General features: G+C 39.6%; 2 protein-coding genes across 3 annotated transcripts; both read left to right on the plus strand.

Annotated features, from left to right (window-relative positions):
* The first annotated feature begins 33,461 nt into the window (after window positions 1-33,461).
* STK38L (serine/threonine kinase 38 like) lies at window positions 33,462-71,656 on the plus strand. Its single transcript, XM_052789910.1, has 14 exons — window positions 33,462-33,559; window positions 49,299-49,443; window positions 51,292-51,343; window positions 52,817-52,939; window positions 53,541-53,624; window positions 56,277-56,400; window positions 56,973-57,127; window positions 57,981-58,083; window positions 58,875-58,936; window positions 60,611-60,728; window positions 61,145-61,268; window positions 64,091-64,186; window positions 65,864-65,955; window positions 67,483-71,656. The coding sequence occupies exons 1-14, from the start codon at window positions 33,505-33,507 to the stop codon at window positions 67,608-67,610; spliced, it is 1,461 nt and encodes a 486-aa protein (XP_052645870.1). The 5' UTR covers window positions 33,462-33,504; the 3' UTR covers window positions 67,611-71,656.
* A 9,001-nt stretch (window positions 71,657-80,657) lies between these two features.
* On the plus strand, window positions 80,658-120,526 carry BMAL2 (basic helix-loop-helix ARNT like 2). 2 transcript variants are annotated; one of them, XM_052789172.1, is made up of 17 exons: window positions 80,770-80,845; window positions 89,335-89,482; window positions 90,793-90,828; window positions 94,588-94,626; window positions 97,280-97,437; window positions 99,514-99,593; window positions 100,354-100,446; window positions 102,520-102,637; window positions 103,458-103,601; window positions 105,279-105,519; window positions 106,450-106,556; window positions 107,152-107,302; window positions 108,525-108,580; window positions 109,392-109,500; window positions 115,128-115,215; window positions 116,897-117,005; window positions 118,296-120,526. In XM_052789172.1, the coding sequence occupies exons 1-17, from the start codon at window positions 80,785-80,787 to the stop codon at window positions 118,430-118,432; spliced, it is 1,875 nt and encodes a 624-aa protein (XP_052645132.1). In that variant the 5' UTR covers window positions 80,770-80,784; the 3' UTR covers window positions 118,433-120,526. The 2 variants fall into 2 exon arrangements, with proteins under 2 accessions (XP_052645131.1, XP_052645132.1); XM_052789171.1 differs by lacking the exons at window positions 109,392-109,500; window positions 115,128-115,215; window positions 116,897-117,005; window positions 118,296-120,526 and adding an exon at window positions 95,679-95,732 and having other exon boundaries at window positions 80,658-80,845; window positions 108,525-108,858.
* Window positions 120,527-121,896: the final 1,370 nt, after the last annotated feature.

Consider the following 121,896-nt stretch of genomic DNA (forward strand, 5'->3'; position numbering starts at 1 on the left):
ACTTCAACAGAGGTAACTCGACATTTTCTTCTACAATTAATTCAGTAAGGGGTCATGGATATGGCAAAGAGTGAGTAAGCATCAATGATTGTATGTAGATTAACCGCCAGGGCATTTGAGCTTACACCATCCAAACAGGAAACCCAACATCATGCTCCATCTTTCCCCAGCCCAGAACCAGCCCACACCTTCACTCCGCTGCACAGCTGCCATCAGCTCTGCAGGTAACCACCAGTGTCAGCCATGGTACCAACCGCAGCTATGGGTCAGCACCTACAAAGAGTCAGGCAGATGCTGCCTCAGCAAACCCAAAGATACAGACACTACAATAGGAGAGCCCATATGCTCAAATGAAAGCGCTTACTCTGTCGCTCCTCAACAAGGAGATTGTCCCTTAACTTATCTTCTGAAGACACATGCTAGTTTCCTTAGTGCTGGTCCTGTTTCTTTCCAAAGTCAGGTAAATTTTAAAAAGCTCCTTTTGTGAGGGTGTTTATAGGACTGGCATTGAGTACAACATAAATTACCTGCTGTTGGTCCTCTACACCTAATATCTATCCTGAACTTCGAGCTTCTCTGGACAGGAAGATTTTATCTCCAATATCTGGAAAAAGGCTCTGTCCATAGGCAGGGCTATAAACAAAACCAACTAACTCAAGCCAGTGCCTATACTGTGTTCTCTTTAAACAGATGGGGAAGGGAATGATTAATGAAAATTTGATCAGTAGTATTTATTATTGAGTTGCCTTCCTCGCTCTGTCAGTTATTGCTGCAGGAGGCCCACTGCTCCATGCCCTGCTTCCTCTCCTGTCCTTCCAAAAATAAGCTGCATTGAGGCCAAAAGTTCTACTCGTTCCCAGCTTGCTGTTAGGAGAGCGTGATGAAGATCCATTCCTAAGAGAGAAAAGGTTCTTCAGTAGCAGACTTTTCCTTTCAGACCATAGCAATGATGCACTTAATGTCCAGGTCAACAATTCCTATCCCCGCCCCACAACAAAAACAGGGTTTCTTAGATGCAGCCCCAGTACTCCGACATATTTGATGCTAGATGTTGGACAGCTAGAATGACAGATCCTGTAAGTTTTTTCTTCTCAGCTAACAAACATGTGAGACCTGTTGTTTTCATCATGTGAACCATGTGTTTATGTGCATGGTGGCACTTGGCAGTAAGCGCTGACTTGCCCTCGCCACAAGCAGTGGGGTTCTGTGACAGGGTGTTCACTCCCATAAGCATTCACAGCCTGAAAGCAAGTGGACTGGGGAAAACATTCCAAGATCAGGTTAATTAGGGAAAATGGAGTGAATAATTTCTCCACCTAATTGGTTGTCGCCTTTCTCTAGACGACGACCACGTCCGGCTGAGACGGCACAGAGGCACTACATCCCACCTCTGGGCCAAAGAGCACTGACACCAATATGAGGATGCTGCAAATGGCGTTTATTCAAAGCAAACAGCATCTTATATATGGTCTTACTTCGTTTCCACCTACTTGCGTTACGCAGTAGCTCTGTCATGAGGAGGGTGTTACCCTATCTTTCCGTACCACCGCGAGATCTTCCGTGCGCCAATCCCTACAATTGGTCTCCTTAACATCTTACACAGACACATGTTTTTTCAGATGATTCAACCAATTGATAATGTTTTGCCCTACATTTAGGGCTCAATGTCAAAAAGAAATTCTCTTAACTTTGACTAAGTCTTGCCCTATTGACCAGCACAGGCTTGCATAACCAGCTTTGCTTTAAGCTTTCATTACACAACTTTTTTGAAAGTAAAAATCACCAACAACTTACTGCATTTCTAGTTCCCTTTAATTTCAAGTGTCTGAGCTCAACAAGACCTGCCATTTGGCTTGCTCTTTCTTTCAGCCTTTTATGGTCATTCTACTAGTCAGTTTTCCTTACAACATAGTCCTTCTCTGTCTTTTTAATTAAAATATCATCATTAAAATACACATGGGAGAAGAGACGTGAAATGTCTACAAAGAGTCCTTTCCCCTCTAAAGAATAACTTTGAAGAACAGATATTGTGGTGATAAAATACATTAATGACAGAGAAGATGTGTAAGTGATGTGGTTGCTGCCCTCAGCTCTGTCACTAAAGCCATAACCTCACATGTGCACAGAAGTTGTGGAAGCTTCATCCCACACGTGATGTCAGAAGGGAACAACCCCACGGCAGGAATAGGAAGGCAGAGGTGACAACAGATTAGAAGAGCAGCATCCCTTGACTTCAACAGTGTAGCACTGAACTTCAGCTGTAAACCGTAACTAGCTAGGTGTTGCCATGTTCTTTCATTAAGGATGATCTGGATGGTGCCTGCTTCTCTTAATACATTACCTGAAGAAATCTTATTTTGGCAATAATGAGGAATATTTCTGAATACTTTTAAAGAGAGCTTAAGAAACTGAGTTAAGAGTTTTAGTGCCATTTTAAATATTACAATAGCTTGAACTTTTGTCAATCACTTTCACATTCAGGACCTGTCTCTCTAATGATGACTTTTCCTGGCAGATCTCAAAACTAGTTCAGAGGTGTCACTTTAAAAAGGCTGTAATGAAAATTTCTCAAGCAAAGGGGTGTAGTCTTGTGTGACACACCTAACTGAGATGCGTTTGTTGCTTTTATTTTTGATTGCCTTACTGATGTTACAGCACACCTAAGAATATTATTACAGGCAAGAGCAGCAGAAATTTGTCACCTGCTTCATGCCATTGCACCCATGCAGCCACCCAGTCCCTGGGAACCTAGCTTGGTTATAGCTGATGCATTTTATGTATAGCATGCTAATCTTGCAGATTTCAATCTATTTGCCCTGTCTTATCAGTGCTTGTATCTATCTGCTTCATGAGGTAAGTCCATACCTGGAGTAGATGTGGAAACTACCAAGCTGCTGTAATAAAAGGTGACTTAGACCATTCTTTAAGGAACTGATACATTTGGCTACTTGCTCTGGCATAAAAAAGGCATTGCTTGGTGCATTAGACACGAGAGGAGGAAATTATGGCAATTTAAAACAAAATCAGGAAGTTTTACCATTAGATAAGTCAAAATTGCTGGACCAGATGTGGTAACACTTGGAGCATGAAGTAGCTTTACCAATAGGTTACTTATGAATTATTCCTTGGTGAGTGTCTCTTTCTGAGGGAGTTCTTAAGTGGTTTTTTGCAATTCTATTCAATTCAAAAGAGTTCTTGGATGGAGTAATAGCACAATGGCTTATGTTCTGCCTTCTTGGATTTAGTTGCGCTGCATCATTATTTTTTGCTGGCAATAGAAGTAGCTTTTCATCTTCTTTTCACCTAATCAAGAGTAATACAGAAATCCTGCACTAGGCTGCAGACAATTATTTGTAAGGTAGTTGATAGTTTGCTCTTTGATGAGATTAGCTCTGTCCATGTAGCTGGTAGAATATGAATATCATGCTTAAAATACAGCATGTGAACTTGAAATCAAATGAAGAAGCAAGCTCAAAAAAGCACAAATGTAGTGATCACTTCATTAAAGTTAATGGTATGACTTAGTCTGACAAGTCAGACCAGCAGCAGGATAAAAACCCTGCTTGAAATAGATTTTTTCTTGAGTGAGGGGAAAGTAGAGGTGGTTGCAGTGTTTCAGTGTCCCCAATATTTTGTAGAGGACCCTAAGGAATTCTTTTAACATCTATTTTATTAAAATAGGCAGGGCCTTCAAGAGAGGGGAGGAACAAGCAGAGGACTCTGATTAGCATCTCTTGTGATGAAACTTGTATTACCATACACCTGAAGTTAATGTGGAGAGTCACAGCTTTGGATTTTGGCCTGAACACCCCAAATATTGCATGCCTCAGTGAACAGAAGCATTTGGTGAAGTCCAATTTCACTAAACGTTTTATCTACATACCTGCTTACTCTAAAGTATATTCTGTGCCGGTTTTGGCAGCAACTGATGTCTAACAAAAAACATACTAAAAAGGCAAAATCAGATAAGACCAGATGAGAGCAAAACCAACCTCACGGACAGCCTAAGAAACACATTGACAGTAGTTCAATACCTGCATGCACTTGCCAGAAAACCTCTAATGGTCAATAAAAGGCAATAAAAGGCCTGACTAAATAAATGCACCATTCAGTATGCCTTCAAGAGCTATAAACTCAGACTCTGGTATATCTCCTCGGGAAAAAAAGATCTCTTAGCCAGATGCCTTAAGAGGAATCCATTGCACTAGTCCTACAGCTCTCCAGATAGCTTCCAGGTGATCACAGAAGCTGAGAGCAGTGTGATTGAGCTGAACTTTACAGTATTCATAGGAATATATGGGAAAAAAAGGAGTTTTCAGATATGTTCAGGGCTATTAGAGGTAGCAACCAACACCATATGCAGGGAATAGTAAAGAAGAAAGGACCTCTTGCTAGTCATTACTGAAGAGCATTTTGGGGATTATCAGCTGCAGAAGCAACTCACAGTACCACTATGAGGTTTAAACTGTTACCAGTGGATTAATAGCTTTGGAACATAAAATACAAATGCTTTCAAAATGAGAAGAAGGGGTTGGAACCTAAAGAAAAATAAATGCCACTGGATCTCCTTAGTCTACTCTCCTATCCATGGCTGACGTTGTTTGATCTCACTAGGTTTGCTACTCATGTGCAGACAGCCACTTGATAACCAAATACTACCTGCATAGAGAGCAATTTCTCAGAGCTGGTTACAAAAAGGAACACATAGCGTTTTTGGCATTCTGTGAAGTGGACACTCATTAAAGTAGCATAATTATTTAAAAAGATGAATTAAAAATGAAACAAAACTACTTGGAGAGGAGTTACAAAGATGACAGAGCCAAACTCTCCTCAGCAATGGCAGACGATATACGAAGATGTGGAGGCCACAAACTGTTCTGGGAAGTCCAGATTGGACATTAGGATATGTTTTTGGTGGGAGGATGGCAAAACACTGGAGTAGGTACCCTTGGAGGTTTCCAGGATCTTGCTAGACAAGATGACCTATTGTAGTGTTGGTGGTAGCCCCAGTTCAAGTGGGCATTCAGACATAGTGATCTACAGAGGTCCCGGCCAGCCAACGTTGCTGTGCTACAAGTTTACAGGCACAAAAAGACTGTGCATCTATGAGTATCCATGCACCAACACAGGCTGGGGGCCGACCAGCTGGAAAGCAAGGGTCCTGGTGGACACCAAGTTGAACATGAGCCAGCAACGTGTCTTTGCAGCAAGAAGACCAACAGCATCCTGGGTTGCACTAGGAAAAGTGTTGCCAGCAGGTTGAGGGAAGTGATCCTTCCCCTCTACTCAGCACTAGTGAGACACACTTGTGGTGCTGGGTTCACTTCTGAGTTCCCCAGTATAAGCAAGACATGGGGGTACTGGAGTAAGTCCTGTAAAGGGCTGCAAAGATGATTAAGGGACTGAAGCATCTGTCGTATCAGGAGAGGCTGAGTGAGCTGGGATAGTTTAACCTGGAGAAGAGAAGGCTCAAGGGGGACATTATCCATGTTTATAAATACCTGATAGGAAGATGTAAAGAAGACAGAGCCAGACTCTTCTCAGTGGTATCCAGTGAACGGACAAGAGGCAATGGGCAGAAAATACAAAGGATTCCATCTGAAGATAGGAAAAAACTTTTATAGTAAGGATGGACAAACACTCCAACATTGGCACTGGTTGCCCAAAGAGGCTGTGCAGTCTTTGTTCGTGGAGATACTCAAAATCCAACTGAACACAGTCCTGAGCAAGCTGCTCTAGTCAACTTTCCTTTCAGTGGGGGGTTGGAATAGAGGAGCTCTAGAAGTGCCTCCCAATCTTATTATTCTGTGAGGCTGTGACTCTGAGTTCTGCAGCTTTTGTTGTGTCAGGAGTATGTCCACTGGTATGATTGCAATGTGTGGTTAATTCTTGGCTGTTCATATAGTGTAATACCTGGGTTCAGGCTTTACCATAACACACATTCAGAGACAGATGGGCTGGCTCTGCAGAGAGCCAGAGTGGAACAACAAATGTAACATCTAAGGTGCATTTCTGTGTGGATGATGTTACACTTTTCCAGGATGAGTTAACAGCTTTTATGGATCAAGAGTTCAGGCTAGTAAACTCTGCTGGCTCTAGCTGCACTATGCTCCTGGAATTAAAAGCACTGGGCACCTTGATGCAAAGACACATTGGCCACTACTCATCTAGCTTAGCCTCACTTATTTTCATACTGAGTATGGGCTGGCTGCACTTGGAGATACTTGCCTTTCTCTAAAATCTGTTTCGTATCTTTTCAGGTTCCAGATTTTTTTCATGAGAGCGTGCCCTCAGCTACACTGTGTAATGTAATGGGAAGCTAACAGTATGTTCATTTCCAACGCCACAGCTCCTGAACGCTTTCTTTCAGAGATAGTAGAGAGTGGTGCATATGACATTATACTGAGGCCAGCCTATGCTGGCTTCTCTATAGGAGAAGAGGCTTCTGCCTCTGCAAACTCTGTCTCTGGAGTTCACATGAAAATGAACAAGCGTACATCTTTAGGCGCAGTAAAACAAGAGGAAAAGAGTCCAGTAATGATTTGCGTTATGGTGTACAACACTGAAAAGGATGTTGTACCCTCTTTAGCCCCTACAGTAAAGTCCATCCTCAGCTTTTTCAGGAGCGTAGCTGCCATATAAAGCCAAAGAGCATGGAAACAAGAACTGTCCTACTCATGTTCAAATGAAAAATGACACCTTCTCTCAGCTCTGGTTTTATGCTTAGAAATGCTGGTAATTTGGTCGTGGGATCAAAGATTGCCTTTAGCCCACCTTGCCCTGCCTTGCCAAGGCTCTTTTTCTCCCCCGTCTCTGCTTGGCAGGAGAGAAAGAGAAGGGGGAAGAGCTTGGCAGGGCCCCGAGGGCACCGGTCGGCCTTAACCCTCCTGTCCAGCCGCACCTGGGGCCTCCACCCACAGCCTCCTCCAGGGGCCACGGGGCTGTTTAAGCTCAGGCCTGGGCTCCAGGCCCTGCCAGAGCTACGCTACAGGTGTGCCTGTCTTCAGTTCCAACTGTGCTGGCCACAGACCCCCTTGGTCTGGACCAGGCCTGACTGCAGACCTGCATCATTGCTGTGGACTTGCCTGGTGATCACCGGCTGAGCCCGACCCTCCTCGCTGGCGCTGGACCTAATCCTGACTTGCAAACTCACGTTCCCTTGGACCTGCCTCACCGCCACAGACTCGCCGGATGATCCGGACTTTTGGCTGACCCCCGCTGCTCTCCCCAGGGCGGCCCTGCTCACATCGCTTGGAGGCAGTGGGACAGGGCCTGGCTGGCGAGGCCGCGGTCCTGCTGGCCACGGTATCATGCTTGACTCCCCATCTCCGGGGGAGCAGCCAGCCCCTGCTGAGCCCTGACCGGGGAAACCCTACCTGGGCAGCTAGTTAGGCAAACAAGGAGCTGCACAAGACTGGCTAGCTTTAGAAGTGGGGAAAAAATGCAGCTCGTAAGAACTTCTGACACGGTTGCACTTCTTGGAGAGAGCTGGACCAAACTACAGCAAGCCAATAGGAACATGTGCCTGGTGGAAATGTTCTAGACCATTCAGAGTTGGCCCCAAGTCACTAGCTCCCCTCCTCCATTAGCAATTTATAGAGTTACATCTTAACAGCAGCTGCTTTGCCACCACTGCTCACATCAAGAAAATAGGATGTTATGTCCAAATATGCCTGTAAATGTGTGAAAAAGGCTCAAAACTGGGGCCCTGTCAGACCTAGAGAACAAAAGACTTAACAGAAGAGACACAGAGCATCCCCTTTCAGACACATGTCTCTTCTGAAAGTCTTTAAAGAGTTCCTCTTTCTCCTGGAAATATCTTTTGAGACTTTTGCCTTTTTGTCTCTGTGAGCCCATAACACTTTGGCCTGCAGAGGTGAAAGCTCTGTGTTGTGACTTCCAAGAATGACTTGGTCCATAAGCTGTAAAAGCCTTGTACAGCATGAGTGCGTGCATATTGACAGTGGAGATGTGGATCTGACTCTCAGTTCACTGTGTATATCTGACCTAATTTTAAACTGGAGTCCTTGGCACTGCCAGCACTCTACTGGCAGCAGCCTGGAGCTCATAGCAGGCTGCCAAACCATCCTGATAAGGAGGGCAACTGCAGAGGTGAGTATCTGAACTGATCTCTGGGCTACTCTGTCTAGGATGCTTCCTATCACCAGTCTCCCAGGGCAGTTAACCTGTGAGAGTCAGGCTGGTATTTTAGCAGAGGATGCATGTGGGCCAGAGCTAATTGGTATGTAGTAGGGTCCCTTCTGTACAGTAGCAGAGAAGCTGCAAGCCCAGTTTCCCAAGGTGGTCTTGCTCTATATCTGCCACTTCCCTTGCTGACTCCATTCCTGGCAGAGGTGGGAACCACCCAGGCAACTCCAGCCCCTCCTCTTTGAAGCAGAAAAGAAACCTAATTTTGCTTCTGCAGCTGAGATGCCCGGACACAACTCTGTTGTCACTAGTTTCCAGGCTGGATGGTTTAAAACTTGCCCAGGTTATCTACATTAAAAGTCCAGTCACAGAACTGTACATCAGTCAGCAGTATAGACTTACTCTCTAATGCAAGTGAAATGATACATGATGGTCAAACTGACAAATGAGATTTCACTGTGTCCACTAAATAGTGGAAACAGTAAACATACAAACAGGACATGGCATAATGAAAAAGTGAGTAGCCAGCCAATAATATTTTCACTTAAAAACATAAAATATATATTCTTTAAAACTTAGCAATTTTGTGTATTTTTCACTAGCAGTTAAGCTTGGAAAGACCTCAGTGAGTGTGTAAGGTTGGGAGTTTGGATCTTTTTTCAGTTTTTAATGAGTAAACATCATATGTTCTAAGCTAGAGCAGGAGCTGGGATGGAGACAGGTCATGATAAGGAAACATCTCCATCTCCGCTCTTTCTGCTATCAAACACTGGCGTCATTGGGCTTTGACTGAATTCTGGAGTGGTGGAAGATTGAGTAGGTCAGGTTCAGAGAAAGAAACCTTGAAAAAACAGACACAAAATGAGCACCTTTCAGTATGTTGTCTTCAGTTACCTGTAGCAGGCAATAAGAATGACAAGTGGGAAAGGGAAGAAGGCCACTAAGAAGAACTTAAAGGAGTTTGTATGTCCTCATCTTGGAAATAAAACTCCAATGAACTGTCTAGTCGCCACAACTGAAAAAATCAGATTTTTGGCTATTGATGTTGGAAGTTAAATGCTCTCACTTTACTTATTAGCTGATAAAAATTGCTGAAATATGCAGAAGGTCATCCCTGAGCAAAAAAGCAACATGAAAACCCACACGGAGCTAGAGATAGCAAAGGTGGAGTAATGTATATGCAGCTGGCAATCCCTGACCTATGGCTACACTAACAAAGTAATAACATGAAAAAAGGCAGAAATGAGAAACATACATAAGTAACAAAAGAGAGATTCTGACAAAATGGAATTGCTGACTGAAGTAGAAATTATTAAAGCAGTGATATGATAAGCACCAAAAAGAGCAACAGGAGCGACAATGGAACAACAATTAACCAGTGCAGGTTGTTTATTGGGGATGGGATGAGCGTGGGAAAGAAGAACAACCTGGGAGGGTGAAAAGGGGAATATAAGGGAATGTAAATGAAGTAACAGGGATGGACTGGAGGTACCTGCAACAGCCCTGCACTTGATCTCTGCAGTTCAGAGGACAATAAACTTGCTTTTTCCACCTGACTCATTTCTGGCTTGCTTCCCTGGTCAGGAGGGACCTGGATTATTTTTCCTTGTCAGGGCCTTCGGTTCTTGCCCCAGTTATGTTATAGATATTCCTGTGCCCAGCCCTGTCTCTGGCACTGTTTCCCAGTTGGATCTCTGATCCATGTTGTAGGTAGGTTGGGTCCTGTCTCCTGGACAGACCTCAGATCCACATTGTAGTTTTGTCTCCAATTCTGTCTTGTGCTGCTCCTGACTGGACTCCCTGGACAGGCTCCAGACCTCACCATCACCTTGCCTTGTCTGGGACTGTCAGTGGATGCCGCACACCCTATTCACATACTGTAGGACTGTGCCCTGGCCAGCAAGGGTATTATCTGTGCTGTGACACCCTTGGCCCCAGCTTGTCCTCCCTCAGGCAGAAACCCTGCTCTTGCTGCTCCCTGACTCTACCTAACATCAACAAAGGAAGGCCTAGAAGGTACCACCTAGTATCACCATCATTTCACATGTTTGTCTCCTAGCATAAATGAAATCATTCTCTCAATTACCTTCTGGATCTTATTTATTGCAACAAACATTTATGAAAAGTGAGTTTATATATTCTTCTTCCCCTTCAACATATTTGACTAGTTGTTCATGTCTGAAATATTTTCTTCCAATAAGAAATTCTCCAGCTTCTCTGAAGAATTTGGTTCGTGTTTGCTTTTGTCACATCTTTCCTTTCCTTATTCACTGCCATGATGTTTTCTTAGCATACAATACTTAGGGTGCAGAACCAAAGGCTTCAGTCCTGATTTTACAGTTGCTCCGTGGGTCACTCCTCTGCCTCTGCATGCAAAAGGACAGGAGTCTTATTAGAGAGTAGGGATTCCTAGTTAGTTCAGCCAATGAAAAGTTTCCAGCTAGTGAAACAACCCTAATGTCTGCAATCTCTTTGGAACCAGCCTTGGAACTATTGTTTTTACTAAGAAATGCTACTGTCCCAGGAAGACAGGAGACTAAAATCATAAGAAACCTAAGAGAGTTTTCATCCATGCTTACTCTTTTTTGTATGCACCCCTTAACACCAGGCTGCTTGCTTTAATAGACCCTCACAAATCTAGGCTATATATTTGACTTCTTGTTGTCCTTCCAAAGCTACTCTCTTTTTTTCAGTAATCCTTCTGAGTATACTGATTTTTTCAACAGTTTTGAGTTAACTCAGGTGGTCAAGCTGTGGCCATGCATGGCTAATTATAGTGGAAGGAGAAAAACGAGTACATTGATTAACATTCTGTTCCCTTTGGAGAGACTAGGAAATTACTTTGGCAGCTCCAGATTTAATGACACCCTGCTGGCAGCTTATTGCCCATGTTTTCTGAATTGCAATCATTTTTGAAAAATGTGGTTGATCCTTGACTGTTGGCTGGGGGGGTGAAAACAGAGTTCCGGGGATTTCATGTTTGATGCCATTTTAAAAAGCTTTTCTTCACTGGGCCCCCTGTGGCCTTTATTCATAGCAGACTTGAGCATTGCAGGCTTAATTACTTGCTCAGTTTCCATTTGTGCACAGCAGCCTCTGCACAGGCCTCTGCACTCCTGAGGACTCCAGAAGAATTTCATCGGACATAACGACAGTCAGAGACATCCAGCATTATACAACTGGTCCTGCTAAATGTGCCTGGGCTGACTGCTCTACTTCTCCATGACATTATACTTATTCAGAGACAATGCAGAGAAGGCTCTGGAATAAGTGCACGGAAACCAGGAGATCTTTTGTTGGCTTATATTAAGACCTTAAACATATATTTTTTTCTTCAGAGTTCTGCCTGGTCTTTATCAGACCCAACTGTTTTCTTCATGCTGTGACAATTAATTGGATTGTTTTCATTTAAAGATCCAAGCCCACAAGATAACTGGAATGGAACTGAATTGTTTTCCTTTCTCTACTCTCCCTCATTAGTAGTCTAAACAAGTGTGAGGCTGCATTAAGTTTGTAACTATTTTGTTAGCTTGGAATCACTTTCTTCTCTTCTGCAGATGGAGATTGTGCTTAGATCATTATATTCTAGTGTGTGGTTGTGGTATATTAAAAGTGAAAAGGCTAGTTATATAATTTACGTTTTCAATTACCTTGATAGTGAAAAAGAAGGACAACAAAGGTAAGTTTCACAAAGAAGAGCAGCACAAAAGGAAGGTAATTACAGCACGTTTAAGTATTTTTTACTACAAAAGTAGCATAAAAGGCTACCTAATCAAATCTCTGTGCTGAGAGGCTAAATTGGGAAGATGATAGTATCATTGCAAGTTCTGCCTGCAACAACACAGTTGAGACTTCAAAATGTCATCCCATTTATTGTGTTAGTCTTTACAGGGTGATTGTCTCAATTTCTTACGGGCCTGACCTACAAATGCAATGGTTGATCACTTCCTCTCCTTAGTAAACTTTGAAAACTTACTGAAATGCTCAAACTATTGCTGAAATGCTCACAGTAGTTAGCACTTCATTTGGAAACCTTCAGAGGGTCACTTTTGAGGTGAATGGGAGAAGCGCACACTGATCTCTGTGTTCACATTGCACACTGGCTGAACGTTCAGGCAGATACCCTACTGTGCAGGGCAATAGCATGTAGCGTTACTCGTTCTTTATTGACATTAAAACTTAAGAATGCAAGTGATCTTGCTGACATAGGCCAGTACGCTCGACATCTTCACATGCCAGATTTAATTACACTGACTGTGCATGTATGTGCTTGTGTGTACGACAGACAAATGGGCAGAGTCAGAGACCCCGTAAAATTTATGTCAACCAAGAACAGATTCTTGATATTTTATCAAGTCTTCACCAGCAGCACAATTAATCTTTTACTAGAAAAAGAGTACCTTTTCTGGATATTTATAGGGACTGTATGAGAGACATGAGGAAACTGATTCTTATACCCCCATTCCAAACTAGAATTACACTTTGATTTTAAAACGTTTTATCTAGAAACTCCTCCTTCACATTAGATGATACATGTAGCTAAGCAAATTTGGTAAGAAGCCAGCTCATTTAAGAACTGACCTTTGCCAAGCTAAGAGCTATTATTTTTATATCCCTGTAGATTTTACTGCATTTATTTGTTGTGTGAGAAATACCCAGACCTCAAGAGCTGGCAGCTCTGCTCCTGCAATGACTTCTCTCTTTGTTCTACATAGCAGAGCCAAAGTTTACTGTTTACTGCGAAAGTTGGAGAAGTGCCCTTTTTGCAACTTTGGCAGTAAACAGCACCTTCCTCACTAGCAGCCTAGAGCTTTGAGGGAGGAGCAGAGGTATAGGAGAAGCACAGTTATGGTAGAAACAGCGAGGGTTCAAGCACTTGGCTTCAGTGCTGGCTGAGAGGCAACACCTCTCAAGAGGGAACCAGATCAGTGTTGAAAATTTGGAGGAGACTTCTCATGTTGTTAAACAGCAAGCAATATGGAAAATATCCCCTATGCTGTTCAGTAAGGAAAAGTCAGTAATGAAAGACATCACAAGGACATGCTTCACACACACTGGAAATGGAAACAAAGGAGAAGCTGTGCCAATCTGTTAGTGGGTTGGGGAAATCTAGTAGGAATGTGCAGGGACAGTCAGGTTCTGCTAAAGGGACTTAGGGAACAAGGAGAGCTCTAGGGAATGGAGCTGGAAGACAGTGAGGGAAAGGACTGGAAATATAAATTAAGAATGCAGCAGAGCAGGGATTGCATCTTTGTGTGTGTATTTAGGATGGAGTTTGCAGGCTTTCAATTATTCCATTGAAATGGGGGGGGGGGGGGGGGACAAGGCAGAGGAAATTAAATAACCAAAGCACTTGACTAAACCCCAGAATTTCATCACCATCATCTCCTTCTTTTCTGGACTCATGGTTTTGTGAGTTTTGTGAAAGTTTGGGAGGGGAGAGCTAATTTAAGATTTTTGAGCACTTAAAAGTTGGCAGTGCTGCATTAGTCTTGGATTAGCTTAGCTTTGGGTAAGAAATACCTCCAAAGTTCTTTATGGTGATCCCTTTACACTGTACTTACTTTCTCCATCATGGAAAGGGTGGGTCTGCTCTTGAGACTCCTTGATCCTTGGAACTATGGTTTTCTGAGGCTATCTGTGACCCTTGCTCTAGCCTCTTCCCTCATCAAATCCTTCTCCCTTCAGTGCAGCTCCTCTGAGGTATCTACAGCTGGACCATGCATCTTAGCAACTGAGTGCCTGAACATGAATGCAAGCTTACGTTCTAAGCTTATACCAGCCACTTTTGGACAAATCTTTCATGGTCTTACAAACACTTCTTCACAACCCCAGTGATGTTTTATCCCACTTCCTTGTAACCCATCCTCTTATCTTCCATACTGACTCCATACTTGGAGCTACAGACTCCGAAAGTAACTGCAGGTTTTGACTCCCCTGCAACTGACCATCCATACATGAAGATATCAAGAGGAGAGAGGCCAGAAGTCCATGGCCTTCAGGCAGGAAGCTTGTCACCTTGCGTAGGCAAACTTCAGTCCCATTCTGTGTGACCAGACACACAACCCTATCCTGTGACCTGAAGTGTGGTGTTTCAAGTTACAGTAGAAGAAATATGACAGGTCCAATTCCAGTCAGGTTAGTCTCTGTGCCTCCTGAGCCTATTTTGTCATCCTTGGTTCTCCTATGAGAGCTACATTATGCTGTGATGCTAGCCATCCCTTCCAAGCAAGCGTGCCTCTCCTTAGGCTGTTCCAGAAGTCCATGTTCAATGGGGTAGCTCCTGTGAGTATAGAGACTTCAGTATCAGGCCTGAAAATAGATGCATTAAGGTTGAAAAACAGAGAACAGAATGTAACAGCAAGTTGCATCATTTAGTTTACATCTTGTTCCAGTTTCTTTTTTTCTTAATTTATTTTAAGAGCTTTATTTCAGACACAAAAACTGAACTAGATAGCTATATAGCAAAGACAAGCAGAAAGCAAGTGTTAAGTAAGAAGACAGACTGTGTGGTAAGCTTACAATATACAGATGATCTCCCATGTGTCAGGATAATGTGAAAATAACAATGGATCTAGTAAAGAATCTGCAGAGAATCTTTGGTAAGAGGAAGAAAGCATATGGTGACTCCTGAAACACTGTAAGAACAGATCAAAGATATTAACTAAGAATAAAATGCCTGAAGAATAGGAGTATTTTTGTTAAATATATTATTTTGCATCCCTCACGTTGACTGGAAAGATTGTCAACTTCATTATTCTCTAGAATTTTAAAGAAAGGACAGTGCTGACTGTCGAAGAATATTCTGCTTCCTTAATAATTAAAAATAGTTATTATTAGGTAGTGTTTTTGCTAACTTTTTTGTTCTAGACTTTCTGTGTTTCTTTATTTATGGAAAAAGATCATGTACTAAATAAGTCTCTTGCAAGTCCACCAAAGATTTTCTCCAAAGATAATCCAGGAACAATATTTTAAGAGATGACGTTGTTTAAGTGAACTCAGCTATAAGTATTTTAATTGCTTACAAAATGAATAAAATTTGTCACATCCTTAACTCCTGCATGAGGAATTTGGTATCTCTGTGCCAGGAAGAACCATGCTGTGGGTTCCAAATTGCCTGCAAAAGTCACAGCCAAGCCAGAAGTTCATGCTAAAAAATAATAATACTTACATAGGAAAGAAGTAATTTAAATGGTATTGAAAATTGGCAAAATACTGGTTTTGGAAGGATAGCTGTGAATTGCTAAGACATTCAGGATATGAGTTGACAGTCTGTAAGGTGACTATAGTAATTTCCTTGATTTTGTATAGCTGAATGAGTTGCTTTGTTCCTTAGACTACACATATGGAAACACAAATGGTTTCCCAGTGACAGAGATGCTATTAATATAAAGAAAATTATCTGGGCTTTCAGTAAAGTGTAAACTAGAATTTTCTAAGAAGGGGTGTGGAGATAGCAACAGTCTGTAGTTGCCTGTATGGAACAGAGATGGATTGTTGCAAATGCCTTCAAAAGGAACCTCATTTAAAAACTTAACTAATACTATTTACTTGTTGACATTGCTTAACTTTGTTACTATTTTTGAGAGGCATAGCAAACGGTGTATTCTGCCTTCAAATTAAGAGGTGAGGCAAGAAGTATATGCCCCTGGAAAAATTCATGGTTCATCCACACCTTGAATAGTGAAATTCTGGTCTCTTTACTTCCAAAAATGCAATAGAAATGGAAAAGGTTCAGAGATGGGCAACAAGGATGATGAAAAGTATGGAATGGCTTCCAGGCTAGGACTCTTTAGTCTGGAATAAGGACAACTGAGAAGGTATGAGATATAAAAAAAAAAAGTAGCACTGCCAGGACAGACATGGATCAATAGTTCCCTGTCTATGCTAATACTAAAACCATGATCCACACCGAGATGCTCTCAGGAACCAGGTTCAGGACAAGCAAAAGGAGATGAATTTCACACAACAGACTGTGGAACTCCCGTGTGCTGGGAATGCAAGGTGTTTACAATATTTTAAGAAACTACACAAGCACTTGGAAGAGCAAACCCTTGGAGTTACTATTTAGACAGACCACATCAGGCTCAGGATAGGTGGAGGGTGGGAGGGTTTTAAAGGAATCCATCGTGAATTTTTTCTATTCTTCCTTTTCCCTAGCTGTCTGCCCATGATCACCGGGAAGACAGAAATGTGACTTAGACAGAACCTAGGTCTGAATGAGCGCAGACGTTCCTATGTTGTTACATCTTTTTAAATATTGATGACAGTTTCCTAAATATGAAGCCCGTCATAGGAAACAACAAGGTGAGTAATGTTACTTCTGTGAATAGTCTCACAGAAGTAAACTCAATCACTTTCAGTGTTACCTAAGTCTTCAAGAGTCTGTGGGCCCAAGATCTTCTTAATTGTTTAATTAAACTGTGAAACATTGCATATGAAGTACAACCATATGTGCGTCTTTCTAAGTTTGCATTCTGCCTATTAAGAAATTACATTTTCTTCTATGCCGCAGCATTTTCTAAGTATTTGATTCACTACTGTGCCCCACTGGAATCAAGCAACTAAAGATCTACGGTACGTTCAACAGGTGTAAAATCTTATCACAAACTTATAATAGCATGCTAAGCATCATAAAACAGATTAAAGGATTTGCATTTTTTCCTGGCCTTCTACATATTAAACAACAAAAACATATACTTCTGTTATTTAGGCAGATCAGGGAGTTACAAGTAAAATTTGGATTAAAAATAGTATCAACAGCAACTAAAAAAGTCATAAGACACTGGAAAATCTGGGTGAATGTTTCTGTATGGCTTGCACTATGCTCACCTAGCTCTGCATTATTCCTTGACCAGTCTTAAAAGTTTTGGTATTTTTTGGCTTATTTTGAAGAAATACAACTGGTTTATATTGTATAGAAAAATAGTAAGAAACCAAGAAAGGAAAGTCAGAATTGATTCCTAAATGTTACCTTGATTAAGGAGTTAGTTGCAAACTACTTGTAATGCCTTCTGTGAATTAAACATAGGTTTAATTTATAGGTTATTTCTGATGCTGAGAAGGACCTTTCATGGTTAAAAAACACCCAGAATCTTTCCAAGAGACATCTCCAGCATGACTCTGATAGAGCAATTTGTATTTGTTACACCAATTGACTGCAGAAGAAAGGAATGTATGTCAAAACCTCACATAAATGTCCTTTCACAGACAAGATATCCCTCTTTTGAATTACAATAATGAGGACAATATTGTTTTAGTTTGCTACAGACCTTCCCCTAAGTTTTTTGAAGGCTTCAGAGATTCAGTGGAATTTGACAAGAGGTATTTAGGCTTTTGTGTTTGCCTTTAATTGCTGCGCACCAGGGTGTATCCTGATGCTGCAGTCGGAACGATCTGAGCAGAGGACGCAGAACCTTTTGCTGCTTGTTGCAACTTGCAGGACTGGAACATCACACAGTGTGCAGAAGTATGCACATTTAGAGCAAAGATTTTGTTTCAAAATGTTTTTCTAAGTCCTATGCCTGGCAACTGAAAGAGATGTTGCCCTTCTACATAGTGAATATGTTCTTATACCTCTAAATTAAGGGCTAACTCTGCAAATATACACAAATAGAAGTTATTGGGCAAACACTGCTGTTTATAACTGTTAAGTTGCATTGCAGTTTTGGTTAAAACCTTATGTATTTCTGCCAACTCTCCGCACTTCATTTGCCTGCACAGAAATTATTTGCAGGTTTGGTTCTGCCGCAGTTCATTTCAGGATGAGCATTTTGTTGTAACTTTAAGTGTGCAGATCTTCAAAGACTACGGACATGCTTAACTGTATTCACATTAGGTATCCCATTGACTTCAACCGCAACAGTAGGGATGCCGTTGCAAGATCAAGTAAGATAACCTTCTATGCCTATAGCTATGTAAAAAAAAAAAAAAAAAATTTAAAATAAACCATGTCTGTTTTGCAACGGAAACTCCACTAACATAAATACTTTTACAGCCACATAAAAATAGAAACATGAAATACTTAGTTTTTCCACAGGTCTCTTAAGTAACACCCAGTGCTATTGTTACGATGTTGTTCTCTTTTTAATTGAGGAAAACTCACAATTCTGACTTATGAGGAGAGTTACATGGAATTACAAGGAAAACTTATAATGTGAACAGACATGTATCATTCATCTAAAATAAGAGGCTGGTTCTTTACATGCCAGTAATTTTTGTAGTCTTAGGAACCATTTGTTTTCCTTTCCTCTCATGAAAATAACTAATTTAATAGAAGTTTGCCCCACTTCCCCCCTCACACACGCACATACACAGGACCAACAAAACCCAGTAATTTTCCACTGGCACAAAGTCTTTCAGTATCTACCATCTGCTGTGCTGGCAGGACCCACAAGAGGAGTAGCAGCAGCAAGTCAGGAACTGTAATGTCATGTTGTGAATATTCATTCAATTTTCATTGTCACAGCTGGTCCTCATCGTCTCGGAGAGTGACCTTGCCTCTCTCAACTTCCCTTTGACAGCTTTAGAGCAGGGGAGCAGACAGAAGGAAGATACTGAAATCAAACCCCTCAAACACCAGCAATCCCCAGTCAAAATCAGTACCCATTCCTGTTGGAGGGTTGGGGTGTGTGTCTGTCACTCCCATTTACCATTGTTATTGATAAAGATTTTTAAAGACTTTTGCTCTGGGAAGAGTACTTTAGTCAAATACCACTTTTCTAGCTCTGTAACCAGTTTATTTTGAATTTACTTATCATAGTGTAGAGTGTCTTTTCCCCTCTTGCTAATTCTTTTCCCAGGTTACGTGTCTGTGCTTTCAACACTGCAACATGGTACATGGGAGTGCACAACTTCATTACTGCGGGCTCCAAATGTGGAAACAGAGTTCAGGTATCACAAAGGGCAGTCCCTCCAGGAAGCACTCTTGCATCGCATTCAAGTTAAAACATGCTAATTTTAGGCTTCTGTTATTTCAAACCTACCAAATCTAATGCTTCTGAAAACTGGTCTCAGCAGATAGGTCCACAGTGCTCAGGGAGGCCCATGGTGAATTTCCTGGCTCTGCCTGCAGGCAAAGGGGACATGTAGATACACTTGGAGGTCCCGAGATGGTAGAGGTCTCTGGGCAAGAAATCTGCTTTGGCGTAGAGGGTTGCCATCAGCAGCTATCCTCCAGTCAAGTGACGACACTAGGACAAACTTTCGCTAGCTTCCACACATTGCATGTTGTGACAGAAGCAGAAGACGGTTGTCCTTTGTCATTCCTCCAATCTGAGCTCAGAGATTTGCCTTCTGCGTAGCTGGCTTTGTAGGAAATCTGTGTTGCTGCATCCTTGGGATAACAACTCTCCCCGTAAGTGCTGCTGCTTCGTTTTATGATCGGGTAGTAGTAAAACCAAAGCAAGGTTTCACTTATCTTCTGCCTGTGCTAGCATCCTGACCCTTGCACTTCGGTGATGGGACAGAAGGATACAAAAGCAAAAGGCCTGCAAACGCCCGACGTCCAGTTAATTCCGCTGCCTTCTGTCTGAGCACCTGGGCACCTACGTATGCTCAAGGCAGGTTTAACAGTGCCCTCCCGACTGTGAGATCTCCTCACAGCTACAAACCCTTCGGTGAACCTCGACCCCCAGCGCCTCCCGAGAGCAGAGGTTTCAGCTGGCTGCTTCGGCCGCAGCTCCCCGTGCGGAGCCGGTGCAGGCGGGCGGCCCCGGGCGACGGCTGCGCTCCGGGAAGAGCCGGGGGCGAGGCCGCCCGCTCCCGGCCGCCGCTCCTGAGGAACTCCGGGCTGTTTTGAAGGAGGAGAAGGGCCCGCCCGGCCGGCGGACGAGGGGCGCCCGCTGCCTGCGGCGGCACCTGCCCGCGGGCCGCGGCGGGAGCAGCCAATCGCGGCCCGGCTCGGCGGCGCCGGGCTCTCGCGAGACCCGCCGAGTAAACATCCCTCCGCCGAGGCCCTCCCGCGGCCCTCCTCCTCCTGCCATTAGCGCGGAGGAGGGGGCCGTGCTCGCAGAGGCGCCGGCTGCAGGCGGCGAGCGGGGAGCCGGCGGGAGGGCGGCGCGGAGAGGTGAGTGCTGCGGGGAGCCGGCGCAGCCCTCCGCCCCGGGGGCGCCCCTCGGCCCGGCCCGGCCGTCTCTCTGGCGGCGGCTGGAGGCGGGGGCGCAGCCTTCCCCCGACGTGCTGCGGGGGGAGAAGGGACCCTGTCATCGGAGACTGGAAGTCTCCCTCTGCCTTCCCTCTCCTCCTTCCTCCCCCCCCCCGTGAGGCAGCAGGAGCAGCCATAGCCGCGGAGTCTGAGGGAGGACAGCCTCAGCCCCGGCTGCTGCTCAGGCTGGGGAGGAGGCGGGAGGATCGGGGGCGGCTCTCCGCTTGGGAGCCGCCAGGGCAGTTTGCCCGCCTGCCCCCGGCGCGCTGCCCCTCAGGTGACTTCTCCCCCTGCCCCCAGCGACCGCGCCGGCGGGCGAGCAGGGGCTGCCGCCTCCTGCCAGCGGCGCAAGTTGCCCGAGTTCTTCCGTCTCCCCGGGGTGGGTGCCGCCAGCCAGCGAGGTGCAGGGGTGCCCCGCCACGGCCGCCGCCACCAGCCGCTCCATCCCCGGGGGCGGTGAGGGGGGCGACGGTTGAGGCGGCGGCCAGCTCGGCGGTTGGGCGCGGCGGGCTGAGGGAAGCGCTGAGGGGCTGGCGTGGCGGGCGGGCTGGCTCGTGGAGAGCCGGGGGGGCTGGCGTGGCGGGCGGGCTGGCTTGTGGAGAGCCGGGGGTGCCCCGCCTGAGGTGGCGGCGGGGGGAGAGGTGGGCTCGGTGGGGGGGGGTTCGGCGCTTAGCGGGGTGGGAGGCAAAGTCGGGCGCGTGTGGATACCGTGCGGTGCGCGGTGAGGGTCGGGCTCAGGCGCGGCTGGCTGGCGTGAGGTGGTGCGGGGTGCACCAGCGTTACCCGCGGGTAACGTGGCTTTCGGGCTTAAGGGTGTCCTGCCCGCTTGAAAAATAAATAAATAAAGGGGCAAAACTGTCTCTGTGATGCGCTTAAAAAACAAACAAAACCTCACAAGTTCCCACTCTCAGGTGAACGAATCCAAAACCTGCTTTTGTAACATTTCCCTGAGCCGAAGGAGGTTTGGATTGGGCCCGTAATTTGACAGTCTGGCTCGTGCTCTGTATCTTTAGGCTATTTACAGTGAGTAAGGTAAAAGTCAGATGCGAAGAACTATGAGATGTCTCCTGGTTTTGTTTGGTTTTAATTAATTTGAATCGTCTTGGGTTAGAATAATAGAGTTCACATGAGTGCTGAAAGGCTGCCTCCACTGATGTTGCATACCTGATTTCCTGTTGCGAAATTCAGAATAGGAATAAATGAGCATTGATGTAGCCTCTGAATAAAAAGCAATGCTGAAGTTTGACTTTAAAAAAAAAAAAAAGTTTCTTATAGGCTATTTGGTGGGGATATATTCCTGTTGTTTTGCTTTTACTCGCTCTTTGCTTAAGAGCAGTGAAATTTGTTTGGAGACCACAGATGATGGTTTTTGTCACCTATGCTGATTCAGTGTTTTGATTACAGTTTTTATTGAAGTCACTTGAAGTAGAGGGATCTTGTTTGTGAGTGTATATAACACTAATAAATCTCAGTAAATTATTGTGCGTGTTCTGTAAAAGGTGCCCAAATATACACAGAAATCTTAAAAACTGCTTTCATTCCTTATCCTTTAGGAATTTAGAGGTGAAAGAGTGTCAGTCTTAATTTTACTCCAGAGCAGCTAACTGAAATACTAGCCCATAGGCTGCTAAACCTGAGAGATGGTGTGCAGTGGCCACACTCATTGCATATGAGAAATCTGTTACTGTATCTAACAGAATTTATGTGGTTTTATCTTCTGTGCTATATGTAGACATGTTTTCCTGCTTTTGTTAAAAGGTGTCTTGGATTAGGAAAAGTCAAATTTGCATAGTTCTGTGAAACTGGAACTCAGCTGTATTTCACATTGTACGTGGCATAGTGTATGCTCAATTTAAATATTATTGCTTAACAGAGCTTAAAAAGTCTAAAATTAAAGATTTTATTTCTCAAACATTTCAGGGGAAAAGAAATCCCCAGACCACTAGCTAAACAGAATTCAGAAGCAAATACTTACTGCGGACAGGTGTCATGCTTTATTTCTTTCTGCCTTTTTTTGCAGAAAGTTAGTATTTAAAAAACCCAAACCAAACAACACACCCATACCCTATCATTAACTTGTAGTGGACTTGGACCAGGCCTCTGTGCTCTTGGTGTGCAATGAGGCAATGTTCCCAGGAGAACAGAAGTTTTGGATTTCTGTCAAATGATCCATTGTGGACCTGCTTGTGCAAGCCTTCTGATGCTGACCTCTGAGGGTCTGATCCTGTGCATAGTGGAGTCCCTCGTGGGCCTCTCATGGATTGGAATGATTTGGGATGGCACACTGAACAGAGTTCAGTGTATGCATAGCTTCTCACGCACGTGGGTGAGGTTTGCCTAGCTACTGTTTCTCAGGACTTCTGTGTAGCCTCCTTTTGGCTCATTTGTGTGCCCCTGAAGCTTGAATGGTGGGTAGAAGTTTTTAATCATTTAAGTTACCTGCTGTAGTTTGGGATCTCTCTTGAATCCTTTGGTGACCACAAGGAGCTTAGTCACAGTTTGAGAAGCACTCTTTTTGTCCACTGTATCTGTATAGGCAATGGGTTTGTCTTGGTTTTTAAAGCTTATCTTCTCCCTATAAATTTCGTTTTCACTCAGTCCATGTTTATTCTAATAAAAATATTCTTCCCACCAAGCTTAAGTTGAGGATTAGCTAAAATGTAAAGCCAATTGATAAACTTTGTATTCTAGGAGATGCAGGGTAGACATGTAAATTACAATGAAAAGAATTACTGCTTTGAATACGGTATTCATCGGCACAAAGACTACTAAGCTGATATTATATGGTAAATGGTTTGCTTTTAGTACCCCAGAAAGAGGCTTTATGTGTCTTAAGGTAATGACTGTTGACATAAATCAAGCATACCCTTGTCCACAAAATCATTTAATCTTCTCTTGTTCGCAGCTCATTTCAACATATAGCTGCACTTAGAGCAGACCTGCCATCAGTAGTAATTGCACTACTGTAGCATGAAAATGTGGGTTTGATAAATAATTGACTGAAGTCTAATTCTTCAGGATGGGTTGATGCAGGATTTTTCAAAGTCTGGTGACTAAATAAAATCTTCTGTTGTGCAAAAAGAAGTAACAGTGAGGGTAACCCAATCTAATGTTATGGGGTATGAACTCAGGGAAGAGTTATTTAGTGCATGGTGTGAATTTATATGGTGAACTGTATTTAAGGTGGGAGATCTTTTCTTGAAGGATCAGAAGTTAGTTGTTGCCAAATGCAGAAGCGTAGATTCAATCATTTTATTAGTATGAAAAGTCTTGCAGCTCTGTAGTCTAAAACTACAAAATAACTTTTGGCAGTCCCACTGCTCCTGCATCTGCATGAGGAAACAATAGAACATTTTTCTTGGACAACAATAAAAACAAAACGGGGACTGGTGCGTGTGTGTGAATGGATTTATCGGAAAAAAACTTATTTTCCGTGTCATAAATAATTTGATCAGCGTGGGAAGCATTCAAATGGGCAGTTGTCATAGTTAATACTTACTGTCTTTTACTTGTGAAATCAGGTAATTTTGTGAGGCTTGCATTAATATCTCAATACTTTGTAGAGATTAAAAAAGTGAATGAAAACAGCAGACCGGGAAATAATATTAATCTTTATGCTTCAAATACCTGGTTTTCTAATTTCTCAGTAATTTTGGCATTGGATTTTGCATTCTGGTTTGAACTGTAGATTTGAAAGTTAGTTTGTGATGTATGTCTTTAATGTTTATACCTACAAACTTGCACTTTGTTAGCTGACATATGGTTTTATGCAACTGAATAGAGTATGAAGAAAGCAGACACCTAGAATTTTAATGTAATAAACTTGCTTCGGAAGGCTACTTATATGATATTTTGATTGTCAAAGGAACAGTTGACTTCTATATTTTTTTACTAGTAAAAGGGAACAATGGTTGATTAAAATGGTAGTCTGGGTTTATGGGATTTCACAAGGGTAAGAATCTCCTGAAGCAGTAAAAAGAGAGACAATTATTCACCTTTTAGTAAAAAGGTAACAGACAATATTAAGTAATAGTTTGGTGTGAATAGGTTGCGCAAACAGATTGAGTTTATCATAGGTGGGAGAATGAATGGGAGGGAGGAAGTAAGGGGATAACTCGGATCTATATGGGGAGAGGAACTGGGTTTAGAGCAAGAGTGTTTATTGTATTGCAACTTATATTAGCTATGTCTCTTATGTTCCAGAGTTTGAGCCTGTGATTGCTGACGTGCTGTAGAGGAGCTGCAGACTTAGCAAAGATCTTGGAATGTTGGAATTCGTTGAATTTCCTTCCACAGAAGTGGAAACAAAAAACCTTTTTGTTACTTTTGAACAGATAAAAGGTTGTGAGACCTTTTTCTACTATGTGTAATAAAGATAGCAGTTTACAATTCTCCGAGAGTACCATGTGTAATGTCACATTAAGTAAGGCACTGGTAGTGCATTTATAAAATGTGCCAAGAAATTTTAGTGATTAAATCTCCTTGTAGTAAAACAAAGCCAAGCAAACCACCCCCCAGACAAACAATTAGAAAACTTTAGTCAAGTGGATACCTTACGAGAAAGAAGTACTTGGTTTAGGGCCCTTTTTATGAGCCACTATAGTAGAATAATGCTTATGAGAAATACAGTTGTGCTTAAGTTGGGTGCAATTAAAATGAAGATATTGGGTCATCCCTAGCCATAGGAGTTACAAATACAGTCAGCTTCCATACACAGGTGTTTAAACTGCGGGGGGAGGGGAACAAAAGTCATAAGTGCAGTAAGACACATGACTACCCTGAAGCTACTGCTAAGAAGGATGCAAACAACAAAAGAAAGTTGCTTGACAGAAGCAGCTTGCTGCAAGTGGGGAGTTGTGTGTGCTTAGGGGGTTCTCCTGGTTGTACAAGGTTAGGCTCCATCTCCCTGTCCTTGGTGCAACAGAGTGAGACAGCTTACCTAGCACACTTGTGCTCTACCATGAACTTCTGTCAGCATCACTGAGAACCCCCGCAGAGGACAGATATGTCTTCTTCCTGCCAGACTACTGCCAGTTTGGAGACTCTTGAGTCTGCTCTGTGGGAAAAGGGTTTTCCAGGGACTGTTCATTTCCAAGGTAGATTTGCTTCTGCCACATATGCAAACCTTGAATTTGCCAGCACTACTACTAATCTGTGCTCAGTCACTTGTGGGGGATCACTTGATAAGTGGACCTTTCCCACAGGTCACTATTTTCTACTTTGTTTTTTCCAGAATGAGTAGAGCTGAATCTAATATTGAGAGAGGCCTGACTCAACTACCATGTAATACCAGAACAGCTATAGCTTCATTTGGTAGAAAGCATCAGTGTTGTTATGAGTGCACTAGTAAAGAAAGAACCTACTTATAGCTGAACTGATAGTTAAATTCCAAATGGTATTTCATTGCGTGCAGGAGAGCTGTTTTGTAAAAGCCAGTCAATATGCGGATTACCTAGCCACAGAACCCCCTTACCATTGTTTGAAGGTGAACTTATGATTAGCCATTTTAGGTTTCCATGTGTCACAACTGAGCACAGAGGACAGGACACAGGTGTGGCCTGGTGTCTCCCCTTTATTTCCCAGTGCAGAACTACTGCTTTGGCTGATTAGCTAGATCTGAACCAAAATGTGGAGAAGACAGGAGCAGCTCGCAGGCTGTTCCACTTCTTCCTATAGAAATGGAGACAAACATTTCAGGAAAAAATTCCCCTTTTCCAAATTAGCCAGGTAGAAATAGCAGACCTTTGTCCAATGGCATCAGGATCCTTCTGTCTTGCTTTGTATATTGGAAAAGTGTTTGTCACAGACATTTCTTAAAATTTGTTTTAATTGTTTTTTTGCAATGAATAGTTGCATAATGTGTTCCCAGCACTTCTCTCTCACTGGTGCCTTACAAGGGAGGTAACCAGAACGCCAGCCAAATATCAGCCTGATGATGAAAGAATTGTTCCTCTTAAAATGTCACTAATTTTTAGCATGCTGAGTCCTGTTTGAAGAGGAAAGCTTATATTAGTAGCACCACAAACAAAAGTGTTGTACTGCATTGTTTAAAGGCGGTTGTTTCTTGAAGTTAAAGATAACTGGATTCTTCTGTTTTGTGGTATTTAGTGTTTGGCAGAGCAGGAAAAGAGAACAAATTCAATCACAAGGTAAGGATTTAATGGGAGTATCTGTTTTTACAAACTGTAGAAACTGAATATGGAGAATGAAGTCTGTTTAACAATAATTAAAAAGTATAATTTAACAAGCTCTAACATCTGGAACTATAAGGGAATTTTGTGTTCTGCATATAGCTTCTCTGTGGGACACTAGGCAATCATACAGCAATGAAAGACAATGAAAGACATGGCTGTTACAAGCATGCAACAGCCAACTGTTAAAGCACATTGCTATTTAGTGGAGTAATGGCTTCTGGTTAACAGATATTTGTGTAGCAAAAACACTTGGGGAGACTTACTTAACAAGTAAGGTCATCTTAGGTGCAGATCATAATAGTGGTGTGTCTCGGAAAGCAGTTAAGTGCATCATAGGGAATTCTGACTGTTAAGGTGAAAGAAAGGAATTTTATCACTTCTGGTGTCATTAACCTGCATCTTTGTCACTGGCTTTTGTTGGTTTTGTTTGTGCTTGGTTAGTCCACTAAAGTGCTAAATAACTCTGGTTGAACAGGTGAGTTGATACTCTTCATGACTGACTTGCCATATTTCACTTCTGTAAATCAAAAGTTTTGTTGTGCCTAAAGAAAATTTCTCTTACTAAATTAAGCTGCCTGCTTACAGTTTAATTTCCTTCCTTCATGAAATTTATTACAGCATGTATCTTGGTTTCTGCAAATGCTGTAGGAAAGGAAATATTCAAGTTGGGGGGGGGGGCAAACAAAACAACCCTGATTATATTGTAAATACAATTTCTAGTAAAGTCTTATTGCTTAGTCCTTCCCCAGTCTTAGCAGGCATAGGTAGCATCTTATGAAGTAATGACTAAGGGCAGAGAAGCAAAGTTTATTAAAAGAGGAGTTCTCCATGAATTCAGCTCTCAAATCTCTTGAGAGCAAGGTGTATTGATGACTGTTTTATATTGAAGTGTATTAGATGGGTTCTCTTATGGTTAATTATTGCATGGAGACTCTTTCCCCACTCTGTCCTGTTTATCTTCTCATGGAGTTTCATCTAACAGAGAAGGAAAGTTCATATAAAATAGGTATTATGTGAGCATCTTAGCTCACTTGTACTTTGGATATGGTGACTTCACTGTTCAGTTGCATAAGTAGCAATTAGAAACTTTTCTGTGGTTTGGTTTTTTTTTTTTCCTCCTTTGTAAATAAACATTTATGTTAAGAACACCTGGAATAATCTCCTGTAAATTGCTTATGCTTTGAATTGTTCCAACTAGAAATTGAGTGAACTTGACGTCAGGCAAAATGACAGTAAGATGAATAAGAATCTAAGAGCAGAGACTGCTTTGAAATATTTGAAAAGCCCAAAGTGCAGAATACAGACATTACATCAGGAAGATCCTCATAGAGGGAGGAAAAAAAAAAGTGTGTGTAGTATAAAACATGAATATAATTGACTTTTAGTATCTGCTTAAAGAGATACATGTGGAACTGAAGTCAAATAAAACTCCCCGTGATATTCTTCAGCTGAATCCGAGTGTTACAGCTGTCTCTGAAGTTGAGTTATATAAGCCATGGAGTGGTTAGACAGCAACAGAAGTTGAGGCTGTGGTTCTGAAGTCCAGTGAACCATAGACTACTGTCAAGCCACAACATACTCCCAGACCATTGTGCACCTTTGATTAAAAAACACTCCTGTCCCATTGACCAGCTGCACGCTGCTGACAGTGTCTGTGGACCCCAGGTTGGAAATCACTAAGTTATGAGGAGCTGTGGTATTAGGAACAATCATCTTCAGAAACATTTTCAGGTAAGAAAATGAATTGCAGGTAATTTATTACATGATTTTGAGGACAGCTTTTAGATGAAGGGAGATAAAGGTCTGGCAAAACAAAACCAGTTATTTTGGTTTGGAAGATGAAGGGAGTAGAAAAGGGGACTCCTTCCTCCCCCTGTTAAATCTTTTTCCTCTCCTTTCTTATCTCTCGCTGTCTTTTTTTCATGAGCCAGTGGTAAAGGGAAAAGAACAAAGTGGAATGCTTTAGATTTTTCAAGCTTTACTGGCAAACCTTCAAAGAAATTGGAAAATTTTTTAGCTTCTTTCTTATGTCGCAGCATGCACCGCTTCTTGACCAGCTCTAGTTCTCAGTAATTAGCAGTGTTTACAGGCAACATTCATCCATTCCTTCCACAGGAAGGAACACACTGAAGTCACTGTGAGCCCCAGGTGCACAAGGAAATGCAAAGTTGTCTCCAAAGATTTGAGGTCATGTAGCCAAGGTAGTGTTAAAGGAGAACAAACATATGGGGTGAAAACTTTGATTTCAGCTGTGCTGGCATGGTAGTAATATATGGAAGGATGGAGCTGTCCGGGTAAGGATTATAATATATTTACTAGCTAATCACTTTGAGCATGTAAATCTTGGCATTTCCAGAGGGCTGGTTACACCTGGGATGTAATTTAGATGCAGGTGAACTTGTATCAAAGTTTCTTGTGACAGGAATGGTGATGTGTCCTCTTGTCTCGCAAGAGTTACTGCTCTGGGCTTTGTCACAATGAGGAGTGAGAAATGAATGCCGTACTGATACAATCAATCCTAACCAGTATGTGGATATTCAAGTTGACTTAATGTATTGCAGCTCTAATCCCAACTCCTTCAATCAGTATCAGTGATGCTGATGTTACTGTAGGGTGACCTAAAGGAACTTTCCACTTGGTTTTTCAGGAGGCATCAGAGTACAACCTGCCATGTTCCCTGCTATCAGGGTGCCACTTGCTCTAAGTTCACGTTGAAAGCATTGTCTCTAACAGCTATGGTTCATTGATAACTCCAAAGTCTTAGGCTTGTACTTGGATACCTTTAAGCCCCATCTAATCCCAGAGGGCACCTGATTCATGTTAACTCTTTGCTTTTGCTCACAGACGTGTAAGCCAATTGTGTAGTGGCAAATGAAAAAAGAACAACAAATCCCTCTCCGTGTTCAGGAAAAATAGATGAACGTTGTATCGCCCAAGCCAGAGATGAGAGAATTTCACATGTCTGAATACCCTGACCTACACCACTGATTTCAGCTGCTGCTCACAGCTTGTGCTGCAGCCTGGCTGCTGACAGAATAACTTTGCTGAACACCTTTGCTGGAAACTAGCAAAGAGGTTCCTTGGAGCCTGCCAAAAATGCTGCTGCCTTCAGCTTTGCTCGTCAGTAAGATGCAAAACTCTGGCCATGGTGAGGGTACAACAAAGATAAATGCTTGCCCATTAAATAAGCAAAATAACATTCTGCTTTGTAAAATAATCTTTACAATCAAAAACAACATTTAGAAAAAACATTTGTAGTTACATATCTATTTTTTCATGTGGACTTTAGATCACTGCATTTGAAAGGATTGGAAGAATAGTGGAAAGTCAAAAATGAAAAAGGAAGTAATTGTGAGGTCATTGGGGGGGAAATTGTTATACTCTAATAAAGATAAGTAATTTTAGCTAATTTTCCCTCTGCCCATTTTATTAAAGAAGCAGGAATATTTAGCAAGCCAATTTTGGTTTTGTTTACACTCCAATCTCAGTTTCAGATTTTGACCCACAGGCATGGGATGAGCCTGTGTTGTTTCAGGAGCAAAGGCTGCAAGAGAAGAATTCTGATGATGATTTTGGTTATCCTATTTCTCTTTCTAAAAAAAACAAAAGAAAAACAAACAAAAAAACCCAAACCAAAGAAAACCCAAACCTGAAACCTGTTTATGTTCTTTGTATTTTTTTCCATGTAGAAGCTCACTTTTGAAACTAGTCTTGAGAGTATCTTTCTTATTTCTATTTGACTGTAATTTTCTCAGTCAGAGAAACACAGCATAAATGTCTTTTCTTGGTTCTTTTGCCTGAGTGCTCTGAAGCAGTCATGTCATCTTTAAAGAATGCTGCCATACGGACTAAGAGGCTAAAAGCTTCTGTATTCTTACTTAGGACATTAGAGAGTGATAGTGAATCTGCATCTGCCTGTGTGCAGTTGAAGAACGCAGTTGCATGATGAGATTTTCTTCTGTCATTGTGGCATCTAAGTGCTTTTTCTCCCTCTCTTGAGTGCCAAGGCAAGGCTGGATTTTACCACAAAGATGTTGGTTAAGTAAGGTCCACCCAGCCCCCTTCTCTTTGAATCATAAAATAAATCCTCTCCAGATATTGCAAACTAATAAACCATGGTAAGAGCAGTGCAGATTAAGCTCCATATTTGTCTTGGATGGAAGGCCAGACTTCTGTCTGGAACATCTGAATCGGTGCTTTGGGTGCAGCTTCCTTCTATTCAAGGGTGGTGATCATCTTGTCAACAAAGCATCTGATTTACAAAATGAAGTCACTTACAGAAGTAGGGTCACATCATATATGTACATCTAGGGAGGGAAATAGGGGCTATTTTGCTTGTGGCGTAAGAAGCTCTGCACCTGCTTATGCTTTTTCCTCCTGTTTTCTCTTCCGTGGGTAGATCAGGAATGTAGTTTGTGCCTGACCAAGAGTGTAGGATTTTTAACAGAAATAAAATTTGGCTAACTCTACTTTTTACAAGGAAGCTGCACTGAATGCATTCTAATGGCTTTCCAGATTAATGGGATCTAAATTAATATTTGCCAATGACTAATTTATGAACAAAATAAACGCTTAAGAATTTAATTGTAATTCATGGCTTCCTTTGGTACCTCAGTCAATGCTGCTTCTAAGCAAGAAGTCTCTTTTGTTGATACAAAGCTAAATCTACTACCCATATTGAATTTGGTGGTATATTCTCGTCAACTTTGAGGGCGAGGGGACTGACAATAATCCAGCCTCTGTTGTGGATACGTAGGATATTTTTTTGAAGTGATAGGCAGAGAGAGAATATATGAATGTACCAAGTTCTTCTTATAAGTGCTTTTTCAATATTGAAAGATCCGGTGCTCTTTGAGGTACTGACCACATTTGACCCTGTGTACTTCACAGGCATCATTCAGTCAGTTTAGCAGCTGTTTATAAAGCACCAAAATTCAGAAGGCTTTCATCTTCTTTGAATGAAACACATTCTTTTTTCTCAACTCAGCATCTCTAAATTTACTGAGCAGCACCAATCCTCCAATATTGTGTGTTTATATTCAGTTACCTTGTGCCATCTGAATGCAACAAAGTTCAAATTAATTAGTATAATCAGCTGATTTTTCAAAACTGTTGCTCTGAATTGTATTTGTGATGTATGGCTTTGCTTTCTAGCAAAGTTAATTCGCTGGGATCTATATGATGCTTTCAGTTGGTGTGGGGATTTATTACAAGAAGTGAAGATTGATGTTCATGATCAAAGATTTTGATCCCATATTATCTGTGTCCTCTTAAAATTACTCTCTATTCTTAAAGCAGAGTTTAAAATGTTGCTTTTTCTTAGTTTTCTAAGTTTGTATTACTTGCTTCATGCCCCTTTACTGGCAAGAGACAAGGTAAATATTCCTAATGATGTCAGTCCTTGAAATTGAGTGGTTTATTCAAGTGAGCCTATGTTTGTATGCTAAATTTTCTTAAAGAAGAATATGTGGGAGCTCTTAAACTTTTGTTGGCTCCGGAAAGCAGAAATGCAGTTAGTGTGTGGGATGGGAATATTCCTGTTGGCTGTTCCCCTTTTGCATGGCTCTGGCATGTTGAAAGTCAGCAGGTCTTGGTTTTTCCTACTGAGAAAATGTGGGGTTACATATATTACCTAAATAAATACTTAGAGTAGTTCATATTTTGTAAAAACACACTGGCATACTTTCACCAAAGATGCTAGGTAAAAGCAATTTGCGTTTTGAAGGAACGTGCTATTTTGAGGGATGATAATTCATTTTCCCCACCTTATTCAGTCCTTGGCCTTTAGAATGGTATCAACAAAGGAAGTGACTCTTACAGATGCTTTTGTGATGTGGTTCGTAATTTATTGAGAGCTGGACTGAGATCCATTGACTCATTTCACGTAAGCCACCAAAGAGCTATTTCCAGTTATTGCCTGGACCAGGTCTTTTAGCTGAAAGATGCCATCTCTAACTGCCAGCCATGTTTCACAAGAAACATAACAAACCTGCATTACAAATTCTTCAACGTTATAATTCAGCCTTTGAAGTTTTGGCAGTTATTTGGCAAAGGATGTCTCCAAAGAGGTGTTTTTAGCAAATGCTATATAGAGAGCTTCAGATCTTCATTTTTTTGTCTTTATGTGGAGAATATTTTTACTGTCTATGAGGTGCCCAGAGCTAAAGGAGGTAAAAATGACAAGATGCTCAAACCACAGTTGGATTCAAATTGTCTTAAGTTTGGTGGGAGCTGCATGTATCCACATTACAGACAGTTGCCCAGTCCTCCTCCGCTGGGAGGGTCCAGTGCTCTATGGTGCGGATGGGGATGGGGGAGGGATGCCACCTCTTTTGTTTGCTTCATTTGGCCCTTGGAACACATTTTAACTGTAAGTCACATCCATTTGCTGTAGGACTACTATCTGATGAGGCTGGGTTTCTAAAAGTGTTTGAGAAACCTGTTATAGACATGGCCAACAGTTACAGGCTTTTGAGATGATCAGGAGAAGCAAACAGCTAAATCCAAAGATTCCAGCTACCCTCATCACAATGAGAGTTGGCATTGTGTCAGCTGCCAGGCAGGATTCATCTGCCTCCCCTTGGGTGCTTAAAAGTTGCACATCCAAGTGAGTTAGTCGTCTTAACCGTCCTCTGTAGTCAGTGGAGATGAAAAAGCACTAGGAGGAGATGTTTGCTTCTACCTTCTGCAAGGGTGACTATTTTAGGACTCTGCCACTACAGCTGGTAGAACAGAGGTTAACAGTTTTTCAGGAGAAAAAGATGGGTACAAGCAAGGCCCCGGTGGACTTCCAGTTGTGCAGCCTCGAATGCAAGTATATGCTCTCTGATACTGCTGTGTGACTTCTGAGTAGTTTTCTATGGCAGTTGAAATTTCAACAATAGTAAAATCTGCTGGCTTCACCTTAGTAAAATATCCCTGCAGGTGCATGCAAAAACTTGTGAATTCACAGACTCCTTTTGTTTTGCCGACAGCGTAGTCAGAATCCCTTTGTTTTTCTCCAGAAGAGCGTGAAGAATGTGCTTCCTCAATAGCAGCTGTGAAAGCCCCAGGGCCCTGTGTGAACAGCAGTGTAAGTAGGCAGAGCTCCTCTGCAGTTGCACCTCTGAAAAACCACAGGCTCAGGTCAACTGAGTTTTTTTCTGTTTCCTGCTGTAATTCTAGTTTTTCCCATAGTTCATTGTGCCATTTAGTGTTAAAAATAGGATTCCATAAAACATTTTTATGTTCCTTAAGTGCACACATTTTATTTTTCAAATGTGTAGCTGTATGAAGGCTTGCCAGGGGAACAGCTTGCCTTTCCCCAGTGCTGACCTATCTGACTGTAATACTAAACTCAAGGTAAGAGTCAGGACTAACACTGCGATTCCATGTCTCAGCTCTTTCTTCAGGTTTCTGGCAGCTTCTGAAAATTACACTTTGAAATTGTCCTCATAGTTTGAAAACTATATGTGGAGAGTGCTATGTAAGCCTATGTTATCTTGGATCTACTTCTATTACTAAATGGGTGGAGTTGGAAGGGGTCTGTTCCCCAGGCTGCTGTAGATACTTGTTAAAAAGCAGGATTCTCTGGTCAAGTTCTTCCCTTGTTCATACACCTTCAAAGTCATCCCAGGATTGAGCCTGGGTTCATTTACCTTCCTTTGTAGTGAATGGTGATGCAATTGCTGACTTGGTTTACCAAGATGATGTGTTTTATGTTTCAGTTTTGCAAGGTACTTTAAGATCTGGGTAGAAAATACTTTAAAAGGGCAAAACATAATTTGCTTGAAAGCTTTGAAGAAGGTACGTCACATAGGGAGGCAGAATAAAGCTTGCAGCTCCACTTCATTGGAGAATGCTTTCTGGCATTATTAACATGAGGAATAACCCAAAGGAGAGGAAAGCAGCTTGAGGCTTGGTAACAACACCAAGAGACCTTTGCAGCTTTGGGCATGCTGGGACTGAGGAGGGCACACCTTCCCTTCCGGAGGCTGCCAGCAAAGCAGCTGCCCTGTGCTTTCAGGATTTGCTGAAGTTTCCATAATTTATTTTATTACTGATTTATTTTGCAAGATTTTAATCAAGAGGATGCAAAAAAAAAAACCCCAAACCAATATAGACTAGCCTCCAGATCTTGCTTCCATCCCTGTTCATTATCATCTTAGATCTGGGGAGAGCAATGAAATTTTTATTATGCATCTAGGCTAGGGAGGTAGGGCTCAGTTATCAATTGGGGCATGATCTGTGCAATAAAAAGTGCTAGTTTTTGCACAGACCTTTTCTGACTGCCAGGAGTACTTCTAAAATAAGGGATTTTCCTTGGTTTTCTTTTTGTAAATGAGTGCAAGTTGAAATGTATTTTAAGACTTAATTGAAGCAATAATTAATTGTCTGAGGAATCATAGATATGGATGTTTTTGATTCTGTACTAATACTACGTTATTAGACTCCTTTCTCTTTATTTTTGTAGTGCTCTTTATATTTTCAGAAGTGAAGAAATATAGCAGAGCAGCTGCTTCCTAGTGATTTGTGAAATTGAGAAGTATTCTGTCTTAGCCTGTGTTATATCAATGTGACAAACTACATTCCTGATATTATGTGCGGCTTTACCAAGAAACTGTTAAAACTTTCCAAATGTTGTCTATTTATCAGTACTTTAAAAGACAGCTGATTAATGTTATTTGCATATGAGCAACTGAATGTGTAAACATTGACTGGGGAGTCATTCAAATGAATGCTTTCATCTGGATTCACAATAGCAACATTTAGTCAAGGCTGAGTGTAGCTCAACTTGGAAATGTTATCGCCAAACTTGGCCACTTGCAGTATATTAATATTTAATTGTCCTTTCTATTGCCTTTTCCCATATATTTTCCTCCAATTTCTGAAATCAGAATGAGACTTTAACCCTGTCCTTGGAACAGTGAAAGACATCTCAGTTGCTTGTCTTGCCACATACCCTTCCAAATCCACAGTATACAGATCAATGCCTCTTCTGCAGTCGATTGTAGTAGTTAACTTGTTGTCCAGTCTGATTGAATGGGCAGCTCAGAGAAGTGAAATGACAAAGAAGGGGCCACATGTCTCCTAAGTTTGGGGGCCAGGTTAAATAATGAATTTTCAGAATGAGTTAATAATTTTTTAATACTTCTTTAGCATCTTTACTCTTAAGAGCCCAGGTTCTTTATGCATATGAACTTATTAAGCCTCCTGACATGACCTGCTAGGTACAGGAATTATATGTTTGTTTTCATGTAGGGTAACTGAGGCACACCCTAAGTACATTTTTCTTTTCTTTTTTCTGTAGGGTTTGTTTTCGCACATGGGAAATAAAATAGAATCCAGATCATCTGTTACTTAATGCAGTTTCCTGTGTTGTAGCCACAAGACCATCCTTCCTCTGTACATACATCATCTGTAATTAGAAAAAGAAAGCTCAAAATATTCATGATTTCAGCGCTTGCATGATTGGCAAATACCAGGTTGTACTTTGCAGGACGATTTGTCCACAAGTCACCATTAGAGGTTGTGTTAGGGATACTTTCACTGCTAACTCTTCTGGTAGAGTTGTTGAGTAGAATGAGAGGAGATGCATTAAGGAATGAGTAAGAAATTAGAGTGGGCCTTAAGGTGGATGTTCCTGGTGTGTTGCTATAGATCAGGTACGAGGCTTTGCTCTAAGTCTTTGCTCTCAGCATTCTTTGGGTGAGCATAAAACTATTCAAATTCAAGTACAAATTATGTCTGTGTCTACTGCATAGTGTGGACTTCTGCTCCATGTCAGTGTTGCTGTTTGAGCTTGCTTGTCCATGTCAGGCTTTATTCAACATACAGGAACCAAGCAGTGCTCCAGGAGGAGTGCTCGGTATGGCTTCTGAAGCAAGAAGCAGCAGCACATAGTACAAACCCTTCCTGGTCTTTGTAAATATAACCAGAGTTATTCATGAAGAGTGCAGCATGTGATACACTATTGAGGGGATAGATGTTCAGCTGTTCATCATGATTAGCCTCACCATAACCATTTTCATCAAAATCAAATGAATTGTGTTCTGCATTGTTTCAGCCTGAAGTAGAGAGGGATGTGAGAAAGTAGTTATAGCCTGTCTTTTGAAAGCTTTGCAAAGCTATCCTCTCCATCAGCCCATTTTCAAACAGAGCCAGCAAAAGTTGGTGCAAGAAGAACGTGACTCATTGGTAAGAGTTAACATTTGTTTAACAGTTGTCACTGTTACACTCTGGGGTTTATGTTGTACCCAATCTGATATAATTGGCCACTGTGAAAAGGGACAGTCCCATCCTCCAATCGCCACAAGTGTATCCAAACCCTGCTTGGATGTAGTTCAAATTTGGGTGCCTGCAAAAGGGACAGTGCTGTTCTCCCCCTTGTCCTCTGTGCCTATCCATGTTTCATTACTCCTCTTTCACTGAATTCAACATTTATGTAGTTGGAGGGTGGGACAAACCAACTTGCTGATTTTATGGAAGAATGGTCTCCTTTTTACAGGAGCATGGGGGTGGTTGGTAGCTTAGTTTTGTCAGGCTGCTGAGTTCACCTAACTCACCTGTGGCTGTGGCTGCATTATTGGGAAAACTGTAGGAGTCTGTGGCCAGGACTGGAGGGATCAGCAAAGTGAGAGGGAGGGGCCCCTCTCTCTCAGAAGCAATTCATAGACCTGCATTGACACTCCTTGAAACAGAGCTTGGCAGCAATGTCTATCCTTTCTGTGTAAGGGCCTTGTGCATGGGGCCCATCCCCATAAGGAAATGTTAATGTTAAATAATATTTCAAAAGTGGAAATGATCTCATTCTTCCTACGGCTTGTTTGGGTTTTTCTCTAGTTACTATTTATGGGAAATAGCTGGTTGTCTCCAACTTGTCAAGCAATTCAGATTGCTGCCTGAAAGACTTCTTTATTTGCCACTTCACCAGTCTCCATCTTTATACATTGTTTGCACTGAAATGGAATTTCCTGCAGGTAACTCCACTTGTCTTCGTCTCTGCTTGACAGATAAAGAAATGGAGGCACAATGACACTTGGTCACCTTACAGGGCAATAGACACTTACAGCTTGAAAAGCAACAGTGAGAGCCATTCTGCAGGAACACAAGTGTTGCTTTTCCTTCTACTTTCCTGTAAAGCCCATACCTTTGTATGAGGTGACCTGTGTTCCATGAAGAGTCCTTCTTACTGATGAGTCTTGCTCCTTTTCTCAGTCAAGAGCATGCTTAGCCCACAGGACATGCTGCAAAACTGTTTTGAAGGCTTTCTTGGTGGGAAAGGTTTGCTCCTAAACAAGTTGTTGTCTTGTTCTCTTATTCTTGCCATAATTAATTTCATCTTGAAAGCATATGAAGCTGGGCTCTTTAAGATTTTTATTTATTTATTTTTTAATCTGGAAATTTGCCCATTCTTGCATGTTTAACTGTAGCATAGCAGCTACATACAGCTTAGTATCTTACAGAAACTTAAGCAGATATCCTCTGTTCCTTTTCCCTCTCACTTTCTTTTGCAGCTGGATATAGCCAGAGCTTTTACCCACACCCTGCTTTTGCCTCTCTTGTCCTTTAACTAGGAAACCAGATAATAGAATCAAATCTCTGAGATTAATTTAAAGGAAAACACCACCCATTCTGAGTGAGTTTTCCCAGGCCAAGACTGGGGAGTGACCTTCCACAGGGAACTAATGTCCATCACAAACCTCATCATCTTTCACCTAGGTGCAAATCTTTTATTTTCTTTTTCTTTTTTGCCTTTCTCTTATCTTCCTAGAAAGGCAGATATGTGATGTGTAGGAGGGATCATGTGTGTATACACATAGCCATAACAAAGCACTCCTCTGGTTGCTCTTCAGCCCTAGAGGAGATGAGCAGTTGGGACATTAAGCAGTAGGCTGCAGAAGACTCTCAGATTTCATGAAGGCAAGGTTCTGTGAGTGTGCCACTGAAAGAGCTGTTTTTCTCTATAACTAAACCTCTAAATCTCAGAAGGATAAGCCCCAGCTACCTACTTGCAGTGTATTTTTGTTCTCAAAGTGATATATAGATTGATACAGTGATATATATGTTCTCAAAGTGATATAAATGTTGAAATGCAAAAACACAGTTGTATTGACTGTTCTCCCCTAAAACAGTCTGATGATAAGGCAAAATGGTAATGTTTTCTCTTTTCAGTTGTCCTTGTTATCACTGTAGGGATCAGATGTTGCCGTTACAGTTCCTTCATGAAATAATATTTCTTTCTCCACCTTTGGTACTGATGGCCAGAGCTCCTGATGGTTTGGTGGTAAGAGTATGGCACAGCTCCATCCCCACTGTTCCAAATCTGCTTCCCAGCTTCAGGCACTAGGAAGGTGGTACCATGTATTCCTCTCTTACATCAAGAGACCACACACATCTTTTCATCTCTGTATCCTGGGCCTCATCAAGGTAGTCTGCTTTATGTGCCAACAGCTGTCTTCTCCTCCAAAAATCATAGTTAAAGAAATGAACTGTTGTAGTGGGATTTGAATGGGCAAACATTTGTTCTTCAGTATTGCATATACTAACAAGATGCACCTGCATTTGCAGCTTTTTAAGGCCAGAGGGATCTGTTGTGCTCATTAACCCTGACTAGAGGCATTGCACAGGCCATAGCCAGTCATTGATGTTCTGCATCTCATTTAGGGGTCAGCTCCTTTGCTGGCACAGACTTATCATGTGTGATTACTATACTTAATTTGATTGATGTGATCTAAAAAGAGCCTAGCAAGAGTCAGGGATTCAAACATACATCAGTAAAAAGAAAAACAAACTTAGTGCTCTCTTCTCCTCCAGCATTCTCCAATGCAAAAGTCCCTCCTGGTTTCCAAAGGCAAAGCCGCCCTCTGCTTCTGCTTCCCTAGGCTCCTTAGAAAATAGAAAGGCTTTACAGCATCCCTAAAATTTGAGAGTAGAGTTTCTTGGATCAAAGCTGAAAATGTATTACAATTTCAAGGAAACTTTATGCAGGCACCACATTAGAAGCTCCTCTTCTTATTCTTCTGTCCTAAGTTATGTATCCTGGCCATGAAAGAGCTAGATGTAGAGAAATCTACTGTAACTGAATTTTACTTTTAGACAGTTGTACATGTTTTGGAGTGGGACATATCTTTCATTAGACCTGAGTATAATTTTATCCAGAAAACCAATAACTGAGGAGGGAAGCAGATTTTTGGTTGTTGACCTTGCTCTGCTCGTAATTATTTTATGATCCAAAACATTGCAGCAAAATATTTAGCATGGGCTCTTTTATGCCAGTTAATTTAGCAGATCTTAAAACAATGTTTTCTTGAATATGCCTGGATGCAAGTACCTGCTAAAAGCAGAGAGAATGCTTAAGTGCACAGGAATGCAATTACTTCAGTAGATAGAAGAGCCTCCCATTTTTTAGACATTTCTAAGGACAAAGATTTGCAGCACTATGAAACTTGGGGAGAGCCAGGAGAAAGGAAAGATACAAGTAAGCTAAAACAAGCTATGAGATGCCATTTCACTGCACAGCATTGTTAGCTTTTCAGCAAGCTACTGATTTCTCTTGTCACCAATAAATTAAAATGCATCAATTCAGATGCCGCAGTAAACCCTGGAAGAGAGGGGTGGCTGCATGGGACTGCAAGTCTAGTTCCCTCGTGTCTTGTGCTTTGTTTAGTCACCCAGAGTGTTCTCCTGAGCTGACCTCCGATTTGGAGCACTCCTTGGAAGACAGCAGCGTGTGGATACACCAGCACCTCTGTTCCCTTCCTGTTCCTATTTTCTCCTCACTCTCTACATGAGGTTAATGGGATGGGTGGGGGAGTCCTACCTTGCAGCCACACACACGTGGACAGTAAAGCAATTTGAGTGGGTACTGCTAAAACCCAAATGATTCGACTGTCTAAAAAAGCCCTCTGTAAAGAAAATAAAATGAGTTATTTGAAAGGACTGAGCTCATGAAGATTTCGGTATGTCATTGCAAGTCATTCAGTGCTGAGTGAGTGTTCTAAGTACAGGATGTCTCAAAATGTACTCTTAACTTTGGGACAGAGCTATTGATAGTAGAGCATAAAGAATGTAATTTTATCGCCAAAGGTTGAGGCAAGTGGAGCTGAGATGGAAGTGACCTTATTAGTTGATTTGTGTTTCTAAACTACAGGTGACCGGTCTCCCATTGTTAATGAAAGCAAAGGTTACGATGTTTGGATCAAAAGTTTCTTCGGTACTCGAAGTGGGCAAAAGATTAAAAGGAAGAAAACAAAGTGCATATATTTCATATAGGTGTAAATATACATAGTTCATATATATATACATCCATATACATACATATTTTTGTGTATACATACGTAGTTTCACCCAGCTGGTATCTTTTCCCATCAGGGAAATGAATTTGTGTTTGTCAGCCGTGCTTGCTGCTCGTTGAAAGTAGCAGAGAACTGAATCACGGCCGCTGTTCATGGGAGACCTCTGCTGCTCGGCTTCATTGAATAGCAGGAAATCCTGAAGTGCAGCACAACTCCAATATTCAGTTTTTATTCCATATTAGGAAATATTTCCTTATCATTACTGTGGGTGTGTTAGAATGATTTGTGTGATTAGTTTCTGTGAGACAAATTAAAAGACAAGGCCCTGTCACTTACTTCTGGCTTTTGGACAAACTCCATGGGAAGGAATGAACAGGCTCAGCCTGGGGAAGGGTGGCCCATTTCAATCAGCGCAGGTGAAACCAGCCTCACCAAAGCTATTTTAAAAGAAAACGTTTCAGCCCAGTGCGGTTCCTCAATCTGGGTTACGCAGCTTCTCGTGCTGGCACAAAGCATCGAGTGGCAGCGGGAGAGAAACAAGCAGATGGTTTGATGGAAAGTGGGACGGCTTCTTTCAGAAACAGTACTGGCTAGTGCCAACTTACAGTGTGCATACAGCCGTGGCCTTTGCTGGAGGTTTTTGTTGTTGTTTTTTGGAGGTTTTTTTTGCCTAGTCTACTGAGAGCCTCTCCTTGACGTTTTGGGGTATTTGTACATTTAGGAGTCTACCCCAAGATAGGAAACTAAGTTCCTTTGTTTTGAAAGCATGTCCTACTTGGATGCATTGGGTGAAAAGCTCTTCTGGGGTTTAGCGGCCAGGTTGGAGCCAGCTACTGACACCCCGAGTTGCTCTCTGGGCCTCGCAGTCCCCTGGGTTTCCCTGGTGCTGTCGGTCCCAGAAGCGCAGCAGCCGCTGAGGCTGTAGGACCCATGCAGCATTTCCATCCCCGAGTCCTGTGTGTCTGAATGTCTCCTCAAGGTTTTCTCATGGTCGTGGGGGTCGGGCACTGGGAGTGTCCACTCTTTGGTTTATGGGCTGGGTGAGTCATGGAGCATGCTCTGCTTTTAGCTGTGACTATAATGGGCAACTTACCCAGACTCTCCATGGGGAAAGCAAGAATGACTTAAAATGGCTAAAACATTTGAACATCTTTTGCTTTTAAATAGCAAAGCCTGTTCCAACATGGCTAATTTTATTTGGTTTCTTAGTGCTACTTTAAATAGAACAAATGTAATTCATTCTGTAACTTTAAAGTAGCAAAACTTACCAGAACGTAATGCACATTGGGGAATGAATAACAACAAGCTAAAGGAAATGAAGTATATAAATGAGGTAAATGAAGTGTCAGTGATGTCTCGTTGCAGTCTTGTTATTTCATTTTCCCTTCTCAGATGGGGACTTGTCAAAACTGGAGGGTGTTAGAAAGATGTGGTCTCGGCAATAACGTCAAAGAATAATCTGCATCTGAAGTATCTGATTTTTTTTATTTGGCAGGGAATGTTGCTTCCTTCACGTAGCATATTAAATAAAATAGGGGCTTGTGAATGGTGATACTACTGAAAACATGAATTATATAGGAACTTCCCCCCCACCCCAAAACATACCGCAGAGCAGTGCTTGGCAAACATGCTGATCTGATAACTATGAACTTCAGTAACAGCAGTAGCACAGCTAGCATCATCCAGATGCCAGAATAGGACTATTAGGTCAAAACCTATTGAGCTGGAGGGGTTTTTTGATTGGCATAAGTGAGCTTGGGACAAGGCTCCATTCTGAACATGGAAAGCTGTATTTGGTAATAACACAAGTATTAAGATCAGGCTCCAAGAGTTGAAAAATACTGGCCCATAATTGACGTAGATTGGAGTAGTGATGTTTTCTTATTTGCTTGCTGCTTGGAGACTTCAGGATCCTGTAGTGTTATGCTTGTTTCTGGAGGTTTCTTGAAAGCTTTGGAAGTGGATTTAAAGTGGGTTATAGAAAAAGAAGGCAGGGAACCTCTTCAAGAGGAGGTTCAGTATAAACAATTGGATGGTGAAAATACGCACAGCACAGTTGCCGAATTTGTGCTAGCAGAAACTATAGTGCAGAAAGTCATTTTCCCTCCAGGCTGATACCACAGTATGACCGCTTTCTCCTTCTGTTTCATCAGCTCATACCATGTACAGTTGCGTGTTTCAGAAGTTGCTCAGGGTGCCTGGGTGGCTGCTGCTCCGGCTGCTGCTCCTCCCCTCACTCTTGCTGGTATGTCACACCACCTTGTCCTGCAGAGCCTTTGGTTGCTTATTTCATTTATCTGTCCCTGCCCACTGCCTTTTAGTGTGAATCATGCTGTTATTTGTGTACCATGTTCTTTGTTTTTTTTCCATCTCTCTCTCTCTCCCCCCCGCCCCCTCCTGTCTGTCTTTAAGAGAATCCAAACAATTTGGAGGCAGCAGGGCTGGCGCTCATACTTGAAGCCTTGCTCTATCCATGTGCTTTCCTAGATTTTTTTAAATATAATCCTTGTCAGCAGTGGCTTTTAGAGCCCAGTTTTGTCAGTTGCTTTGCTGTGTTGTCTGTAAGGAGCCAAGCAGCGTCACTAAGTCTGCTCTAGCTTCTCACCCAGAAGAGCTCCAGCACTGTGCACGGTGGTGATAGCTGGCGTTTCTGAAGGTACTGACTTTATTGAGCTGTACGCGTTTACTTTGGAACAGGTCTGACACCGAAAGCCTCTCTCTCCTTTCTCTTTCACCTTCAAATTCTTGAAAAATGCCATTTGTATACTTCATGTCAGGAGCAAGCTGAATGACAAAATGCGTCATGCTGAGAAAATGGGAACTTTGAAAGGCAGAAATATGTTTCAGTACCTGCCTTACCTGGAGGCTTTCATTCAAGAGCCAAATCCCTTGGAATGTAAATGGAAACTTTATAAACTTTGCAGTTTTACCCTTTTAACTGCAATAGTAAACTGCCTTCCTAATTGCTGGGCTTTAGGGGTGTGCTTGGGTGTATAAATGAAAATTATTATTGGCCTTTCTGTGAAGTGACATAGCTGTTCTGGAAGGAAGGATTGGTGTTCCCTGTCCTGCTGAACATGTATATAGCTTTAAATTTTAAATCTGAATCAGAGACCCAGCAGTATGACGTAAGTAGCATTGTTCTGTCACGTGGAAAAAAATGTACTTTTCTCTCCAAGAGAATTGTATGTGGTGTTTGATCCCTAAGTTAAATATGCACTAAGTAATGAGTCCAGAGTAAATTTATTCTAGGGCTGCTGTGTAATTATACTACACATGTGGTTTCAAAAATAAGAATGATATTTCCATTGTGTGACTTAGTTCCAGGTTAATTTGGTAGTATAGATCCAGCCTTATTTGATAATAAGAATAAGCTATATGATGTAACACAGTTGTGCAGGAGACTTGCCTGTAAAGAGACTGGCACCTTCAGACCTGTTCTTATGGAGGTGAAGCCCTGTTGTGATACCCACCACTGTCTAACTGGCACAGACTTGCTCTTTTGCTGGCAATCTGTGTAAGAGAAAGCAAGAATTGATCAAATAAGTTACTGTAGTATGCTGAGAAATGTGAAACTTTCTAATAAGGAAGATAGCTGGAAAGATTGTTTTCAGTTTTCACTGCTTGTAGCATGCTCTCACATATTTATATTATCACTGAAGTGAGAAATTGTTAAAAAAGTAAATGTGAAAGGTTGGAAGAATATGTTAGAAGGATCTGAAATGATGAACTTAATCGGCTTTGTGGGGGGTGCTGGGTTTTGGTGTTTTGTTGTGGGTTTTTGGTTTTTTGTTTGGTTTTTTTTTTCTTGTTGATTGAAATACTTCAATAGGAAAATCATCACTACAGTTCAAATGTTTGGTGACATGAAGTATTATGATTATGCTTTCTGCTCCACATCCATGTCCCATTGCTCCATTTTACAGGTTGGAAAGTATGCCATGGGGTAATAAAACTAATTTCTTGAGATCTCATAGCACATCTGTGTCGGGATCCTGTTTCATCTGTCATTATTCTTTTCTCTTTAAAGTCTAGAGGTACCGGGATACATAGAAATAGGCTCTAAAATTACCAAGGGTGTCAAAACTTCCATCCTTCCTTTCTGCCAAGTGACAGCTCTGTGCTCTCCCTCGCCTTTACACATCCTGGATGCCCCAGGCTGGGGCTGTGAAGGCTGTAGATAATGTGCGAGAGGCTTGGATTTTGTGTTCTTATCCCCTCATGATTAGAAAGTGATCCCACAAAGTGCCAAGTGTGTTTTTCAGGGGAGGACAGTTCTCCAGGTGCCTTGATTTCTTCCATCTCTCCTCTTCTGTATTGTTGTAGCAGGTGGAATTGTATGCCTCAGTGATTTTGCTCTCATTAACTGGAGTCTTAATCCAATAGCCTAACATGAAAACATTAATGATGGACTGTGGGAGCTGCCAAGAAGTGCCCCAGAGAGGACATGAGTTTTGAGTTACCAGTTGCGTAGCAGAAGCTGGGTGTGGGGTTTTCAATGGCGGAAATGCTTTCAGGAAAATCGGTTGAGGGTTTGACTTAGAGCTGTCATGATAGATGGGAGCACAGGCTGAAGTTGTAGTAAACACTGCTTGATCTTTCTCTGCTTCCCATCAGGAAAGATCTGGGAATGAAAAGATCAAACATGCTTGGACCAGGCAGCATTTTTCTACCAGAAAGGAGATGGTTGGTCAGGAGAGACTTGCTCAAAGGAGACTCTTGAAGACTCCAGCTTGTTAGCATTGGGCCTGCTGTCCTCTTTCTGCTGCTGTACCCTGCTCTCCCTTGTCCTTCAGGAACATCCTTCAGCTCCTCCCCATGTCCCACCTGCCTCTTGGGGCAAGATGTTCCCTGGTCACCCCACATCTGTAGCTCCTCATCCCTCTCTCCCCTGCACCCAGACCATAGGTGCTTGCTGCTGGGCAGAGCAGGCACCAGGAGAAATGTTCACTCCGTGAGTTCAGCCATCTGTCCAGGAGGCACAGGCTCGATTTCTGGGCCAAGCAGCACATATGGTGTCTCTGCTTCTGGCAGCTCCGAGACGTTGTCCTGCAGGCTGCGCGCTGCTCAGTGTCTGCTGTTGATTAGATAGGTTTGATGTCTCTCTCATTCACAGTCGGTAGTGTATCACTTTTTCCAAAGTAACAGGCTCTGTGGAAAGAATGGTCTTCAGTCTTCCTCAGCCAGAGGAGTTTTGGCCAAATGTGGCTGGTTGGTTAATAAGACCTTCTTCATGGTCCAGGGAGCCTAATGCAAGGCTGGTGATGGCAGCAGGAGTAGAATGGTTCCGTTATGCAAATGGCATGCATTTGGGTGAATTAGTAGGTTTTTGAGGGCATTTCCAAGAACTATGCGTGGCACCTTTTCAAAACATTCCCGTTAATGTGATGAGGTCAGTAGAAGTAGTGTGCTGTCAATAAAAGGCCCCATTTTGAAGCGTCTTCCTCCCTGCACCCATCCCCTCCAGCATCATTTGTTTATAAAGGTCATGCTTAAGGACTTTATTTGGTTACTCCCAACTGAATATTTTGTTTGGGATGTGGATTTGTGCTTTGTTTGAATTTTGTTAGTGGAAGCAGAGAGGCAGGAGGAAAAGGATGAAGAGGTTTCCTCGGCTGTGAGTTGATGTAGTATTTTGCCGGGTACCTTGTGTCTCCTGCCAGGTCTGTGCTCTTTTCCACTTACTTTGGGGAGCTTGGAGAGCTTAGGGTACTTCTCAGTTTTACAGAGTTAGTTGGGTTTTTTTCTCCCAAGGTGACAGGGCTAACTGAGGACACCTGGGAACACCATTTGCAAACTGAGCAAATGTAAAATAAATTCTGTCTCAAGGAAATGTTGTGCTGTGGTACAGCGTGGTCTGGAGGCAGGGCTGGTGGCGTGTGCGCAGGATACTTGGAATGCTGGAAGCAAACGCTTCTGGTGATGTATCCCTTCTGCTCTGGTGGGTTTATGCTTTGATATGACGGTGAAGTCGGTACAAGTTTCTTCTCTGGTAAATAGCTTTCTCTGAGCTTGCTAGTTTATGGGTTGGGTTCTCGTCTATATTTTCCTACTGTAGAACCACAGTGAGGGTCAGGCTCGCTATTTATAGCGTGGTGTGCTAGTGCTAGCATTGTTATCTCCTTTTTACAGGCTTAAAATCAAGTGACTTAGATTTGCTCTTTGGTAACGTCTGCATTTGTGAGTATAGGAGGAGCATGGGGAAAACAAATTAACAGGAAATAAAATTGCAGTGTTATTTTATCCTGCCAGGAATACAAGATGTGCAAAGGATAAATATCCTGTTGCTTGCCAGTGCTAGAGTGTGCTCATTATACCTTAAGTAAAGGTTAATCCATTTCAAGCCTGGGTTAATGCTACGCTATCCTGACACTCCCAAAACGATCAGAAGGCAGGTTTTTACTCTCTTAGGTCATTTCTTGAAATAACTTAATCACAGATGCCAGTGTGTGGTTAGCAGTTGCTCTGTTTGATTTGGGTGTGTCAGCATGCTGTAGGTTTTGCTCTCGGATACCTGTTTTATATTTATCTTTTCCCACCTATCTAGGGAGAAAGAGAGTTTAATGTTATACAATAGACTCAATAGGGAGAGCAGTACTCACTTCTCCCAGCTTTTGGAGAGGTGTCCAATATGGGGTACATCATTGTGTAAAGAATAAAACCCCTTAATTGTTAGTAAAGACTAAGAGTTGACAGCTCTCATCTTTCTTTAGTAGAAAATTGAAGAGGATAAAAGATTGATTAAAAAATAGAAATATTGACATCATCTTAAAGCAGCTGTAGTGCTATTAAAACCTCTTTGTATATGTATAGAGAGATACATTTTTATTCTCAGAACTCTGGCATCTTGCGCACTCCAAAATACACAGCTAAAATAATATCTACATAATGCTATGAAACGCCTTTATTTGTGACACAGCAGCTGTGTTTCTGGCAACAAATATCTTATTGTCGCACCAAATCTAATTAAAAATCCACAAGATAAAATGCCATCCTCACAGAGGGTAGCAGGCAAATCCAAAACAAAAAACCCACAGCAGAGTTAAGCAATCTTCCTGTCCTGATGTGGATGTACAAATATTCTTCTGTATGAAGCTTTTAATCGGTTCACCTTAAAAGGTATTAGGATCTGCTTGAAGATCATAAGCCTAATTTGGGATTTGTCTTCCTCAAAATCCCCTGGTGAAATAGAAGGATCATGTAAATAATCAGAAGGAATTGTATGTACTTCTGCGTAGTCTTCCAAAACCAACCCCAAAACAACCTGAACAACTGAGCATGGGGCTGAGATGCTGCTGCTATTCGTGGTTCTCCTTCATGAGGCTCTCCTAAAGTGTCTCAACTCACTTCCAGGTAGGGCATGAGTCCTAGGAAAAACTGTGCTTTAGTTTGTTTGTTTTGATCTCCCCTGGCTTCCCTAGACCAGCTGCAAGGGACTCAGGACTGGCCTAAGATGTCTTTTCCCAGCATTAAAAGCATTGTTCTAGTACATCCAAGTTCTTTGTGTTCAAGATGAAAGCTATTGAAGAGAGCAGCCTTTCTTCTTTCCTCTTTCTTCCTGGTTTTTAAGTGCTCAGTGACCACATGCTCTGACCTGTAAGTACTTTATCTACATGGGTAATGTGTTTACAGCTGCCGAAGAAGATTTCCCCCCTAAATTTGAGAATCCAAATACAGGGAGCTCTGTAACAAACAGCCACTACAGAAAACACTCACTTCATCAGTGGCATGGCACAGTGGTGGTCGGAAAGGAAACAAATGGAAAGACTGGTTGCCTAATAGCCTTGTGATGGGGAAGGGTTTTCTATTCTTGGTGGTTGGTTGTTGCTTTAAAAAACCAACCAAACAAAAAAAACACAACAGAACTGTTAAAATATGGCAATGCCATTATTTCATTTTCATGTGATGGTTTCTAGAAATCTCCCCAGCTCTCTACGTGTAATTTGGTTGAGCGGCTTTAAAATTCAAAGATATTTGATGGCTGTCTTCTTTCCTTGAAATAGCTTCTCCTCTGGATGGGTTAGGAGTTTTGTCCATTTACTTTTCATTTTACCCTGTCCTTTTGGTAGCACCTAGAGTTTTTGGAGTCTGAAATGGTCATAGAGTTGTGACATGTCCAGCTGCGGGAGCTGCCTGGTCCTCCTCTCGCTTCCCCCTTTTTCTTTCCATGCTCTACCACCTCTTCCCTCCCCCAGGCTGGGCTCAAGTCCACCAGAGGTACATTTTCCTCATTTGTGGACAAGCGCTGCCGGGTGAGCTGCCTGTAGCCCGCATAATTCTTTGCTATGATTCACCCTTTGTTTTGCCAACTTGTTGTTATTTTTTGAGAGTGGGTAGTAAGTCCTCCTGCTATCTTGGGATAGTTTTATAATACAGTTTTTTAATGGAGTTTCTTATATCTTAAGAACAGTGCCTTTCCTGTGAATTCTATAGTGTCTAAGAATTTGGAGATGGAGAGTGGGAAAGAGGTGTATATATATTTTTTTTTAATCATTTTTTTTCAAATGAGTAATGATTTGACATGCTCTGTTTCAGTACATGTTACCATGGCAATGACTGCAGGGACTACAACATCCTTTCCCATGAGTAACCACACCCGGGAGAGAGTGACGGTGGCCAAACTTACGCTGGAGAACTTCTACAGCAACCTAATTATACAGCATGAAGAGAGAGAAACCAGGTACTGGTTCTGCTTCCTCTTGCCCCTCTTCAGCTATTCTTGGTTGGCTTTTGGCAGTGTTTGTTCAAGGGCACTTTGATCCCCATGCATGGAGCAGTTCTCAGAATTTTTTCTCTCTGCACTTGGTAGCAAGGAGCTAATCCCTGAAAGGCACAGGCTACGTTTCAGCTGCTGGCTGTGCTGGTAGACCTGTGAACATCCCCTGCTACTGCACCGAGCAGTCACTGAGTGACCAAGGACCTCCACTTTCGATGTTCTCATACAATTTACTTCCTCATCAGATTATTGCCACTTTGTGGAAACCACTCTGTGCAGGGTAATATTTTGCAGCACGTGTGAGGTTTCTACTTCTGCATGTGGGGTTGGTGACCTCCAATTCCTCTGCATGTGCCACAGGGAATAAACTCTACAGAGGTAGATGCTGCAGAGCTGTTGATGGGTGGTAACTTGGTTTTCTGTCAGGCAGTGGTTCGTGGTGTCTATTCATGCTCTGCAGCATGGAGCTTATGCCAAGACTCATAAACCCTGCAGAAGGGAGTGTATAGGACTGACAAGAAAGGTGTTTGACAGGGTGATGGGGAAAGGAAAGGAGGCAGAGAGTTGGGGCTGGCCTTGTGTGAAAATAAGAGGCAGTAAAGAGCATAGGGTTGGTGGCTCTTGGGTGGGCAGGAAGAGTTTTGGGGATAATGTAATACCCACCTCTAAATTCTTCCTGGGTGGTGTTGACTGGTACTCTGTGTGTGGGAGTATGTGTTGGTCATCCTCACTTTAACTTCTCTCGTCAATGCCCATTCTGCCTCTGATGTGGTGAAGTGCTACTTGAATTAAGTGTCAAAGCACCAAGCATTTGATTATAATGAATTTTGTGTTTCAAATTGTCATCAGCATGTGAAATTATCATTCCCCTGGTAATATGTTTTTAATTGAGGGGTTTTCAGCCAAGCAGCAGGGTTTCTCTCTTCATCATATTTAGTCATTATCCCATGTAATTGAGTTGCTTCTAGTTAGGAGAATAGACTGTCTACTGAGGGCCTTTAATTTAGGGGATCCTGCTGTATTTCCCAAAGTGCAGAAAGACACTAGCAGCCTGGCACCCAGCCTTCAAACTCTTGGCTGCTGCTAGCGGGTAACCAGTTGTCTGAAAGCTGCACCCTGACAGTCGTAAAGAAGCATCCCGCGGGTGGAAGAAGAGGGGTCCAATAGACAACATTGCCAAGTGCTGACCCCCTGCCATCTCTGGGGTACTCCCAGGCTTCACTCCCTGCTCAGACCCTCCCAGCCTGCCATGGCACCAGCTGAAGTAGCTCCTGGAACCGTGAGCCCTGGCCCAGACAGGACACTGGGAGGAGATGATGATGAATCCAGGGGGGTAGAGTTAGTTGGCACAAGAGTAAGGGGAGTAGGACCAGGTGTGTGACCAGGAAGAGGTCAGCAAGGCTGGGGTGGGAGTGAAAGCTGGAGCTGGCTGAGGCATTGGAGGTAGAGCTGAAATAGAAATGGTGAAAAAGACATGTTTATTCTGATTCATAATCCTAATTTATAAAAACAGCCTTACTTCAACAAGATTATATGAAGAAATATAAATCATTAGAATGATTATATGTTTGGACTTTTGATGCCTAATTCTGCAAATACATAAATATGTGCTTAAATTTGCTTATACATTTTCAACAGCTTTGGTCACAAATGAGTAAATGGATGGAGTGGGCAGTAAGTCTTCAAATTTCCATTTGAGGCAAATTCTTTGGTGTCTGGAATATGTGAAGTAAAGGCATTGTCTTGCTGTAGCATTATGTTTGTTTTTAATAAATAATAAAAAAAGCAATCTCCTGTTTCTCCACTTTGCAGGCAGAAGAAGCTAGAAGTGGCTATGGAAGAGGAAGGCCTTGCAGATGAGGAGGTAAATACTACTTAAGTAACCTTTGAAGAGATTGCTTTGCTTTTGTCGCACTACTTCAAATTGACATTACAGAAACATTAGCTAATTAAGTTTTATTTTGTAAATGAATGTTGCCCCTGTAAATAAGTTGTTTGTTAGGGAAGGTGTGAATATGCCTGAATGATACTTGCAATAGCTAAGGCTTTTCATGCCACCCTTAGTCCTTATAGAATCATAGAATCGTTTAGGTTGGAAAAGACCTTCAAGATCATTGAGTCCAACCATCAGCTATGCCCACTAAACCATGTCATGAAGTGCCTTGTCTATGTGCTTTTTGAGTACCTCCAGGGACGGTGACTCAACCACTTCCCTGGGCAGCCTGTTCCAATGCTTGACAAATGTCTTATGAGACATATGGCCACAGCAAGTGTATAGCATGCTTTTCAAAGATTAAAATTGTTTGCTATTGTATTTGGCAAGGAAAAAAGGTGAGATGCGCTTAAAAGAAGTGAGTAGAAAGCAAAATGCTGAACCATTTTTTCTTGATTGAAACAATAAACTGGGCACATGCTTGCTCCATTTGGATATGGATGAGGAGGAATCTCTGTCTGGTTGGTATCTCTCAGAACTTTGGTCAATAAGTTGCTTTTCTGAGGTCCATCATACCATGGCTGCCTGTACTGCCTTCAGGATAGGCAGGGAAATAAGTAGGAACAGTGCCTCAGTCGTTTCTGAGTTTGTGCGGCTGCCGTAGCTTCTGGGAAGAGGGAAAAGCGAGTGTGTGTGCGTAATGCCATCTTGTGGTTTTAAATGACGCTGCCATCCTAGTACAAAATCTGGCAGGTGCCTGATCGATGGGTCTGGTTAGCAGTCTCTGAGATCTTCTCGGCAACTTTGGGAGCATAGCTTGGTGTTTGTCTTCTCTCAGGGTGAATCCCGTTGACATTTCTATAGAACAAAATATATGACAGGATTTGGACTTTCTTTTTCTTTCAAATGTGATGTTTGCCTGCCATAAATGAAATGGATTTTGCTATAGATAGTGTGAGTTGGATCTCTGCTGCCTGTTAGGGTCCTTGTTGCCTCTCATCACTTTTCAGTGGGGTGCAAGTTTCAGTTTTTATTGGTCCTTTGTAATGCCCCAAAACAAGGGTCCTTGCCTCAGCTAGTGACTTTGGTCTTTGGACTGATGTACTTTGTTTGAACCAATATGATATTGTTTTTTTCTCTTCATTATTTTTTATTACTGTTTCTTTATATCCAAGTAATACAAAAAATAAAACAACCCCTCCAAAAAAGTGAAAATGGGCCTGAGGCCTCTATATAGAAGACAGTGCTCGTGGATCATACTTTGAGAAATTCAGAAAGACTTCTCCTTTTACATTTTCTCTGTAATCCTAATGGGAGAGAGAATACTTCACAAGAAGGGAGATTGTATATCTTGATTTTCTACTGTCAAATGACTTATAAATTTCTGGGTATGTGTCGTCTTAGAAAAAACTGCGCAGGTCACAACATGCTCGCAAAGAAACAGAGTTTCTGCGACTGAAGAGGACTAGACTTGGCTTGGATGACTTTGAATCTTTGAAAGTTATAGGAAGAGGAGCATTTGGGGAGGTTTGTGGCATTCTTGCTTGAACAGGATGTTAAAATTGGATTCAATATTAAAATGAAACATTTTAATTGCAGAATAAAAAGTTACAGTTGGGGGGTTTTATTGCAGAAGAATAGCTATTTGAGTAATTGTGCAAGTGTAATAAGTCCAGTAATGAATTACGTGCATTGATTTCTCAAGGCTCCTGGAAAGGCCCTTAGTTTCCCACAGCTTCCCAAACTGGCCCAAACTGATGTTGCCCGTGTGGCCCCCTGAAATGATGGATTTGCAGTGGCACAGCTCCTCTCTGTAAACATCCTCCCTGCCCTGTGTCATATCACAGTTGTATCTGCTCCTGAATTGTAGCATACACAATCTCATGGCTACCTGGAATTTACTGTGCCTGCTAACTTTTCCTAAAACAATAACTACTTCAAATTGTCTGTTCATCACTAGTGTTAGTGTTGTACATGGTGTAGAAATATTTCTTTTTTCCATGTGTTTTTAAACGTTTAACAAAAGAACTTTTCCATGTCCAGCAATTTTGAGCCTTCTGGTAGATTCCACACTGGGGTCTAGTTTCTGAGGTAGAGAAGATTGATTGGGTTATATTTCTCATTATAGGTACGCCTCGTTCAGAAGAAGGATACGGGTCATATTTATGCAATGAAGATACTAAGAAAAGCTGATATGCTGGAGAAAGAGCAGGTTTGTGTTGTATAAGTTCCCTAGATTTCAAACTTACGCTGTCTAGAATGTTGCCAGAGTTCTTTGTAGCAGATACTATTTGGTCATATTTTCCACTTCGAAAGCCCCAGTAATGGTATAGCAATCCAAAGCATCTATGGAGTTGCTACCACCATAGAAAAGAATAAGTAGAAGTTAGGAAATAAGGTCATGTAAACAGGATTTTCAAAAATGTTTTATTTACAACCAATTTGGAATAGTGACAAGGACTTTTCTTTTTTTTTTTTTTTCCTTCCTTCGTTTATCAGTGCAGACCTTATAGTACTTAATCTGTAAAAGTGCATTTCAAGGAAAATGCTTTTTGAAAAGTAATACTGTGCCAAAGTAAATACTGAGAGTATTTGTTTTCTTTTGATGGTTAGATACCAACAGATGTCGCATTGTTCATTGGCTTTGTTTTCCTTTGTTTTGCTTTTTAGTTGGGTCTTGTTTTGGTTTGGTTTGGTTTTGCTTTTACTTTTTAGTTAGCAATTCACTGCAAATTCTTGGTAGGACACAGCAAGTACTTCAGCACCACAAAGCGAAGAAATCAAGTGTGGATGTCTCAAGCAAAAGGGCAGATAAAAGAGGACTTCTCCTAACCGGTCCAAACCTTACCCATCATTTGCTCTTGTATTACATTTCCCTGCAGTGGTACTTGTACTTCATTTTTTTTCCTGGTGAAGACTTTTTGTCTTCTCAAGCCCATGCCCTGAATATAGGGAACCAGAGGAGCAGCATGTTCTGCACAGCAGCCAGGATGCGTGTGGCCCTCTGGTTGAATCCCTGCCCCCATTTTATAACATGATGTGGCAAGGAGGCTGAGCTCACACTCTCCATTTAGTTTGGGATGATATTCTTCCCTGGAGAGTGTTTATCTGCTGTAATTTTCATTGCCTGGTTAGTTCAATGGAAAGCAACACAGGACACAAATACAAGAAAATTAAGATTTCCTCCCCCCCCCCTCAAGCCTGATAGCACTGGAAGATATCCTGGCTGTTTTTAAGCAAGGTTTTATTAATATTATATTTTATAGCTACATTGAGGAGTGGAGGGTGGACAGAAATATTTTCTAACGAGAATAGATAGAGCTAGATAAATCAGCGTTCGAGTGCCTACTACAGAGAGGGAACTCATTGCCCTGTGAAACCCTGTGAAAAGAACACATACATGTAAAGATGCTTCTGGCCAGTTGAACTGGAGAAGGGATGCAGAAGACTCTGCTGCTTATTGGAAATAGTCCTTGAAGCTGGAATAGTGGTACATGTTTTCTCTCCAGAAGTTGCTTTCTGTTGTATGAATAATGAAAACCTTACAGCTGTCAAGAAGTATTTTTCCATGCATGTGTCTTTCATTTTCCTTCAGGATGAGGGTACATTCTAGTGAAACACACACCCCTCCTCCAATCTCCATCATTCTTAGTTTGCAGTGAATTCATGGGGTAGAAGTTCTCCATATGTTTTTCAAAGCCTCACCTGGGACTGGAATATCCTGAGCAAGGTCAGATGTTCCCAAACTCACTTGCCCAGGACCAACATCAGCAGCGGTGGTGGCCATGTCCATTCTGGGCCAGCTTCGTGCACATCACTTGGAGCAATGGCTCCATCTTCTCTTCCCTTTCCCCCCCTTAAATAGCCCAAGACCCTGACCATTTTTGCACTGCTCTACTACTAGCCACTGAGCTCATTGCTACCTGCCGTGTAAGGGCTGAAACTTATCCTAGCTCTTTTCCCACTTGGCCAAGGCACTTGCCATGCAGTTGAAGTAAGGTTTGCCACGTATGCGTGTAGGAGCAGTCTCCATGTACCATCTGGAAGGGGTTCATGCACCATCAGCAGTGTGTACAATGTGGGTTTGGAAACCAGACAGTAGTTCACTGTAAGCCAGACATTTCTCTCTTCACAGCGATGAAGGAATCGGGTTTTGCAGGCAGTAATTCATTTAGACACTGTGTGACCCTTGCTAGAGAAGATTCACCAGGCTTATCTTGCCAAGTTTAAACAGTGAGATATCTGTATAGAAGTAGCTATTAGCTCTTTGTTTCTTTGTATACATATATGAGAAATCTGGTAACTTCTGACAGTAATCATAATGCATCTACCATTTTACATCTTGGTTCTTGCATTCTTTAAGACCAGCTCTGGCCTTTTCCAATAATTTTGTCAGTATTTGCACCTTGAGTTGCACGATAAATTTTTGTCTGAGCTTGCAGTAGGGACACTACCATATAAAGCTCTGTGATGATCAGCTCTGTAATTTTTTGGAATGTTCCTATTTCATTTTAGGGCACAGTAAAGAAGGGAGTTGCACTTTTCCACCAGCTTCATTAGTTCCAACAAACAAAAACAGCTTAACAAGCTATGCTTTGTGTTTCTAGAGATTGCTTCTGCAAAGTTGTGTGAACGGTTATTTTCAACATTGAGTTGACTTCTGTGGGTTTCTGGTGGGTATTTTGTGAGGACTTTGTAGGATCTAGTAAAAACTTATGAAAAATATGAGTATGAAAAGAGCATGAAAAATAGTTTCTTTGCTAAAGATCATGAAAATATATTGTAGGACTAGGAATATAATATGGTGTTGCTTGTTGAAATATTTAAATTGTCCTTTAATAATAGTAATTTTTAAAAAATTTAGGTGGCCCATATCCGAGCAGAAAGAGATATTTTGGTGGAAGCGGATGGAGCCTGGGTAGTGAAAATGTTTTACAGCTTTCAGGATAAAAGAAATCTTTACCTGATCATGGAGTTCTTACCTGGAGGTAAGCTGCATGTTGTAGTGTTAGGTGATACAAGTACTTCTTCCTTAGCTTTTGTTGTCAGCTTCATAAAATGTTAGAAACATGCACGCTCTGTAACTTATGATAATAAAAATTTTAACGTTATTTTAAATGAAGTCCCAGTACTGTAACCATTCCTGACTTTTAGGGGAAGGAGAAAGGTTATGAAGGGGTATCAAAATAGACTTGGATTAAATAATTATTCTAATCCAACGTTCTGATTTTTACTGCTGAAGCTATTAACAGTAAAAACAACAACAAAAAAGCTCTTGTTTAAACAGTTTATTTGTGCGATACATGTATTATGTGTTAAAATTCACTATATCTTCCTGGGCTATACAATTAAAGTTCCTACTTAGGATTTTCAACAGTTTACATCCAGTTTACTAAAAAAGTATGTTGGGTTTGTAGGTCCTTGCAGTAATAGTTTTATAATTAGTAGCTGTAAGGCCAGTTACAAGGTTAAATTTGGATTCTACTGGGGTTTCACAGAGAATTAGTCTGGTGGTTAAAATGTTCTGATTTCTAAGCTGTATTTTCTTCTCTTTGATTAGGTGACATGATGACCTTACTAATGAAGAAAGACACCTTATCAGAAGAGGAGACACAGTTTTACATTTCTGAAACTGTGTTGGCCATAGATGCTATTCACCAGCTGGGATTCATCCACAGAGATATTAAACCAGATAACCTTCTGCTGGATGCTAAGGCATGTAATGTGCATGTTAAACTGTCTCTGCTTTAAACATCTCATTCTGCAGATAATGCCATTTATAGTGGTGGTAATTGGTGGGAACCAGTAGGGCTGCACCAGTGATTTAAACTAGCTGGAGTAAAGGCAGAAAATGGTCACTATCTTTTTCTTGTAGAACACCAATACACTTAAAGCGAAACTGCCCTTGTTTTTTGTTGGAAAGCCTTTTAACCCTTTTAAGGCTAGCCTTTTAAGTGAGAAGGGTGTCCAGGTGCTCATATTCATACACATTAAAAACATACACTTAGTTACTCCAAGATGAATGAAAGCATGAAATATTCAGGCAGTGTTAAATAATCAGTTCAATTCCTACAGTTACCTCATTTGTTTTATTACCTGCTCACCAGTGGAAACACTCTGTCTGTTAAGACTGACTATAGCGAGCCATGCAATGGACCCAGTAAGCATCATACACAAGTCTTTAGACTACCTAGCATTGATGTCTGGAAACCTGATTAAAGCCAGGTTACCATCAAAGCAAAACAAAATAATTTTGTCCTGGAGGCTTTCTCAGTCTGTTATCCAGTTCAAAACAAGAACAGGCAAACTAGCTGCCCTCAGCTGTTGCAGAATTGTAGGTTTAACCATTCCCAGGGGCAATAACCTGTTGGAAAGAAAACACACTCTCACAGTACACCAAGATTCAGTCATTATTTGCCTACTTGTCCTGGATTAAGTAATCCTGTGCTAGTCCATCATGACCTAAGAAGGCACAAGCAGTTATTAAAACTTTCTTTTTCAAGCACTACCTTTATAAAGTATGTTTTCATCTTCTCTGATTTTATTTTTTTTTTTTTTTTTTTTTTAGGGTCATGTAAAACTGTCTGATTTTGGGCTATGCACAGGTTTAAAGAAAGCTCACAGAACAGAGTTCTACAGGAACCTTACACACAACCCACCAAGTGACTTCTGTAAGTATAAGGTGTCCTAGTTAAACATTTAAATAGTTTTGAGTTGCAGCTTTGCCACATCATAATTTATTTCTGCTGGGATAAGCAAGATTGGTCAGGCTGATTGCATTTAATTGGAAAACTGGAAATGCATGTTCCCTGGGACATGGAAGCATTTCATAGGAAAGAAATTATGATTTCTGCAGTGTTAATGTATTTTTGCACATTCGTACACAGATACACATACACATAATGTAATGTGTCTGTATTTTAATGTATTTTTCATAACAATGTTAGCGAAGTTACAGAAACACTCTTGCAGAAGGGACATGGGTTTCATGTGCCAACTTTCTGAAGTCAGTGACAATCTCATGCAGCTTTTCATAAGAGTAAAGTTGTTCATCAGCATGCCTTGGTGACACATCCTCGTTAGTGTTTTATTCTACAAATGTAAAATTCTTCTGCAGTTCTTGGATTCTTCTTGTTGCTTAAAAAACCATCGCCCGTATTTGAATATACGTTGCCAGCTGCAACGATAAGTGCTGCTGATCTCAGATCAATCTGTAAAACTTTTAGCAAGTTCTAATTTAGAATTGCTGATCATGTGTCCTACTTGTATGAGTTTCAGCTGCAAATTGGACACTAGTTATTCATTTTCATTTTCCCATCTCCAGTTATAATTAAATATTTGTTTCTAGACTAAAGCATTCTAAAGATACAAAATAGTTATTCTTTCAAAACAGAATGTTATCAATCTTTTCTTTTAATTCTCACAAATGCATTTATTATCTAATAACTATTTTGTAAATTAGCATTTCAGAATATGAACTCAAAGAGGAAAGCAGAAACATGGAAGAAGAACAGGCGACAGCTGGTGAGTTAATGAAATTATGTATAATTTATTTTTCTTTTAAACTATTTACAGAAAACGTTAAATAAAAATTCAACATTAATGCTACTGGTTTTTAAAATCTGAAAGGCCCTCATCCATCACAGATGTCACTCTCTTCAAGCTTCTAAAATTGCAAATAACTCAAAAGAAGGTGGTTTAGTGATTCCAGTTGTGGAATAGCTCAGAGATCAGGGTTGCTTTGTCTGTCTGTTTTCTTGAGTATCTTGAGATTGTCTCCTAGACTGAGCTGGTATTGACGCTGTGTGTGAACTGGGTTTAATTCCTGCAGTTCAGTGTCGCAAGAAGATGCGTAGCTTTGTGGTTCTTTTTCAGAGAATTGTGGGGAAAACTTCTTTGTCATTCCGCTGAATGGGAGTATGATGGAAAGGCAGTGGAGGGTATTGGCAATGGAGTGCTGCAGCCTGGGTTTATAATGAAGAGTGGTCAAGTGATAAAGGGAGCTGTGGCATTAACTGAATCAAAGGAAAGTATCTGTCAGCCACGGGATTTCAGAATTTCAGCCCTGCTCCTGATTTTCACCAAATAGCAGTTGTAAAAACCTCAGTTTTCAAATTTTGGAACTTTTTATTTGCACACTCTGTTTAAAAAGTGATATGCTGCAGTATTCCCAGAAAGCTTTTGGGTTGTTTTTTCTTTCCTCATGAGACATAATGAGATTACATTGCAATCATGCCACCTCATAGGGGCTGTATTTCACACCCTTACTCCCACTTGGAGTTAGATTCCTGGAAAGACTACATCTCCAGGTCAGTAAAGACTGATGTGGCAGAACTGTGTGGTGAAGCTATATGAATCACGAGACAGTCCAACAGAGAGAATAAAAGGCCAAAATGACACTTGTATCAACACTATTTGAAAAGGAGCCATATTCTTGGTTTTCCATTGGTTCAAAACTTTGGTTCTGTCCAATGAAATGAAGTCTTTTGTTTCTGGTCAGACAAATGAAAGTAAAGGTTTTTCTGGCAAAACTGGTTTTGGTGGACTTTTTTGGTTTTGTGGGGTTTTGTTAGTGTGGGGGTATATCCCCCCCAGCCCTGTGCAAAATTTTCCATCAGTAAAGAGAAATTCCCAAATAGCCAAAGATTTAGTCATTAGTCAGAATCATCTAGGCTGCACAATTAAAAGGTTAAAAAGACCGAGCCTGGGTCCAGTAAGAGCTCAAATAAATTTTGCAATGAAGACAAGGTAATACATGGAACAGCTAGTGTATCAGAGTGTCACACATGGGAATCTACCACTGGTTATCCCTTTTTAAAAAAAAAAACCAAACAACAACAAAAAAAAAAACCCACCCCAAAAAACCAAAACCAACTACAACAGCAACAGAACTTCTTGGGTATTTTAGTAATGCGGCTACCTGAAACTTTAGCTAAGATGACCTTCTGATATTGCAGTGGGAATATTTTATGATTTTGTCACATTTAGGAGGATGGTTTCCATTTACTTTCAAGGTTCTCTGTGCTTACTCATGTAAAAGAATAATGTTCTTGGGATTTTAGATACTGTGAATTCTCAAATTAAGCATTCTTGTCTATCCGAATAACAAGATCCTATATGTGAATCCCCAGGAAAAGGTTTTGTGAAGTGTAAAAACGTAGTATTTATCTTTCAAAGAGTTTATTCTTTTTTTTCCAGGCATATTCTACTGTTGGAACCCCAGACTATATTGCACCAGAAGTATTTATGCAGACTGGGTACAACAAGCTGTGTGACTGGTGGTCTTTGGGAGTGATTATGTATGAAATGCTAATAGGTATGTTAAAGACCCCAACTTAAGAATCATTCAAAGGGTTCAAAGGTAACAGGGTCCGTTAGTTCACTGAGTCTGATCCCCTGCATAGTGGAGGTACCAGAATTTTATTCAGTTCTACCTGAAGTAAGCCCCAAATTCAGCTTCCAGAAAACTTTGTCCTCCCACCTTTCCAAGAAGACAGCAAGAGATGATGCCTCAGTTAGTTGTTTCAGTGAATAACTGTTCACTATTAAATGTTTTTGAGGTTCAGTCTCATTACTTGGAAGTAACAAAACACCTTTAATGTTGCATTACAAAAGAGTAAACTTTTGGCTGGTACTACTTGTTAGATTTGGGAGTCGTAGTGGCAAAAGCAGAGGCCCAGGTCACTTTCCTCTTCTGGGAAAGCTTGTTTATTTTTCTATTTGTTTGTGCAGGGTATCCACCTTTCTGCTCAGAAACGCCACAAGAGACTTACAGGAAAGTTATGAACTGGAAAGAAACATTGGTATTTCCTCCAGAAGTGCCCATTTCAGAGAAAGCAAAGGATTTAATTCTAAGGTCAGTAACAAAAGCCCATTTCTGGCTAGTCACTCAGACATAGTCATCTTCCATTATGTTAACTTTCCATTCTGCATGAAGGAAGCTTTAGATTGGAGGGAAGGTTGGTTTCTTCTCTGTCACCATCCTTGATAGATTTTTTTTTTTTTTTTTTTTTTTTAGTCTTTTTCCCTCTGGCATTTGTTTACTGTGATGAAATAAGCTATAATGATCTTGATTTGTACCATGATATCAGGAGAAACAGAATGGACTGCGAAAAAGAAGAAGGAAAAAAAAAATTAACACACAATTTTTCTCTTCTCAGAGAGAACTAGTAAATAATCACTCACCAGCATTTAATGTACTGAACAGAAATCTTCGGATGGTTTGGATTTACTCACTTTTTCCAAAATTTTTAATTTTAACAGCTTTTAATCCATTCAGTTTGCACTGAAGTTCTTGCGAGGGGTTTTGGTGTCAAGGTCAGGCAGAAATGCTCTCTTGCCCTGGGAGGTTTTGCGGGGGGGATGTGGTCTTTGGCTTTGATTTTTATTTTTTTTTTTTTTTCCCCAGAGATAATATTACAAGCTTACACAATTTTGTTACAAGCAAAAAGGGGAACGTACTTCGTAGGCACAGCTAAGAACTAGAATTTATTATTAGCCCAAGCAGTGGTCCAGCAGCATCCAACAAACAGTTATTCTTAATCCAGTTACAGTGATACTAACAGTTCAAGTTATTTAATTATTGTTAATCCTCATTAATAAGTTCGTGTATAACAGTTTTATTATGTTTTCAGTATCTGTTTCTCTAGTGTTCTGCTTAACCTCTCCTGTGTGTTGTCAGCATCCTGAGTTCTCTGCTGGAAAGAGTACAGTGTTGCTGCTGAGGATTTCTTCCTCCTCAGTCTTGGCTGTGTTTGGGACATGTTTAGATATTTCAGGCAGTTTATTTGTTAAGATGTCTTGCTCATGAATTTACTTATACAATGACTGCTTGAATTTATTAGTTTTTCTCCATACATGGAAGGATTTAAATTAGGATAAAACATCTTTAGTTACAGACCACTTACTAAAATGAGGTCAAAACAGCAGGCAAAAAATACCTGGCCATTGAGTACTTTGTCCATTACAGCTTGGACAAGTTAGACAACATATATTTCAACTTAAAGAAAGTTGCAGACAAAGCTAAAGTTTCTTTATTTTTATGGATACAGTTAAAACTAAACTAAAATAAGCTCAAGTTCAGACAAAGCCTGAGACCTGGTCTGGCTAACTCTTGTTACAAGGTTTGAGGTCTATTATTAGTACTTGGCATCAACCAACTGGCTGGGCTGCAGTAGAAATACAAGCAGGTTTTTTTTCCCAAGTGACACTCAACTACAAGTAAAAGAACATTACAGTCTATAATTGCAGACAGTTTATAGCCTAACTTGCTATGGTACTAAATTACCTGCTGAAAATTTCACTAAGTAGCAAGAAGGTGACCTTTTTTGTATTGCGTTGTATTGATGTGAAAAATGCCTTGTGAATCTGGATGATGTGACTGTGTGGAGAGATTATGAGTTCAGGATAACTAAATCAACAACCAGAGGTTTTGCTCATCTAGGCAAACAGGATTTCATTTAACAAAGGCCAGCTGACTTTTAGAGCAACAGGAGGCCCACATCCCCATGCTACCAAGTACTCCCCATTTCCAGGAGATCGTCAGGTGACTCCACACTTGGCAAGACCAAGCTTTTTGTTTGACATGGGTTTTTTCCTGTTATTGTAAACTTCCCTCTTTGTGTCACTGTTGACACCTTTTGCCATCCTCAAAGAGACTGCAAGGACAGTGTAAAAATATAAAGCAGTTATCTTTGCTAACACATACAAAAGATATCTAGGATTTAACGAACTCTTAGGCTAAGCATTGGTATGGTCATCATCTCCTTGATGAGATACGTCAGAGTCTTTTTCAGCCGGCTAGGCATGAGTCCAGGCGGGTGTCAGTCCAGAGGAGAAGGGTCAGCCTCTGCTGCTCCCTGGAAAAAATCCCCGATGTCACTGAGTTGCTGTCAGAGAACTTTCACCTCCCTATTTTGTTTCTTTAAGATTTTGTACTTTTCCTTGTTGGTGTTTTTTTTCCTGCCTACTTGAGCAGCTAACAGTCCCCATCTCAACAATCCTGTCTTTGTCTCCAGTTTCACCTTTTTCTTCTTACTTGACTCTATGGACTTTCTCACAGGTGCTTCTCATAAATTGTCAATTTCTTCTGGAGTCTGAGCCGAGGTTATGTAGCTGGGCCATATCAGAAATAGGCCTTGAGTCTTTGTACTACCAGCACCTGGATGTCTAAGGAGAGGGAAGAGAGGGTGACAGGGAGAACAGGGACATGGCATGTTTTGAATGTGTCTAGCTTATTGTAGTTTCAAAATGTGACATCAGAGAGTAGTCCTATTTCACTAAGTGTATTTGTTCCTGTTTGTGACTTTGAAACATGGGTTTTAAATAGTTGAGAACATGCAGAGGAGTTTTCAGTGGTAGGGACTTAAGCCTCCATTCCAAACTAATCTTACAGGGCTAAAACTTGCAGCAGCTTTTCACAAACTTTGAAGATGGCGATGCAGCAGTTTAGAAAAGGTGTAAGTTACTGTCATCATGGCTTTTTGTTTTGGCACTCCAATAATATTCTGCTTCTACTTTTTCCCTTCTTTCCTAGATGCAACGGGCTGCTTGTATGTTACCCCAAGTGATGGCACAATTTCCTCAAATTCCTGATACAGCATACCACAGCAGTTTTATTTGCTGTTGCTTCCATCTGCATTTATTGTAACATTCCCTTTATTTTTTCCACTTTTTCAGGTTTTGTATTGACTCAGAAAATAGAATTGGTAGTAATGGAGTAGAGGAAATAAAAAGTCATCCATTTTTTGAAGGAGTGGACTGGGGACATATCAGGTATGTGTATATATGTATATATACACACACACATTTTATAGAGAGAATAAAAGCCATGAAAGCAAGAATTTCATGTACTATGATGTCAAGGATAATTATTTCCAATTTATCTTTTATTTTGAAGGGCAGCCTACAGGCAGGCAGTAGGTGGGTGACAGCAAAGGTTTCCAGGCCTTGCTGACATTCATAGATCTGATCAGAGTTTAATTGCCTTTAGATGCCTCAGATTGCCCCAGAGTGCCCAGGATGTAAAGAAATTGTGGTAGGGTGGCTGTGTTATTCCTGATGTATGCTCTGATATCAGCAGAGAGCTCCTCCTCCAGTAGTAATGGGCTCTGCAGCAATTGCTGTCATTGACTTTTTTTGTAATAGGAGCATAAGAAAAGCAAACTCTATTCCAAAAATGTAGGGGAAATAGATGAATGGAGAGGCAGCAAGTAGGAGGAAAACACAGGGCATGTCTTTACTGCATGCTGCAGATACTACACCTGAGTGAACCGGTATGTCTACAGCAGTGCTGGGCAGAGGCACTGACTCACCTCAGAGTTGCAGCCTCTGTGGCCAAATTCTGCTGGGCCAAGCCTGGGCAGAGGTCCTGGCCAAGGCAGCCGTACCAGTTCCAGCCTGAGCTTGTGCCTGCAGGTGCTGAGCTACATCTGCACGTACCCAAAGTGGTAACACCTTTAGAGCAGACTTTGGTGGCCCCACAGATACTTTCAGTTGAAATGATAGCTACTGTTCAGCTCTTTAAGGTTTGAGATAGTCTGCTTTTTCAGTAATAGTGCAGTTTTCTACAAGAAAATCCATACTGTGGGCGTGTGATTGTCCAGCTCTAGTAGTTCTCATTTCTTCTGGTGCAGAAAGCCTCATTTAACTTATCTTTTCAGCGTGGGAGACATTAATAAGCAGCAAGAGCAGTAACGTATCTGTTCATGCCACATTTGGCAACCTGGCAAAATGGTTTCTCTGTTCCACCCAGAAGTGGATTTAATTGTAATTGTAATAATTACAACCATAGTAAGTTTACAGGTGTAAATTAATGACTTTCCCACAGGGCCGTGTTCCAGTTTGAATGCTTTCGTGGGACAGATGACTTAAGCAATTTTGAAAGCCACGTTAAAACTTCTTAAAGGGCTGCCTAATTGTTGAGCTAATAAAGCAGTAACATGTCAGAGCCAACCTATTTTGGATGAGAAATACTGGCGACTGAGTGTCAGAAATAAGAGTTAGAGTCAAAAGTATTTGGATGAGGTCTAGGCTGATGAGCACTGGAATTGTAAAGCAACATATCTGATGGCTCCAAATGCAAGTAAAATCCTGCTCGGCTGGGTAGGCTGGGTTTATGAAATGAAGGTAACCACAGTTGTTCTTGGTAACAACCAAGATCGTAGTGATAGCTATGTGGCAGATAAGTGTGGAATGCTGTTTCAGTTAATGGGAAAAATTATGTTTTCCCCAAGTTTGCCAAGAAGATACTAATGCTAGATAGGAAACCAGTACATCTCCCCATGATGTCAGCAAACAGGCGAGTAAGATACATCTCTGATGGACTCGGTGGAACCTCTGTGCTTTAAATTAAAGGGACGTTGTAACTGTAAAAAGCTAAGTTAAACAAAACTGGAACTTAATGTATCTTTTCCTAGTATTGACTATTCTGGTATTTATTCCTATTTGCAGGGAAAGACCAGCTGCAATCCCTATAGAAATCAAAAGTATTGATGATACTTCCAACTTTGATGAATTTCCTGAATCTGATATTTTACAGCCAGGTGAGACTGCCATTGTAAATTCCAAATTTCTATCTATGACATGTCAGAATATACCACAGATGCTTTTGTTGTTGTTTATATTCATTTTTCTGATACCCTAATCAAGGTAATATACAGACTTGATCTAGAGAGTTTTCTTTCAGATATAAATGTAAACCTATGATCTCTCATAGCTTCTACGTCCTTAGAACTTTAGAGGGGAAAAAAAAAATAAAAGCTCACAGATATTAACAGTTAAATCTATTAGTAAAAATGGTTTGCATATATAGTGAGCACAGAAAACAGTACAGTTTTCTACCATACAGTCTGTCTAACCAACTTCTGCTAAAACATTATGCACTGATTTGCTTTTGATCTTTAATGACTTTTGAGTTTCATGCCAAACATAATGTTCAGATATTTGTGGGCAAAAACTTGCAGACAGATGATTATTTAACATAGTGATTTATGAACCTAGAGTGGCTCTGCAATTCATTTAAATTTAATTGTTAATTTCTATTGGCAAGTAGTAGGAAATTTTTATACATAAAAGGCTTGATTCTCTGACATGCCAAATTCTCACAGCTCCCACTGTTTTCAGTGAATTATTAGTGTCTTAAAGATAGATATATAAAGATGATTAATTGATGACAGATAAGTGTAGATGTGCTAACAACCATAAGAATTATCAAAAAGCTGGGGGTTTTTTGTGAAATGGCTTTTATTTCATGGCAAGGAAGTTTGTCCTTCTAATGCAAAAGCAATCAATCTCCAGTGCCTAAGTTCAGCTGTTTAAGTCCATATTTGGATAATGCCAAGTACATTTGTATTTGTTTCGGCATTTCAGACCCACTGAAAATGGTACTGTACACCTAGACACCTAAATACAAACTTTAGTATTGGTGTGTTTGGCATCTTGAGTTGAAAATATTGTTATAGAACTCTAAGAGTAGTAACCAGAGAGCTAAATATAGAAGCCCACTGCAGTGAATGTCCATGTGCAGCAAGCCAGCCATGTGGGCTGTTCGTAAAATAAAAGGAGGCTGTACAAGCCTTGCTGAAGCTATGAGCAGGGAGGAAGTCCTAGGAGAGTAATATGTGCAGTTCTCGTGGGAGAACTTGGATGTATCTTTTTCTTCTGTTTGTTGTGAGGATAACACGATATGTATATGTGTGTTTGTTGTGCGTGGAGCATCCTAAATGTTATGTTTTTCATAATCGTATATCCTGTGGGTGTGTTAGAGGTTCCTGTCCAGGTATGGGAGTCTGTTATGGTGTGTACACATACCAAAAAAACCCAAATCCCAAACAAATAAAAAAAAGAACTTTTTCTGCTTCAGAGACATATGCTGAAATTATAATTCTTCTCAGACCATTGACAAAAGGCAACTGACCTGATTAGAAACAGGATTTCTTCAAGGAATTTCTGCTGACTAGGCAAATAAGAGTTCAGGGCTGTTTATGTCAGTGCTCTGTGAACAGTCCTCTCAGAAGCAGTGCTGTTTTTAATTGTTTTGTTTTGTCTTTACTTTTGTTTCTGAATTCTAGTGCCAAACACAACGGAACCTGACTACAAATCCAAAGACTGGGTTTTCCTCAATTATACCTACAAGAGGTTTGAAGGGCTCACGCAGCGTGGCTCGATCCCTTCCTACATGAAAGCCGGAAAGTTGTGAAACAAAACACAAACCCGCAAAAGATATAAAAATAGAAACCTCAGGTAGCTGCATCACCAGACCCGCTTGGCGTTAGTTATCAATACAGTGACTCTGGTGCGCATCGATTTCACAAGGAAATTCTACAGGATTAGGATTTCTAAGACTACTACAGGAATTAGTTGGCAGTGCCAGCTGGCTTTTTTTTTTTTTTTTTAATATTTGAATATTTTTGTTAACTTTATTATACAAAGGTACTGGAATAAAAGGAACATACATCCCTTTAACTGCACTGCCTATGTGTGTATAACGGTTAATCATGCCTCTCTGTACTGTGGCTTTGTACTGTAAACCATCTAATCCACCCAGGAGTAAAACATATCATTTTATGCAGCATTGTTGTTATACTGCTTACCTGGTGGGTTTTAGATACGCAGTATAAAAACCATTGTCCGCATTTGCAAAATTCTCTGAGCAGTTGCTCAAGGGTGTTCCAGTTGTGGTGTGCAGATCCCCCATGAGTGTGGCAACATTGAATTATTTTAAATAGCAGTGTTCTGTGGGCCTACTTGTACCCTGCCTACCCTCACTTCCTCACTGAAGGGCTTTATCGGCCAATCATCCCTTCTTCTTTTTCTTCCTTTTTCCACTGTGATCCGTTTAGTGGTATTTCTGCTTTAAATGATAATTGATGGGTATTACTGTTTAAGATGATGATGCCTGTTGGCAACTTCAGAAGAAAAAAGGAATCCGATTAAAAAATATAAAGATTTTTAACAGAAGGGAAACTTTCTGATACCAAGTTCTGAAGAGATGGCAGAATTTCCAGGACTGCATTCCTGCCTCTGCTGTAAAGATCATCTTTTTGCTACTCGTAATTCAAATAGCCTTTTCTGTTTCTGCAAAATGTATTCTAGAAAAGTGATCAAACTGCTGCTTTTTCTTTTTTGTCTCTCTAAGAAGTTCCAGGCAGAAGCGATCCTGATCTAGCCTTTTCTTTCCATAATACCCTGTAGCAGCCTCTGCCAAGCTAAAGCAAATGGAGCACCCCACTACATTCAGACTCTCCTGTGGGTTCCATCGTCTTCTAGTATCTCCATCTAATGTGGACCATGGGATTAAAAAGGATAGGCTGAGTCTGCAGCCCAGTTTCCAGGAACCACAAACAGCCATGACTGAATTGGGCAGAGCACCTGAATGTTATTTCCCCCAGTGCAGGATGGTGACAAACTGACAGCAGAGATAGGTCTCCTTCTCCTAGGTTGAGGAAACTGAAGCAGAAATCTCTCCATATGCAGGGTATGGTTTTGCTTCTCAGCCCAGCAGCAGTTCAGGATTGAATTGCACTCCTCAAACAGTTTGCAATTATCTGGTCTCTGGCAAATTTATCTATCTCTGCCTGTACTAGCATATTATCTGCAGTACTTTGAATCTATTGCAATACAGTAGAGATCTTTGACGTCATTTTCTGGTTACAAAAGAGATTTACAGCAATGAACAATTCCCCAGTAATTGAACAAGCAGAGTCACTGTTGCTGTCTTCCTCCTCTGAATGCAAGTGAAAGGCACTCTCAAACCTCTGCAACACCCACCAGAGTGAAGCACAGGATGTTTTGGCATACAGTAGGAAAGACTCCATTAGACTGGTTTTTGCAGCAAAATGGAAGTGACTATTTATAAAGCCATTACAGAAATATTTATTGCTGTTAGGCACCATGGTATCAGCTGTTCTGAATTATTTGTATGCTTTAAAAACACACTAGGGTGTTCATCTGCTGCATAAAAGACCATTTACCAGCAAGGTTTCTGGGCATTAGTGGCTTACTGATGTGCATGTAGTCTTTCCCAATCCAACAGCTACTAGGTTCCTCAGGGGCTTCAGTGATGTCTTTCCTCTAATATTTTGTTTCCCTTCAGGCATCCAATATGTGTTATTTATACTGCATTTCTACAAAAGATTTTAGTCTTCAGCTTATCAGAGGAGTAGCCAGTGCCTCAGGGCCCATCCAATTTGTACAGTGTTATATCAGAACGTGGCGAAGCTAAACTTTTGCCTAAATGCTAGACTTACGTGGGAACAGCTCATTGATCTCTCAGTTTTTCTTCCCAGACCTTATGCTAATTAACACCCCTTTACTGCCGTTGGGGCCAGATCCCTCAGAAATTTGCCAGTGTTGTTCTTAGCCTTGTCAGTGTAGTGAAGCTCAACCTGTATCCATCCAAAGACTGTCCAAAAACAGTAACTCACTTAAATCCACCTTTACATTTTCAGACTTTATTCTGCCAGTGTCCTAGCAGCTTCTGAGGCTTCTCAGGAAAGGAAAATCCTTTTCTGAGGCCTTCAATCCATTCTACCAAGTCTGAGGAGCTTGGGCAGAAAATAGGAGATGTGAATTTGGTCTCAAAGGACACGGCTATTCAAAAGAGAGTTTTTATTAGTTTTAATTTCCAATCTCATTCATGCAGCTCTGTGTGCACCAGAAGTGGAATTCCTGTGAACAACACATTTCAAAAGACCACAGTAACCCTATTTGCATAATATAAAAAGAAGTCTTTGCTTGAACTTGCTAAGACAAGATAAGTTTCGTGGAAACTGCAAATGCTCAGTAATACTGGTGATTTTTTTTTTTTTTTCCTGTGGGATTTTGGGGGAGGGGAGATAAATACACACTTAATTTAAAGCTATCTATTAAACAACTATGTCTGTACATACTCACTGGTTTACAAACCTGGGAAAAAGCTCAACCCTTATATTTGTAACACTAAAGATAATACTCATTTAAAATTGCAAATGATTAATCATATCAGTGCTCAGATAGGAGTTATATCCATAGGGAAAGAGCCTGCAGCCTATTTAGCATAAACTCCTGTATTGTGGTAGTTGATTTTTTTTTTTTTTAAACATAGCATTATTTTAAACTAAGTCAAGTTAAACAAAATATTAACTACTGTTTTTAAGATGATAGAATTTTTTTAAAAGGTGAAACTGTGACACTGTAATGGATTTAAAAGAAGGTTAATTTACACTGGCTTTCAAAAAATGGAAGTGCAACATATCTTTTGTTTTGTTGTTTTTGTGTTATTCCTTTGGATGGTTGTGTTTTTTCCTTTGGTGATGTTTGTCACTGTGCCATTTATTTTTCTTATTCTTGGAGTACCAAAGATCCTGAAATGGCTTGATGATTGCAACCATGTGAAAACTTATTTTCTGGAAATATGTTTTGTTAACTTTTGTTAAAATGTGGAATTGCGTATACAAATTGTTATCAGAGGTTTGCTGGGAAGTTAACCTATTCCAGCAGGGAAAACTTGAGTGCATCGATGGAAGTGGTGAGCCTGAATCCAATGTTCTGGATCTGAATACCCTGAAACTGGGGAGGAAGCTTGGATTGGGAAACGCAGCTGAGCTTTTGTACTTTGTTCCATCTCCAGTCAGCGTGAGTGAGTGGCCTTAGGTACAGGACGTCAGCAGAGGTTATTTCTTGTGCAAAAAGAGTTAAAAAAAATTGCCAGCATTCAGAAATCAAATATTGTTGATACTGCATTTGCACTGTTAAATTTGCCTTGCTGGAGAGTTACATAAGTCTTATTTTTATAGGTCAGTTGTTAAACACCTGAGCCGTTGGATACAGTATGGAATAACAGCATCTGATGTGGGTGAATTCACCTAAGTGCAAAGGGGCTTGCTGAAAGCTCTCCACACTACTAAGATAAATGGGCATAAGCAGTACAAAGGGTGTTGTGCCGGCTCCTAAAGAAGTGACTTTCCCCTTCTGCAACAGCAAGTAGGGAATACTGCAGTTTGGCCCGGTTATACTCTAATGCTTAGGAAGTGCTCTCACTTTTTCAATAATATGAGCAATTACAAGCATTGTAACATACTGTACCTTGTCCTTTTAATGTTGATGTATTACAGCAGCTCGTTCTTGGAGTCAAAATGGCAACTGCTATATTTTTCCTAGACTGTTTCATTAGTTGTGGTTGGGAAGGTTACATAGAAGCATTATAAAAATTTATATGAGGCTTTTTACAGCATTTGAAAATAAAAGTAGCATTCTTTTTGTAAAGTTGCTGGGTTTATTTTTTTCACACCAGTGTACTGGATTTGTTTATCTTCCAGAATGGGAGACATCCAAGGCATTGAGACGCTATTTTGTGTATTCTCATCTTGAATTCCATGGACAGTGAAAACCCCAGTGTCACTACTCTCAATCAGAAAGTAGAGATTGCAAAAATTGCTCAACTGTACCAACTGCAGTCATGTGAAGCTACTTCTAAAATGGTTATTGCTCTTCACAAGAGAGTGATCTTCTTCCCCGTAGACCATAATTTATTCAAGAAAGGCTTCCACAAGGCAGTTGTGTCCTTTGATTCGCTATAGAAACAATTTTGTCCTACTGTTCCCTGTTCCTTGCTGAGTTTAGAGCAGTGGCAGCAGATGCAGTTGTGAAATAGTCATATAAAAAAATTTAGTACAGAGTTGAGCAGCTGAAAGCAAAGAGGAGCTAGCAGCTGGTGACTGACCTTCTCTGGAGCCCTCCAGTGAATAACAGCCCTTCCTCCACTTGAGAATTGCTTCTTTCAGTAAATGATACAATTTTAACAGAATTTTACACATTCTATTTAATGGGATAACACTTTTCTTCCAGTAAGCATATAATATATCTGAGCTACGTATCATAAGGAAATGTCGGCTTAGTTCTTTATCTCCTTGCATTACCAAATTCAGTATTCCTCAAAAATACAGCACTTTAATGGCAAATATAAAGGCTATGCTTTCAGCATGTGCAGAAATGTTTGGATTTTTTTAAATCAACCACTTTTAATATTATATGGTTTAGTGTTTATAAAACATATTGCAAATATCTGTTGTGCATTTTTAATTTCTTTATTCTTGTACATAAGCAAAACAATTATGCTTTGGACAATAAAAGGTTTTTTCTGACAATCTTCCTATGGAAAGAGGAGGGAGGAGTATTCAGAACAGTCTGTTGCTGTTGGGAGTGATGACAGTAGTTGTTCCCAGCTCTGGACTAGAGAAGGATATATTTGCAGTTCAGAAAGTGCTTAACGTACTTCTTTGAGGTAATTTTATTTATCATGCATGTAAATTTTAAATATCACAGACGTTCTAAAATGCCTATCCCATAGCTGAATTTCAATGACGAAAGCAGGTTTTACATGTGGGTGCCAGTAGACTGTAACCTGTCAGCCATGCTGGGTTCAGCAGCGCTAGGCAGGCTCTGCCGCACAGAATGCCATTCTGCCTAAAAGAAGTCGCTGTCCGAAAGATACCAGGTACGTTAAGTATTGGGACAGTTGAAGGGCAAGTTAACGTATATATTATACAATTAACTTATTCTCTGTCAATAGTAATGGCACTGGGATTTGTACACTTCATCACACAGGAAAACTTCTACAGTCAGTGTGAGGGGAAATGAATCTTTACACATGCAGGGAGAGTTCATCTCACCGCCTCCCACTCCTCCCACCACCTCTCTCCAGGTTGGTAGTGTGGAGGTTACTGTTCTCTGGGGAAATGGGGCATGTAGGCTTGAACCTCCTCATGCTGAGCAGGGAAATTAACCCAGGTTTCTCATTTCCCAATCAAGTCAGAGCTCTGCTAGGAACAGTTCGTTTCTGATTTGAACTGACCTTTGATGCCACATCTTGTTTCCGTACCAGCTTGCTTTAATCTGTTTCTAGTGAGCCACCATCTGCTGCTGCTTCTCTCTCCTCTAGGAATACGTGCTCTCTGTACGGGCTGTCCCTGGGCAGTCCACCTTCAATTGGTGGCAGTTTCTTCCCCTCCAGGTGTCTCTGCCCATCCTCCCCCCTCCAAAGACAAAATCTTTGCCCTTGCCTCTACATTTCCAGCCCATGAGACTAAATGATGTTGAGAGGGCAGCTCATCAGCAGAGTTAAGTGCTGTGACCTTGAAGCTGTTGTGTAAAAGCGTAACCACAGCCTCTGCTCCACATTTTGAAAGAGTTGGCAGCTACAGATAGCAAGTGTTACATACACACTGAGCCTATGTAACACCTTGTTTCCTTCCAGGGATGTAGGCAGAATCTGCCCCTCAGTGTGGATGTACAGGCTGGAATATGAAGGTAATGGCGTTCCAAAAGGAAGCAGGTGCCAAGACATTCCCCCCTGGCTAGGTCTGTGCACATGTGGCCATCCGCAAAACTTTGAGAGTCGAAATGGGAGCACTGATTTGAACATACATCTTTCTTGTGTCAGGACTTACTCAAAAACTGCAATAGCTCTGCTAGTCTTGGATACTTAATTTCCTTACAAAGTCTACTTCTGACTTCTATATATCTTTTTAATAATAACAAATGATCAGGTAAGAACTTCAGTGACTTTTTGATCATGACAGAGTGAATCACTGGTAAACTAGGCACGCATCTCAAGATTTTCAGGCTGCCTTGGAGGTCTCACGTAGCTCCCACAGACATCAGCAAAAGATCCCTATCTAAAGCCCAAAGAAACCAGCAAACAAGTACAGTCTCAAAAGCAAGCTGTTTGCTGATGCCATGCTTTTATGTTCTTTACAAATGAGACAAAAAGATTTTACTATCTGTACAGTTCAATTGGTTGAAAAGCAGTATGTGAAAAGGGTGCCTTTTGGCTTCAAATACAATGGTGAGAAATTTGCATGTACTTCTGCTATGAAAGAAGAAAATATTACCTGTTTTTTTAATAAACAAAACTAAACTAATGCCTCAAGGAAACTTTACAAAAGGTACAATTTATATAAATGCCTTTTTCTGAAATAGCACAGTACATAATTGGGCCCCAGTACGGATTTTGCCTATTCTAGGAAGCAAACAGATCGGCATGACTTCTTGATTTATGAAGTTCACAGGCAGTGAACAATGAATGTGATGCATTCAGTCGGCAGGGTTCTGCTGAGTAATGTTAGACATACTTATGGGCCCACTGTGTGCAACAGTCATTGGGTTTCTCTTTTCAGTTAATTCTGCCTTGACTTAGTGGCACAGACTGAAGGTGGTTTACATTTCTGTACCTTTGTATTGTTCCTATACCAGCTGTTTAATATGAGGCTGTTAACACTTGAAAAGACCAGTAATCTGTAGTGCAGTGACAAGTGTGCTTTAATCAAGGAGAGAACTTTCAGACAGTGATGTAACTCATTGTCAGGACCTTTGCAGGTAAGATGGATGAGACGATTGCAGGTTGGAGGTTCACAGATTGGTTGTGTGCAAACCCAAGAAAAGGTGTTTTGACCTTGGAGATACGCTGCGCTCACAGCTGGTTTTGTTCTCTCTTAGCCAGGGCAGAAAAGGCACTCCGTGGGATCTCACTGATCCTAGAGAGATAGGACTCAGCTTGGGGGCTGCCACTTGTGCACCATGGGCACATTTCAATTGCTTTTCGTTTCAACAGGACCCCTAAGCAGCTTTATTTATCCTTCTGTAGAGATTTGTAACAGCAATACTGTTTTTCAGACACGTTAGACATTAGGGTCTTGTTAGGCATTCAGAAAATACCAGTTTCTGCCAGGAATGAAAAGGCTACTTAAAAACCGAAGTTTATTTTGTTTTTAAATCAAAAGTGGCACCACCAAATTGAGAGACTTAGGTTAAGAGATTTGCAAGCAAGTGAATTACTCTGTGGGCACAAACCTCACCAGCCAGGACTCCAAAATAAAGTAGGCACTTTGGAAAATGCTGATTTTTTTTACTTGTTTTAATTTGTTAGAAAACCACGAAGTAAACTGATCATCCTACTGTCTCCAATACTGAGATTAGAGAGGGAGAATAAGTAGGATTTGGAAGTGCTTTTCAAGTTAAACTTGTTTCATCTTGCAAGGAATTTGTTTGTGATTCATAGATCTTTAAGGCCAGACTATATCACTATCACAATCCAGTCTGATGTACTGCCTAACGTAATCCATACAACTTCACTCACTGTGTTGTGCCAGCATAGCGCAGTCTGTTGCTGGCAAAGCCTGAATTCTTTTGTGCTGTTTTTTTGCTTCTTCGAAGCGCTTCTGTACCGATTATTGAGTGGAAATAACTTTAAAGAGCTTATTTTTGTTGTTGGCTGATTACAGTACGATTATGCTATTTATATAATTTCTGAAGCAAAAGACTCTGATTTGGGCAAGACCTTTTGCTTTAAAATTATAGCAGATTTTACTAATGCATAGACACGGAATTTATAGTTAAGTCAACAAATTGCTTGTGGTGCCCTTAAAAGTAATCCAGTGACCTTCAAGAACAAACTACAGACTAAAACAGATTATTTTTTTTTAATTGTATTCACTCTTCTAACTAGTTAGCCTGTTCACATGTACTCTATAAAAATGCCCTTGATTCAGGACAAAGGTTGTTCTTTACATTACTTTGAGCCATGTGATTCTGTGGTCTGAAGGGAAACCATAAGCACTTGTGTTCTGGAGGAGAAGTCTGTGAAAAATCTGTATTTGTGTTTACAGGTATGCTGAGTAACTTCAGTTTACTGCTGTTAAGTTTCAGTAGAAAAAAGTTAGCTAGCTCACCCTAAGCAGTCACCTGTTTTTATGTGAAGTAATAGAAGTTGCTCTTGGCTTCTGAAATAGGTCTCTTAAGCATGGTGTGCATAGAGCTAGCTTGGCCCCAGCAAATACACAATGGAATTTGCATCCTCGTCAGAATGGTATCTCAGAGAAATGCTGACTGGATGCTTTTCACATCCTGTGTAACAGCTAAGACACGCTATGCGTTGGATGTCATTAATTATTTACAGAAAAGAAAAAGGAGTAATAATGCAGACACCTTTCTAACTGCACAGTCTCAGGCTATTATTTAACTGCTCTGAGGTTTGATTGTTACTTTTACCCCTTTAGCAAGTTGTTGTATAAGTTGTTTGGAAAAAAGAGGCTAACCGATGCTTATATAAAGCATTCTGTTCTCTATTTTATAGCTAAAAGCTACTCAAGAGAAAGTGCTCACCTAAAACCAGGGCAAAAATATCAAGTGTGGCCTACTCAAAATCAGTGCCTTACATAAACTGGGATCCTGCTCTGCCAAGACTCAAGGCTAACTATATGCTATAAACACCAGTTACTGTCATTTATGAAATGTATGAAACATTCAGTGAAGAGACCAATCATCACCTTTGAATAAGAAACAAGTATAATAATTGATGTTTAAAATCTGTGTTAATGAATTGGCAGCACATTATGTTTGTAAGGACTCTCTAAGTGCTGGGAGATGTGACATAGACCATGGATGAGAAATACACAGAAGAAAACATGAGAGGCAGAAATACTGCTAAGAGATTGATCGGATTTTCTGACCTAGACATATCATAAAGCGCCCAAAAATTCTGCATTAAATTACAAGTAATTCTACTGTTGCACTAAAAAATATTAAATAAAATGTGAATAAGGTACATTAGCTCCGTTTCTGGTGAGTCAGTTAAAAAAAAACTATTACACTTTGAATGGCCTCATTGAATGTTCCCATATGGAGAGAGTTTGTATTTAATAGCTGTTAAGCTGTTAAGTTTGTTAAAACAGTTTTCTGAACTATTTAAATCTTTAACTCATTGAGCTTTATAACAACGGCCATCTTCAACTTTCTGTTGTTACTGGGTCTCTGAAACCCTTTCAGTCAACGTGGCTGACTCACTCTTCTGAAATCTCCTTAACGTTTGGGTGTCCACTGATGATGCAAACCTGGAGGAGGGAGCTCCTAGCTTCAAAACTGGGGCAAAACAGTATTTTAGCAGGGCTAAACGTGACATTTAAGCTTCCTATGAACAAATTCTTGGAAATTTTTTTCAGTATCAGTTGTAGTAAATGAATAAAGCAGATGTGCATTAATTACAATAATTTTCTTAAAGATGGCAACACTGTCTAGCTCCTGTTTTTTTAACTCTTCCTACTGCTTTTTATTTCATTAAGGGCAGAAGTGGTTTGTAAATGCTTTTGTCCAATACAAATTTTGTAAGACCAACTGAACCCAGCATGGTGGAATCTATATATCACTGCAATAGTAACTGTGGGATTACATATAACTTAAAATGCTGAGATGAAAAGTTGGATTTGCAAGGGAAAAAAAGTACCGTATGAAAAAGTGTGCATTGAGACTATCATAGTAGTGCAATTGCACTTGTTCAGCAACATCCCCAGCTGGAACCCATGATTCCCCAGCCAGGTAAGCATATTCTGTTAAGAGCCATCCACCCACTCAGCCCTTCCACAGGCCTAGTCTATCCCTCGGGCTTAGCTATGGGCAAGATGTTGAGCTTCCCTCTCCCATACAGACGAGGTGCTTCCACGTCGAATCTGAAATGTGTTGGGAGCTTCAAAGTATAAAAGATGGCACAAATGGAGTTCAGGACTGCATTTGAGTAATCATTCTCAAGATTATAGTTTGGAGTTCAGGCAAGTAAATTCTGCCTAAATCTCAGAAACCTATGAATGAAACACATCTTTGTTTTCTGAGGTTTTTTTCCCAGTTCTATTATCGACTAGGCAAGTTACTAATCTTCCACCATGTTACATTAAATTCATAGGTGTTCAAATGGATTTGGCCCACATCATTTTGTGAGGATTTACTTTCTCAAGTTCTTAAAATCACAGAATCATTTAGGTTGGAAAAGACCCTTAAGATCATCGAGTCCAACCGTTGACCTAGCACTGCCAAGTCTACCACTAAACCATGTCCCTAAGTGCCATGTCTATACGTCTTTTAAATACCTCCAGGGATGGTGACTCAACCGCTTCCCTGGGCAGCCTGTTCCAATGCTTGATAACCCTTTCGGTGAAGAAATTTTTCCTAGTATCCAATCTAAACCTCCCCTGGCTCAACCTAAGGCCGTTTCATCTTGTCCTATCACTTGTTACTTGGGAAAAGAAACCGACACCCACCTCGCTACAACCTCCTTTCAGGTAGCTGTAGCGAGTGTCTTGGCAGACATAGATGTTTATACATAATTAAAATAAAGACAATACTGAACTGCTGTCTTAGATGGGATGATGGAAGCAGAGAAGCAAAGATTTGATGAGACTTCTGTTCAAAACTATTAGCTTTCCCAAGATAAAATATTAACTTTCCTACACAGGGAAAACAGACATAGAAACTGCTGTTTTACACATAGGAGGTTTTTGTCCAGGTATATCAAGTTACAGTAAGAATCTTTAGTAGGACTTCAAAATTACCTTAATTTTGAAAGGGGGAGGGTGGGGGGAAAGCCTTCTGGTTTTTTTAATAGAGTCAACAGTAAACAGTCTCTTGTAATTTTACAAATAACCATCATCGCCCGTAGTCTTACCAGCCAGTGGTGAGAAGCTTATAAACGTTACTACAAGTGTCCCTCTGCACTGTTTCTACAGCTCTAGACTCATTGTTCGGTTGCATGTGACTATCCTCTTGAAGAAAACAGCCTTTCAGAAAACTATCTTTCAAGCAATTTATTTCTGCAAGAGCAATTTTATAACCCATAGGTTTGGCTTAACCCTTTGCATGCTTGCAAATTCCTTTGACGTGGACAGATAATTGGCATTTAGGTACATATACTTCCCCTCAGCATAATGTAGCCAATGATGAAAATACTTATGTAAATAGTATTCTTGGCTTTTATTAAAACCACATGGATCTTTTTTGTGTATTTAGTCACTTTCACTTTTAGCAAAGGATGTTTTTCTTCTTAAGAGTAATTTTATCATGCCTCCAGATCCAAAAAACCCATCACTTGTTTGCAGCTCAAAGATATAAATTTTAACAACTTAGATGTTAACCGCTAGAACCGATGACGAAAGAATGTAACATGCTTTGCAAAATATTACACCTACTTTTGTTAGTTCCAAAGGACCCCCCATGACTAATGACAGACAGACTCTCTGAAAGCCCACCAAACAGTACACCTGCAGAAGCAGCTTCCTTCACACAGGTCACCGACCATCTAGATCCAGCCTTACTGGTGAGCAACACCAGCTGCACCGTACATTTAAGTTCCCTCGTACCCGAGTTCAACAGATGGAAGCAGGCACACGTGCAGCCCTTGAAGACGGCACAGGTAAGGATGCATGAGTCTAGGCAATAGTCTATTTTGCCACACCTGCAACTGGAACTGAGCAAGCACAGGCTACATCAACATTAACAAGCAGGGCAGGACAGTAAGAGAGGTTCTGTCAAGTGGAACGGGCGTTGCTGAGGTCCCGATGCCCACACCGTGCGTTTTGTAGAGGTTTCATTTCAGACTAGCTCTGGTGGGGTCCGCTGGAGAGAATGCCTGTTAACAGCCGGAGCACATGAAACTCTTCCAAGCGTATCCTGAGGTCTTTGTGCGAAAGGAATACACTTCACACGCACCAAGACTACTCCAGGATGAGAACCAAAGCATGATCAGGGGTAGATTCACTTCAAAAGTGCACTCCTGGTACTAGCAAAAAACATAGCTGCTGCTTCAGCATCTGGTGTAACTGAGGTCTACTAACACGGTTTAATATACTGGTAGAAGTTAACCTGATTTTTAGGCTACCTTCTACTGATATGTGCGACTGTTCTCTGCCCTGCTCTGACCACACCCTGGACCAGACGACCCAGAGAGGCCTCTCCCAACGCAAATTACTCCCAAGATCCCAATTCTTCCTCAGACAAGGCGTCCTCTGTTCAGCACCCTGAAAACGTACGAGGTACGCAGGCCAAGGCAAAGCGACGTGGGGATCTTCCCCTACACCGCGAAGGTCAGAAGCGGCCCGCGCCGGCCCTGGCTCTCCCACATGCCAGAGGCGAGCAGGGGCGCTCCCGCCATCTACTCCACGCGGCTGGCGCGGCGCGGCGCGGCCTGCCCGGCTGCCACGACTACCCTCGCGGCTCCCGCAGCTCTAGCTGAGGGCCGCGCCGCTGGCCTTCACCCCCTTTTCGCTTCCAGCCCTCTGTTCGGGGACGGGGGGCGGCCGCCAGCCCCAGCGGCGGCAGGGCGGGAAGCCGACGGCACCCGCCGCGGCCCGCGCGGGCGGCCCGAACTCTCGCGAGAAGTGTCCCGCCGGGCGGGGCGGGGCGGGGCGTGGCGGCGGCGCTGCTGAGGCGGCGCCAGCGAGGGGGGGCGGCTGGCGGGGCGGCGGGAGCCCTCCCCCGGGCCGGCGGGACGGGCCGTTTCCCCTCACCTCAGTTCACCTCCTGCATGCCGCCGGTGCCGGGGGCGCTGCGGAGCGGGGCACGGGCCGCCCGCCATGGCCGAGGCAGGAGCGGGAAGCGCCGAGGGGACCGAGGAGGAGCGGCGGGCTGCTGAAGGTGGGGGCGGTGGAGGGGGCCGGGCGGGGGACGGCCGCTGGCGGGGCGGCGGCCGGGTGCCCCCCCCCCCCCCCCCCCCCCCCCCCCCGCCCCGCTGGAGCGGCTGTGGGTGCTGTGTGGCGCTGTGTGTGTGGGGCGGGTGCGGGTGGGGTGGGGTGTGCCCGTCTGTCTGCCCGTCCGTCCGTCCGTCCGCCCGCCTCCGTGATGTGGCACGAGCGAGCCCTGCCTGACCGTTGCGGTGAGGTCGGTGCCGGTGGGGCAGGGGCAGGGGCGAGCGTGTGCGGGCTGGGCGCGGCCTTTCTGGGGGGGCACTTCGGTCTAGTCGTGTTCCCGATACCGCTATGTGGTGAGGGCGGCTTCGGTTGGTTTTTTTTTAATTCACGCTGGTGCCTGCACGCACGCTGGCCCGAAGTATGACCTGGACGCCGCAGACTCCCGTGGAAGTTCAGTAAAGGGACACGGGTGACTGCAGCGGCGTTATCTTGTGCGCTTGCAGAGAAATCCCGAGTGTAACGTTCAGTTTGTACTTCTCTTTATTGCTGTTATAGATGTGTCATCATGCCGATGTGATGCGGACTAAAAATGGTTTTGCTTTTTTAACTTGGTATGTAGCTTGCTGTTTCCGATACACACTTAGTCGTTTTATGCGTTCCTAATACGCTAGTGTGATTTTTTTGTGGGTAAACGTAATTTAGTATTTTAGGTATAGTGATTTTGGCTTGTGTGTGTGTGCGCGCCCACACTTGTATGATGACCAGGGTTTGATGTTTCTGCCTTGTTCTTAATCATAAGTTTCTGGTACTAAAACAAGGCTAGTTGTAAACCACCAGCAGCTGTTTGTGCTCCTCCTGCTTTGAAATGAGTATGTTTCTTCCCCTCTCCGAGAAGAAAGAAGTGTTTTGCACGGGGTTTTGAAAAACAGAAGTGAGCAAATCTCTCCTAAGTCATCACTGCAGTTCCGTTTAGTTAGCACCAATTCTTCTAGGTTTAGTAGTTGTTATTGTTTTCTAAACGTCTGTTGGGTTATGTGTGTTTTAATGTATGTGGGGATCCTGGTCTCTGCTGCTTGATTGTTTAAATACTGGTATAATTTTGTAGCAAAGTAATCTAGCGTTTGAAAATAAAGTAGGGGTTTTGGCGGTGTTTTTTGTCGAGTTTTTGCAGTCTGTTAAATTGTGCTTAAAACAAGGATTTATTGTTTCTACATCATGCACATACAGTAAGGAAAGGAAATAATCAAAATACGGAAAACCCCCAAAATGCAGACATTTCCATTTGCAAACAGATTTGGGAAAGCAACAAACCATAGGCTTTCACGTTTCATTGTGAAAGAAACTCCCCTCCCTGGTTTGTTTTCTTACCCACGTTTATACCTATTCTTCTAACAGTTTTTGAAGAAACAGGTTTTTTCTTTTTTTTTTTAAGATAAAAGTATCTTAATTTTTGTGGAGTAGGTCCACACGAAGGTTAGCTGCTTAATAGTTTTGTTTTCACTTGAGTGTACACGTTATCGTTGATATACTTGCATATTATGAAAAACAAACTCTAAAGTGGACAGTTCACATCAACTAAGAAAATCATTGTAAGAAGAAATAATTTGGTGGGTGATTGTGGGAAGTGAATTATTGTGAATAATACTCTGTTGAGAATTCCCTGTTTGGAATGGAAGAACTTCCATGGAAGTTCTGCAGGTGACTTGATGGGAATCAGAATTGTACAATAGTATGAATCAAAAACTTACAAGAAAGCAGCTACCTTCCATTCCTTTGACAGTAGATGATTGGAGAGGGGTTTGTTGTTTGTTTTTTTTTCCCAGTAATGAACTACGATATATGAGACTCTCGATTTCTGTCAGCGGCCTGGTTTGAGCCTGAAGTTGACTGGGAAAGCAGGGTAGCCTTTCAAGGGCTTGTGTAATATCTTTTCATTAGCTAGTTACAGTCATACTTTTTAATACACTAATAGGTTTGGCCAAATATTTGGTGTTTGAAATCTATTAAGTAAATGTGTTATTTAATTGGTTACATTGTGATTCTTGACCACTTCTCTTCTGAGTGGTGAAAATAAGTAAAAATAGATGCAGAAAATAATCGGTTGCCTGTGTTAATGTTTGGTTTAAAGTTCTATAATTCAGGATATTATACTTTTTCCTTTCATCATTTTGTGATATTAAAAACAAATCCAATGTTCTTAAGTTAACCTGGAAGAGTTTATTCTCTGTATAGTAGTGTTCATAAGATGATTTCATTACAGAACTCTCTGTATGTTGCTCCTGCATTATGCATGCTTATAAAATTTGGGGGGAAAAAAACCTGTTTTAGACAGTACTTTTCTACTGTTTTCACAACTTAACTGCAATGAAAATTGTTGCCCCAGCTTTCAATGAGGGATACTGTGGGCTATGATCTGGATACCAGACTTGCTGTAACTATTCTGAAGGTGCTTTTCATGGCCTATTTTAAAGCTCTAAAATAAATAAATAAAAAATTTAATACAACTCTCACGCCTGCTTAGAAAATATGGTTCTTTGTTTTATAGGTGTTCAGATCTGCAGGACCTGTAAACTGATGCATATCACAGCACCTGTAGCTTTCTTCCTCATACAGTACTGTATGTATGTAGGATATAGGTATAGTTTTCTCATTCTCTAATGAAAATCTGCGTCAAGAATTCATTAAAATAATTTTAGAAAAATAACTCCATAGTAAAATAGAGCAATCTACGTAACATAGAGTTATTTGAAATTATTTGACTCAATAGCCATGCTCTGTGTGTGCTGCATGTATAGATAGATACATCTGTAATTGCTTAGGTAATCAGAGACACCTTATATCTTAAAAAAAAAAAAAGCTTATCAATTATGAAAAAACTTAAGAATCCAACTTGACGTCTTGAGTAGTACTTCAGTTTAGAAAATGCAGGTTGCTTGTGTGCCTAGATTTCTGTGTGTGTATATATCTCTGCTTCTTCATATGACTTGTACTCCTAAGGACTTTAGACTGAGACCCTGAAATCAAGTAAGTATTCAGAGGCTGTGTGCACATTAGTGTTTTGCTTCAGAGCAATAGTATTGGTTTGAACTGAATCCCGTCATCCCAACTTACTGCTCATTGGTTTGGTTTGCAGAGCAGTTTTGGTATAAATGAACTGGATTCCTTTCAGAAGAAACTAAACTCAAATTTTAATGTAGCACATTATTATTTAGTGCTACTCCAGGCACATACCAAACATACTCCAACTCCAAACATAAGGGACTGAACCAGTGGTTTGTTCTCAGACAGCTTTAAAACACATGCATTGTAAGGATTTTTGGCCCAATGAACCAGACTAAATGTGATTTAGTGTAAGCTCCCTGAACTACTTAAAAATTAGGAACAGGGGCTTCTGCACCAGCTGCTTCTCTTACTGACCTGTTGCTGTTATGCCATTGTATTTACTACTGTAGACATAGCCTAATAGCTTGTGTGAGTAGATTTCAATTTTAATAACTCATCTAGTTAGACCGAAGAACCCTTATGTGCCACTTTAACTACAGTCACTTCTAACATAATTTTGACTTCTTTAAACTTGTCAAAGCTTGAATTTCTAGCTAAAGGTTTTTGTGCATGCCAGGAACATATATTTGGAAAATACACATTTTAATAGTCTGTGGCATCTGTGGTCTTAGAAATTTCAATTCAAAGCAGCTTCTTTCTTCTCCTTTCCTTCTGCCAGAAAGTGTTTCAAAATAGGAAGCTGGATTGAAAGTGCCTCCTTATTCTTAGAAAGGTTGTGCCAGTGTTACCGCATTGTTAACTTCAGCAGCTGCAGAGCTGTGACATTTTTCTGTCTGGTGTGTACATTTATTCACAGACTATGAAGAGTGCCACCCCTAAGTTTTATAAATGTACTTATTCATTGACATTTTATTTCAAGCATATTTTACTGTAATATCCTGATAGATGGATTTAGATGTTCTTTTTTAAACTGGCTAAATGAGGGCTGACAGCTTTTTTATTAATTTATTAATACCTACATGAATTGTATTCTTCTGCTGATTTTTGGAGTGCTTATGTGTATCTTGTATGATTTCCTTTTGATGATTCTAAAAAGTCAAAATAATCTTTTAGCAGTAAAGTAATATTTTAGGAAAACCTATGAGGAGTAAACCTAGCCAGAAAAGCTGAACTTTCATAGGGGGGTGAGTGGGTCAGGAGGTGGTAGTGCATAATTAAGGCAATAATTTTGAAAGACTGCCTTGAACTTGAACTTGTTGCGTGTGACAAACAGGTGATGTCTGTGGCTGTTGTATTTTAAGAATTGCATGGTAGCCACCTTGGGTGGGATTCATCTCGCTTATCTTTACGTGTCTACAGGGTAGATATCCAAGTCTGAGCTAGTTACTTTGGTCTTTGTATAAATACTGAATAGCAGTAGGCACTCTTGGACTGTATTTAATCTAACCAACTGTAGGAATCTATTTTAAATTGAGATGAATCACCCTAGAAATGTTGTATTTCATCTAGCCAACTGTAGGAATCTATTTTAGGTTGAGATGAATCACCCTAGAAATGTCGTCTTCCCTCCAAGAGGGACTAGAATGGCTAGTTCAGATGTGGACATCCTTATTTGTTCAGATGAATCTCACCTTTTATGGCTGGTGGAGTTTGGCCTTAAGACTTTTCTAATAGATTATGTTTGTTTAGGAACTGAAAACCTTGAAACTGTTAGTGGAGAAAACAGCTCAGGAATGTGGCATGCATTTAGAAAATATTATTGTCAGTAATTGGAAAAGTGTAGAGTCTCCCAAGCCTTGTTTCTTAATGCATTGCGTGTGATTTGTGCAGAACCTTTGCTGAACATAAGAATATGGTTGATTTTGTATGTCTTGTCTTTATATCCTACCCCTAAACAGTAGTTTCATATAGCTCATTTGCAGTTGTTTGCTTCCTTGCCAACCCCCTTGGGGACTGTAAATTTTTTTAATTTTTTTTTTTCTTGTAGAAAAACACGAGAGGTGGTAGTTCAGTAGGGTGTGGTCTTGTATGTTGATGTGATGAGAATTGTATATATTGATAAACATTTTTTAAATACTTTGGTTATGAAATGTACTAAAGTTAGTGTTAAAATAATAGTTTTTTATTTCTGATACACTTAGTGGGAAGGAGCTATATTTCGTATGATGTGTTTGTAATGTTTGGATGGTCTTTGCTTTTTTGCAGAGAGAATGATTACAGTGGGAGTTTTTTCAGTATTACTTTCACCTGCCCTGATGTGCATAATATGCTTTTGAAATACTAATTTTTAATATAGATAAGCATATATGCTTAATACTGAGAGCCAAACATAGATCATAAATAGACATATGTATTTGAGGAACTATTCACTTACCATTAAAATTCAGTTATCAGTATGCCAGGGCATTAGTAGAACTTTGAAATGAACAGTAATAATTTAAAAAAAAAAAAAAAAAAGTGTCATTTCTCAGTTGGCATTTTATTTGACTTGCAAACCAGACTAGTGTAAGTAACAGCATTTGGGGTGGTAAAACAAAATATCTCTAGTTGAATTAAACTGTTTCTAGTAGTTTAAAAATTGACTAATGATTTTGGTTTTCCAGGAAAGTAAACTTGTAATAAAGAATGGTCTTTCTGGATATTATTTTTCATGAAGCGAGAGTGCTATGAAATTGGGAAACGTCTAGTTTTGCTTCATAGCTTCTTAGGAGTGTTCTGGGTTTGATGTTAATGGTATGAAAATGTACACAGAAATTGAAAATATAAGAATTCAGCCAGGTGCACAAATGAAAGGTAAGAATCCAGCTTTTTCCTATTGTAGAAGCACACCCTGGTTATTGGGGTGCATTCTAGCTCATTCTTTTTGTGAACCCAAAGATTTTAAAATCCTTTATCCAGGTCTCCCAAAGTGGTATAGCTGGAGAAGTAAAGAAATCTTTCATCACAGTCTACACAAGGTTAAGACACTCTTCAGGGAAAGAGTAAGCACCTTGGAATCACCTAATATCATAATGATAGCTATTATAAAGCCCTAAGAGATTATTTTAAAGCACTCTTACTGACTTCTCAAAGCTGACTTAGCTTTATGAACTGTTTCTGTCTGCTGCTTGTTCATTGAGTAGTAGGTATTAAAAAGATTTGCTCTTGTCTGTTAAATTCCAAATAATTCTTTTTCTACTACATTTGGTAGTTCTGAAGCTTTAAATTTATTTCTCCTATTTGTTTTCTTTTGAATTGTTTTTGGTTTTTTGGGGTTTGGTTTGGGGTTTTTTTGAGGATCTTAAAGAATATGTATAAAGAATATATGCTGCATGCTGTACATGTCAGGGATTAATACAGATTCTTAACTGTATATTTTTGTCTAAGATCAACCAGCTATCTTACTGGCATTTGGTTAGATGGCAATTAACATGGCATTTAGTTTGTCACAGTGATAGTATTTAGGATTCAATTTATCACCTAAAAATTGTAGTGTAGAAGTTCTTAATAGGTCATTGTTGCTGATAATCTAAACATTTTTTATTTTCTTAGTTAAGAAAAAGAGAAAAGGGTGGTGTTAGGAAATGTAGAGGAGATATGTGCAGTATTCAGAATTTGTTGCTTGAGTGTGAGGAAAAAACAGTAGTTATTTTGATAATATGAACAATAAATTGGAAAAGCTGTAAATGAGGCATTTCATTTTGTTTCTTTAAAGGGAAGTGGTTTAGAAAGCAGGCTGGCCATCTGTGTGCAAAGGAGTATTTAGGTCAGTGGGTCTGTTCTGTCCTGCTTTGTTCCAGGACGAAAGGCTCTGTTGTGCTGAAGGCATTCTTGTCTTTGATACATGTGGGTTTCTGTTAGGAATTACTTTCATGAATATTCATGAAGTATGATTATACTTCAGTAACTTAATCTAGTAATTATAGGCTGCTATGACCTAAGTGAATTAAAACTATTCTTTATAAATAAAGAGTTCCTTTGGAATTCTTGGGGGTTTTTTTGTTTGTTTTATAATTGCACGAATTTATAGTAGAAATATAAAATGAGACCATTATGAAGTAATGATTAATCATAAAAAAAATTTCAAACATCTAGCATTTGTGCCCTTGTAGTATTTATGACGTCATTTTACTTAATATATTTTTAATATCACTAACTGGAATATGTTGTGTATTTGAAGTAACCAAATTTTCTTTCTGTTGCAGATACCCAAAGGCTGTTACTTATTTGTCAAGTATTTACAGATTCTTTGAGTTTCCACCTCTTTTTTTGGAACTTCCTATGTGACTTAATGAGTTAAAGAGCTTTCTAAAATAAAACAGGGGCTGCCTCTGTGTAGTCTGACTTGGTAGTGAGAGGATTAGGCAAGCTGCTCAAGTATTAGCCTATTTTCATTTAACTCTCCAGAGTCATATTCCAACAGAAAATGAGAACATAGAAGGTAATTTTTCTGGTATAAGATGTGGTTACACCTAAGAGGAAAAAAACATAAACTGTGTATCATTACTTTTACGCATTTTTACATATCATTTACAGACAGCACAGATGCTAAAAAAAGAAAAAGAAAGCTCACAATAAAGTATACAGTTTTCCTTTCTGCTGGATTTTGAAAGTACTCATCTTGGGTTTTGCCTCCTGCTAGAAGTAGGAGATGCTCACTTCCTTAAATGACCTCCCTCAATCCCTCATCTGTCCCTTCACAGAGTTGATTCTTTATTGTTTCTAGATGTATCACATAGGATACTTTCCTCACTAGCACATGAAGTGTAAAGGAGTGCCTACGTTTGCTGAAACAGAGTTAATTCTGATTCTTGACCTAAACATCAACTGGGTGATTCTTTGTGATAGCTTTGCATTGAGATAGGAAAAAAGTGTAATAGTGCTTAGATTCCTTGAGACTGTTTTCCTTTCCCAGTAGGTCGCTACGATTATTTTGGCTTGTGACTCCTCTTCTGTCCCTCCCAGAAACAAAGCAGTTTTCCTTGAGAGGAGAATTGTCAAGAGAACTTTGAGGTAGAACTTGACAAGCTTTCAAGACTCTTCCGACTTACATGACTGATGTTGTATAATTGTAGATTTTATGTCAGAAACATAGTTATGGCAGACTTTCATTTTTTGGATGTTCAGCTTGTTTAAAAAACATAGTTCACTATATATTTTAAGTTTAATTTAGTGCTAGTCACAGTATTTTGATCTGCTAACTAATGCCGCATCTTATGATTTTGCAGCAGGGTGTTTGAGGTGCTGGGGGATTTAAGTGTAGTCTGCTAAGAGGAGAAGACATGTATTTTATATTGCATTGGTGTGTTGACTGGGTTGATGAGATCGTTACAGGACTGTGGGAAGACAGTGTACTCTTCTCTGTACTTAGGTCGTAGCACTGCAACCTTTATGTTTTTTGTATCAGAGGCGTAGAAGCCACCCACGGACAATTTTTTTTCCAAATGAAAATCAGAATGGATACACGATGATACAGCTCTTACTTAACAGTGAGGGGGTTTTTCTCATTTACAGATAATTTCTCAATAGATGAAAACCCGTCCATTGCTTCTGGAGTCCCTAGCCTCATGAATCCAATAACTAAGCCTGCTACCACTACTTCTTTCAACGTTTCTGTGGCTGAGATTCCAAGGAAGCGCAAAGGAAGTGATTCTGATAACCAGTAAGTAAATGGATTCTGTATGTGTCTCAACATAAATTTGAGACAGTAATCTGTTATTTATGGAATGTGGTAACTGTCTAATCCTCTTTCCTTTATTTATTACCATTATTTATTACATTTTCTTCCAAATGCATTCTTTGACAGTCTTGAGTTATTAAAAATAGAAAAAATAATCCTTAAATCTAAGGGATATATGTAAGATTCTATAATGCAATTTCCTGGCCTGAAGTGTGTGGGTAGTGTGTCTCTAATGCTGAAATTTCAATCCTAACTCTTTTTTTTTCTTTTTTTTTCCTTCCTTCTTTGCCTGCTAGTAAAGGCGAGTTCTTTTTGCAGCAAATTAAGTTGCTTGAAGTCTCACAAGTGCACATTAGAATATCACCTTAAAGTGTGAAACAAGACTACTAGTTAAGCTCTTTGATCTAGAATTGGAGAATCAGAACTGCTTCTTCAGTGACCAGGCAGCCATTTACTTAAATGTCCAGACAGACCAGTGACCTAAAAATGAGGACTGTCCTACAGTAGTACTCAGTCTTTTTAAGTGGGTCACACTTGACTACCAAGATGATACTGTTGACTGTTTTCTCCTGTTTTATAACTGCCAAACAGGTGCCAGTTAAATAAGCATTTACATAGATCACTTTAAAAAAAAAAAAAAAACTTTTTCTATTCAAAGCTGTATTAATTATCCAGAAGTAAGGGACACAGGTCAGCCTGCAGATCTAGTGCATTACAAGTATCTCCAAACTGGTGTGGAAAATCCACGTTTAAAAAAGGGGGAGAGGTAGGAAATTTACATGTATTTGTGATTATTAAAGCAATTCTCTTTAATCACTGCTTCTTCCATATATAGTCCGTTGATCTACAGAATGTAGCCATACTGTAGGTGTTGATATAATTGTCAACTTGGAGATTCAAGTGTATCTTGTAGATCACTGAAAACTCCAGAAATACATTCATTTCTGGGAAAAAAAAGTCTCCATTCTTTTTCAGTAGCACTTGTTGATTTTTACCTGTTCAGTAAATGTGCTGGTTCATCAGTAGTGTTTCCCTGAAGTTTGGATCTCTCTCTGATTTCATGAAACTTCTTTCATAAAAAAAATTCATGTCCAAGTGGAAATACTAATTGAAAAAGTATTGTTTTATAAGAACTAATAATTTGTTTGTAAAAACTAATGTTCTTGCTGAAAATAACTAATCAAGTGGGGTTTCCACTAAAATTTTTCTGTGACATTTTTTCATTGGGTGTATCAAGTAATCTTTTTGTGCTTCAAACTACATTTTGCTTACTTTATTACCTGTTTCTGCAGGGACACAGTTGAAGTTGATGGTGATCCTCAGAAAAGGTACTTTTTACAAATGAATCCATTTCTGTTTTCAGTGATATAAACATGTCACGTTTTCCTATTTGGCTAAATGAGCTGTGTGGTTTGCCTTAAGGAAAGCTTTGTCTATGGGCAGGTCTTTGTACAGCACAAGGTGATAAACATACAGGTAATTAACAGGATGGATAGGTCCATCCAATGTTAAGGTTTTCTGATATTTCTTTCTAAGAAGACGCTCTGACTTGCTTATAACTTTGCCAGACTTGTTAGTATTGAAGTTAAGGTGAGAATTGGGAGCGAATGAAAAGTAACAGTTAAATAAGAAGACTAGGGAGGTGAAGGAAAGGTCTGGTACTCTTCTAGGACTGGTGCATGTAAACATTTTTTTGTTTGGTTTGTTTTAACCTTGTCAAGTGCTTTTTAAAATAGAACTACCACAACTATGTTAAAATATTGCTATTACAAGGTGACAAACCAGAGTTAAGATTGGCTGTGCAGCATAAGTAAACCCTTTGTGTATATATGTTATGGGATAGTTATTAATTACATGATTGCCTTGTTGTGATTTCTTTTGCTGCACCTGGATACCCTACTTAGAAAATATATTTGTTTATATGTAGCAGTGCTGTATTCTTTTTTATAAAATAGAATATTTCAGTTGGAAGGGACCTACAACGATCACCTAGTCCCAACTGCCTGACCACTTCAGGGCTGACCAAAAGTTAAAGCATGTTGTTAAGGGCATTGTCCAAATGCCTCTTAACACTGACAGGCTTGGGGCATCGACCACCTCTCTAGGAAGCCTGTTCCAGTGTTTGACCACCCTCTCAGTAAAGAAATGCTTCCTAATGTCCAGTCTAAACCTCCCCTGGCACAGCTTTGAAACATTCCCACGCGTCCTATCACTGGATACCAGGGAGAAGAGATCAACACCTCTCTCTCCACGTCCCCTCCTCAGGAAGCTGTAGGGAACAATGAGGTTACCCCTCAGCCTCCTTTTCTCCAAACTAGACAAGCCCAAAGTCCTTAGCCACTCCTTGTAGGACATTCCTTCCAGCTCTTTCACCAGCTTTGTTGCCCTCCTCTGGATGCATTCGAGGACCTTAACACCCTTCTTAAATTGTGAGGCCCAGAACTGCACACAGTATTCAAGGTGAGACTGTAACAACGCTGAATACAGTGGGATAATTGCCTCTTTTGACCGGCTAGTCACGCTGTGTTTGATGCACCCCAGGATGCAGTTTGCCCTCTTGGCTGCCAGGGCACACTGCTGACTCATATTGAGCCTGCTGTCGATCAGCACCCCCAGATCCCTTTCTGCAGGATAGTCAGTATTTGGTACATGGCTTATTGGGTAGTATAAAAATCTTTCTTTGGGGATAAGTTGTTTGTTTCTTAGTAGATTTTTTCCGTGGTACTCATGATGGAAAATTGTGAATAAAAATACTGCTCTTCTGTCTTTAAAACCTCTGCTTCTATTTTAGAAGAAATGAGGAAGTATGTTTAATAATTGAGAAAATAGAGGAAAAGGTGGTATTCTTGTTTTTTCCTGATTAATACAGATTCTGTTTTTTCTAGTACCATTTAAGTATACCTACATTGTAGCCAGAGGTAGAATTTCACCCTATGTTTATGTAGTCAAGGTAGTTTTAATCTAGCTATTTATATCAGTAACAACATAGCTTTTAGGACAGAGGCTATATAAATCCATTGAAGGCTGTGACTGATTGCTTGAGCAGCAGATTTGTTCTAGTTTCTTCCCCAAGTGGAGCTCCTGAGGGAGAAGGAGAGTTAGTTAATAGGCCACATGCTGCATTGCAGTTGGTCTGGCTCCCCCTTATCTCTTCTCTTATGGTCAGACAATGTAACTTCTGTTGGAGTTCATAGTATATGCACATTTCTGGTAAAAGTTTCTCTTGAAATGAAAGAAAAATATTAGTTATTGCTAACTCATCTAAATCTGAAACAGTTTCACTGAAGAAAAGTCCTAGGGTCTTGTGAGCCCAACGTACTCCTGTCTTTGGGTTTACCAGACTGTCTAGAAGATTCCTAGGTTCCAGTGAAATCCCAGGTTGAAGAGCTGGACCTCTGAGTCATGTGTTAATTTGGCTCTGGCTGCTGGATCCTTGCTGGGGTCACTGTTTAGTTACAGGTGGAAGCAGCTTTTCGGGCCTTTCCTAAAGCTGTAATCTCCAGCTGTCCTGCTTCCTAATTCTGTTTCCTCATAGGAAACAGCTGCTGACTGATCACCCTGTCTCCTTATAATCCTTCTGGTACCACATATGCCTCTTCTAAAATGGTCATAGGCTAGCAGGTCTGTCCTCTGGAATGGAGTTTAGAGTACTGCATGAGATGTTTCCACTGCTGAATTAAAAAAATCTGAAGAACTGCTGTAGAAAGATTAAAAATATTTGTATCAGTTTTTCTTTTAAAGAAAATAGTAGCCAGTGTTTGTATGGGAACTGCCTCTCTGCAAGTACCAAATTGCTCATACTGAACTGGTGTCCTGGTTTCAGCTGGGATAGAGTTTATTTTCTTTCTAGTAGCTGGTATAGTGTTATGTTTTGGGTTCAGTGTGAGAAGAATGTTGATAGCACACTGATGTTTTCAGTTGTTGCTATGTGGTGTTTATCCTCAGTGAAGGATTTTTCAGGTTCTCATGCCCAGCCAGCAGGAAGGCTGGAGGGGCACAAGAAGTTGGGAGGGGACACAGCCAGGGCAGCTGACCCAGACTGGCCAAAGGGGTATTCCATACCATGGGATGTCATGCCCAGTATATAAACTGGGGGGAGTTGGCCTGGGGGGAGCGCTGCTTGGGAACTAATGGCATTGGTCAGCGGGTGGTGAGCAATTGCATTGCACATCACTTGTTTTGTACATTCCAGTCCTTTTATTAGTATTATTTTATTGTCATTTTATTATTGTTATTGTCATTATTAGTTTCTTCCTTCCTGTTCTATTAAACTGTTCTTATCTCAACCCACAAGTTTTACCTTTTTCTTCCCCAGTTGTCTCCCCCATCCCACTGGCTGGGGGGGAAGTGCGTGAGCGGCTGTGTGGTGCTTAGTTACCGGCTGGGGTTAAACCATGACAGTTTGCAAGATTACTATTAGGCCGTGCTCTGAAATTCTTAATAGATGGTGGTGAAAAATACAGTGATCTTAGGGAAGCAAAAAGATCATTGCCCTTGTGTGAATCATTCTTCATACTTTCCAGCTGCCAAGTATTTATTGTGAAACAGGCACTATGATTGTCTTTCATTTTATTACAATTTTATTAAATAAACTTTGCAGCCATTGCTGTATGGTATGAGAAAACACTTAATTTTTACTTTTTCTGACCATGAGCAATTAAAGTGTATTTTAGGCCCAGTCTAGGCTAGGGTTGCTTTTTTCATCATTTGACAATAAGATTTTGGAAATAAAAACATGAATAGATGATCTCTTGTAAAATTTTGAATAAAAACATAAAATCAAGCCTGGACTTAAGTTATTTGAATGTTGCATTAATGTTGTTTTCTCCAGGATAAGAATAGCCCTGTAATTATGAAATATCCCCATAATGTGTTCACCTAACTGTGAATATTGGCAGTTGTGCTTTGGTCTGCTTCTATTATGCATCACTTGCTAGATCATTTTGTTTTAGGAATTTTTGTGGGTTTGCTTTTGTTAGAGCCGTAGTAAATTTGTAGCATTTTCTATATCTTCTTGAATTCATGGGAGGAAAGACGTACCTAGTATTAAATATGCAATGTAAAACTCTATATCTTGTTTTCTCTAGGAGTGAAGATGAAGAACATGTTAAAATAAAAGATTTCAGGTACTAATTTACAATAAAAGTATGTTTTGCTAGTAAATACTAGGATTCATAATACTAAAATATGAGTTTGTGGGTAACGTTCATTAAAACTGTCAATATTTAACAGTAAACTTTTCCTTTTCCCCCCTAAATTTATAGTAATTTTTAGAGCCTCCTTGAGGATTTTATTTTCTACTAATTTTAAGGAATGTTGTGTTGCAGAATATCTCAGATGGTTTAGCAAAAACCTGAGGTTAAAATTTTCAAGGTGAGAATTAAATGTAGTACACTCAAGTCGTGTATAAAGGGAGGAGCTGATCCTTAGTTGGTATGAATCTGAGAATTGTTTTTTCTAGATTTGTCTACACTCGGAGGTATTTAAAATTTATCCCACATGAAAATAGATTCACCTAAAGCATGACAAAGAATTCTTGTTGTGGAGCAAGTTTTTGTATAGGGAATTATTCAAGGTTTGCCATTGCACTTTGAATTCACATCTTACCTGAAACCAAATTGGAATTCACTTAAAGCACTTGGAGTATTTGAAACGCTGTGTGACTGAATGCAGTCATGATTCATCCAAACAAATATTTTAAACTGTAGACAAGCCACTTAGTAAAACTAGAGCTGTTTTATAAACTTGTCTTTCATTTGTCATGTGAGAAGAGATGTCAGAGCAGAAATAAATGATCCACTCTGCTGTCAAAAGCATTATTTATACAGTATGCTAACTAATAATTATGAAGTGTTCTTGTAACTTAAATAAAATGGAAGAAATTAAAGTGTTTCACAATACATTTGCAGTCTTTTTGTTTAACTCCAAAATCTATTTTTCTTTACTGAGTATTCCAGGTTGCTGTACAAGATTGTTTTGTACGTTGCTCTAATAACTTTGATGTTGTATTGTTAATTTTTTTCCTTAAGTTTTGGCTCATTAGTTGGGAGAAAAAAGAATAATTAGAAGACTCTTTGAAGGTTTGCTTAACAGTTATCTCCCTCCAGTGTTTCTTTTCTCAAGCTTATTGGGGAACTTGCTTTTCTCCCTTCCCCTTTGTAACTGGGGAATGTAACAGAAGGCTTTCTGAATCATCCAGTCATCACCTGAATTTCTGCATCCACCTGTTCAGGTTTCTATAACTTCTTATTGACTCTTAGAGATGTGGAAGATTGTTCTCTTTCCCTAAATGTTTGTATCTGTCTTCCTGAGGTTCACAGTTCAAGGAGCATACACAATATATTACTTGATTTTTTCCTACCTGACACGAAGGAAAAGTTGGATGAACCTGTAGAACTAAGAATAACTGATAAAATTAAATTTTTTTAAAAAAGCTTTTAGAGAGAGAAAAGCTAATTGCTTGGATGAATGACTCAGAATTATTTGTGGGGAGAAGGGATTTATTTTGGGGAAAAATAATAAAAAGAATAGAAGACTAGGTCCTTAAAACTGTACTTTGTTCTTTCCTAACAGGCCAGGTACAGTTAACTGTATTACCTTTAATACCTTCTGTTACAGTATGCCTAGGAGGAAATGTTTTGGAGATCAGTTAACCAAAACTTGTTGTCCCTCAGTTTGGTTAACCTACACTGTGTCTGGTCTCAATCAGAAAGGAAAATAATCTTTGTTTTAATTGAGTGGCTAGCTTGTCTTCTGGGTAAGGAGGGAATAGAATGAATTAAACTTTTTTTGATCTGCTAGAGGATGTTAGAGGGGAGGAGATCAGCTAGAAAAGCTAACATACTCCACTAGAAAGAATTAAAGAAAAAGTGACCTGATATACAAATATATTTGTGATGTGCACTGTCTTGTGCCTTAGAAGGGGTTTTCTGATAAAAACTGTCCAAGGAGAGAAGCTCTCTGTGGTTGAGTTCTTGGACAGAGGCTTACCAAGAGATGAAACCTGAGACACAAGGTATCCACAAAGGCTGAAACCCTTTCTACCAGCTTATCAGGTGAATGAAGGGGAAGGCTTTCTGAAATGCCTCTGGTGAAATTACACGAGGCATAGCTTTTTATTTCAGTTTCCACTACATCTCCTGTAAGCACACATAAATGTATTGTCTGTTGCTTCTGCTGTGCTATGAATAAATGCTTGTGTTTGTGTCTGTCTTCAAGCTGAGTAATTTTTAAGGTAATGAGATAACAAGAAGGCACTGCTCATCTCAGATTGTTGTGAGTTTGCATAAAACAGATTTGAGAGATGCTTTAGCAAGTGCTGAGAGTGTTCTTTAAAAAATAAAAAAAAAAAAGTAGCAGAATGAATACCCCAACTTAGTTACACAAGCCAGGTGGAGATAGGGCCAGGGAGCAGAAATGTCTTCCAGTGATTACTAATGATATCAAAAGTTCTCTGGTATACAGTAAGGTGTCAAGGTATTCACTTGGATGTCAAGGGTCACAAGAAGAATTAACTTTTATAAGTCTTAATAGCCTCCTGTTCCTGCCACATATAATCAAGCTGTTGCTTGAGATATTTTTTCCCCCTCAATATTTCACATCATTATTGTGACCATTTCTGTTTTGTTCAAGTGAATCCAATTCAATTGTCAAATACAAGTAGTGTATGAAAAACTGTTTCAGTGCAGTAGTACTTCTTGTGATATGTTCCGTTCCCAAAATTGAATTGGTTAATATTATGGGGAAAATCATGTGTTCTAAAACAATTTTTCTTCTTAGAGAGGCTCACAGTCAAACAGAGAAGCGAAGAAGAGACAAAATGAATAATCTGATAGAGGAATTGTCTGCTATGATACCTCAGTGCAATCCCATGGCACGAAAGCTAGATAAGCTTACGGTGTTACGGATGGCTGTGCAACACTTAAAATCTTTAAAAGGTGAGTTTTAGGAAAATAATCCTGAAAGTTCTTGTTCTATCAGGAGTTATACTGACTGTGTATCTTCTTTGTTAAGTAAATCAAAGGTCGTTTATTTTACATTTCCTTTCTGAATTCAGTTCTTCATTTAAATTTACATGTTTGTAGATTCCAGGACTTCATTTCTTCTTTTTGCTTAGTATAGCAGGAAAAAAGCCACCCTTCAGTGTCTGATATTTTCTGTCTGCTAAGGGGATGCCTTGCAACTGAGTCACTCCTTGATTCTTTTTAAAAATTACAACAATCAAACAAGTCTGTCTTTCATTATTTTCCAACCCCCAAATTAAACATGTTCTGTGATCTCTCCACTTTCCATCATACTTTCTGTGTGGTGCTGTACTGATGCCAAGAGCTATACTGCTAATAGAGAAGCAAATGGTCTTCATACTCCTGTTTGCAATCACAAATGTGGTAATAACATCAACCGTTTGTCTCTGTATTGGAATTTCATGTTTATCTGTTGACTTTGAAATTTACAACATCATGGAAAAACACCATTTAAAAAACCCAAACAACAAAACCAACCAACCAACCAAAAACCCAACCAAAAAAAACCCAACTAAATTTTGGGAGGGCTTTAAGTTGAAGGCCAATTAATTTATAAAATATCAAATACTTCCAATGAGTTGTTTGTCCAGTGTGAGATTAGGAAAAAAGTCTCCTCAACAATGGGAAACCATGCTAATGTTTACCTAAAGAAACTGATGTAAGTAGTTGCACTGGTTGGGAGCACAGAGAACTCACTTCAGTGATAGGTTAAGTCTTTTACAGTCTAACTTCATAAAACCAAAACCAGTTGCATAAAACTAAAGAAAAAATTATGTTTGGACATAAACATCTTTCAGACTTTTTTTTTTAACCTGCAAGAACAATGGTCAAAAAGGAATGCTGCAAGACAAAACATACTTTAACAGAATGGTTGATGACTTTGATTACAGTAAAGTCTTAAACACTGTGAAATGTTAGAGAGTAACAAGAAAGTGTTATCAAAGATATTTTTCCTCCCCCACAAAAATAATAATTTGGTCAACTGTAAGCAAAGATCAAAGACTGTCTGCATTGCAAAAAAAAAATTGATCATGAATAAACATATCTAACAAGAACCCCATTAGCCTTAAGTCAAAGGAGTGTAGGAAACGAATTATGCTACTAACTTGACAGTAATAGAATCACAGAATAATTTAGGTTGGAAGGGTTTCCTAGAGGCCCATTGACACAAGCAGGCTGAGAATTTTGTGTAAAGAAATAATGTGACAGATTAGCAGGGCAGTAATTGCACTTGCAGTTTAAACAAGCATCTACAAGAAATCTTCAGCTCAAACATTTGTATTTTAACAACAGGATATGAAAACTGGGCTCCATCCAGCACAGTTGTTATATGTATCTTCAAAACAAATGCTTCAAAAAAATGCAAGATACTATGTGGAATTATAGTGAATGCTGAAATTTGCTGGAAAGTTCAACGGCTATTTTCCTCAAAAAATATCTAGGAAAATTTGTGGAAATGCTTGTAATGGCTAAAAATTATTTTAAAGTACTTGCCACAGGTGCTAGAACAGTAAATATAGTGAGTCAGTCTCACTACATTTAGTGAGACATTCAGTTTAACTGCAATAGAGTGGGGTTTTTTGATTGTTGGATATATAGTACTAATGAAGCATTGTTCATGCCAAAAGACAATTGCTAACATTGGAATTATTAGGCTTCAGCAAATGTTAAAGATTCTGAAATAGGCCTAAGAAATGTTTCTAGAAAATTCAGTTCTCATGATACCATTTCTCTAGCAGTACATTAAAGGTATCTGAACAGAATTTTCCTTGGTTTATGCTAAGTAAAGGGCAAGAAAAAAACTGGTTGTGTGCCCATATTAATTACCAGCATATGTTTATGTGGATTTTTTTGTTTTTAATATTTTATAATTTTACTTTTTTTTTTTTTCAGCTGTTGTGGTTGCAAAGAAATGTTATAAAATACAAAATAAGTATAACTGTTAAAAGTAAATTTAAAATGCAAATTTTGACATAATCTGTTTTCCAGGTTCCACTAGCTCCTATACAGAAGTCCGGTATAAACCTTCATTTTTAAAGGATGATGAGCTCCGACAGTTAATCCTTAGGGTAAGTGGAAGGAAACTCTCAATTAAATGATGTCCTTATTAAAGCTTGCCATTAACTTGAGTTTTTAGTTGGAGAGTGCTTTTTTTCCCCACCTTTTTCTTCAAGCAAGTGCTTTGATGTATTTGATAAGTACTGGTTTATAAACTTTACGCTATACAGGCTTTTTCATAAAGGGGTACAGAAGATGATTTGTGAGCATGGCAGACAGCAGCCCTTGAAGGGATAATAAATCTGTATACAGTCTGCGTATTTAATACATAAAATTTTTTATGATGATATTGAAGTCTGCATACAAGTACAGAGAGTGCTTTTAATGATGCATAAATGTACTCGCAGTTGTTTGCTCTCCTTCATTTAAATTTTTAAAGATGTACTTTGAAAAAGATGCAGAAGTAACACCTGAAAGAAAATCTTGTTTTCACACTTCATCCTATACCCACACCCCTTTACCCTTTCTCATTTGCAAGTATTTTCTTTTTCCTTTGCTGCAATAACAGACTTTGCTGAGATCTGTAAAATGACTCCCAAGTTAGGCTGTTTTGCAGCTGGCTGCCTCTTTTCCCAAAGCTGTGTTTAAGAAACTTCAGCTGTCTGTAGCTGAAGGTCTCATTTGGTCCTTGCAATCTTAATTGCTTTTTGATATTATTTATAACCTATTTAATTAAAAAATCAGGTTTAAAAGTGTACTTCCTTGTAGTCATCAATATTCATTGTATATTTTAATTGTATGTTTTTAAAGACAGTATCTTTATATTTTCAGGCTGCAGATGGATTCCTATTTGTGGTTGGATGCCACAGAGGAAAAATTCTGTTTGTCTCGGAATCGGTTTGCAAAATACTTAATTATGATCAGGTGGTTATAATTGAGTTTCTTGGTTTGTTTTTACCTTGCATTTTCTTAGAAATTTTTAAACTTTTACATTTTATTGTATATTACTAAAAAACAGTCCTTGTGTATAGTTTCTTGGAATTTCTCTGATTTAACCTCCTTCAGAGTAAGGCTGAATATCCTGGAACAAAATATTTGCGAGTACAGTCAGTGTTCCTGACCTGAGTAATAGCAACAGATTTGAATTTATTATCCTTAAGAAAACTGCTAGTCTGAGAGGAAGGGATAATTTGAAGATGTCCTAATTTCTGTCTCCAAGAGATTTTTCTTTTAAATGGTAAAGTGATTTGGGGGGGGGGGTTTAGGCCAAGGAAAATTGGTAGTTCAGCAGTGGAAGTTAATTAAAGCTTTCTTCAGTAATGCCTTTATGCTCAGATGCACTGCGTAACACCTCAGCCACAATAACTATCCGTGTATATGCTTTTAACTTGAAGGAAACTGAGGTAGTGTGAGTTAGCTTAGCCTGTAGAGTAACAGAAATAGGAAAAATAAAAGTACCTTCCATTAGTTGACATTTAACATCATGGACAATTACCACAAATAATCAAGGCATGATAACTTGTTCATGTATCTATCACTTCTGTTCCAAAAACAGAGGCTAAAACAGCTAGTGCTTCCATCTGTCTACTTCTATAACTTTGAAACCATTTGTGCTGTGTTCATTTTCTTCATAAATGGAAGGGTAACCAATCTGGACTCTGTTTTGTAGATTTTTTAATTTTTATTTAAAATAAAAAACAAACCAAAACTGTACCTCTTTTAAATTAAAGTGAAATGAATCATCTTGTGGGAACAAGCATAAAGCAGATTTTTTTTTTTTTTTTTTTTTTTAAAAACTTCTACATTGAATTTACTCAAGGACTAAAAAATACCTTTTGGAGTCTCTCACATCAGACATACCTACTTCTAGATCCATAAGATCTTTGCTGTTCCAGCCAAAGAGGTTCAGAGAACATGACTGACTTAACCCATCAATTTATTAGCTTATTTGGGAATCATTCTACGTTATGAATCACATCCTGCAGCCTAATCTGTTTATTACACCCATATATTTTGACAAGGCTGCTATTAGCCTTTCTAAGTGGCACTTGGCATTTTCCCTTTGCTTTAGGGTTAGATGGGACCTGGGCAAATGAAAGAGGCTGTATGTTTATTATCCTGCTTTCTTAGAAGCTTTTCATTAAACCCATTTCTGATTCTGGCTTATTGGAAAAATGCTCCCCTTCGTGTACGCAGTGGTCACATAGCAAGTGGCATGGCTCCAAAATGAGTTGCAATTTGAATCTAGAATACTGCTTGTCAACACAGCTCCTTTCTACCCATTGATTTGATCTGCTGTGGTGAAGGTAAGCAATGACAAAACCAAAACTAGCCCACTTCTATGAGATTTCCTTCCTGTTTCAAAAGAAAGTAGTGCTGCCTGCAGTAGACCACTTACTCTGGATCAGCAGAGCCCGCAGGTTGAATGGATCTCAGCTGGAGAGATTTCTGTAAATAGCCCCTCCTAAGGAGTGCTGAAGTGAGCTGACCCCTGCTTCCAGGCAGCTCCTTGCCCAGTGGTGCCATTTTGTCCAACCAAATTAGAGCTTGGAGTCATTAGGTAGCATGATTATTTCTTTATTTCCTTCCCGGCTCCCAATAATCCGGGAGTGGAGTTATTTTGTGCATAACCTTCTTTGGCTAGGATCAGGAATCGTATTATGTACATAAATAAAACATTCAGTTTTACAGAACTGGTTTTTTGATATCCAACTAAATCTGCTATTTTTCAAGGGGGAAGTAACAAATTATGGTTTTAGTACCCTGTGGTTATAAAAATAATATTAAAAACCAGCAAATTAAATGTGGATTAGAATACTGATGTTTAGAGTAACTGTGGTATTTGACTTTGACTTTTTTTTTTTAATGGTGTAGAAAGTTGTTTTTCTCAGATAAGTAATATGTGTGGGGTCCTGTTCTAAAATGATGTGGTTCTTATTTCTTTTGCTTTTTGGTGTCTGTTTTTTTGGTTTTGTTTTGTTGTTTTTTTTTAAATAGGCCAGTTTAATTGGACAAAGTTTGTTTGATTACTTGCATCCAAAAGATGTTGCAAAAGTTAAGGAGCAACTTTCTTCTTCGGATGTCTCTCCTAGGGAGAAGCTCGTAGATGGGAAAAGTAAGTCATATTTGAACGTCCTCAGATTTTTTTTAAAGAGATGTTAATAAATCTAGTTACTATACAGGACATATTCATGTGTTCCTATGTGCATAGATGTACAAACTCGAGGTATAATTTCTATTAAACAAACATATTTGAATGCTTATCTGCTGCTTAGAATGCACTTACAGTTTAAAAGCTAGCCCAGAAAAGAATTTATTTTAGAAAATAAGAATTGCTGAAACTTGCATTGTTAAACATTTACCAAGATGTGGTCTGACATTCTTCCTATCAGGCATACTACTTTTTTTTCTTGTATTTGATAGGTCTTGTCAATACAAAAGACCTGATGTAGTCGAACATGGGATAAAATACTTCAATATCAAGAATCACTGTCTTCTCTGAAAATGCTAAGTGTCAATCCTAATTTAACCAAATCTTATTTTGTTTACAGTTATTTCTAATATGGAAAGTGTTATGTACTGTGCAGCTAATGACTATTTTATAGCTGGCTTTTATAAGCATCTTTGCACTTCTTCCTTGTACCAAATAGAAGTTGAAAGTTTAGAAAGCATATTTATTAAAATACCATTCAGAATATCAAGAAACATTTAAAAATAGCTTGGTAGTTCTTTTTAATTTTGGAATCTGTGTGACAGTCACGTTTTCTTTGCCCTGTTTAAGTTATTAGTCTTCATTTTTAATTGTACAGACAAAATTTAGGCAACTAAACAGTAAGGAGAAAGTACTGGAAGCTAAAATGAAGAAAAGGCCCTGTATTCTGAAGTTTTATTGTTGGATTTTGGCTTTTTTAACCACTTTACTAAATTTTTGTAAGCTGGCTTGCAAGTACACACAGATTTTCAAGCTGGACCAGCTCGACTGAGTTCTGGTGCTCGACGTTCCTTCTTCTGTCGGATAAAATGCAGTAGGACCACAGTCAAAGAAGAAAAGGAGTGCTTGCCCAACCCAAAGAAGAAAGGTATTCAAACAGTGTAGATGAAGTGGGGGCTTTCTGTCTTGAAACTTGTTATATTTAAGTTCTGAGTCAGTAGTGTGACCCTTGTAGTTATCACTGATTGACAAAGTAGCTCTAGAGAAGTGTCAATGTGTACTTGAGACATGCTCTGAAAAACAGTCTAATTGTACTCTTTCTCCTCCCTATTCACTCCTGGAAAAGAGGGAGGGAGGAACCTGAGTTACAGTGGCTGTTTAGGAGCACGTGGTCTGTTGTAGTCAAATTTTAGAAGTCTCAGGGAAACCAGAAGAATGAAACTAAATAACATATTTCTTGAAGATAACTGTGTGACTAAGGCCTGCAAAATCTACTGTTTTGAAGGAAGAAAAAGCAAGTAAACAACTTTTTTTTTCTGATTTACTTTTTATGTTGTGTGTACTTAAAAGTATGAATTTTCCTTTTTTTTCTTTTGTAGTAAAGTTAATTTATCAGTGTAATTTCATTCAGTTTTCCAGTAATTTTAATTCAGTCCATTTTTGTTACACCTGTACAGCAGTATACTCTTGTCAAGTTTTCAGTGAATGGATCTTTTTAAAATGTAATTTCCAGCTTTTGTTGAATACCTTAGTATTGTTTTTTGCAAAGGTGTGCTGAAATTTTGACCCTGAAAAAATCCTCCTACTTTTGTTTTTCAATGTCACCTATTATTGTTGAGATATTTATTTTACAATAGTAAATTTTAAAACAGGTCTGTAACTGTAAGTAAATAGAATTCAGTCTCCTTTGATGTGCCAACTAACTCGGTGAGATAAGAATTTAACCTGTAGAAATGTTTCTCAGGAAAGCAGTGCTGAGGGAAGGCACCTTGACAATCTGAGAAACTGTAACAAATTCACAGTAGGATAACTCAATTTTTCATTTTACAGAGTTGATATATGTTTTCCATAGTTGATAGGAAATCAAATCTATGTAAAGCATAATTTGTTTAGAATACAGATATCGAGAATACTTTGGCAATTTTTTGAAAGATAGTTACTGTAAGAGACATAATGTCATCTTTATGACTCGATGTGTATGAGGGTGTTTGCGTGTTGTATAGGCAGCAAAGAGTCTACCAGCCATAGGAATGAATGACAGTGTATGCTGTAATTTAAAACTTTTAAAATATTTGTGTTCCTAGAAAATTGAGGAATTCAGAAGCCTAAGATAAATAGAAAATATGCTGGGTTGTTTTGTTTTGTTCTCTCAACTGCTTCTTTGAGCAATTGCAGTAAGCATGTTAAGATCATTGTGTTCACAAAAGGTAAATTGATTTGGAAGCTACTGAGTGCCTCTCCAGTTTATTTTAAACAAAACCATATAGAGAATGTTATCTGTGGGTTACCAGGCTGTTGGTGTACGTTGGGTTTTTTTGGTTTGGTGTTTTTTTTTTTTTTTTTCCTGTGAGACTGTTTGAACTGCCAACACCTATAATTTATCTTCCTGAATCTTACATAGGATTAGAAGTGCTCTCTCCAGGTAAACCCAGTAGTACAAAATTAATTAAAAAATACTCTGTAAAATTATCTATAGACTTGTACAGTTGTTTTAGGTAAGCATAAAATGTAGTTGCTGGTCTCATGGTGAACGGAATAAAAAAAAAAAGAAATTCAGTTTACTTTTTGAACCATAACTGCTTCTTATTTCATTTCTTTTTATTAGATCACAGAAAATACTGTACTATTCACTGTACTGGGTATATGAAGAACTGGCCTCCTAATGAGGTGGGAGTAGAAGAGGAAAATGATGTAGAAAAGGACAGTAGTAACTTTAACTGTCTTGTTGCAATTGGGAGGTTACACCCCTATATTGTTCCACAAAAGAGTGGAGAGATAAAAGTCAAAGCAACAGAATTTGTTACACGATTTGCCATGGATGGAAAATTTGTTTATGTAGATCAGCGGTAAGCGTTTTGTTCTTTAATGAAGAGAAAATGAACATGACACCACTAGTTAAATTTTCTAATACTTTGTCAGAACTGAAATTTCTCAAGCATAATAGAATATCTAGGTGCTGTACACAGGAAGCAGTTCATTCTGAATCTGAGTGCTTGGGCTTTGGTTTTTTTGTCAAACATAAAATGTAATATATAAAAGTAAGTGTATTGTCCTATAGGAAAAGGTGAGCTAGCAAGATTAAAATATGTCATAAAATGCACTCATGTACTTATTATTTATAAAGAAAAATCTCAAGTTAGAGCTTCATAGCTATGCATATGACTTAAGTAATAAACACTTAACCAAAAATTACTTCTTAAAATCTTACTATTTGGAACAAATACATTATATCTAAATGAGGTACCAAATTATTTCCCTAGAAGTGAAAGCTAAGTTCCTATTTTCTGAACCTTCTAAAACAGACTTTTATTTGTTGTAGAGACTGACTTACCACTTTGCATTTTGAATTTCAGTATTGTCACTGGAAGCTTTTCATTGCTTTTCAGTCATCTAAAAGTGTCAGTTTAAACCTATTCCTTAAAGTGGCAGAGCAAAATTCAACTACTAAATTTTTTTAATGATTAGTTATGTGTGACCAGTACTCTGATTGGCTAATGGGAAGACCTAATGATCATAAGTATTTTGTGTGTACATGTGGTTTGCATGTTTAAACACTGTTATTTTGTCTTTGAATTGCCATTCATTGCAAATGGATAATTTGCAGTGAATAATATTTTATGTTGTTTTAGAGCTATACTAATGCTGTATCTTTTTCCCAAACATGAACACAAGCATCTGTTTCTTTAGATACTAATTTTCTGCTTAATCTGATACTGAAGAAAAGAAGCTTTGCAATTGTTTGAATCCGCTGTAGTTCATGTTTTTATTTCTAACAGTGCAACAGCAATTTTAGGGTATCTGCCACAAGAGCTTCTAGGAACTTCTTGTTACGAGTACTGCCATCAAGATGATCACAATCATCTAGCTGAAAAACATAAAGAAGGTACAAAACAATTGGTTCTCCCAGACTACTTGCAACTACATGTAACTGCTGTGTGAAAACACTAGAAATCAAAAACTCAGAAACTGAGAATTAATAAAACTAAACAGTGTTAGCGTTGTCCTTTTCTACATCTGCATTAAGACATGCCCACATAAAGCTTGTAAAAAAAGCAGGGAAAAACTTCTATTGTCTTGGATCTTGGTGCATTGCTTTAATCACAAGGGAGTAATGTTAATGCTTCTTTCAATCCTCTGCTTCGATTATTTATAAGAATGAGGAAGGAGTCCTGAAGAGCAAATGTGCCTAATCATACAATTCAAGACGCTGATTATGAAAGTTCACTAAGTCAGGAGTCTTCCTTACTAGTGGTTTGCAAAAACTAAGTACTCGGGCTTTAATTTAAGATTAATGACATTGCTGAAACTATAGTTTGATTTTAGTAGGGGTCCTGTCCTGTCAGTTGTTCTGGCATTTAGTTTGTATTTCTGGCCATCGAAAACATTTGGGTTTTATGATGCTATAAAACGTTATAATTTTTTTAACTTTATCTTTCTAAGTATAAATATGGCGATTACAACTTTCCTTTCTTATCTAGTGTTGCAGAATAAAGAAAAAGTATTTACAAATTCCTACAAATTTAGAGCAAAAGATGGGACTTTCATTACTTTAAAGAGTCAGTGGTTTAGTTTCATGAATCCCTGGACCAAAGAACTGGAGTACATTGTATCAAACAACACTGTGGTATTGTAAGTAATTCACATGAATCCCCATGTTATTTTTTGCCTTAATTACAGTTAGCATTAACAGAAAGCAACCTGTTTAAGAAGCAGAACAAGACTAGAAAATGACACCGCACAAAAAGTGGTTGAGTAACCTGGAAGAACATTTTTTTGCATTTACCAGTTATTTTTGTTTCAGGCTTAAGTTGTGGATTTGACCCTGAAAACCGTGCTATTTCACAGTAGAAAAAGAGGTGAAAGAGTTTCTTATGAAAGGAAGAAAGGAAGGATCTTTTAAAAAAAGTAGATATGAATAAATTGAAATGTGAAGTTAGTTCTTTTCCTTCTGAGCTTTACAAGACTGCATGTGTCAGTTGACTTAAAATTAAGTGCTACCCTACCTACTGTCTGTAAGAATGTGGGGAAGCATAATTGATAGATCATAGAAATGCAAGGTGGGACAAAAAGATACTCTTTAAATTGATTGCAAGGGAGGAGCCTGCGAGACAGTAAATGCGTGTGTGTGTTGAATTCTTTTTTATTTTTAATTCTTCTTTCTCGTTCTCTGTGTCTGGCAATGGAACTATAATTCAGATTGTTCCAATGATACTGAGGATCTTTGCCAATGACTGGGATTTTTAGAGGGGCATGGATGGGATTTTATTTCCATTAAACCAAGTTGTTAAGGGGGCCTTTTACCTATTCAGTAGCTGCTTCATGTCTTAAGTCAACGTCACCCACCTATTTTGCCCATGTCCTTTTTCCTCAAGAAGACAGAGAAGAGCAGTTAAGACAGTCTGTGCTGCCCAACAGCCAAAGGCCAGTTTTGCCTGCCCTGGAGATCTGGGCACCTGCAGCTCTCTAGAGGAGGGAAGGTAGGCAGCAGCTGCTGGCTGAAGGTAGCCACTGACCTGTCCTTGTAGCAGTTGTTTCTGGTTAACTGGTCTCCCTCCTAGTAGTAAAAATGGCAGCCTTGTTTTCTTGTCATGGAACACAGACAACTATATTGGCCTTTCTTCTTTATTTGGAGAGTAAGTGGAAATTAATATTTCACTCAGTGCTTCAGAAAAATACAAAGAATTGAACATTGAAATGTGAGGAATATCTTTTTTTTTTTTTACTAGTTTGACAATGTTAGTTTTTACTCTGTGTAAAGCATTATTGAAATCAAACATAAATATGCTGGGTTTTGCCTTTGAGAAACTTGCTGATTTTTTTGTGTTTATTTATTTATTTATTTAAATCTCAGAGGTCATAACGAGTCAGCTGAAGAACAGGTCCTGTATGGTTCTCAGCCTGCAGAAGGCAAGTGTCGCTTCTTACAGTTATCATAGGTGCATCTCCTGATCAAGCATTACGATTTTAGATTTATTCAATCCAGGAATTTTTTTATTCTAGGTTGTTGTGCAAGGAAGGATTAATTTTTTTTAAGCTAATTCTGGTGACAATTTCTACTTACTCACAGCATCCCTAATTCATGTCATTCACATAACTGTGATCAGAAGGGCTCATAGCATATCTTGTCCTTCTAGCAGCTTCTGCTATAGCTAGGATTTTGGTTGATAGGATGATATGCTTCTGCCACAGACTCTTCATATTTTGCCTGGCTTTCTGAAGAAATGCAATTGTACTGTCTGAGTTTACCTGTAGAATATAGGATGATACTGATATTGACATATATATTTTGTTAATATTTTTCTGCTGTGCATAGATTCTGATTTTATGCTGTTTTATCATCTTGCTATAAGGTTTTTTTATTTTTGCTTTTAAAATTGTTCTTTTTAATAACTGATTGCTGTTTGTGAAAAATCCAAGGGGTTTTTTTTCTCATGTGTTTTGTGTTGTCTGTGAGAGAGACTGGAGGTGGTAATGATTAAAACTAATTTCACTACTGGGGATCAGCAGTTTTCACAAATATATTATTCGCTTATCTTTATATTTTAAATGAGGCTTACAACACCCTCCCCCATGAGTTAGTGTTTTAAGGAATTTAATTCCTGAAAATAAGAGATGTAGAATCAAAACTGCTTTAAAATGAATCCTTGAGGTGATTGTTCCTTGCTGTGTAATGAAACTGCTACAAACTTAAGGTTTTGTTTTGTTTTTTTAACTGTAGATGCTGTAAAACAGTCTTTAGTAAGTGTACCTGGAATGTCCTCTGGAACAGTTCTTGGTGCTGGAAGTATAGGAACCGAAATTGCAAATGAAATATTAGAATTACAAAGGTAATAAATGCTTAACATCATACATTAGGCTTTTAAGTAAAGATAGAGAAGAGGTATACATGATTGTGTGGGGGTTGTTCAAGTTTCATTTTTATTGTGTTATATGTTTAAAATATTTTTAGGTTGAGCAGTGGCATTATGAGATACCAATTATAACCTAATGTTAGTCTCGTGCACAGCAGAACACATCACTGGCCTTGATAAATAGTTTTGTTCTGGGCATGCAATTTCCTTTGTTAATGAAAGTATTATTTAACTATGACTTCAAAAGCGTTACTGTGGTGCAGCTCCTTCACATGATGTTGAAATGGGTAGATAAACCATTCGGGAATGGAAAATCAGTTGTCTGTGAGTAGTGTTTATATTTTTCTGGTAGTATCGTTCTGCTAGGAGAACTTTTCTTGAAACAGTCCCCAGTGGAGCACTTTCATAGCCTCTATTGTCCCTTTCCTGATTATTCTGAATGTAGACTAAAGTGATAGGACAATTCCCTCCCAGTATCCAGCCATAGATTAAGAAACACCTCACTGCGTCATTCCAAATGGGAATCCATACAAGAATCAAATTGTTAATTAAAGACCAACCCTTTTAAAACTAACTAGTTTTAGCAGGTACACAGCATAGCCAAGGAATTCGAAAGGAAGAAACATAATTTTAATGTGAAGATATCCTTATGTGTTTTTTGTGTTGTGTACCCACCGTGGTGCCTGACTTGCTTACAGAGGAGAATGTTATTACGCTATGTCAGTTTGCACTGTATCAGCATTTGTTGTCTAAGAACATTTTTTTTAAGAAGTCTCTGAGTCCCCTAATTCCAGGACTTTGGGATGCACATGCACAGAAAAAGTCTGTTTTCAGTCACAACTCGTCCAGGAATTGAGGCTTCATCAGAAGGTCCAACCACTTTTGTTAAGGTCAAATTTAGGATAATGGTACTATCATCTCGTCAGCACAGGACAAGTTATCTAAGTGTTAGCTTTGGATAATGAAGCCATCCCTCAGACTTTAGATCTTATACTTCCAGTTCCAGGTAAAGGAATGCCAAGAAATTTTTTATGTCTGCAGAGCAGTGTAGTTCTTTCTACTGGCACTTGTGCAACTGGACCTGAAACAGAGTAATACTACACCTTCCAGGAAGAAGTACAGCAGTTTTGGCAACAATGGTAAAGGTGTAAGGAATAGTTTCATATCGTAGAATATCCTGAGTTGGAAGGGACCCATGAGGATCACCAAGTCCAACTCCTGATTCTACATGGGGCAACCTAAAAGTTAAACCATATATCTAAAAGTGTTGTCCAAACGCTTCTTGAACACTGACAGGCTTTGGGTCATGACCACTTCTCTGGGGAGCTTGTTCCAGTGCTCGACCATACTCTCAGAGAAGATCTTTTTCCTAATATCTTCCCCTGATACAGCTTTAAGCTGTTCTCCACATCCTATCGCCGGATACCAGAGAGAAGACATCAGCACCTCCCTCTCTGCTCTCCTTCATAAAGAAGTTGTAGACAGCAGTGAGCTCACCTCTCATTCTCCTCTAAGCTGAGCAAACCTAGTATCCTCAGCTGTTCCTCATAAATCATGCCCTCTAGTCCTTTCACCATCTTTGCCCTCCTTTGGACACATTCTAATATTTTTATATCCTTCTTAAATTGTGGTGCCCAAAACTGCACAGAGTACTTGAGGTGAGGCCACACCTATGCTGAGTCTATTGGGACAATCACTTCTTTTGACTGGTTAGCTATACTGTCCTTAATGCACCCCAGGATACTGTCGTCCCTCTTGGCCGCCAGGACACATTGTTGACTCACATTGACCATACCATCAACCAAACCCCCCAGATCTCTTTCTGCAGAGCAGCACTCCAGCCTCTTGTCCTCCAGTCTATAAATACATTGATATGCCATAGCATAGTCAGCTTCTGCTGTTTCAGTAGTAGTCTGACTCATCAGCTTGTCTGTGAGGATGTAAAGGGAAACAGCGTGAAAAGCTTTACAAACAAAAGTCAAAGTAAACAACATCCAATGCCATCTCATCCACCGAGCTAGTCATCTCCTTGTAGAAGGCTGTCAGGTTGGTTAAGTGTGATTTCCCCTTTGTAAGTCCATGCTGAGGTCCAGGATTATACATTATCTCTTCGTAATGTGGTTGTCTTCTCAGCTGTCTCTTCATCCAAAAACAGTATTTAATTTTCTGAAGCAGTAAAAACCATGGTCAGAGCCGAAGAGTGTGAAGAGTGACAGTGGTAGATGTTTCTTACTCTTGTTTCCAGTATTTTGGAATCGCCTTCCAACAATGAAGTCGTATCCCTTTACTAGAATAGTCAAATTGCACAGGGAATCATTCCTTTTCAATGAAAGGAAGAAAAGAATAAACACTTCAGTTGTGATGGGATGAAAAGATTGCTACTTAAAAAAAAAAAATCCATCCCACAGGATGATGGCAGGTTGCTGGGATTATCCAGCAAGGGCGAGAAAAAGCACTGGCAACAAAGAAAGGATTGATATCCTCAACAGCAAAGATGGGATGTTACATTTTGGTAATACCATTGTTAATGTCCTCTCATCAGTACCATAGAGGGAAGGAGAGTCACTTTTTAATTCAGTTTTCAAAAAGATTTATTAAGTTGGCAAAAGTTATTATCTCTGACAGTTAATATCCAGGCATGGCCCAAGAGCTTAATTTGACTCTTGTTCTGGACACTTCAGTCAGCTCAGTGTGATGGTCTTGATTGACATCACCTGACCTTTGCTGAAAATGCTCATCTATGTGAGCATATGTGTCATCAGCTTAAGGAAACCAGTTTATTAAGTAGATGAATAATAAATTTGCTGGATGATGAAAGAATGAATGCATTCCTGGGAAGGTTTTCTTTGAAGCTACCCCTTGAAAGTTCTGGTATTTGTGTTTTTAAGAACCACAAGCAATGCTCTTTCTCTTCATATTGCTACAGAGGCAACAGTTTTAGGAGCAGTATATTCCTAAGCAACAGAGGGAAATTTTGTGAGCTTTGTATGAAGATCTAACCAACCCATTACTCCTCTTCTGTGGCAATTCAGGAGGTCATGAGAGCAAAGTCTATCTGTTTTAATCGTAGGAAGCAGAAGAATCCATTACAACAGATAGAATTGTGGAATTTGGAGAAGAGATTATGGTACTGAATTAATCTCCCCAATTTGGGGGAAATTTTTTTGTAAGAGTGGGAATTTTTTTTTTCAGTCTGTTTAAATGGAGTTCAGCTGTACAGCTGAGGCAGGTATGACTGAGGCCTCTTTCGGGCTATTTCAGGGGAATATTTATTATTTCATATCCTTCCTGATCCCAAAAGAAGAATGGATTTTTCTAGTCCATTACAGACCTTACAGAAATTGAGCTTATTCATCAAAAAGTTCAGCTTCCATAGTATTAACACTGACATAATTTTCTTTCTGTCTGTCTGCCTATCATAAGCTTGAAGCTCGTGATGCATACCTCCCTATCTGTCAGAGATTCATTTTGTAGATGTCTTAATTTCATCATATAAGTAAAGCATGGTTTTATGCCTTCATGGAGCAGCAGTTTGTTTGATTTACCAAAACATCTTTTCAGGAAGAGCACAGTGATAGTTCAGACTTGCTTCTAATTTAAAAAGTGAGGCTGCTAGGAGAAATAAAAAAACCACAAGTTCTGGATTCAAAGAACTACTTTTTAGGCAAATATTTGTTGACGTGCTGCAGTGATGAGCACATGCCTCAAGAAGCTGCATCAGGTAGTCTTATTCTTCAAGTCATTGATTGAACTTAGTGTTTCTCCTGGTTATGTTCACATCTTGAAGACTGGTTAGTAAATGAAACAACGTTATGTTGCTTTCTCTGGGAGCAGTCATCTTATTTCTCAACTAATAGACTGAACGTCACAAGATTTTGGAAGGAAAAATGTTTTGCTTGCTAGCTTCATCAGCCACACTGATCTGAGCCATTTTAGTCTTGTGCAGGTGTGTTTGTTTCAGTGGTCTTGGTTATCCATGGACACTGGAAACTGAGAAATGAACTTGTGTTGAAACTAATAGCCCAGGAAGTTGCCATGCAGGTGAAAGAAAAGGTTATAAGAGCAAAGTCATGTAGAATAAGGTAAACTGTGCCAAAGAAAGGGCAGTCCTGAAAAGAAACCAGCTATGGGAGGGAGCAGTTGCACTGTGTAACTGGGGTGTCTGGCATCATATTCATCCTACAGCCCTGTATCTTGGGGGAGAATAAACTAGAGGCGTTCACAAATACAATTGGCCATTGAAGGCCTCCTCAGTAAGAACTGAATGTTTCTGGAGATGTCTGGATGTAGCTGCTTGCACCCAGATGTAGTTCACTTTTCCAGAATTGTTGCTGAGAACAATGCTGTATTTCTTTCCAGGTGAAGAGTAGAACTTCATGCTATTTTTTCATTTTTCTTTTGTATGAAATCGAGTTACTATCTTGCACACACTGAGGCAATCAAAATTACACAAAAGAGTGACCAACATAGGCTAACACCAGCTGTTTTTCATCAAATACCTTTGTGACTACAAACATAATCCAATAAGATGAGTGCATTTACTATCTGAATCTGCTCTCTGCACTTTTTTAATATCAGGAAGACACAGATGGTTCTCAAGCTGTGTATCAGGCATCACCAAGTTGTTTGGTTTTTGTTTTTTGGTTTTTTTTTAAGTTTCAGGACTATGCCTACAGCTCTATTTACAAGCATATCTGAATTGAATTAGCATCTGATGAACGATCATTTCAGTTACAGCAATGCTATAAATCTATTCAATCTGGAGTTTCTGTCCCAGCTTTTAGAGATGGCACTACTGCTTATCAAATGGTACATTGGATATTGGAATGTAGGCAACTAACAAATATTCCACACAAATAACTCTAATTCCTTAAGATAGGCTGTTTATTCAACCATTTTCTATCTTTCCTCCAATCCCTTATCACATTTCGGATCTGAGGAAGTGATGGAAATGGAAGCATCCTGAGTGCCCCAATTCTTTTATACCCTTGTCCTTTGGGAGTCAGGAAGAGCAGGGGGAGATGGGAGCAAGCTGTGCAAAGGGCCCTGGTACGACATTTTCACTATTAGTTTCATCTCTGGCATGTTTGGTGAGGGAGGATGAGAAGTATCTCAAAAAAATTCTGGTAACAAACAAGTGGTCTTTATTTTTAGTTGGAATTTTACAAAAATATAGAAAGTTGGGTATAACAAAATAATAGTAGGGGGAACACTAGAAGGATGTGTTGTTTTCCTTCCACCATTGTCCTTATGTTGTCTGTATTCTGTATGTATTTGAAATGTACCTATTTGTCCCAATGTGCATAATTCTGAAACCTGTTACTCTCTGGTTTGTCAGTGCTGGTGATTCAACAGAAAAAATAAAAAGTGTGCTCAAGTAATTATGACCCATGGCCTTTATTAATCTCTTCTGCTTTTTGTGTTATCAAAACTTGGAGCAGGAGAATTTAGAATCTTCAGGAGAATTTAAGACAACATTGTCTCAGATTAGCTGGCTCATTCTTCGTCACTGGGGAGGTCTGGTGGGTTCTGCAACACACAGGCTATTTTTCACTTTATGATCGATGTGACTTGGTAAATCAACTAAACATATACAATTGTAGGTTGCATTCTTCACCATCTGGGGAGTTAAGTCCATCACATCTCTTGAGAAAGTCACCTTCTCCAGCTTTAACTGTAAACTGCAACAATGTGAGTATGTCACTGCCTGTAAAAGTCTAAAGTAAAAGGTTAATGTCAGATAGCTCAAAGCTTATGTTTGAGCAAATTACCCTCACTTGTGTTTTTGTGAGAGAATGTCTAAGGTATTGCCAACAACCTGGCAGCTATGAAAGTCTTTTGAGAGATGTGACAGCAGCAGAAGTTCCAACCTCATTTACGGGGGCATCAGTTCAAGCCTTAACAGGCTATTCCCAAGGCTGAGAGGACTGCAGTCTCCACTCAGTTATTAGGATCTCTGCTGAAGCTCTACAAATATGCTAAATATGAGTGTGATTCATGCAATGAGGGCTCTTCTGGATTTGGAATTGCATTAAAACTTCTGCTAAATAACCATCAGAGAGTAAAAGTGTTTCTGCCTGTTTGGTTTGGCAACCTAGATAAAATATCAGTTCTTGGTTTCTCTCACTTGTACTTTTAATGTTGTTGAAGACCCTTTTAAAAATCTATGCTGTATGTTCTCAGTTTTGACATGTTTAAAATTTTTACTTTGAAGGTATTCCAGTAGTCTTCTAAAAATTTATAAATATGCTGTTTTGCTAATCTAGTAGTGCTGGTAACACCTCAAACTATAACTTTCACTATAACTATGGAATAAATAACGTATTTTTTTACCTAAGTATATTGTATGTTGTATATATTGTGCACTGTATTAACAAACATTTACTTCTCCATCAGCACTTCTTTGAACGTAAATTTCTTTCCATTTAAAGACAGTTTATCTTCCCACTGCAGTTTTCATTTCCTGACAATACTATTCTGGACTAGGGATTGTTTTGGCTTCCTCTCTTTATGATCAGTTCTCCCCTGCCTTACCACAGGTCTTTCTCCCTAAGAGTTGTTTGACTTACATATACTGAACCTTAAAGCATGCAGCATCTCATCATGAGGATAACTTAATTGTATTCATTGAAGGTTTTTCTTTATTCTGTGCTTTGGTATCCCATTTGTTCCTAAAATGCTTTTGTAAAGCATTTCAACTTTATTAATTTCCTAGTAGAATACACACAAGTCAGGTAACCCATGTGTTACATGAAACAAATCGGGAGGGGGGGGATTATTTTTTTTTCTGGTATGGTTGGGTTAGGATGACTTCCATCTCTGTTGTTGCTAGCCTCATTTTTCTGAAGTGCAAAAAGTAATTTAAAACTACTTAGATTTTTATCATGATGGTAACAAGATGCAAAATAATAGAAAAGATATAAGTTTATAATACATATAGTTTAATGCATATAGGACATGGGAGGTATGAGGGTCTTCTTTTTATCTTATAGCTAGAATGTGTTGACGTTGACAAACATGTCACTGGGAATTTGTAGTTTATGGTACTAGACATGGAAAGTATATACCAGTACAATTTGTTGTGCTGGATTTATTTGCTGAATATTGAATTAGACCCTCAATAAAGCAGATGCCATCACTGTGAAGTACCTTTGATAGATGTGTAAATAACATCTTTTTTTAAGCCAAGTCCAGTGCTACGTGAACTTCTAAAAATAATTATTTTTAAATGCAGTAGATCTGGCTGTTGATGCATGTTTTTCATTTACTCTAGTTTTTAATACTTTGACGGTGATTTATATTTCTGTAATGTAATAATCGTGACTAAATTTAGGATTTAATTCTGTCCCTTTTACTACTTTTGTTCTTTCAGGTGCCAAATAAAGAGTTCATTCAGTTATGTCCTTCAGAAACAGAAGTTCTAGAGACTTCAGAACAGAACCAGGGTGCTATTCAATTTCCCAATAATGAACCTCTTCTCAGTAAGATTTATTTCTCTTGTGGATGTTTTGGGGGTTGCAGGGGAAGAGATTTCTGATAAATGCTGTAATTTTTGAGTGCACCACTTTACAACCATGTATAAATTGTAAAGAGATTTGTCTGTCTGTGTGAAGATGAGAGAACTCTTAAAACAGATGTGTTATCACTGGCAGGCAAACAGCAAAATTTGATCAGTGATTGAATCTCATGACAAAAATAACATCCTGTAACAGAAGTTTACCGTTGCATTCTTGCATGCCACTGTTTTAATTAGGTACTTACTAGTTCTCTCTTCAGAAAAGAGATATGGGTAAGGAAGAGTTATTTCAGTGCAGTGTAAGGGAACTGGTTGTAATTTATGAACTATTGTCCTCTTAGCACTTTATCTCTTTCTTAACTGCAAGCTGTGAATAGTCAATACAAAGGGCTAGTCACAATGTTTCAGAGAGAAATTTTTTTTTTTTTTCCCCCCTTGTTCAAGCATGCATGAAGGCAGCAGTTTGTCTGGATATAGGATTCCCTGGCCCTGTAAAAGGAGAATGCCATTGTATTATTTTTAACATAAAAGCAAAGTGCTATAAAAGCAATGTTTATGCTTATCCTGTATTTCAGCTCCTAGCAACTTTTCTGGCTCCCTCTTTTATTTCAGTTACTAGAGATTTATTTATTTATTTATAACTAATAGCTTTCTTCCAGTTTAGCTATGAATGCTTTATATAAAAAAAAAAAAAGCAAAAAAAAAAAGCTAATCCTTAAATAAGGGAAGGGTTTGTAAAAGGAAAAAAAAACCCCAATAATATTTATCCAAGATAGGCAAGGAAATGTTTTTCACTGATACTTGAGCTAAAGCATTTTAACTTACTGTTGTTAAAGGAAAGGGTATAGCGTTGATTTCTAGAGCTAACACATAGTAACTTGTAAGATTTCAGGAGTTCATACAGCATAGTACACCAGATGAGAGTTCAGGTACATGATTGTGTTTCCCACTAAAGTGACATAAGTTAGAAAGCAGTTCACTGCATGGATACCGGTTTTATTAGCTAGCAATTGGAGGTAGTCCAATGGATTGGCAAGACGTAAGTCATCTTCTTACATCAAGTTATGTATGTCCTTACAACTGTCTGTGGACAGCCATTATTTCTATTACTTGATTTTTTTTTTTTTTAACATTTACATGTAAATGTTTGCCTCTACTTCAAAGGAGGGTGCTGTTTAAAAAAACAAATGCTTTGAAAGTTACCATATTCTTCATGCTTTGTACTGCTTACGTTTATGTTTTAATAATTTTATAGGTGGTAATTCTCAGCTGGACTTTGATGCAATATGTGAAAATGATGACACTGCTATGACAGCTCTTATGAATTACTTGGAGGCTGATGGAGGGCTTGGAGATCCAGCTGAACTCAGTGATATACAATGGGCTCTCTAGTTTTGCTTTTTCAAAATAAGAAGGAATGTAAAACCCGTAATACGCAACAACTGTGCATCCTCAGTACTGTATTATAATTTTTTAATGTTTATTTGACTTCATACTTACTGTCTATACATTTTTAAAGACTGAAGCCTTGTTCAGAGAGAGACAGTTTCTGCTGCACCTATGGAAAAATGCAATATTTTTTTCATGATGGGGAAACCTTGGAATTTTAATATTGAACCATCTGTAACTGGAATGCTTAAAACACATTACTATATTTTTGCTAAGAAGCTTTAACCAAAAGGTACTGTACAATTTACAGGAACATTTTTTTCTTTAGTTTTAATACTTAAACTTTTATTTATTGTTTTTGTTTCAAATGGTAGAATATTGATTATCCATGTTACTTCCTGTAAACCTTACTATACTTAACATAGTTAAAGAATACTTGTAACTATTAAATTTCATTGAAATGATGATTTGCACACACTACAGTTGTAAAATAAGGTATTGTAATTCTCAAATGATGCAGTTTGATTCCTTGCCCTTTTCAGAAGTGCAATTTTTGTAGTCAAAAGTGAAAATAAGGCATACAGTTCTGGGAGCAAGGATTTGAATTAGATCACCATAACAATCAGAAGAGAATGTTTTGAGAAAAATATTCACTTCCCTAGTATGCAAAAGTGATAAAGGTAGAAGAAAAGAGCAACAAAATCTTAATTACTATTTTGTATTGTTTGTGATGTATTATTTGAGGGGCAGTGCATAGAAAAGTAATGCTATAACTGTAATAAAGCACTTTGGTTTCATCACTAGAGAAGTTTGGATAGATTGTCTTGGTTCCAGAGTGAGGCTAGCACTGCCTATTAGTGAAGAAAATCTTAAAATCCTGTAGTATCTTTTATAGTCTCTATGTTTTTGGAGAGATTAGGGTGATTTTCTATTGCTTAAGTCTGTGACTTTTTAAAATATTTGTGTAATATAGTGCTGTCTGTAAGTAAATGCTATATAGGATGATCTTTTGGGGGACAGCTTTTGCAAGAATTGTATCGCAGTTACAGCAAATTACTCAACATGGCACTTAATAGGTTGTATTAGAACAATATAGCATTAATATATAAAGTGGATCTTTTTATTTCTGGTATTAAAAGTTTAGACAAAATTTTGCATCTATTATATCATAAAAGCATAATTTTTCTTTTTTTTTTTTTTTAATTTGGGTAATGAAAGCATTTGAAGATAGTTGATACATGTGCATATTTTTAATACAGACATTTAAACCCAGGCACCACCATAAGCACTACTGCATTTGTTTTAACACTGGAGGTGAGCGATAGCCAGCCTGTTTTGGATCTTTTTATGAAGGCTGAAGTGTGTGAACAAATAGAAGTGGTAGTCGCTAGATGTCAGACTTCTACTGTTGGATAACTACCCTTTCCTGAATGAATACGTCATTTTGTCATGCACTGACTTCCTATGCTTTGACAGAGCAGCTTTATATCTTATAGATATGAATCAGTTTGCAAATGATGAGGTTTTTGGTGACATCTTGTCCAGGTTTTCTAGAGCGGCTTGTTGGATTGATTTTTTTTTTTTAAGTCTATAGATTTTTTGCATTAAACTTGCATGTGATTTCCTGCATTCAATTTTTTTTTTTACAGACGTGGGGCCAAAATTATCTGTTCTCTAGCTTTATTAGAATAAAGTTTTCTGTTTCTTCACAGAAAATGAATTTTGGGCTATATCATGGAACAAAGTGAAAAAAATAAACAGGAACTTTCTAAGAATTGATAGAATTCTATTTGTATAAAAGAAACTTGAGAATTTCAGTTTTTGCCATTGTAAAATGTATTTTCTTTATTCTAGAAATGAATTCTGAATAAAACAAAAACTGTCGCTAACAGAGATAAATGAGTAAATAAATAACTTAAAATTATACAGGCTTTCCTCAACATACTTTCTTTTTTAACTGGATTAGTTTGAAAATGGTGCAGATGTTATTGAAGGAACATATTAATTCTTTCACAAGATTTATATAATCATCTAGAGTCAAAACATTATTTTTGGATTCTTCTTGGATTTCCCTAAAAAATAAAAACAAAAATGTAACTTTTGAGTCTTCTGCAGTCATTGATCAATATTGTAGCTCTCAATTCATTTATTAGATTATCCCTTTACTATTTGTGAATTTTTCTGGTTTAAAACAGTGTTACAAGAAAGTGTCACTTGTAAATGTTTATCATGAAATTAATACATACTTTTTAATACAGTTGAGATAGTATGTGCTTACTTCTGTTTGTATAACGATACAATTCTAGTAAGATATGGACAGGTGTTTTTTTCCTGGCATGGTTATCAGAGGATGTGGTTAAATCGGGTCAATAAAATGTTCCTTTGATGCACTGCTAGTTAGTCTGCTGACGATTCTACCAAATACTGAATTTAAATATGAAGTACTCATGCTTTCAGATCCCAGTCTTGTTCTCTAAAAATATAAACAAGGAGTTTGAACTAATGGGGATTTTGGTAGTTCAGGATGATATTCCCTAGCCAGGGTAACCTTGTAATCCAAACTAACATGCATCTTCTAGGTACTAAAAACCCTGATGTTGCAGCTTAATTCGGCCATCTCTGGAAAGGAGAGTGCCTGTAGGCTGTACCTGAAAGAGCCTGTTTGATCAGAAGCAGACAGAGTACACGGATAGGATTCTTACAGTCTTGCCACAGGTAGGTACGGCAAGTGATAAAGCAGGTGTCAACAGCTTTAAAAGCCTTGTTAGTTATCAGGGTTGTACCTGGATATGGGTCAACTAATTTGTTACTGAGGGCACATATGGAATTCAAGATAAGGAAATCCTGATGGGAGAGGAGTTCTGACATAAGCAGCAGCTTATTTGGGAAACCAGTTCCTGTGTTGACAGGAGAACGTGAGAGAATTCTTTTCAGAATTAGGAGGGCAGGGAATGAGAATGTGGTAGAGACAAATACCACCTCTGGATATTGTTGGAATGAGAAAGTGGTCTGGCTGGGTGGAGGGTAATAGTTGGCTATTCCCAGCCTGAGTTAGGTTAGAGGTAGATTGCAGGAAGGCCCGGACTGCCATGTGGCACACAGGATTAAAACCGTGCTTCAGAATACCATCGTGTCTTACAGTGATGAATCATGAAGATGTCAATATATTAAACCTTAACTTTCGCATTTCCTGTAACAGTATTTGACAGTTGGTGGTGTGGGGGAAGGGAGGATCCTTTCTGTGCTCTATCTCGTGTAATTGCTTCTTGGGATTCACTTGTAGTGTTAAGTACAGTGCTATCGCATGGATCTAAAGCAGAGCTTCAGTCCATGTTTCCTTCCTGTGGTGCATTGTCATTCTGGACTTTTCTGTGGATCTTATGCTTTTTAGAGTATTGGAAAATTTGGTTTACTCATAAGCACAAAAGGCTAAAGTTAGTCATTTTAGTGGTTGCTCACAGCAGTGT

This window comes from Harpia harpyja, chromosome 6 (genome assembly GCF_026419915.1).
Source record: "Harpia harpyja isolate bHarHar1 chromosome 6, bHarHar1 primary haplotype, whole genome shotgun sequence".
Classification (NCBI taxonomy): domain Eukaryota; kingdom Metazoa; phylum Chordata; class Aves; order Accipitriformes; family Accipitridae; genus Harpia; species Harpia harpyja.

Coding starts and splice junctions, on each gene's coding strand:
- STK38L (XM_052789910.1), top strand. CDS start 33,505: ATGTGCTTCCTCAATAGCAGCTGTGAAAGCCCCAGGGCCCTGTGTGAA. Junction 58,937..60,610: donor AGAAGAACAGGCGACAGCTG/GTGAGTTAATGA, acceptor TTTTTTTTCCAG/GCATATTCTACTGTTGGAAC. Junction 60,729..61,144: donor TATGTATGAAATGCTAATAG/GTATGTTAAAGA, acceptor TTGTTTGTGCAG/GGTATCCACCTTTCTGCTCA.
- BMAL2 (XM_052789172.1), top strand. CDS start 80,785: ATGGCCGAGGCAGGAGCGGGAAGCGCCGAGGGGACCGAGGAGGAGCGG. Junction 102,638..103,457: donor GAAGCTCGTAGATGGGAAAA/GTAAGTCATATT, acceptor AATTTTTGTAAG/CTGGCTTGCAAGTACACACA. Junction 115,216..116,896: donor TAACTGTAAACTGCAACAAT/GTGAGTATGTCA, acceptor TTGTTCTTTCAG/GTGCCAAATAAAGAGTTCAT.